Here is a 140,923-nt window from a genome sequence, read left to right as displayed (position 1 = left end):
TCCCAGATCTAAACCCAGTGGGAGTTTCCCCCCAAAGAGGGACAAAGGACCCCCTGATGATCCTCTACCTAATCACATGAGCCAAGGTGTGAAAATGGGTGTGGGTCAAAATCAGCCAGGGTTTCGAGTGAGCTAATTGTGAAACCTGGCCCCACCCTATCATGTGATTTCCTGAGGTCAGATGGCCCAGCATGTGAGTAGGTGTTTAGGCGTCTGGGAAGGGATCTCAAAACTGGATTATAGATGGCAGACAGTTGGTGTCGTAAACCACCGCCTCTGTTCAAAGATGGTCGCTCACAGTGGACATAAATGGCTTCTTTCACTCCTCTTTCAAACCAGGTGGAGTCCAGATGCTTTTCTTTCCAAGATCCTTAGATTACCAGAGTAACATAAAATTTTGAAAACGTTTAAAATCGTTTAGTGTTGATCTAAAAGGAAAACAAATTCAGCAGCTGGATGTCCTAATTATTGCCTTAGATATTTTTAGAAAAAGTTTTCTTATTGGCGGCACTGTTGTGGTTGATACTGGTGTCTCACAGCAAGAAGGTCCTGGGTTTTATAATCCAGTCTGGGGCCTTCCTGTGTGGAGTATGTATGTTCTACCTCTATCTTTGTGAGTTTCCTCCAACGGGCTCCAAACATGCGAATGGTTGTGTCGCTGTGTTAACCCTGTGACAGACTGGTGACCTGTCCGGGGTGTAGCCCTCCACCCCTCCCAAGACCCTAAACTGGATAAGTGGAAGAAGATGAATGGACATTTCCTAGATTGTATTTTTGTAATGTATAACAAAGGTTGCAAATTAGCCATTATGTTGGTGCTTCTAAGTTTTCACCATTGTCTATTCTGAAGCTGACTTATAAAGTGTCCAGGGAACTGAGAAAATACAAACAGGGCATTGGAAAGGTAATGATAGATAACACCAGGAAAAATATGACACTAAGTTTAAAGAAAAATGGAACAAAAATACAAACAAAAGTTGAACATAATTCCCTTCACAAAGAACCAGAAGAGAATAAAGAAACAGAAACTCAAACCAAGACTCAGGGAGCATGAGAGTGATTTTACTGATATAATTAAAGCTCCTGATATGTATGGCACATGTAGGTTTAAAAAGAGGATTATTCACCCAGTATTCTGTGGGATCACTGCTGTTTGTGTGCAAAAACAAACATTTTCGTTTCATGAAAATTGTTGGAAAAGTGGAGGATGACAAAGACAGAGTCGGTCAACAAAATTACAAAACTGTTGCCTGAGCTTGGCTTAAGTTGTCATTTCTTTCTCTTAATTTTGAGTTGAATTAACAGTTAAAGTAGCGGACCTTGTAGGTGCTAAAATATGTCACTAGAAGAAGGAGTGGATATTTATTGGTGAGACAATGGGCCAGTGAAATCCATTTTATCCATTTTTATGGATTTAACGCTTTGTTCTGGTCTGCATATGTCTTTTCACATTAATTACGCTTTTGTTTTGCAGTCATTCCTTTTATGTCAGCTGTCTGAGGAAAGTTGTTTTCAAAACCACGTATACGCACCTGAATTTGGGTGCCAAGAAAAGGAACAGTCTTTTCTTCCCCAGCTGACCTTAGTGGACCTCTAGAAATTTTAGCAAGGGAGCAAATAAATGCACTTTCCAACATGTGAAATCACTCTTTGAGGTGTTGGGGATGTGTTTAGTTGAGTCCTGGTAAAGATTTGGATGTTTGCATATAAACGTCCAGTGTTGTAAGAGCTCCTTTGGCGTACCCCAGCAGTGGTTTGAGGATGAATAGAAGTGGGCACATGAAATGAAGAAGTCAGCACAATTCTCATCCTTATTGTGACTAAAGACCAGGATAAAAAGTTTCTATTGAAAACAGGAAAAACCTACAGCCAGTCTCCTATGTCTCTGGAAAAACAGAATCTCTGAGCTCTATCTCAGAGCAGTGATTATGGTGGTACAGTGAATGACTGAGGTGGTCGAAATAGGAGCTTGGGGGATTTTTTTTTACATGCTCTGAATACAGGAAACACATGTGTGCTTCTGCTTCTCTTTTGGTTGTTGACTCAAACTGCGATAATCTGAGCAGTGTGTACCCACCACAAACAAAGGGTTTGCACATAACCTCACCACAAAAGTTAGCCTATAGACTGCTTATATTTTTTCTAAATAGCTACTTCATATGTGACAAAGCAAATAAATTCTATGTTTGATAAAGCTTTATTTAAGTACTCTAATTTTTGTTGTTGTTGTTTTTACTTTATAACACAGTGCAGCATTCTGAAGCTTTCATTGTAGCTAATGGATATTCAGGCCATGATTTCCATTTCTAGATTCCGATCACAAAGGTGTAACATATAGGATCCATACATTTATATGGTCGATATGAATGGTTGTCGAGAGATGGTAATGGTAAATGGTTTTTGTAAAACTTTTCTACTCTACCTGTGCACTCAAAACACTTCACACAACATGCGTAATTCACCCATTCATACAAGCATAAAGCTGTCCAGTGGGCTCAAATGGAGTCTTTGTTGGATCAGTTTTGACTTCTGGGCCTGATGTTTGAAACCACTGAATAAAATGAAGGCTAAAAAAGAACTACATCATCGTTAGATGATTTCTCATGGTAATGCAGTCCCTTCATGCTTTTGTCGTCATCTGTTTGTTAATCTGCACTCGGCCAAAGTCTACCCGAATATGAATACTTTACGAACAAACTATGACTATAAACCAGAAAGTTTCTGGGGCCTAAATTTTATCTACAAAACCACAGACTCTTCAGAAGCTACCGATTCTGCGTTTTCACAGAGAATCACTGCATAACTGTGACCTGTCTGAGAAAAAAGAAGTTTATTCTAACTTTGGAATACAGTACATCATTCATTACAAAATATGACCATAAAGTGGCTTTATAAACAATAAACTTCCTTAACTTTAAATACTCCTATATTGTGTATTAATTTAACTGTTAAAAAAACATCAAAACTCCCGGGGGGCATTTTCCATAACTGCGTCCCTCTGATTTTTCCAGTGAGCCCTCGCAATCTCATTAGTTCATTTTAGTCACATCTGTATCTTATCACACTGTCTCGTACTAGTGTGTGTGTGAGTGTGTGTGTGTGAGTGGGAGGAGTAAACCATGCATGGCCCACGTTTTTCCTGCTGAAGTTGGCACTGTGAGTTACAGCCACTTCAAAGTCTGGTGTAAGGGTCTATTAACCATTGGTAATTGAAGTATCACTTTAAATGGCACTGAGTACGCTGCTCTCTCTGGACTATAAAAGGAAAAAAAAGGTTGCATAGAAAACATAGTTTTATGAAGTCCAGCCTCATTACTAGAATGAATGCGGTGACATTTTGGCAGTGGCTGTGTAATGATTCTATAGCAGGGCTTTCCATGAGGGTCCTATGTAACATGCTGGCTGTAATTTCCTCTCTGTGTTCACCTGTGTTTTGTCAGCTAGTAAATTTGTCATGAACAAATTGGACGGTTAAACTTGTCAGAGAAGCTGATTGCTGTTGAAATAACCTTTACTTTAAGTGCTCATTTCACATATTCTGCCACTTTATTTTCAAATGGCCTCATATAAAGTCCAGATGCTACCAGCACTTTCACACTGTACATTCTGTATGAGCAGGAAAACCTCTGGGTCCACTATGACCGAGTGATTAAAAAAAAAACAGTGCAAATATCTTTAAATGACTGAATAGATGAGTAAAACACAGGGATCTGCCCCATAAAAAGGCCTGCACCACTGCTTTTGTAAGGCTACATATATCTGTATGCAGACTAGTTTTTGACTATAAGCGTGGTTGCATTTTACGTTCAGATGCTGTTATCTCAAGCGTTAAATGTAGCATTATAAAAGTGCAGTTGGCACATTTGGAAGCATTTACATAAATCACACTTTCATGACTGTCTTCTTTTAAGCAGGCAAAAAAAAAATAAAGAAAAAGAAAAAAAAGGGTCCTGGAAAATCAAATTAGGTTTTCAGAGCTTTGCGTTTTGCCTTGCCAACCTCAATATAATAACTGTAAAACTATTACAAACTGAGAAGTGTTGGTGTTGGCAGCTTGTCAGAGCAGGGGCAGTAAAACAGTGCCATTTGAGACAGGTTGACGTTTCATTTGTATTTCTCTGATGAGAAGCGGCGCAATCTGTTAATAATCCAGAGGCATTACCAACAACACACGTGTAAGAATGAGGAATGGTATCATTTCTTTGTCCGCTGTATAAAAAATAGCATAAGTGTGATTGGTGCTAAGAAGTTCATTGCTTTTCCATCAGTATGCCATTTTGGGCCTGGGTACCTTCCAGTACTGTCTGTGCACCATCACTTGGAAATATTACTGTGTTCGAAAGAATGCATTTCCTAGGTTTTGTCATTAAAAAACAAAACAGATGATCAATAAAAAATGAAATTGCAGCTGATGATTGTTAAAGGAAAAGCCACTGTGGACGCCTCAAGTGGGAGAGACGCCTTGGTCAGTGGATCCCCCGCAGGCAAAGGCCAAAAAGAAAAACAGCGGTTAGAATTGCAGGAGTCCCGAGTCAATCCTGCATGTTTTATTTGGTTAGTTTCTCTCAACGAGATTCTTTAACTACCAGTTATGATGTATGGAGGCCTCAGGCAATGTGCAAGTAAAACAAATCACATAGAAGGTATAGGGGTCTCTGTTGGGGAATTATTTTTCACATTATTTTTGCTGGTGCGAGGATAACTTTGCTTCTTTTAAATTGGTTACTTTCTGTGGGAAGCTGGGAAGCGTGCCAAACTCACTAAAAATAAAGAAATGAGAAAAATTTAATCCCTATCGCAAACACGCCAAAGCCAGGGAGATATTAAAGGCCGCTTCCGAAAAAATAACATTCCTGGAGATTGGACAATAATTTCAGTTATACCACACGATATTTTGTTTTTGTACATGCGAGACTCATTCTCAGGTCGGGAATGAAAATTGTTGCTTTTGTTTTGTATCATTTCACTCAGTAGCTGTGTCACTGAGGAATTTACCCAGCCAGAAATAATTTAAAGTGATATTTGGGGTCACTAATGAAAAGGCTACTGTTTCCCCACTACACCCTGGGCAAAGTTAAGTCAAACTTGCTGATATCACGTGGGATTAGACAAGGTTCATTTATTCCTCTGGAAAATTATATTTTAACGAATGAAACAAAATACATTAAATTTCATTTCATTTATTTCACACTTGGTACAACAGTTTCCACAGTTAGTTCTTTCAGACAAACCAACCACACTTTCTATCGGTATAGCACTGTAAATAAACATACATATCATACCATTGAAATGCAGTTAGGTTGATGGAAATTCTGCCAGTTCTGCCAATATAATATAGACTTGTTGACCACTTTATTAGGTACACCTTACCAGGACTGGGCTGGATTTTTAGCTTCAGCACTGCTTCCATAGATTCAACAAGTTGCTGCCTGTATTCTCCGTTTCCTGTTCTTAGCTGAAAGGAGTAGCACCAGGTGTGATCTTCTGCTGCTGATGCTTCACGGTTCAACAGATTGTGCATTCAGAGATGCTCTTCTGCAAACGAGTGGTTATTTGTGTTACTGCAGTTTAAAGCAGTCTGACCAGTCTGGAAACAAGGCATTTTCCCCTGGAGACTTGCCACTTACTGAATATTTTCTGTTTTTTGTACCATTCTCTGCAAACCCTAGAGACAATTGAGTGTGAAAATCCCAGTAGTTCAGCAGTTTCTGAAACACTCAGCCTTCTGGCACCAGCAACCATACCACAATCAAAGTCACTTAAATGATTTTTCTTCCACATTCTAACCATGTCTGCATATTTAGAGTTGCTGACATGTGATTGGCTGATTAGACATTTGCGTTAACAAGCAGCCGAACAACTGTACCTAATAAAGTGGCTAGTGAGAGTAGAAACATCAGTCAAAGTGGGTGTCATGAACTGACTCAAAGTTCAGACAATAGAAGGGGTTTGGTGGAGTCTGCACAGATAAATGCACAGTGGGTTAGACCTTTCAAAGAAAGAAAATAAACCCAAATCATGCCTGCCTGCTGGGGAGACGAGAGAATGTTAGCTACCGCCTACTGGTGATGGCCAGAGGGGCCGATGGCACGATATGGCAGCCTTGCCTCTGTCAGTCTGCCCCAGGGCAGCTGTGGCTACAACTGTAGCTTGCCTTCACCAGTGTATGAATGTGAGAGTGAATGAATAGTGGTATTGTAAAGCGCTTTGAGGGGTCCCGAAAAGCGCTATATAAATGCAATCCACTATTATTATTATTATTATTATTATTATTATTATTATTATTATTATAAAAAAAATAGCTCATGAAAATCCCACACTGCAGCAGCTTGTAGGGTTGTTGTCTTGCTGAACCTGCATTCATCTCTCCCTCAACCCTGACTAGACTCTCAGTTCCTGCTGTTGAAAAACATCATGGCATGATGCTGCCACCACCATGCTTCACTGTAGGGATTGCATTGGCCAGATGATAGTGCTGCCTCCAAATTTCCTCCAAATATGATTGGCACTCAGGCCAAAGAGTTTAATCTTTGTTTAATCAGACCAGACAAATTTGGTGACCATGGTCTGAGAGTGTTTTGGGTGTCTTCTGGCAAACTCCTGGCAGGCTGTCATGTGCCTTTAACTGAGGAGGAGCTTCAGTCTGGCTACTCGACCACACAGACCTGATTGGTGGAGTGCTGCAGAACTAGATGTCCTTCTGGAAGATTTTCCTCTTTCCACAGATGCTGGAATAATGTCAAAATGACCACTGGGTTCTTGTTCACCTCCCTGACTAAGGTCCTTCTACCCTGATCACTCAGATTGGCCGGGCAGCCAAGCTCTAGGAAGAGTCCTAGTGGTTTGAAACTTCTTCCACTTAGAGATAATGGAGGCTACTGTGCTGACTGGGGCCTTTTCTGTATCATTCCCCAAATCTGTGCCTTGATACACTCAGATGTCTGTAGACAACTGCTTGGACTTCATGGCTTGGTTTGCCCTCTGACATGCGCTGTCAACTATGGGACCATAGATAGACAAGTGTGTGCCTTTCCAAATCATGTCTAATTAACTGAATTTACCACTATCAAGTTTTACAAACATCTGAGAGATGATCAGAAACAGGAATGCACATGATCTCAATTTTGAGGATAAAAAGAGATTATTATTTAACTATTATTTAATATATTTTATAGAATTATCAATACTTTTTTATGTTTTTTATGTTTTTTATGTTTGTTATTCATTGACAAAATTTCTGACAGACAAAGCTACATGAAGCACTGACTTTGACTTTGATAATCATTATATCAGATCTGATATTGATGGCTCTCTCCTAATTTGAACAGATATTTGTTAATTTACCTTTATTCTGTTTTTATTTGTTAATGTGATGAACTGGGTAGTGATCATTTTGTCTCTACCTCGTCTCCTTTCTGTCATGTCCGCCTGGAGGTTGCGAGGCCAGTTGTGTGTCCGAACAAAATCCACCATGGCGTCAGCAAATGTAACACTGGAAAATCAGTTGCAGAGTGCACAGAAAAACCTGCTCTTCCTCCAGCAGGACCACGCCAACACGCTGAAGGGGCTGCATGCAGAGATCCGCAGATTACAGCAGCAGTGCTGAGAAGGGCCACAAGTAGGACTTCACGCTGCTGCGGAAGACCAACACATTTAATCTCAACTGGCTCTCTCCTAATTTGAACAGATATTTGTTAATTTACCTTTATTCTGTTTTTATGTGTTAATGTGATGAACTTGGTAGTGATCATTTTAATTGTTGATTAGAGAGTGTGACTCTGTTAGTGCAGCCAAAACGAGATAGAGAGAGTGGAATGTCAAAACATGTGAAAAGTGGAAGGAAAAAACTGTTGCTGTTGTTTTACCGCCTACACAGTAATTGAGGGGCAATACTGCCCCCTGCTGCCCTGCAGCTGTACTGTCCAACAGCTTTCGTTCATTTTTATTTTTTCACGCATTCCAGGCGCTTTGACATAACTAAAAATCAAACCTAGCGCCTGAATAAACTATCATAAGCATCAAGAAGTTATGACACGTCACACCTGACATAACAACTACTTACTTCGACTCTATCACTAGATGGCGTGTACGCCTCACCCCTTAACAAGTGACAGTTTCTGTTGCTATGGTGACGACGCTCTCCCCGTAAACGGTGGCACGTCCGTAAGAGCTGCTACTTCCACATTTAATGACGTTTAAAGGTTAGTAGACTCTATTCTACTTTTACGTGAGCTGCTTAGTTTCAGCTCACGTAAATTCAAGCTGTGATTCTAATCTTTAACTTTAATGTAACTGGTCAAAAGTCACTGGTCTGGAACATTTTATGGTTGTATCGCTTAACGTTCAGGTTTCCCATGATGCACCGCTTTATTTTGTCTAGTAGCTCGGGGAGATGATAGGAAACTGACACAGCCACCCCTCTCTTTAACCCAGCGGAGGCGAACCCCTGACAGCAGCATCCTTGACATGCCCCACAAGGCGGACTGCGCTTAGCCGGTGTGGCTAGTCTGTTTATCCACATTTCCCGATATTTTAGAAGATATTCGACGGCCGAGTATTTTTAGCTGTAAGGTAAGCTCTCCGCCATATAACGTCAAGGTACTGTTGTAGCCTTGTTAGCAGTTAAGCTAGGCTAGCATCAATGAAAGCCTCATAGCTTACGTAGTTACCCCGTTTTATTCGAAGGAGGCTATCGGCACATTAAAATATATGTTTCGTTTATCTAAAGCTAATTTTTGTGTGCTTCAGTTTTATTTGGGATTAATCTAAACACACTCAATAAAACTACATTTTAACTTTTAAATTGTTTTGTCTATTCCACGTCAGAAAAAGCCTTAATGTCGTTAATAATGGCATGGCACCTGCTAATGTGTGCGCATTGCTGCAGGACTTTCATCGAAAGTACGGATAAGCCCTGTTGGATGTATTCAGTGTATCCCGAATTTACCTGACCACCTCCACAAAGCTAAATAAAACCCCATCTTCATGCTAGGATTGGTCGGTTGCTTTGTGCGTGCAGCAGGCTGTTTTTGGGTGATTGTAAAGTGTGGTTTGGTGTGACCCACCAGAGAAAGAAAATGTACTGTTTGCTGGACACTGGTCAGCTCCTCCCTGGACCACAGTCGCACATAGCATTGGTTGCAAGACAGCCTTTGTAATGACCCCTTGAAACGCAGCAATGGCATCCAACAGCACGCGGAGTCAAAAAGACCACATAAAGTGGGGTGTTTTGAAGCCTTTCACTTCCACCGTTCGCCAGGCCTGATTTACGACTTTCTCTTATTCTTCGGTACAGATAAAGAAGGTCAAGTCGAGAATTAAGTCTCTGGATGAAGATTAACGTTAAAACAATGATCCTCTGGCAGCTACCGCCAGGACCAGCGGAGGCTTCATTTCGGGGTGCTGTCCGCAATGCAGGTGCTGAAATTGAAAAAGTGTCGTGGAGCGCAGTCTAATAACACGTAGCGTTATCTGTCCTGTTGCAGTTGCAGGCGTTGTTTGTAGTTAGACCACTTAAGCTTTAGCTGCCTCTGTTTTCCTTTTAATTCTTTTGTTGATGACATAAACATGACTCTATGTGAGGACGTGATTATTGTGGAGAGTAACCCAGACTGCATCTTTCCATAAAATACAAGCAACAGATTTAGAGAAGATGCTGGAAGGGAAGCTTCTGTTTACAGTGTGGAATCCAAGGTTGAAGGATGCACGTTTGCGTGCAGTTTCAGCGTCATTACAGGGCGTGACAGCGAAGGAGTTGTGGCTGAGGATAGTAGCTATTTGCTAATGTTTCGTTCTGCTGCTGCAGTTCATTGATTATTTATATTCTCTGTGTGGGGAAATACTGGTTGCTACATTAGGAAAAGAGAGTCAAGTAAACACGTTCAAATGGCAAGGATTTACATCTTAGAGGAACTGTCTTTCTTTAATTCACTGAGCATCCATACACTTTTTGAATCACCTCCATGCTATGGCATGAGCCATATTACTAAAGTTGGCAGAGGTCACGTCTTTGCAAGCGGAAAGCTATCAAAGCTATTCTAGGAAGGAGATGGGATGAGAGATATGCTTGCAGCGCAGGGTTTACCGGAAGGACCGCACATTACTCATCAATAATAGATTATCTCCTCAGCCTTTGTGACACACCCCCAGCTGTATGTGCCAGGCTGTGTTTTGGTTATCACATGTTTTCATGGCAAAAACACACAGGCGCGTGAGAGCTAAAACTAGGGAGCATGTTAGGTCAGGTGCATGGGATGTATTATTCATATAAGTTAGATGATGTAAGAGTGGGAAGCTCAGAGATGTTTTATTGAAACACACTTATGATTGCAGTCAGAGGCTGCCTCTGTATACAGGAGGGGATTTTAGCGGAGATCAGTGTTCTCTGAAGCCTCAGCACAGTTTAACAGAGGGTGGAGATATTGAGACTCGCCTCTGGAGACAAGGATGTTCAGTGAAGAGAGTGTGGAAGAAGGTGGGGCAAGCCACACCCAGTGTCACTCACCGTGACATCTGTTAATGTGTTCAGCTTTGATTTAGTGTTATGACTGATGGTGTTATGGACACTTAATGAGAGCATTATGTAATAGAGACATATGTTATGCTGTTTCACTGTTGGGGTCTGTTAGATATTCTGAATTTGAAAGACTCTCACAGAGGAAAAACATTTCCACTGCGTCGCTTTATCAAATTACAAGATAATATGTAAATTGCATTAGTACGTATTAGATTAGTGTTACCTTTCAGATGCCTTTTTTAAGGCCAGCAGGGCCCACTCTGTATTATAAATCAATAGCCTAATTTCAGTGATTGGTCGTTAAGTACAGCAAGCCATTACTGGCCTTTCTCTGCTATAGTCTTATTCTAGCATTGACCCAGGCAATAATGATATCCGACACAGCTACTGTGCATAACAAACAACAAACAGAGTTGCCGTTTTTGCCTTTGGATGATCAGTTTAAATGTAAAATGCCCTTCTTTGTAAATGGGGTTAATGGTATCATCCCGTATTGGCTGGTTTGCTTAGAAAGCAAAGTTAGACCATATCCTAAATCTCACGTTTACAGCCAAATGGGTGAGAATTGATGTGATTACTTTTTTTATGGTCTTCTTCTCTGTCTCTCTTTTTTTTTTACTCTCTCTGTCTCTACCTCGTCTCCTTTCTGTCATGTCCGCCTGGAGGTTGCGAGGCCAGTTGTGTGTCCGAACAAAATCCACCATGGCGTCAGCAAATGTAACACTGGAAAATCAGTTGCAGAGTGCACAGAAAAACCTGCTCTTCCTCCAGCAGGACCACGCCAACACGCTAAAGGGGCTGCATGCAGAGATCCGCAGATTACAGCAGCAGTGCACAGGTGAGAAGGGCCACAAGTAGGACTTCACGCTGCTGTGGAAGACCAACACATTTAATCTCAACTGTGGTAGGGAGTGCTCATGAATTTAAAACAGAGGCTTTTGCTGAACCTAAGCTTATGCCTGGAACTAAAGGTCAGCAAGATGATGCGTTTCCAGTGCTAAATATGTCTGAAAAAATATGGCGACTTACTGGCAGTAATAGATACACGCAGCAGACATAAATATGGTCGCCCAGGAAAAGGAGAAAACAGCATGATCTGCCCCTGACTTCCTGTATCCAGGGCTAACCTGTTTACTAAAGCTGACGATGAGCTCTCACTAATCTTATTAAATGGACACTGCCATATGGAAAGCACAGACATGTTTTCCCCAAACTTGCTTTGCTGTTAATTAGTATGTGAGGAGCATGCTGTTAGATAGCTGCCCTGTTCTAGCCTCATGTAGCGCAGGCATTGTAAATAACCCTCTTCTTTTTCTTTCATAGACCTGACGTATGAGCTCACTATCAGAAGCTCCGATCCCTCAGGTAAGCATCATTTGTAGTACACAAGCACCAGTTATACCACTGGCATTCAGCGTTGTTGTCATGAGTTAGCGATGCCATTAATTTGTTGTGGAAAGGTGATTACTGCTAATGCTTTACACACTGTTTTTCCCAGTGTGAGCCCTTTGGTCTAGCCCTTTTCTTTTTAGACCAGTCAGTCTTATTAGTTCAATCTTCTGACATGACACTGGTATTCTGACAAGAGAAGCTAAAAAAACTGTTTCAAATTATACTCACTTCCCCCAGGTAAAATATTTTTTTATTCTTTGTCTTTTGGGTTTTAGAATGATATATTACATTTTCTGTAACTACTTCAAACTGTGCAGCACAAAACCCCCACAGCAGTAAAGGCTGTAAATCAGTGTTTTTTCCTTTGAAATAGAGGTCTGTGTCAGTGGACAGGCCTGGGAGCACAGCACTCTCCCTGTTCCCACCCAAGAAGTATTGCAGTGTGGGCCTCCCTGCTGTTTATTGCAGCTCCCATTGCTCATTGCCACCTGCCCCTCCCCCATAAAACCAGGGCCATGACATGGAGTGATATCACTGGTCTGAATCACATGCTGCTCCACAGCTCAGCCTCAAAGGCACCTGATAGGCGGAATACAATTTAATTTATGTACAAACTATTGATGGCCACACTGATGTGTGCAAGTGAGTATGTCACCAGGAGCACATTACGTAGTTGGTGTCCTTAAAGGCCCAGCCTCAATCAGTATTGTCAAGGCCTCCAGTCAGAAGCACTATCATGTTAGTGGGGGACATCTCAGAGATTGGAGTGCAGGAAATGAGATTATGTGTCACAGCACTAATGCACACACTGCTAAATGCTCACTTTAGCAGGGCCCAGCTGTTCTAGCTGTAGCAAACATGTACCAGCCCCTCCTTCAGAAAGTGAAAAAAATGATATAACATTGCTGTAACCACCCCTGTATTTGATTAGACTAAATGAAGGAATTGCAAAGGATTGAGGATTTCTACTGAATAAAAAATACACAAATGTGCTTCATTCCATATTTTTTGCACATATACAAACATAGCTATACATTGATTGTACCTGGGTGGGGCAAGGCTGGGTGGGGGCAGCAGTGATGGAGATCACATGGGAGTACTCTGTCTACCAGAGATGTAATGTGAGACAGGAGCTCTCTGCCCACTGCAGATGAGTCTCTGTAGGATCATACCATCTCTGTCAGCCTATAGTCAGCGTCTGCACTTAATGCACTAATGATTAGTCCGGTGGTCTTTGTTATATATATATATATATATATATATATATATATATATATATATATATATATATATATATACTCTTAAGTCATTTTTAATATTTTGCTGCCAAGGAGCCAGACTTTCTTGTAGTTTTTTAAAGTGGTGGTTTGTTGTTATTTTTTGTTTGTTTATTTTGTCATTAATCATTCAAGCATAAAAATGGTAGCTAAGTCAAGGGATGAACCAGCAAAGAAGCTATTTTAAATTGTATCTTTAGGCACTTTGTTACTAGCAGTCACAACAACACAAAATTTCTTCCAGTTTCTTTAGTTGTGTAAATGAAAAATGCCAAAGACTACACAGTTTAAGAGAGTTAAGATTTACATGAGTATTTTTGCACCAACAAAGTGATTCCCAAAGAGCTGTTAGCTGAAAACTTGGCATGTCTCAGCATCAGAATCAGAATCAGAATCAGAATACTTTATTGATCCCTGGGGGAAATTATTTTTTGTTACAGTGCTCCATTTTAAACCAAATGGTGTGCAGTGTCCTTAAAACTGAACAAGCAGAGGACAGATAGAAGAAATGTTAGGTTTTAAAAATGATCTACACTAGATAAACAGTATCTGAAAGTCGTTTCCAACAGAAAGACCTGTCTTGAGACCTGAGAGATGCATCTGACTCTTCATTTGATTCATCTTCTGTTCACTGAAGCCTCATCAGAAATGATGTCAGTGGAAGTGCGTCTGTCAAGAAGCTGTTATTAAGCAAGGGAAATGAGGACAAAAGGCTGAAGAATTGGACTGATAGTCAGTGGCAACAGGTCTTTACAGAGTGATGATTCCAAACTTGAAATTTCTTTAAAATTTATTTTATTTATTTTTGTTCAAATGATTGTCGGTATGTACGGAGGTATTCAGGATAGAGGGACAACAGAAATTGTCTACAGCCGTAAAACACAGTGGGGGCTCTGTCATGGTTTGGGGCTGCATTTCAGCAAGTGGAGTTTGGGATCTCATCAAAATTGATGCAATTATGAAAGCAGAAAAGTAGAATACCATTGCAGCACCATCTGGAGTAACAACGTACTAGCAACAGCTTTATTTTCTTTATTTTTCAGATCCCAAACAGATTGCTAATGCAGTCAAAGCATAGTTGGATAGAAAAACATAGAATGGATTGGCCTCATTAGAGCTCAGACCTCAACATTATTAAGACTGCTTAAAGAAAATTTCAAGAAAGCTTGTCTAAGAGAGTTCAGGCTGTGTTGAAGAATAAAGGTGGTCATATCAAATATTGACTTTCATGTTAGAATTATCAAACTATTTTTCCTTTTATTCTGTATTTACATGTATGTTTGCATCTTTCAGTAATTGCTGCACTATTTCCTATTTTCCTGTCAACATATAAAGGAATGTTGGGTGGCTTGAGACTTTTGCACAGTACTCCATGTAAGAGCTGTTGGGTTTTTTTCTGTGTGTGCAGACAGCAGCGAGGCCCGATGCAGGGAGCTGCAAAGGAGGTGTGAGGAGCTGGAGGCCCAGTTGAAGAAGAAAGAGGAGGAGAACACAGAGCTTCTCAGGGACCTGGAGCAAAAGAACGCCATGATTTCTGTCCTGGAAAACACCATCAAAGAGAGAGAAAAGAAGTACCTGGAGGAGCTTAAGATGAAGAGCCATAAACTGGCTGTTTTGTCTGGGGAGTTAGAGCAGAGAGCCAGTACCATTGCTTACCTTACCTCACAACTACATGCCACTAAGAAAAAGCTGTTAGCCAGCAGTTCCTCTGAGGCCAGCCCTAACGCCAGTCCTGTCACCTCGTACAAGCCCACGCCTCCACCGGCCAAGGACAGGCAGCCTGAAACCCCACGTCGCCGCATGAAGAAGAGCCTCTCCCAGCCTCTACATCCAGAGTTGACAGAGGTGTATCGCCTTGGAGCGGACGGTAGACGGATGGTGCTGCGGGAGACAGTGGATGCCATGCCTGACCCAACACCCTTCTTGCAGGCAGGCAGAGAGTCTCCTGAACCACAGGTAGTTCGTGAGCGGCCTGCTGTCATCCCTCCCATTGCCCCTGAGCGCTCACATGCTCCTCCACTGGGCGCTACGGCAAGTCCGCGACACAGCCCCGCACGGGACCGTCAGTACAGGGCTCACGTGGGCGTGGCACACCGCATTCCACATGGCACTCCTCCCTTGGCTCCGCCACAGGCGGATGTGGAGACTCTGGCAGTGGACCAGGTCAACGAGGAGAAGGTTGTTCGGAAGCGCTCGGGAGCCGACAGGACAGTTTAACACTGCACTGCAAACCTGCACCTTAAATGCACATCTACTGTATACACACCACACTGCAAGAACAAGAAGCAGCCTGAACCACTTTGTAGCCTGCTTTTGACGCAACACTGCAATATTAAAAAAGAAACTATGAAAGTATATTATGATTTGGTGATGGTATTCCATTAGGACTTTTGTTTTTTTTCATATACAGTAGAAATGGACTACTATAAAGCATGCCAAATGTTTATTTACTGTACACCCCAGTGAGTCCTTGTACTATCACACATTGACTTTTTGCTTAGGCTTTCACTTCATTCTGTCTTACATGGTGCACACAACAAATTCTTAGCCAAATATCTGCATCAGTGCCTGCTGAACCAGTTTTACCATACACGAGCTCCATAATGTAGTCATGGCTAATAGTTATATTTACATATCTCTGTCTTCTTCATCTTCTCTGGACATATCAACAAACTGTATAACAAGCTGTGTGCAGCTGCTTAGGATAGAGCTGAAATAATTAAACTATTACTCCCTGAATGTCTTTCATCTGCTTGTGATATCAGTATAATAACAGCCCTGTAGGTATGAGCTGTGTAATATGCAATTAGACGATTGGCAGTTGCGAAGGTGAAAACTGGACTCTCATCTTTTCCTTTGCTGACTGGGAAAAACAGCAATAGGCGTGAGAGAGAGAGCGACAGCGAGTGCGTGTTTCTGAGAGACAGTGTAAGCCACTGTGACAGCTAAATTTTAGTTTCAACATTTATCCATTGATGTTGTCATGCAAGGGCATTTTTTTTCAAAAACACTGCTGTAATAGGATTTTTGTGATATTATTAATTGTACTTTATAAAAGCTGTACATTTGTAATGAATTCCTTTTTTTTTATTTATTATTGATTGTAGGACTCAATAGAAAGTACAACAACACCTCAGATATTCACTGTAGTTACACCACCAATGTGACGGTAATTAAAATCACTAAATAATCTGCTTTTCACTGTAAGGTGTACTATACAAAACAGTACAATAAACAATAAATGATTTTTTTCAAAGGGTTACTGGGTTTCTGTTAGTGGCTGATGGGCCACACTGAAAGTGTTCTCCATGATCCAAACTGTGGCTGTTTTGCACACCTGTCTACACCAGCAGCCATGCAGTCACATGACTATAACTCACAATACCATTGTTATGCTAGACCCATTTACAGTCTGTTGTTCTTAGATTTAAACAAAAATAAAAACTGAATCACATCAGGAAAAAATCTGCCTTTTTATACTTACCTGTGTATGTACTTCTACCAGACACTAGGTGTCCCAATTTTTAAAAGAAAATGTCACTGAAGGGATATTAGTCACTGTATGAAAACAAAGACTGCATTACATGTAAACAATACCTTAAAAACATAAGTCATAGACCAAAAAAACATTTGTAAAACATAATATTTTACTTCAATGATTTGGTTGTAAGAACCAGTTCTTAGGGCAAAAATGTTACTTTAAGATTAAATGTATACTTAGTCTTACGAGTCTCGAGTTTTGCTGTAACATGATAATAGAATCAGAATTTGGCACAAAGACATGAAAGCATGAATATATCCATTGAGCCTGTGGTGGTGTGAAAATGTGCAGGATATTTACTGACACACTTAGGCCTGTTAGTACTAGCTGAGCATCCTTTAAGTGCCACAGCCTATCCTTAGTATTGTTGCTGACCAGGACCACAGTGTACCTATAGTCTGATGGCTGCCTCCAGCAGGTTCACTGTACTCAAAGGAGGTCCTGTTAAAGTGGCTGACGAGTGGATACTGTGTGACAGAAGTTTTGGAAAAGCTAGTAATTTCCTAAATATTTACAGTACAACTATATTTAGGGTCATATTTGATGCAAGAAGTAAATTTCCTAGTGGGCCTTCCTGTGCGGGCTTCCCTACCCAGTCCAGAGTGCTTTTGTGGTCAATTCTAATAGAAAAATGCTTTATGTCTGCCCAATTCAAATTACACTTGTTTATTCTCCGTTTATTCCAGAGGCGGCTCCAAACAACTACTAACTGTCTCCTTTGCACAGCCTGAGCACAGGGACCGACGCACGAGCACCACAGATGAGTGATTAAAATAAATTTTATTTTTGATATGGCATATTTGGTTAAACTCACTTAAGGTAGGCTTTTCTCAGTCTTTACAGGTACTCTGTATTGAGACTAAATGCAGTTTTTATAAATCATTTGGCATAACATTCTCTTTCCTTTTAGGTTCATATTTACAATCCAAAAGGCCACTTAATGCACTTTACAGGACTGCTATTGATGGACATTTACACACAATAATAAACACACAATAAACAACAAATACAGTTTGTTTTCTTACTCTTCTCAAAAATAGCATAAAATGATGTCCTAGTGGTGACATACCAAAGAACCAGTTTCAAGGGGTTAAAACGTTCACTCCTGACTTGAGAGCATTTGAAAGCGCTCAAGTTAAAAAGTGCACAGAGGGGGAAATATATATATTTTTAAAGTCCTTTTTGGCATGCCCCCACAATAAGGAAATTTTTTTTTTTCAACGACAAATGACAGAAAGTGCTTTGTTGTCAACGTGGTATTGGCTTCACAATCCCTCAAATCACTACTGAGTATTATTTTAACTTGTACGAACTCGCTTTAATTTCTAAGAGCTTCACTTTGTCTTGATATGCGATGAAGACCTTCAGGCTTGCCACATCTTGCCTGCTCCGTCACTGTGCAGGATCTAATATCTTGGCTGGCGATGTCAATTTCTTCTTTTGAAAGCCTGGACAGAGAAATGACTGTGTTTTATTTCAAAAGACTTACAACAAAGCTGGATAGAGAACAAAACTCAAAGTGCAAACCTGAATCTGTAAGAGTCAACTGATTTAATTCTTCCTCCAGCTGCTCGGTGCTAATATTCAAGGGGCGTTGAGGTATGTCGGGCAGAGAACTGAGGATGGACTCAGCAGAGGGCTGCAGATTGGTTGCTGGGACTGTGGGTAAACCGGAGACGGAATCTGGCTTTGAATCATTCAACAAAGATTTCAGTTCTTCCTCCAGCTCATCCATGTCTTCATCTACAGAACAAAAACACAAAAAGACATGATTAACTTAGAGCTCTATTAAAATCAGATATAAAGCATCTTGTAGATACAGCTCAAACAGAATGACTTACCTGCAGCAGTCACACCGCTGGATATAGTCTGGTTCACCTCATCTTGAGTGTCACATAACTGTTTACAGAGAGGATACATGAAGATCGTTAAATGCTGGAGTTAACTAAAGTGGATCTATTATGCCTTCTCCTTATGTTTTTGTCATTCATATATTGTTAGAGTGATGCATTCTCATATTAATTATGACTAAAGTTTCAAGTTATGAGGTCAGTCCACATGTACATTTTAAGAAAAAGTATAAAATAACCACTTAAGACTTTAGTCCAACAATAATTAAAGTAACTTAACCATGCTGTCATATAATAACACTGAAAAGTATTTTCTACCTGGGTTGTTGTATTTTGTATTCTGTTTTTGCACCATGTGATCACATCAGTAATTTTTCAGAGTTGCACATTCCTAGTTGCTATCATCTCCTCCGCCATGGCCTGTTTGTACTCAGTGATGTTTTTTGTACAGTGAAAACACATTTACTTGTTGTTTTCATATTTAGCAGGAATTGTGCTTTGTTGGAGTTTTTTTTTGAAGCAGTTCCTTTTTTAGGTGCTTTGTTATGCTGCTTTAGAGATGGTGGTGACTGTCAAAGTGGAGCCAATGAGAAATGATAATGTTATCAGAGTTGCTAAATTCTTATCAATTCCCATCCCTAAGTATATCTAATATCAGCACTGATACCACTACTTTTAACCTATAAAAGGCAGCTTATGTAGGGGAGAGCTGTGTGTCATCATCAGTTTGCAAATTCTGAACACATCATAATGAGTCCTACTTAAAAATAATAAAACATGCAATTAAGTTGAACATAAAAAGAAGTTGTGTACCTCCTGGATTTGATCCACAAGGCTCTCAGCGCGCTCCACAGTCACGTCTTTGAGAGAGAGCCTCAGGGCAGCCACTCCAGCCTGATATGCTTGCATAACCTAAAGACATGAGACAACAACCAGCTTGGTTATAAACAGCTGTACAATAAGGCTGTGGCAGCTCCTGTTAGTGTTGCCCTTACCATCTTATCACTCTGTGACTGGGCTATTCGATCCAGGATTTCCCTGATGGACTCCAGCTTGGCAAATAAGTTGTCTGCTCTCTTTTCTACCCTCTTGCGACCTCTCAAACACCTCAGTGCCTTTTTGGATTGACAGCAAACATAAATAGGTGCTGTGACTGCCATCGCATATTTGGTTGCAAGTGCTTAAATGACTTTTTTTTTGGTTTTTTAAACAGTCAACATTAGTAATAACCTGTGATTTCTTCCCTTCCCGCAGCAGAATCCTTGCTTCCTCTTTGCACCTGCAATTAGATCACGTAAAGCAATTTCAGCAACAATCTGTCTTTCTGAATCACTGTTCCTAAAAAATAAAATAAAATTTAAAGAAATCTGATGACACGAGTAGCACACAAACCAAATCAATCGTTTATTATAAAATGTGAGTTACTTGTCAGCCTCGAGGCCCAATTTCTCAACTCGCTCTCCAAGCAGTTTCTCACTGCGCTGCAGCTGATAGATGCCTATGTCCACGTCACTAACCGCAGACACGCGGTCCTGTCCAGGTAGACAAAACTTAACAATCTGTAAGAGAAAACACACAAGGACAGAGAGATTCCTTACATAAAGATGTCGCTGAAAATGTTAAATGTGCAGATTGTTAATGGTGGGCAGACTTACCTTCTCGCCTTCGTGCAACGAAACCATGACTTGCTTGTCCCTCTGCAGCTGCAGGAGCGCCATGCATAGGGTGCCCTCATCAGCACAGATGTTAGAGGAGAGGGTGCAGAGATCTTGAAATGACACAATGGAGCAGCTTGAAAATTCACTGCTGCGATAGACCCTGAGTAATTCTGCTGCTTTCTCCTGGGGAACAAAAAGAGAATTTTGTATTTTAATGGCTGCAAAATACTGGAGAAATGGAAAGAGAAATCCCTCATCCTAGCTGCAATTCAAAATATGCAAGATGCATTTAATTTGGCTCACTAATATGCAGCATCAGGGCTTGACATCTACTGCAATATGAAACTTAAAGTGCATTATGGGAGATCAAGATAAGAAATGCGCACAGTAATAACTTAGAGAAGTTATTGACAGTATAACTAAAAATGTAAAGATCTCAGTGGCTTGAATGTATGGATGTCAGCTGCTATGAATATGTGAACTTTAATGAGAACAACAAACCTTTACTAGTTCAATGATGACAAAAGACTCCTCCAAATGCACCCGGCTGCTACCCAAAAGAGCCGAGAAGGTCCACTTTAGAGGCTTCACTAGCAGCAGACCCACACCCCAGGACAACCAGCCACAGTCCACATTAGCAGCAAACTCCGACTCCCTCTGGATCTTCCCGCATCTGTCCGCCGAAAAAGAAAAATACAGACAATCTAAGTAGACTGACCCAGATTGGCAGGCTTAGTGGGGTGGGGGGGGGGCAGAGATTCACTTACGTGGCCATGGACTGGATGACAGTAGCCAAGCCAAGCGGTGACTTTTCTTTTCTCTTGAAGATTTTGTTCAGTTCCTGCAGATTGACACAGACGGTGCGGCGGTCCTTGCAGCTCTTCACGATCAGAGCCGTCCAGAAGTCCATCTTACTGTCCCAGTCCGTAGTGTTGACGTCTCGGTTCTCCTTGAAGTCGGAGAACATAAAATTCATCCGCTCATCGTCGTCCCATTCGAGGGGGAGCGTAATTTCAGCGGAGTTCGACATTTGTAACACACAAAGCTAAAGTTTCAGTAAACCTGTTTATCGGCTAGCTTGCTGTTTTTGCCAATCGGACAGCTGAAGCAGCTAGCTTAAAACCGAAGCAGCGTTTGGTTAGCTAGCAACATCCACCAGGAGCCCTTTAAAAAGAGCCAGAATATCACCGCTTAACGTTTAATAACATGTAAGTCCAGATGTCACCTGCTGGGTTAATCCTACCATTCACATGCCACCTGCCACAGCAAACTGAGCTGCTTAACCATTAATAAAATATCTCGCTAACGCGAGCTATCGTTTCACATTCCAACAACAACAATGTGTGGTAACATGAGTTCACAATTCTCAGCCGTACGGAGAGGCGGCAACAGTCGTTCCACTGCGTAAAAACGTCGGGGTGACCCACAGGGACACCCCGAACAACAAAGCAAGCGCCCCTTCAACTTGCTCATGAATGCTACGGTTGCGCCGCTTATGAGCATACGAGAGGTACGCAACGTCTCTTAATGGAGTCTATGGACATTACCCATCATGGACCAGATTTCACAGTGTAAATGAAGGTGTGTCCCAACGCATAACCACATAAAATACAAGACACAAGACTATTTGGAGCCCATATTTAATTAATTATAGGATTTAATTATACAGCCATCCCAGTCATGTGCAGATGTACACAGCAAGAATTAATACAGTTTGTGACTGTTCAAAGCATAGACTGCGACAGGATCTTGACCTTGTCTTATAATTCAGTGATTTTGTTATAGTTCCATAGAGAGTGTCGGATAGTTGGGAAACGTGAAAGGAGTTTAAATACCTGGGATCTACCATCCAAAGCAACAGACAATGCACAAGAGAGGTAAAGAAGAGAGTGAAGGCAGGGTGGAGCGGGTGGAGGTGTGAGAGGCAGTTAGTTTGGAGACAAGAAATGACAGAAAGACAGGAGCGCAAGCTGTCAGAATTAGAAATGAATACGTGGAGACAGAGTTAGAAAGGCGACGCTGGTTGGGACATGTGCAGAGTAGAGATAGTGGGTATACTGGACAAAGATGTTGAAGATGGAGCTGCCGGCCAGGAGGAAAGGTTCAGACCGCAGAGAAGATTCACAGAGGTAGTGAAAGAGGAAAAAAACAGAGGGTTGGTGTGACAGAGGGGAATCCTAGGGATGGGATGAAATGGAGGCAGATGAGCTGCTGTTGTGACGGGAGCAGCCAAAAGAAGAAGAAAGAGAGACGGTATGGTATTGCTCCCACAAATCCCAAAGTTTTGTACATGACCTCCAACTCAGCCATGAAAAGCAGGGAAATCTGCAGCATAATAAAATCAGTGAATGTCTGTGTAAACTCATCTTATAAACATCATAAGAAAACCGAACTGCCCAATGCTCAAGTAGGTCTACGTAGTTTCTGTGTTTAGTTTGTTTCTCATGCGTCCTCAGATCTGCTCTGACACTTTGTTAGAAATGCAGATCCAAAACAGATCCATGAATATGTCATTTGTAAAGATAAAGATAGTCAAGGATTTATGTTATTGCATTGTTTTATAGAGATATACAATGTCATGCAAGTAGCTACTCAGATCAGCTAGCCAAGATGTTGGAAGTTAGAAAACTGATGAAGATGTACTGTCAATTGTACAATTACCAGTGAATGATCCAGTAGATGCACATGCATCTCATTGTCACATTAGTATGATATACAACGTAATCCAAAAACAACATTACCTGGAGCAGTGATGCAGCAATGACATGACACTTGTGTTATTAAGTCAAAGAACATGTTATTCTTTCAGATATCAAGGGATAGTGCATAAAAATAGTTTAAATACTCTTTTAATTAATTGCCTCGCTTAAAACATCAGAGGAAACAGCAGACTTTTATTTCCATGGCAAAAACAGTCTTTTACTCGTTTGGCACGTTTGACACATATCCAGGAACACCTCTTGTTGCTCGAACGTGTCTACTTGGCACTGAGATCCACCACCAGGTGCTGGTAGGCTAGGGTGTTGCCTTTGAAGCTGGCGGCAAGCAGGATATCCTTGTTGTCCACGGACACCAAATTGAACCCCCTTGGGGCTCTCATGTTGAGCTCTTGGAAGGGCTGAAAGCGCTGAGTGAGGTCATCCCACAGGTATACCCTGGAGAAGGAGAAATCGCTTCCAAGAATGAGGTACTGGCGAAGGCCCACGATGAAAGGGTACACTGCCATTGAGCCCCTGGAGGGGAGAGTCTGGATTTCCACAAAACGCTGCCCTTCCCAGCGGAGGATCTTGGAGTCACCGATGAAGCGTGTTAGACAGAGGTAAAGAACTTTCCTCACCCAGAAGTGCTTAACCATCTGTACATCGGCCAGCTCTGTGATCTGCGAGTGGAAAGCAAACTGTTTTTGGCTTCGGTTCCACTGGTAAACCACCGGTGGTTGAGAGGCGCTGGAGAGGATGAGATGAGGCTTTCCCCCAACGTCAAGGAACTCGACGTGGGTGTCTCGATGCCAGGGATGGAGGGACTGGTGGGAGTAGAAACCGTTGCTGTACCACCGATAAATGCTAGTGGAGCCCGCCTTGGAGCTGTCTGCTACCACAAAGTACCATTCGCCGTCCAGCTGGAAGGTCTCCACAAAGTTGGGCTTCCTTACTCGACTGGTGTCAATGTCTTGGATCTTTACAAAGCGCTGCGGGTCCTCTTCCCACCTGTGTTAGCAGAAATGCTGTCAGTGCATTCCCAAAACTTTAAACAATTAGCTCAAAAAGTTAGATGAGTGGTTCACTGACTCTTTTATCACATCTTTGATAAAGGTAAGAGCAGCAGGTCAGCTTAGCCTTGCAGAAAAGCTGCAAAGCATCAGTAATTTTAGGCTATGAGGTGAAAATATTTTGATAAAACCTTGTGTGACTGGTTGCTTCATCTGGCAGCAGATCACAGATCTGACGAGTCTGTTTTACATTATAAAGGTAAAAATACACCTGCCAAGCAGTATTTATTTTTCAAACAAACTGCAGCTTGTACTGCTGAACGCTCACTGTAACTGACAGCTTACTGCTAACACGACTGCTTCTTGCCACAAGCCACTAACCGCAGCCTTAGCTAGGGTGCAGTGTGGCTATTGAGAGGTGGGTCAGCTGTTTGCTCCTCTTGGCAAGTGTTGCGGACTGCAGAGTCTAATGAATGGAGCCTGAGCTACTCCATTTGCACTCTGAACTTGGTCAAGCTTCATCCTTGTACCTACCTCTCAGAAATCTTTTTCACTTGTGTGAAGGCTTTCTGCCAGAAAGGCTTTGCAAAGACAGGAGAGGTAGTACATAAAGAGACAAACGTGCCCACATTAGAATGACATAATAGTGGATAAATGGCAAATGCGGGTTTGAATTCCACTGTAAACCTAAATTTAGTGTTGATTTTTTTTTCAAAAGATCTGTGTTTCAGTTTTCAGACACAGTTTAAGAACCAAAAGTACTTGGATAAGTTTAGGCAACAAAACTATTGGTTAGGGTTAAGAAAGAATCATTGTTTGGGCTAAAACAGACCCCATTCACACTCTTAACCAAGTGTCAGAAAAACCTGGCATAAAGTTCTAAAGACAATATTGACCTGTGTGTGTGGATCTGTGGCGTTCCTGCACTATTTAAAGCTCCACTGATTCTCCCTGTTTCCCTGTATTTACTCAAGCTTCAAATTTACCCAGCAGATATTAGAGTGGAGTTACTCTCTCAAAAATAAAGGGAAATAAAGCACTATGTACTTAGCTGCTCATATTTAATATACTGGAGACATTTTACAGGTCACCAGTGGTATGTGAGAAATAACTAACAAATCTTACTTGTATATGTGAGATCCACCGAAAAGTTGAGCCACGACCATGTAAAGTGTGTTGTTAATCACCACGGGTTTGCAGTACACGGCGGAACGAGCTTCAAGAGAGACACACGGAAGTCAAAAAACATCAGGACCCGTTCCTTAACACAGCGCTGTACACACTCATATGCCTTCATCCTCAGCAACTTACAGGTAATGTTGTGAAACCTCCTGAAAACCATTTCCACGTGATCCCATATATACAGGGTGCAGAACCCCGAATCAGGCTGAGCAAAGGCCACAAACTGATCTCCATTGAACTCATAGGACTCAACTGACACAGAGTGGAAAGGGAAGGTTTCGTACACTGCAAAATCTGTAGGAGGAGAAACCAGAGGCAGCGTCATGGCCAGAGACATAAGAGAAGTCTAAGTAGTCAGTCAGGAGTTCAGTCTTAGTAGTCTAATAAAAGATTAAGGTTAAACCTGCACTGATGCAGTTGAAGTCTCGTGGTGTAAGGTCGCGGATTCTGCGTCCTTGGAATTCAAAGGGGCTGGCGCAGTAGATGGCGGGAACAGAAGTGTTGGTCTTCTCCATCCAGTCTACAAGCCACTTGATTTTACAGTCACAGCGGAAAGAGTTCCCACGCAGGTCTCTAAGTAGCAGGTGGGGATCAGGGAAAACATGTGAAGTTCAGTCTTGAAAGCTCAAACTTAAATCTTTCAGCAAAGAGTGCAAATCAAACAGTTCATTTTTTAAAAACACGTGTGTGTTTCAAACAAGAACCGAAATAGAAACAAAGCTCATGCTCCAGTCAGACAGCTCTGTGGACCATTTGGCTGGAGTGTGGCGCTCCACTGAGGCCTTGGGGGAATCTGAGCAAACCACTGTTCATAGTGACAGACTGTAGGGTCAAAGCACTCGAGATGTTGAGGCAGATTTCAGTGTGGGCGCACTTACAGATCTGTGAGGATGTCTAGATGTTTGAAGAGATCTCTGGGCAGCTGCTGCAGGTTGTTGTTTGAGAGAGAGCTGAAAAAACAGTTGTCATCGTGTCGTGATTTGTAGTAAGCAGTTGGCTGCGTTAGTTGCATAAATGCATAGATTATTAGCTCGGTCGTGTTGCTAAGTAACAGGTTCTTTATTGGAAAGCGTTACCAGAAAAGTACTCACAGATGAGTCAGAGATTTGAGTCCTCTGAAGGTATGCTTCGAGAGAGCCTGAATGTCGTTGTTCTCAATGAACCTGAGGAGGGAACAAATTATTCATATGTCACACAGTGATGTTAAACTCTGAAATTCAGCCATTCGTCATTGGACGGAGGCTGTAGCAGCAGCAGGGTTTTCAGGGATTAGTCAATTTTTTTCAAGGGCTGACTTTTTCTTTTGTGTTGTATTTTTTGTATTGGATGTATTCTTATTGAATGGTCCTTGTATTAACTGCAAGGAATTGAAACACTAAATGTTAAAAAATATATTTCCGTCTTAGCTTTATCTGATTAAAACCCACAGTCTTACAGAGAGCTCTGTGTTCAGCATCATCTGATCCTGTTCTGTCTTTGTCTATTGATATCCGAGGACATGCTGTACATCATATGCAGACTCTCTGGCTGGATATGATATTATTACTTTATTAGAATTCACAGCGGGTAGCGATGGTACTGGCACTGATGCAGGCCAGCAGCCTGAGGCATAGCCATCATGGAAAGCTGCACACCCCAGAGCATCAGCTAACGACTCTCTAAAGCTCATCGATTCACAGATGGCATATTCAGCTTGATCACACTGCAGAAGCAAAACACTTGCTGTCGCGGGCAAATTTATTTTCTGGTTTACTTTTGGCGTTCTTTGCAATACTGCGGAATTCTGTGCAGATTACTGTTATGCACTTCACTGAGAAATAAGATGCCCTCTATGGAGGACCGTTACTGACTAAATGAATATATTTGGGATTGAATTAGTTAATTATTGTATAACATTGAAACTGCTTCTGTATTTATTTAGTTATATATTTTTTTCCATTGACTTTTATCCATCAAATTATTATCTAAAAGTAATTTGTTTACGTAGCTACTTATGTACTATTTTCACATTGCCTTTTTATTTCCCCAAAACTGTTAATAAAACGTATTTCTGTGTTTTATTTTTACACTTTTGCTTTGCTATCTAAAGAGAAAAATGAATTCTTTAATCAAAGTGTGAAAATAAATATGGAAATGAATACAAATATAAAGAAATATAGACACAAACTGAAACAAACCTGCTAATGTCTCCTACATTTTATGTTGGGTTTTTAAAATTATTTATTTATTTGTTAGTTTTGCCGTTGTGGTCCTCCATATAAAAGACTTACTTTATAGACATAGTTTAATGAATCCCTGACAGCTCCAATGAAATAATTATTTTTAAACATAATGTAACAGTAGCACAGTAAGATTCAGTTTATTAGTTTGGAAAATATGTTATTTCTATTTAAAAAATACAGCGCTGTGCAAAACTCCTCATTTCTTTATGTTTTACCAAGAAATGGGAGGGGCAGCGATTTATTGAAATGGGCAAACATAAAAGAAATATGGAAATGGAGTATATAAGGAAAACACAATATATATTTATACAATGAAAAATCAATATTTGGTATGATAATAGTTCTCCAGGCTTCTTGAAAGACATTCAAAGTTCTTCTTTGGATGTTTGCTGCCTTTTGTTCTGATCTCTGTCACCATGATCCCATGCTGATTCAATAAGGTTGAGGTTCAGTGGTGGCCAATCCATGACCGATACTGTTGCAGTATCTTTTACCTGTCCAGGTATGTTTTCACTGCATTGGAAGTGTCATATTTTGAAATTAATTCTTTTCTGAACTGTCTGCTATGACTGGAAACACACAGTGTTATGACTGACACAGGGACCAGTCAGGAAAGTAGAATATAGAAAGGTTTGTGAGAAAAAGGAGGTCTGAGAGATTTTGGGATACCAACTGACTGTGAGCTTTGAAAGTAATGAGCAAAATATTTTTTTTCGCTTAGTTTAATGGCAACCCATTAAATTTAGACTTAGTGATGATCTGTTCTGCAGAGTTGTGTACCATTTGGAGCTGATGAATGAGTTTTTTAAGTAGACCGACGAGAATGGCATTAAAAATAATCCAAAGAAAAAGGCGTAGTCTGGAAATGTCACACAGGTGGAAGAAGGCTGACAGTAAATAATCACTGAGGTGGGCAGCAAACGAGAGAGTATTGTCCAAGATGAATCCAAGACTTTTGACACTTGTACAAGTGTGGACCCAACAACTATCTATAGAGACAACAAAAGGGTAGATTTTTGAAAGAGATTACTTTGAGCCAATAAGGATAACTTCACTTTTATTGCCATTTAGTTTGACCTGATTGATTGCCATCCAAGTGGTGATGGCTTATAGGCAGGTGGTGGGGATAAAAGGGGGAACGTATGTGTTGGGTTTTTGGAAACATAAAGTTGTGTTTCATCAGCATAGAAATAAAACTGTATTCCAAAATTAGAAATAATAAATTATAAATAAATTCTGAATAAATTCTGAAAGTATTACAAATTATGAGTCCCAGCATCTCTGAGGGACACCATGTGTGAATGAGGCTGATAGAGAGCCTTGAACAAACTGTTTCCTGTTAGAAAAGTAGGATGTGAACCATTGTAGTCCTGTGTCCTGGATTCCAATGCTGGCAGTCATTCTAACAGAGGATGGAGAATTATATCAAAATTGGGACTGAATGTCAAGGAGGATGAGGATGATGAGAAGCATGGGATCTAATCCAAAAAAGAGGTCACCAGTGATTTTAACAAGAGCTGTTTGAGGTTATTGAATATAAGGTTATTCCATTTGTCTCATCCAAGCTGAGTAATTTGTTGATTAGGCAGTATCTGTAAGTATTGAGCCAATCTACATGCACAGGCAATTCAATTTTCTTAGACAGCCTTTTGAGTCATCCCACAGGTTTAGGCTGGCAGAGCTCAGAGGTTGATCATGAAGAAGACTCTGACAGTGCGGGTTTTAAATAGATCCAGCGAGTTGAATGCACAGGTTAAACTGTAATCATAGTCATTTACCAAAGCAGCAGCAGAAATAAAGGGTGAGGAAATAATTAAACTGGTGAGTGTGGTGAGATTAATGCTTTTGAGGGGGAAGTGTCATGTTTCTGTTGAGATTTTTTAGAGGCAAAATATTGTCACAGAGGGTAAGCTTTGAACTGAGATGGGAAACTCCACAGCATTAAAATGAAAAGGTGTGACCCCAGAACGGCAGACTAAATCGAGCATATAGCCCTTAATGTGGGCAGGAAGATGAACACATTTTCAAACAGATCTAACAAAGATTGAAGCTATCCAGGGTGAAAATAAAATCTTGTCCAGAAGCATCAATAGCTTTATTAAGATTAATATTAAAATTATATCTGTGAGTAACTACATAAAGGTCAGCAAAATTGTTTAGTGAGTTTGGTAATAAAACACTAAACAAAGAAAACAAAATATTTCAGGTACAAGGACTGAACTGAAAATGAGAGAAAAAGCAGCCAATGTCCAAAAAAAACAAAGAAACTTTCAAAAGACTTTCAGAAAGCCTGGAGAACTATTGATCAAGACAACTTTGGGAAATCACAAGAAAATCTGGAAGCAAAATATACAGAAATGAGGGGTGACTGGAGATTTTTGCTCTGTACTATACAAACTCTTGTTTTAAAACAAAAACCAAAGATACCATTTTTGTTATCAGTGCATATAAGACAGTAAACTGAAATATGATACTACAATGAATTTTATTGCTTTAAAGACTAAATTAATAAAATAAAAGTAATTTGCAAATGAGGAAAGTGAGACACTCACAGGTACTGCAGGTGAGCCAGACCAGCAAAAGCATCATCAGCTATAGTAGTGAAGGTGTTGGAATTCAAGAGTCTGCGCAAAGAAGGAAAAGTTAAATCACCTTACTGTTAGAGTTCTACATGTCCAACAACAGAAGACACAAAGCAGCTGGTTGCCATTTAAAGTGTTAAAAAAAAACAACCAAAAAAAGCCAATGTCCTGCTATCCTAAAACGATTTGTCACAATTTCAGTGTGTAAATCTCAATGCAAGGCAAATGTTTTGAACAATAACACATTAGGACTATAAGGAGACGCACAAATGCAGATGTGCACACGAGCGCCTTACTTATGATTGCATCTGAGGACATAAAGGCCCTTTTGTTTAGAAGAGCACAAGTGAAGGGAGTCAGTCATTGGCAATGACACTGATACAGAGCCACTTAACCCTTATTACTTGCGCTGTCACCACTGTTTTCAATAACCATTCATTTCTAGTACAGTGGCTCAAGTCCTTTCATTGTCCCTGCTAAACAAAAGATGCCCGCGTGCTGTATGAAAGCGTACCTGTGTGACAAAGCGCCGTGACAGCGTGTGTGCGTTTTATAAAGGGGGTAATAGCTGTACACTGGTTGCTTGAGAGCTTGTGAGTCAAAAGTTTGCAATGTTGTGCAGTTTTAAGGGTGTAGCGTGGTCAGGCAACTCACAGGAACTGCAGCAAGTGAAGGTGTGAGAAGGCTCCCTCAGGGATCGTAGTGAAGGCTGCGTTCACCATTGTCCTGTGTAGACAAACAACAGCAGATGTCATCAGATGTGTCACACGCCATGTTTGTGTCTAAGGGTTGAAAACACCAGATTTTTAATATTTCTTTGTCATTTTATAAGCCTGTCATCTTTGCCTGTCATGTGCTTGCAGCTTGAATTGCAGTCGTGGCTGCATCATTCGATAGGCCAACAGAACTTTACTTTTTTCTCTTACTAAATGAGGGCACCACCACCAGCCCGTGCTCTTCAATTCCCTTGACCCAACAGTCAAACACCAGTGATGGGGGTTAACATCATCAGCGCCTTGTAACCTTTTCGGTGAAACATAACCTTGCCCCAGTCAAGCTTTCACTCCTCATTATTTGTGCTCCATTTACCGAGCAGCTCTCTGTGCCCTCTTCAAGATTAAATCTCTCAGAGGAGAAGCAGGTCTCCTGCAGTGAGAGAGGGGAGCTATTGTTAGTATTCCTCCCTGGAGCTTGATAGGATTTTTACTGCCATGCTCCCTCAACTAAGTTTACCATGCCTTCGCCGTAAAGGGACATTATTGTCACTGTTACATAATACTGCCAATGCAGAGGCGAGCTGCATTGTGAAAACATCAGCAGGAGACGCACCTTTGTTCACTTTAAAGTAACTAAAAGGCAAGCGAGGGGTTTTTCATGCATCATTACATAACGCAGGGTGACATCAGTGATGTAGCCGTCGGTGCCAGCCTGCAGACTGCCGAGATTTCACACAGGTTAAGATAAAGATGCTTCTGCTGAGCGAGAGGGAAACATATAAACAGAGAACTCACAGAGAGATGATTCCAGGGGGGAAACTCTTGGGGATAGCCTTGGTATCCACACAGAAGGCACTGTCTTTGGTGCAGGAACAGGTTGCAGGGCAGCGGGGTATCTTTGGGGCTCTCCTGCTGTCTGACTGCCCCGGCAGGCAGAGAAACAGACACAGAACCGACAAGCAGGCTAGCCTCACCCATCTTGGTCCGATTTCCAGCATCGTTGGTCGGGAGGAAAGGGGAGCTGTCTGAGTGAGCTTCTTCTTAAAGTTTTAGATCAGTAGCAAGTGGCGTGTTTGAGAGGCGGTGGTCAGCCTGCCTACAACACAAGCGCACAAAAGACAGAGAAAGAGAGAGAGAGAGATAAGATGGGATGTGGGTGAGAGAGGAAAGGAAGGTAGAAAGGAGGGCGAATAAGGGTAAGCCTGTGTATCCTCGGTGGGCGTGGGTGCTCTGCAGCCTCCCTGGATCTGTGCAGTCTTTTTCTGTGTCTCTGTCAGGAGCTGCTGCCAGGATGCACACTGCAGGAATGATGAGCGAGGCTGCTTTCTCTCCACCAGGACCTGTTTGCAGTGCCGCTGACAGTGAATTATTTACTATTACGCATGCAGAAAACCTCTAAAACAGCGGCAGCAGCAGGGAGAGACGGGATAAAGATGAGAGGGTCTTGTAGAAGACGTCTCATCAGGTGCAGAATCCTGTCAAGCTTCTGCAGTCAGGAGAGCAGACAAGGAGGCATCAAAGACACAGGCAATATGTGCGTGCATGACTTCATGTGTCAGTGGTTGTATGTGTGGGAGGGTGTTTTTATTCTGTCTGCTTCTAAACAGCAGCCAGTGCTGAGATTTCTCTTATTTTGAAGGTATTAAAATAAACATGACTCAAAAAGAAGGAAGAAAAAAGTGAGAAGGAGAATATGAATGCTACCCAATATACAGAAGTGTATTATTATGTTATGAAATAATCTGAAATGAGTTTCTCAATCTCGGCAGTCAAATGTGTAAGTAAACAGGAAAAAGTGTAATCAGTAACAACAATGGCTGAAAAACAAACCCTTGTTTTTTGTGTGTTATTGCTACAGATTGTTTATATGGTGATACACGTTGCTTTAATATATTCAAATACATAATGCAGGTAATGGGGATCAGAATAAACAAATGTGCAATTACAAATATAAGAAAAGTGTACTATTTATTTGTGTTGACACAACTAAAACCACTGTCTACACAGCAATTACCCTAAAAGTAAGTTCCATCACCTAATTTTTTAGGTGAGCTTTAGATGTTCAAAAAAGCGTTTTCAATTAAATAATAAATTGAAATCTTGATTGCTTAAATGTTGTAAAACACATGCTGCTAAATGCAATAAAATGCACAATGGGAGCTGTAAGAGTCTCTCTTTGTGCCTTTCTACAAAAACAAATATTTTTTTCTCTAGAATATTTTCATTTTGTTTATCAAAAGAAGTAGCAACAGGATTATGAAGATAATCATCTAATATCTGATAAACATCAGATTGCCAGCGTGAATTAGACGCAATCCCTGTCAAACGCAGTACTGCCTCCAGACACCAGGTGGTGCTGTTGTCAATAAAATGTACAGCATGTTTAGGGCTGTCAGCTGCACTGTGGCCAAGTAGCTGGTGGCAGGGGCTGCAACCTCAGTGCCAGGCATTACCAGCTTTCCTGCACAACGACTCTGTTGTCACAAGTGCAGAGACCCTGCGACGTGCTGTCTGTCCAGGTCTCAGCACATTGTTCCCAACCCAGACGCACAGCATGTGGTTTTAATCATCTGATTCAAAGCAGCAGCTCTTTGTACTTTTTTTTTAAGTAGAGGGTAACTCTTAACAGACACATGTAACCAAAAGTGTGATTTTGCTTTTGTTTTTTCAGTCCCATATTCTCTTCTGATTTACTGTGTGAAACACAATCAAACCCATTACTTGATGTCCAAAAGCAGAAAATACCAAAAAATGTCTGAATGGGGCATATATTTGTTTTGCCTTGGGACAGTCTGATTCATATCTATGAGCAGCTTCTAAAGAGTGTAGTGTTTTTGAAAATCTTCAAACTTGTGAAGCTGCAGCAACAGCTTTCGAGAAGCAGTTACAAAGTTGGGTGGTGTCTCTTTTGTGCCTCATCCAGTTTAGGAATGCCATTTCCTGTACATTAGCTATTTTTATTGTTTATTTTCTTTTGTACTCCATGTGGCGTGTTTGCACTTGTCTCATTTTTTTTGTGCTAACTGTATTTGTAGATTTATGCAAGTTATGCCAAGTCAGGAGCAGTTAAGTCCTTGCAGAGCTCCACCCAATCCGAAACCTCCGGTGGGAACCAGCATAATTGCATGGCATAAAGAAGGGAGCATGAAACAGCAGCTGGAAACCCTAACATGGCCCATGCGGAGGAATCTGAAATGCCGCTGAGCTTAATCCACAAAATTCTCCCCATACAAGTGTACTTAGTAAATCATAGGTCTCGGTTTTAAATACTGTTTTGGAAAAATGTGCTGTGTGAATTCAGTCGATCATGACATCAGAGCATGCATGATTTCAGTGTCTTAAACAATGAACCCTTAAAAAATTAAACACTGAATTGCTTTGTTTGCCAAGACATAGATGAGAAGTCTTCCAGTCAGCTTTAGTCATGATGTGAGTGTACCCACAGCAGGCTTTTAGTTCGGCTTAGAACAAAGTATCACTCAGTTTTAGAAGTGCATCAAAGTGGCACCGAGCTTACAATCTACAGTACTGTGCAAAAAAAAATGTCGCCCCTCATTTCTTTATATTTTGCTTTGAGAAGTGATGTTGAGCAATAGTTCTCCAGGTGTACTGCAAAGTTGATCTTTGGATATTGGCTGCTTTTTCACTCATTGTGAGTCCAGTCCTTGTATCTGACCCTTTCTCAAAGGAATCTTTTTTGTTTGTCAAGCCACTTAACACTGACCTGTGGCTCAATCAAGCATTTAAAAAAGGCACCTAAATCAAGGGATTGGCAAAGAAGCTAATTTAAATTGTATCTTTGTTGTTAGCAGACTAAATTATTTATTCCAAATTCTTTAGTTTAATCCATGAAAAAAATGCCAAAGATAACACAGTCTGACAGCTTTAAAATATTATTTTCTTATCAACAAGATTACTCACGAGGACATATTAGCCAGAAACGTGGCTCGGGATTTTAGGGTGGAGTGCAGTGTGTTTTTAAAACATTCAAATTGTCAGCAGTATTTACAGAGGAGGTCAGGGGAGAGGTACAGCAGTGTCTACAGCCATATGTAAAACACAGTGGAGGCTCTGTCATAGTTTGTGCAGTCAGATTTTGATTACCGGTAACCATGTAGTACCAATAAGTGTCAGATTGGCAGTGGTTTCATCCTTCAGCATGCTAATCATCCCAACATACTGCTAATGCAGGAAAAGCATACCTATAGAAAAATACACACACGTATTATTGAAGCAGTGTGGCTGTGTTGAAGAATAACTGTGGTCATACCTAATATTGACTTTCAAGCTTATTAGAACTTTGCAAACTCTGTTTTTTCACATATATACTGTATACATACATGGAAATCCGTGTATGTTTGCATGTTTCAGTAAACTGCCGCACCTACTTCCTATTTCCCTAGCAAAATATAAAGAAACGAGGGGTGGGTCAAGAGTGTTACACAGCACTGTGAATCTCAACAAGAAGCAAATAATACTACAGCTTTTGTGTGTGTGTCATCATTTGTTTAATATCACATCTCTACCCATTTTTAGCCCTCCTTTTGGTCTCTGCCTATTCCAGAGGAATATATCCCTGTCTGCTTGTTTCTGGCTGCGATTAAAGCAGTTCAAATGAAGCTGTGCATAACATTTGTGGCCTATATAGCAAACACTGAGCAAAAACTGTCTATAAAACACTATTAAACAGAAAAAAGTTGCACACTGTCGCATCATTTTCACTTTTAATTCTTCATAGTTTTGTTTCAATTAGTTAGTTATAGCCAGCAGAAATAAATAATTTGATATTTTTTCTCATAAGACGAGTAGAACATGAATAATCCAAGGCTTATTCTGTAACTGCATTAACAGCCCCGAGGATAAACTTCGAGGACTGTGCTTCTACAGGCAGTGCACCCTTAGCACATCTCTCAGTCAGGAATTATATGGAATTAACAGCTGTGCCTTTTGAACTGCTTTGTTTCATATCAGCCCTTCGGGCAATCAAGGAAAGTTCAGCCAAGTTACCACTCACTCTGAGAGCTCAACATTAAGAGGAACACTTGCTGAGTTTGGCAAAAATTAGTCATTGAACATTACAAGTGTTCTCGTCTGCCAAACTCTCACCATCCCATTATATCCTCTGCTGTCTGGCACGAAGGTGTTCTAAAGTCCAGACTTTTCACCTCTTCTCCCCAAAGCCCTGCCTTACCGGGAATCAACCCTATTTGGACAACTGGAACTTTACGTCACAACTTGAACAGCGTCCCCGTTCTCCTCCGTTTCAAACCCACATCCCATTCTGATTATGTGCCAAGCAGCCTGAAAAGACCTCTCTGTCACTCTGTTTCAATTTCTGTTTGGTTTTCATAGTTTGGCATGGTGACTGTTCAGGAAAAGGCAAAGAGAAAAAAAACTGAGTAGGAGGAGAGGTGAAATTTGCTTCACCTCAGTTCTTTTCAGGGAAAATCAGAACCGCTCCAGGCAGCGGATTCACAAAACTGTCAAGGCTTCAGTCAAACGTGCGCACACGCAGACACGGCGCAGCGTGTGCACTTCCTCTGGAATTCTTTACACGAGTTGATTAACAGAGATAGACAAGGGCACAAATAAACAGGGGATTCTGAGGCATTAAATCATTAACTTCATCTTCAGGTGTCTCCATGAGGCCGTCGGCCGATTCATGCCAGTAACTGAGTTGGCTGAATTTGAGGACAAGCTGACGTCAGGTCTGGTGAGTCAGGAGCCATTGATGCATTCACACGTGACCAAAAATTCAATAAGTTAGTAAGTGTCTGTCACAACAGGCCACACGAATATATCACGTTTGAACCTGTCTTCGACGGCCAATCGCAGAGTCGCAAACATGCCAGTAAAACTGATAATCATTTTATATAAGACAATAAAGCTAGAGCTCTCAGTCAGGTGTTACTACTCCAACTAAGCCAGTGAAATGGAAAGCAAGGGACAGAGCACAAGCAGGCTGGATACTTTCAAGGTTTCCTCCCAAACTGTGCCAAGAAAACAACCATTCCAAATTGCTCTAATTCCTTGCCCTGCTATCTCTAAGTGAGGCACAGTCGCTGGAAGGTATGTCAGCCCATCTCATCCTAGGCTCAATTCAATTAAAGAGAGTACAAAGACATATGGCTCAGGGGCAAGTGATATGATTAGAGTCTTCTGTACGAGGACGCCGCAGCTTTGATTCATACCCTCTTTCATTTGGTCACTCACAGTGTGAGTGTGTGTGTGTGTGGGGGGGGGGGGGTATTTGGTGCTGAAACAACTAAGCTCTCCCAGGTGGACCTGTAAAAGGCTTGCTGAGCTAACCTCCTACAATCAGCTCGTCATGTTGTCATTGTCTTCTCACTGGAAACCGGCTGCAGACAAGAAAATGCTACATATTTTTCAGTTTATCATCAGTCTGTCATATTGAGACCTTGAGCGTCAGGAAAATCCTCTTAAACTCAAGACTGTGCTACTGTCTTGGTTTCCATTCCTCACAATGCAGAGGAGCAACTGTACCCCGTACCCCCGCCCTTCGAGCGGAGCTGCCATAAAAGACAAGCGATACGCCTCTTGGGACAGGGATGTGTCGGAGGAATGCGTGTGCAGGTATCCTGCCGCCTGTGGGGACTGTGGAGGAAGACCCGGCACGCCAGTTGATCTCGCTTGATAAAGGCCCTGACAGGCCCAGATTATATGTCTCAGCCTGGAGGAGGTGTCTGTGTCTCATTCCTGTGCTGAAGAAAGTCGATCTGGTGGGAAAGAGGCGGGACCATGCCTGTAGGCGTCAGTTTTTCTATGGACGCCAACACACACACACACACCTTGTCAGGCAGGCACCACTGCCACTACCCCCTCTCCACCCCTCTGCAAGCTTAACACCAAACAAACACACTCACCCATCTCATTTACCTGACCACACCTGTGCCTCAAGACGCCATGAATATTCTTTGGACAAATCATGACAGACATACAAAAGACTGCATTTTGTTTGTTTGTTTTCAGTTTTTTTTAATGCAGGCTTTATTTGGTAAAGTATACACTATGACTAAAGTCACTCAAATCATAGTGACTTTAACGCTTACACTTGAAAAACTACTAATAATGCTTCCCAGCTTTCTGTCACATAGTGCAGGCATACCTGGTACTTACACTCAAAAAAGTGAAATTTGGTGGTTATTGCATTTACAAGACTCTAACATGTAATTTAAACACAATGAATTTATGTTTCTAAGGTGAACGTAATAAAATCATATAGGATCTACATGAAATTTACCAACTTAGCACCTCTTAAATTTATTCTTGTTGATATGACATGATAAAATCTAACAAGAGTGGTTAGCTGCCTTAAAGACTTGCGATGTGAGATTCTAAACAACAAGAGGCAGGAAAGCACATGGTTTGCTTCGTGGTCATCTTGGAAAGGTAAGAGTGAATCTATCTTCATCCATCTTGATGAAAATACTTTTTGCACAAAGGTATCATTAGTTTGTCGATTCTTTTCAGTTCTATTTATTCACATTTGTTTTTTTGTTTTTAAAAAACAACAACAAATATCTGTTCGTTTATGCCATTCTAGCTAGCTAACACGTTATTGGAAGAATATAGCACAATGTCATGCTAGCATGATAGCCTAATATGAAAGACTTAGCTACTCCAAATATAGATATTGTTTATAACTTAACCTCTGCACATAAGCTAGTTTGGCTCTACCACAGAGACTGTTGTGATAAATTTACATTTTACGTGTGGGTTGTTGAAATTTGTAAGTTTGTAAGTTGCAACTGATGGACAGTGGTTTATTTAACAATTTATGTGTTTTTAGTACACTGAGGAGGAAAGACAAAACATGAACAGATATGTTTTCCTGTTTTTTAATTTTTTTGAAATTAAATATTTTTCTACTTAATAAACTTGCAGACTTGCAGTTCCCTCCTGTAAAGATAATAAATGTTTAATCTTATCAGGTGGTGAAAGGTCTGGAGAGCTGGCAGGCCAGTTCATCAAATTCAAGGTGAGCTAATATTTTTCTTAAAAATGATCACATTCCCATGTTATGTCACTTACAAATGTATTCATTTGTAAGTGACATGTAGTTTTGAGACCAAGAAAACATTGCATTCTGATTTTATGTACACATCATCTAAACTTTCTTGAATTGGGGGTATGGCTTGATTAAATTAATACACAAAGTAAAAAACAATATTAAAATGACAGACTTGTCTAAAATGCATAAATACTATTTGAAAAGATTAAGACTGTAAAACAATAGCCTCTGTATTTCTCACAAATTCCTGGTAATTCAACTAAAAGTTCTTTAATCCCACTGCTAGGTCGTTGAGATGGATTTCCGTATATATTTGTTTTTTTCCCCCTCTGTGTATAAAGACTGATGCTGTTGAAATCAGAAGAGAATACATCGCCAAAGGTCTTTGCGTGTACCTGAATGAAGATCCTGAGAAGCTGGTGAAGGATTACCTGGTATGTTAACTTGCCTGTATCCTTAACTAAGGAGACGATCAAAGATAAGCTTGAACTACATACAAAAAGTTTCAGGGGATGGGGTTTTCCTGTAAATTACCGGTGGCTGTAAAAAATGACCTTTTAAAATAGGAAAAGTAAGAGCTTTATGTTTCTCACTGGATACTACACGCACCATTCTTGAGTGTTTTATACTAACCTTATTATAATATCATTATAATAACCTCATTCATACACACATTCATACAAGATTTTTATGTAACATTTACACTTCAATGGATGTATCAGGAGCAACTTGGGGTTCAGTATGTTACCCATTGATAGTTTTAGTATCAGATTAGAGAAGCCAGGGATTAAACCAGTAGACAACTTGCTCTATCTCCTGTGCCACAGTCACCCCTATCACAAGATTTTGAAAGACAGGGCATTGTTGAGGTATTGAATGAACTTCTCTTGAGTCAGGAAAAATATCGGGCAGTCATTTTTGATTACATTTACATTATTATAAAGCTTGAATGAATAAAGCTTTTAGGTATTTTACATTAATGTAAAACAGATATGTACTTTTAAAACGGTTTGCAATGGATATTAGTGAGAAATCCTTATCTTTTTTTTTTGTTTGTTTTATTGTTACAGGAAGTTGATAAAAGCATCGCCACTGCCATAGCAGAGACAGTCTTTAGCATCTGTGTCTTTCGATCAGAGGGTGCGGAGCCTGGCGATGACCCTCAGGATGTTATCATTGTTCTAGAGGGGGTGGAAGTGATGGGTGAGTTGGGCAATGTAGTTTTTGCAGTGACAATGTTGCTTGGTCTGGTCTATTCACTGAACCTGAGCTACCCTCTGGAACTCAGGTACACCTTTGAGGTCCTGCAGAAGATTCTTATGGAATTAGATGCACACGAACTATACGTTATGTGAAATTTGCTATAAATTCAATAAATTGGAGAAAACAAAAAGATGTGTATGACAAATTTTTAGATGTAATAGTGAAATCTATGTTAACCAGACTCTAGACTTTGTTAAATGCTCCAAAAAATTACTCTTTAAATTAACTTAAAATAATCATGGAAAGAATTTCCATGTGCTTAAATTGCTTTCTATTAGCATTAAAGACTTGTGTTGGAATAACTTAATTTGTATGAGTTGGTTCAACTCAATTAACTTAAGCTGGGACCAAATTTAGTAAATTAGTTGGAGAAAACCTACTGAATTGAGTTGGAACAAAACTCTTCAAGTTGGATCAACACTATTGAAATATATTGGATCAAAATGCAGTAAATACGTTGATTCATCAATCTTTAATTAAGTTGGTCCAACATGAGTGCATTAAGTTGGAGTAACAGAATTGCATAGTGCTAAAATAAAGCAATTTAATCACGTGGAAATTCTTTCCATGATTTTTTTATGTTCATTTGAAGAGTTATTTTTTTGAGTGTACAACATTCTCTCTCCTTACCTTTAAAACCCTGCGCTCATCCACTTGTTGCCATTAGTCTTGTTGTGATCCTCTGCACCTACATTTAAGTACCAGTAACAACCGCCAAGGACTAAGTAAGTACCCGATCCATACATCAAAGTGATACTGTAAATCACCGGCATTATTATAAAGTGCTGTAGCCCACACACGGAGCACTTTATAACTGCTTTGAAAAATGGGCTAACAGGAGACTGGTTTTATTTTACAGCCTGTGTGCAGTTAAAAATAATATCAGGAAGCTGTTAAAAATAGATGAAATATATAGATATAGTAAAAACACTGTAGCAGATCCTAAATGAATACTGTCAGTGTTTTACATTTTTTGTTTAAATACAGTGTGTTGCTGTCATTTTACATGCAGCAGTGTGTATGTTGGGTCATTTATGTAAACAATGCTGGTTCAAAAGGTCAGACTGGAAATTGCAGGAAAGTGCTGTTATAGGCGTATTTCTCCAGAGTTATCAGGACATTTAGATACTTAAAGAGCAGGAGGCAACAGACCTACAATCACCAGACACTTTATTAGGTACACCTTGCTAGTGCTGGGTTGGACTGCCTTTTGCCTCCAGAGCTGTCTTAATTCTTTGTGGCAAAAATTCAACATTGAGCTGGAAACATTCCTCAGAGATTTCCCACAGTTGCTGCAGGTTTGCTGGCTGCACATCCATGATGCAAATCTTCCTTTCCACCACATCCCAAAGGTGCTAGTATTTCAAATAGTCTTAATCTGGGTTTGAAAGGACGTTTCACAGTTTTAGGATACACATTCAATATTCTGATGCTCTGTTTGAGCTTCAGCAGGCTGTCTTGATGTGTTTGCATGCCTAAATGCACCGAAATGCTGTACATGGCGAATTAGAGGACTGTGTTAACAAGCAGTTAAATGGGTGTACCTGTTCAGACTGTAAAATATCCACATATGATAAATACCAGCTATGAAATACATATCATCATTCTCACTTCATTTACATATAAAACATCTCTATGCTGTGTCTTTCTGTGTATATGGTACCATTTGTACATAGTACAAATCATTAAGCCATTTTATTGACATTTGAAAACTTTCCAGCATTTTTTTTTGTTCTAACTTATTTTTCTTATTATATTATCATTTTTATCATTTCCTTCTCTGTCCATCTATCAATCCATTCATCCATTTAGCCAACATTTAAGTATTTCAAGTGTAACAGTATTTAAATAATAACTGACGCTATTAAAAAGCCCTGTCTGAATATTATCCCACAGTTTTCCTTCTTTTTTAGTACTAGTAGGAATGCTTAGTTACTAAATGAAAAGTCAAAACACAAAAACAGCCTTTAGACATTCTCCCTGTGTTTATTATACCAGATGAGAAATAGTTTTTTAATGATACCTTGCAGTACATAATTATAACTGTAATTACCACATAGGAAACAGATACTTCCCCATGAACCTTTTTTTTCCTAATGTTTTTTATGATGTAGAGACAGAAAATAGTGAAACACGCAGTGAGTGACAGGGCGTGCCCTGGGCTCACCCCCGTCTGTCATGTCTGTCCCCGAGAGCGGCTGGGGCACCGGGGACCTGTCATAAAGACAAGTCTTCTCACAAACAGAGGCCCCAATCCTCCGTGGATACTGGAACATCAACAACCAAAGTGCACGGATGAGGACTCTGACTGTCATTTCTACTTGAGAAGGCCAGCAGAAGGCTTACGTGCTTTCACAATCTGTTGACAAAATATTTACATCAATATTAGATTTCTGATTCTGCAGAAAAAAGCAAACAACACCCGAAACCACAGCGGTCACATAAAGACCCAAAACAGCTGTACACCATCTTCACTATTGTTTCCAAGGGTGGGGAATCTGTCACAGCGAGCAAACAACAAGAAAATTTAAAATCCATGTCCATGTTGAAATCAATCTGTGGTGCTCTGGAGCTAAGCCTGTCTGCTGCGGTTACCCACACACTTAGTGCCTGAACTGTCTTAGCTCCTTTTTTTATGTACTTGGCATAAGGAGGAATGTCAGGACAAGAGACACGTCTCCTTCACCTTGCATATGGATGCTGGCCAGAATGATATTCATGAGTTCCAGTACTGTACTGCTCAACCCCTCTATCAGTCTTTTTTTTTTCGTGTGCATTGACAGCTCCCATAAATAATCAATTCATTTGAGAAGAACCTGATGTGTCACAGTCCCTTGTTTCCCAGAGGCTTAAGAAAGCAGAAACACACACATGCATCATCAGGGCCATGAGTCCCAGGACCCTCTTACCCAACCCTGCAAAGCTGATCGACATGGCATCTCCTCTTCCGCAAAGGTGGCGGAGAGGTGAAGGGCAGGTCATCTGTCTCTGCTGAAGGGACACACAGGGTGGAGATTAATGGCGATGATCAGACTCCCCCCCGCCCCCCCACTCCTGCTGATGATAATCCCGAGCTGGAATAAATCAAACCGTCTCTGGTAAACAAGAGCGCGGTGCAATTCATCTAACAGGCCACCAAGGGAATATGCGCAAAAGTCATCTTGCTTATATTACTGACTTTCAGAGAATGTATACAGTTTCAAGATGTGATGGCTATGTTCACAAAGGCCCACACATTATTGTGTCTGTATGCTGTTAACTGAAGTATTCAGCTAAGTAAAAGAAATGTAATGTTCCAAAGAGGTTCTGAGCAGACAGAGTCTGCAGTTTTTAAAAATGAATCAAATTTAAAGTTCACAGTTTTAAAAAGTTAGATTTACCTTATAAGGCTAATGGGTTAAATCTTGTTTTAGTTTAGTAACTCGACTAACACATGGCTAATGGGTGGTAGTGCTAATACTTGGCATTGAAAACATTTTGTCAGAGATTTTGGTCTATATTGACATGACACAGTTGCAGCAGACTTGACTTGCGAATCTCCCGCTCACCATCTCAAAGGCTCTCTATTGGACTGAGATATGGTGACTGTGGAGGCCACGTGAGCACAAAGAACTCACTGTCACGTTCGAGAAACCAGTTTGAGATTATTTGACCTTTGTGGCAAGGTGCGTTATGGCATCAGCCATCAGAAGATGGGTACACTGTCCTCATAAGGGGATGGTTATGGTCAGCAACAATACTCAGATAGGGCTGTGGTGTTTAAATGATGGTCATTTGGTACTAAGGGGCCCAAGGTGTGCCAAGAAAACACCCCACTACACCACAACCACCAGCCTAAACCACTGATACGTGGCAGGATGGATCCATGATTTCATATCATTTAGGGTAAATTCTGACCCTAACATCCCCATCTTGCAGTAGAAATCAAGATTTATTCTAGCAGCCAATATTTTTTTGAATCTTCTATAGTACAATTCTGGTGAACCTGTGTGAAATGTAGCCGTAGCTGCCCGTTCTTACCAGACACCGTGTGGTCTTCTTCTGCTGTAGCCCACATGTTGTGTATTCAGAGATGCTCTTCTTCATACCTTGGCTGTATGTAGTGGTTATTTAAGCTACTGTTACCTTCCTATCACCTTGGAGCAGTCTGGCTATTCTCCTCTGACCTCATCAAAGCATTTTCTCCCAGAGTTGGGATATTTTCTCTTTTTCGGACCATCCTTTGTAAACCATAGAGATTGAGAGGTTGTGCAGGAAAAATTGGCTAAGGTGATGTAAGAGTCGCTTACATCACCTTTCTTCCTCATTCAAATGCTTTGTTTGAATTTTACCAGGTTGTCTTGACCTACGTGGCTAAATGCATCGAGTTGCTGTCATGTGATTGGCTAAACATTTGTGTTAATCAGTGACCGAGCAGGTATACCTAATGAGGAGGGCAGTTAGTGTAAATGAGTACTTAACCTGTTTTTGGAAGGACAGGATGTTTGCAGCAAAAAGTCTTCAAAATAAGCAGCTGGTGTAACTGGAGGCATTTCATCAGGCTGTCCAGAATTGTGCAACAGTGTTGCTGGAGTTTTAACATGCCAGTTCCAGCTGGGCAGTGCTCGGATGGTTTAAATTCCGGTATTCCCAAATCAGTTTGTATTGCCCCCCCCAAATCAGTCCGCGAAGGCAAACACAGGATATAGCAAACCCCTTCTTCACTCATCTCAGAAGCCATTTAATTAGATGTTAGCTGTTATGACTGGAGAATGTGACACTAGCGGTAAACATCTTCCCGTGTGTCATTAGAGCAAAATATGGACACGCTCTAATGGCGATCGTAAATCAGTCATCCGCTGAAGAGTTTAACTGTTGCTTTACCAGAGTATGGATGATTTACCAAAACTCTTCCTGTCCCATCTGTTAGAACGCGATAATGCCCTTCACCTAATGGCACCCCTGCTCCTTACTCAGCACCATTAGAAGGTTATAATGACAATCCTTGCACGTTCTTTATATTCTTAAATGCAGCTCTTCAGGATCACCTCAGCCACAGCACATGGATACAAGGACAGGTTTCCAGGAGTGAATGAAATTTGTCAGAAAAACAATGAGGTGTTTGAATCCTTGAAGTGGGCACAAGGATACTACCTCGTCACCAGGAAGATGAGGTGGTATCCTTGAAAGCCATCATAAATGGCAGCATTTCAGTTCAACTGTTAATAAGCATCTGAATAAAACTAATATAGATTTTTAATCCATTACCAAATAAACTGCTCTACATTTTTGCAGTAGCACAGTATTGCCATGGAGGCTAACAGCAGTGACCCGAGCTGTAAGAGCAGGCTTTTAAAAAGGCTCGAATGAGCCGTGCCGTGCTGCCGATTTTAGCCTGTTGCATGGAGACTGCAATCCAGGTGATGCATCAGCCAGTGGCAGGAAGCCAGAGGCAGACACGGGCACCAAGGTTGGTGTGGCTGATGGATGGAAGACCAGCAACAGCACTTGCCAAGCCATTCACACCGCCATAAATAACATGTTTACTGCTGGCTGTGGGCTCTCTGCACTTTCCAACATTTCTTCTGATGTCAGCAGTGCATTATCATATCTAATCAGACCTTAGCAAGCCGTGTTAACTGGGTGGGAGATTGAAGTGGCCATCGTTCCATCTCTGTAAACATAATTTACATCACCAGCATAAAAATGTTGATATTTATAGAGCACTTTATGGAGTAGAGTTCAACCGCTGAAAGCACCGCTAGTTTGTTTATCAACAGCATTTTTATTTAATGTAATTCTTTTTTACGATGACATACGTGTTCTGCAACCCTTTTGTCAGAAGTTATATGGCAGCAAATGTAACCCCTGTTAAAACATTTACAGTAGGAAACAAGTTCATCACATGAGAAGGTACGCACGGTGGAAGTCCATGACTGAAGCAAACTGTTCTGATATTAACAAGCATGGCATACAACCAGAAATATTTACAGTTGTGACCATCCTTGAAGTTAAATGAAAAGACCATTCTCTCTCACACACACACACACACACACACACACACACACACACACACACACTATACTGGGGGGGGGGGGGTTAACTCAGAGCTGTGACACAGTGAGCAAGAAAAATGGCCATGTAATTGTTATCAATTTTTAAAATACCCTCATGAAACAACTGCCCCTAAAGACTAAAGTCAAAAATGGATCAAGCAGAAGCATCCTTGTACAAAATAAAGTACGTCAATTATGGTAATAAAAATAAGAATACAGTGTAAATATATATTTGTATTCATAAATTCCTAACTGTATGTACAAGATGATAATGAGTGGTGCAGTGGACCACGGTGCTGCACATCTCTCTGTAGCATCTTCTCTGATTTGGTCTGAAAAGCAGAGTGCTGCCCTTCACCTCTGATCAAACACACATTGACAAACAAATAAACCCAAACATATAAAACCCCAACATAATCGGTCCCTTCAATCCTCCTGCCCGACTTCAGAATGCCCAGAGTGATGAGAAAAGTCAGTCTCTTTTCTGGTGCTGTGAGCCAGTAATACAAAGTGCTCATGAACACAGTCACCAACAAGAAGTGGGAAATGGCTGCAATCTGCAGTTCATGTGATCCAAGCAAGTTCAACAAGGTGTCTCCGAACTCCCTCTCCGCAAAGCACCAGTGGGTTTAAAAAAAAAAAAAAAAAAAAAAAAAAATTATTTCTTTTCTTTTTAGCTTCATCTCTGGGAATATGGGGAGGAGTCCAACCCCGTGAGGCAGGGAGTGGAGAAAGTGTCAGTGTTGGTCTAAAAGAACAGGAGGTATCAGCGTTTCTTGATGGCTGCCCCATTGGAGTGAGGAGGGAACTTGGGCAGGCATGGCTCCTCCACTCCGGCATCATGCGAGAAAACCGAGTCCTCTCCAGACGAGCAGGTGGAGCTCCGGGTGTCCGGGTAGCTGGGCGAATATTGGTCCAAAGGTACTGAAAGCTCCAAATACTCCTGCAGTAAGAGGGAGGAAAAAAATAAAAAAAATTAAGCATTGCACTCCCCCCCCCCAGACATATCTGCTGCTTCTGTGCTTGCTGAGGGGAGGACCACTACTGACCTGGTTGGATGTCATAGCTAGAGCACGATCCAGGTCCTCTACTAGTTGTTTGAATGTGGGTCTCTGAGAAGGCACAGCATGCCAGCAATCCCTCATCATCATATACCTGTGGAAATCAGCAAAATATATACATTTTAAAAATGACACCGCTTGGTTTTATCGTTCTAGCCGTCTGTCATTTCTCCTTACATTCTTAAACTCCAAATCAGAGATTGAATTTTAAACCTTTAAGGACTGAAAATTCATTCAATTTAACTGAAACTCAGCTGCAGCTGACAGTCCATCGCAGCTGGACAACATGTTTTAGCTGGAGATAATTCAGTGTTTAAGAGTTTCATTTCACCAGCACAGCAAAAGAATAAATAAAAAGTCACAAAGCATCATTGCAAACGGCACGCCAGGATTTTTCCGATATACAAAAATGTGGGTAATGTAAATATAAATCCTAACTGTTTAAACCAAGCATGGAAAGTGTTAGAGGGTGTTTATTTTAAACATCATTTCCCACACAATTACACTACATTTGTCCATTTATATGCACTGTTACTTACATGCAAAAGGCGGCACTTTTGCGCCACTTTACCAAATACCAAACAGCATTCTTTCTGCTATGAATCAGTTCCACGTTCTGTGGGTTCTAGAAAAGCAGAATGTAGACTATTGTGACCAACAGTAGCTTACAATGTTGGGGTTTTCTGTTCGATCGTGGGGAGAGAGTCTAATTGGGTACTAAATGCATCCACCGGTAGGGAAACATGAGATGGGAAGGGCCAGTGCTGGCTGGTTAGCTATGACTGAAATTTCAAAATAAGAGTGAGGGAATCATCCACTAGTTTATTAAATTATTATTATTATTATTTAATGTGGATAAAAATAAAAACTGCAAAATGCACTTGGGTGACTGTGGCACGTATAGTCGCTGTGAGAGAGACATGTTAAACACCCACCTTCCTGTACTAAAAGGCATTACTTATCAGTGGCTTTGACTTTTAAATGACAAAGCAAATTGGACAAAATGCAATGCAAACAACCCACAGTCCTCAGTCGCTACGCTACTGATACATGAATAACATTGATCAGATACAGCGTAGCTCAGATCCTTGTTACATTTATGGGCTATAATCTGGAAGAAGGTAGTGATTTTTATAGTTTAGATTTATTAATTTAAAGAAAATAAAATAAATGTGCTATTTCACATTTCCCTGTTTGGTTTACCTTTTCAAATATGAAAATGCTAGAAAAGTCTGCAGAACATTCTGGTTTTCTGTGTGTGGTGATTCCTTACAGCTCATGTGTACATGTTGAAGGCTTGTCCATACGGTGACCTTCCTTCAGCAGCTTGAACAGCTCTTCCACTGGAACGCCAGGATATGGAGAGCCTCCTAGTGTGAAGATTTCCCAAAGCAGCACCCCAAATGACCAGCTGGAGGAGGAAATAGGCGGGGCCATTTTAGTTTTCTGCACAACTAAATGTTAACTTCACTTTCCATCAAGGTTGAATTAGCAGAGTATGGCACAAGATACTCACACATCACTTTGGTGTGTGTATATTCGGTCAAACAGAGCCTCTGGAGCCATCCACTTCACTGGCAAACGACCCTTTAGGAAACATTCACATATGAACCTTTTGTTTTTGTAAATGGCAAAGTAATGTGCATATAACATGAAACAAATAAGGCCACTCACATTGGTGGTCTTCTTATAATAGTCGATGTGGTGGATATCTCTTGCTAGGCCAAAGTCAGCTATTTTCATCACATTGTCATCAGTTACCAAAACATTGCGAGCTGCAAGGTCTCTGTGGATGCACTGCAATGATAAAAGTAGACAATAAATATTTTTAAATAGATTTATTCATTTCTGAAAAGGTGAGCATTAATAGTTGTGGTTACCTTTTTGGAAGCCAAATACTCCATGCCCCGGGCCACTTGGTAAGCAAAGGACACCAGATCTTTGATAGACACATTCTCCACAGGAACTTGGTCAGGGTTGTAGCAGTACTCCATACCTGGCGGGCGGCGAGCTCGTAGATACTCACGCAAGTTGCCCTTGGATGCATATTCAACTATCACATATAGAGGACCTAAAATGATTGGAAGAAATCCAAGCGCAAGTCAGATTTTATGCAGGGTCAGTTCATACAGCTTCCCTGTACAAGGAAACATAATCATTAAATTCATAAAACGATGCCATGCATTATTCAATTATAGATGAAGATTTCACAACAGAAATTATAGCGACACTAACGACAGCAAGGGCAGTAAGGACAATATAAACTACATGCGCAAGAGTGTGTATTTATAGCATGAGATAAGTTGAGTAAAATGAACAAAGAGCTTTGTGTAGCAGTGTGAAGGCAACAGAGCGATGTGCACAGCATGGTCATTAGAGACTAGTTTCCTTTAGTTTTTCGTCAGGGATGATTGGACAGAAATGACAGCAGCTGCGGTCGATTCAAACTGTGAGCTCGGAAGCTGGTGTCAGAATCATTTATGCATGCTTTCTACACATCCCTCAGAGTAAGGTTCACAGCAACATTGTTATCTGAGGGGTGAGTGTGAGCAGAACAGGGCAGGTTGGCTGCAGCCCCCTAACTGGACCTACCATCCTGTGTGCAGGCTCCCAGCAGATTAATGATGTTCTTGTGCTTCCCAATGATCTTCATCATCTCCATCTCTGAAATAAGGTCTGACAAATCTTTCTCTGTTGCATCAGCTGTAAGATGAGGGAAATAAATTTCAATGATTAGTCCATGTTCTGTTTGCGAAAAGGCCAAAAAGGCCTCACAATAATCACCTTGCAAAGTATATACACCAACACTGGAGCTCGTAAGGAGTTGGCTGCCGCCTGTGAAACACTCCCTGGGGAAAAGCACTTAAAGTGCGAGAGAATAAACAATACTTTCTCTGAATCTTCACACTATTTTATATAGGATGTCAAGGGTCCTAATAAATTTTTTACTTCACTTTCCAATTTGTACAATGGCTGGAATCCAGTGGCAGAATCTGTTAATCACTTTGTTCAAGCCTTCTCATTCCTGTTGCCTGGACTTGAGTTAAATTGATAACTCTACAGTGAAGAACTTATTCCAGTTGAGCAAATCACTCTCCTCAAGCTACTGTGTACCCACTGAAGAACAATTTACTTACCTTTCAACATTTTGACTGCAACCTTGGTAACACGGTTTGGCTTTTCTTTGTCCAGACCAACCGCTTCCCCCATTACCACCTGGCCAAAGCATCCTTCTCCCAGTGGCTTCCCAAGAACAAGTCTACGGGGAGAAGAGGCACCAGACAGTTTTTCACACACAGTGCAGTTTGCCTCCAAATCGACTGTGTGTGAGATAAACTCTTGCCTCAACTGAGGCCTGCAGTTTAAGTGTGTTGCATAAGATTACCTTGACAGCAACTTTTTTTTTGTCCATGTGTAGGGATGGGTATCGTTTAGGTTTTATCCGATACCGGTGCCAAATCGGTACTTTTGAAACGGTGCCGGTGCTTAAACGGTGCTCGAACCGGTGCTTAAAGAATGGAGAACACAAACTTTGTCCAAAAACCTCTCATGTTCAGCTGTTTTTGTTTTGTTTTTGTAAAAAGATAACAATGTTAGCCTTTTCTGCAGCTATGTGGCATATATGGTATCACTCTTGGCTGGAAGCAGTGCTTAAACAATGGAAAAAAAAAAAAACACAAACTTTGTCCAAAAACCTCTCATGTTCAGCTGTTTCCCACTTTTTCTTTGGTCATTTTAGCCTTTTTGGCCAGGGTGAAGGGAGTATCTGCCATCAAACAAGAAGATAGCCGCATGTAGCTATGATGATGTTTGCTAGTTCACCTTACATGCATTAATGTAATAACGTGGTTAGCCTACTCAACGTAAATTACACTCGAACAACATTAAGTGACTCACGCAGAGAAGAACGGCTGCTGCTGCATCATCATCCTCATCATTTCTGCTACACTGGCAGGGCTAGGGGCCAGGACTCTATTCTTCGGGTTTTTGGGGGATGTTGCTCCGGGTCCGATAACTGGCAACCCACCCAACGTGCACAGTGTGAGGTCTCGCAGCAAGCTATCAAATACAGCGCATTTCTCGGCTTTTAAAAAAAACGCTATGCGTCGCCAGGTGTTTCATCAGTTTCGAAGTGTTACCTCCTTTGACAGTATCACAGTATCAGCTTAAAGCACTTGTTGCAGGCTGCTGAGTTTGCATATTTTGCTGTGAAGTACAGCCAGACTTTTGACCGCTTCGCCTTGGGCATTTTTAATCTGTAGCTCTGCTCTAACTGAACGTACGTACCTGGCCCCGCCTACTATCCTGGGAAACGTAAAATGATTGGCTAGAAGTCTATCACAGCTCAGGAAAAAAAAGCACCGAAATAAAGCACCGAAATGTGCGCTGCTTTTCGGTCTGGTTACTACCGTTTATGTCAGAACACCGGTACCCATCCCTATCCATGTGAATGCTGCAACTTTACTTTACTCCATGTTCCTGATCTTTGAATGTTTAGCCCTAGACGTACCTGTCCCGAGGAAGCTCCCAGCGAGGATCTTGCGGCAGCTCACACTCGGACACTCCAGACAACATCGGAGAGCCACTGGAAGAGAGGCGGGAGGGACGGACTAGCATCACTCCAGAGTGGATGGAAGAACTTGAGTCCACAGACACCTGAGGTAAGAAACAGAGACATTACTCCTCTCACAGTGGAACCAACACTTTTAGGAGTTTGTATAGCAGAGAACAGGATAAAAAACACAAACAAACAATAAAAGGTACCATGTAAAAACCACCCTTGTGGTCCAGGCATTGTGTACCATGCCAGGTCCAGAGTCTAAGCACTCCTTAAATAAATAAACTTACCTGATGTACAGGAAGTCAAGGATCTACAATGAGCCTGAAAGCTCCATAAATACATTAAGTGTTAGGCTGGTACTGAGATCGATCTATCTATCTATATATATCTATATATATATATATATACATATACACACACACACACACACACACACACATATATACACACATATACACACACACACACACACACACATACAAATGGTGGCTAAGTATAAATATTCCAAACCCCCTATCTACTTTCTGTTACCTGTCTGCGCAGAGGGATGCTTTTGGCCAGCTTGTGGACGGCTAGCTGACTGTTGAAGTCACTCTTCTTTGAGGAGGTGGTGCGAATCTTGACAATAATTGCAATTGCAATCATAACGGCTATGAAAAAGAAGCCCACACAGTAGATGACCACCTCCAGGTAGGTGTGGCTGGCTGGAGAGTAATGTGGGGGCGCTAGGTTTAAGGGGGTAGGGTGACAAGGAGCAGGGAGGGAAAAGGTCAGCTGTCATCAATAAACTGACTGCATACTCAAACACACCCATTTATCACAAATTAAAAACAGTCTACTCAAACACGCACCCACCCACCCACACGTCTATGTCTAAAAGTCAGAGCCTTACACACCAAGGCATATGGGAATTGAACGCCCCCAAACTCAGGGTGTTACTTTAAATACTTTGTGTATTGAGGATATACCATAAATTGCAGTGCAGAAATTTAGCTGGGAACCATTTTGTATTAATGACTATGTAAGAGTAACGGTGACAAAGACTCGGACTTTCACACAGAGTAGAGCACTTCACACATAATGTTTCAGAACTGCCCATCATTTCGACATCAAAAAGTCTGTTTCTATTTGTAGGCTTAAAGCAGCAAACCACAAAGCATGAGCTCAGTGCGGTAATTTAACTGCTTCACTTGATCGATACAAAATGTATTTGTGACAACTTTTTTACAGAAAAAAAGAAAAGAAAAACATTGCAAATAAATAGATAAAAGGCAAAACCTAAACAAATTTTATGGTTCAGATCTTGTTTTTTTCCTCCCAAACTGTGAAAACACCAACTTTTAGTCATACCAGTAAATAGGGGTGTAATGGATTCCAGTTTTAGTAGGAGAAAAAAACGGTTTGATCATACATTGGTTTGGAATGTAGCTTTATAGTTAGGAGCTGGACATTAGGGATATTTGTTCCGAGTTTGTTTTTCTTATAGGAGAAAATTCTAGGAGCCAAAACCTGCGCTTCAAACTGCTTTGGCTCTTTATATTTGAGGGATATCCTTACTATGGTCACCTCAGGCATGCAGCGTTGGCTGATATTTGCAGAGGACAGCCAATCAAAATACAGCTGGCTTAAAATAGTGGTGGCCTTTAAAGGGAAAGCTAAAATAGCTTGATTAAGGCAGAGGATGAACTCAGGGGCTACAGCACGAAAAGTTGCTCTAGTAGAATAAAAGAACAGAAATATAAATATAAAAATAAGGGCCAATTTAATGTCAGATTTTATTTTTTCAAAATAAGAGCTTGCTCATAGTGGATATAAATTCATGAAAGACTTACTCTAGTTTCCCATCGTCTACCCAAATTGCTTAATTTTGTATTTTAGATGAATATTTATATTCGGATAAGTTAAGAATTACCTATGAAAAATGCCTCCTCCTGCCTAGCTAGGAGGAGGGGAAAACAAAACAAAAAAACCCCACTCCAAATAATCTGCGCCATATGTTAAACCGTACATCTCAAACCAAAGATGCCATACCGACTGAAGTGTACAGTTACATCCCTAGCCAACACCAGCAACACAAGAGAGCTACACTTGTGTGAAGAAGTTGACTGACAAGCAGCTTGATAATTGGACAAATGTCCATTCCAGTCCTTAGGAATGAGACCATCCACTACAGCCAATTATCAAAACCAGCTGCTGCACTCACAGCAGGAAATGACATCAGCAAAACATGTCATTTGTAGAGCTTGTCAAAGAAAATCAGCTTAACAGCAAACCAAATGCAAACACCAATTAAAGGGAAGAACGGAAGAGACAGTTTGAAGTGAAATCTTATCAGAGCTGCCAAACAACCCTTCTTTAAAAAAAAAAAAAAAAAAAAGTGATCATTAAATGTATTCCTGCCTGGAAGACGAAAAAACAAAAAACCTTTGGCCCTGGACAGTGCTTTGATTGTTTGGCATGTTCTGATATCATTTAAGAAACAGAGCATGATTCATATTCGCCCATCTAAAGAATTTAGATGGAGCAGGAACCATGCTGAGCACAGAGAGAGAGCAAAGTTGTTTTTTTTTAGTATTTGTAATGTGCCCTGGCTTCCCCTTACACTTTTACCAGAACTGGTAAAAATGTGAAGGTGGACAGCCAGGCTTGCGTTGAAAAAGGGAAGGAATGGGAATATAGAGGAGAGACAGAACCACTGATACCTTCAAAAACGGTCAACCATGCAGAGTGATGAGAGAACCCGATAGAATTGCCTGCCAAGCAGGTATACTCCCCAGCGTCATCAAAAGACACATTTCTCAGTTGAAGGACTTCCATTTCCTTGTCCGTGGTGTTAACGCCAGCGGTCTAGAAAATAACAAAGGAAGCACACCCAATAAGAGGCCCAAGAAGGAAAAAGGGACCACGAGTAAAGGATTCTGAAAGCGAAAGTGGATGGAGGAGCGTTCTCCTCCTTGATCCAACACCATCTGCCCAAAAAGGTAACACCTAAAGCCCCTGCAGAGGACTGCTCAGAGAGAGCCCTCCTGTATCTGTTAGTGGAAAGACGGTTATGTTAAGTTTGTACTGTGGAACCCCACACAGGGCCACACCATCACCACATCAAATACCTTAGTCTCATCTCTACATGCAAGAGATGGGCATGGAAACTCCACAGCAGAACAGACCACACTTACAATGTATTTATAGCCCTGTGTTGAATCCATGTTATGTTATAGTTTACTTCGCTGCAGCAACATTGTGGGAATATATACCTGCTGACTGGTGCGACTGCTTTACTCTACAACTGCCAAAACTAGTGCTCAATTTGGCACTAATAAAAATAACAATGGTACTTTAACTGAAATTACTGCAGTACGGAAAAGTCATCAGAACTGATTGCCAGATATAGCTACAGCCCATTACATATAGTCTGCTTCACAGCAGTATCTTGTTGCAGATCAATACGCTGTGTTTACAAAGTGCATTGCTGCCAAGCATACCAATCACAGATATTATGAACTACATTACCCCAACATGTAGTTACATTATGTGGCAGTGCCTGCAGGATAACAATATGGTTTTCTACTACACTGCAGAGACAGCGTAGATTTAAAAGAGGACTATAAATCAAGCTACAAATTCACAGTCACACAAACTATAAACATTTGGGGGTGGGGTGGGGAGGGGGTGAACCATGTACGGAGGACTTTGAAGGGCAAGGGAGCGAGAGTAATGGAAGATGGCAAGAGAGGCCCTTATTAGGAGGGCATAGCACAGGATTGGGGCAGGAATGAGAATTGGTCCAACATAAACCTGAGACTAAACACTTTCAACTGTTCTGCTGGGAATTTTCCATAGCGTCATTTACAGTCAGGAGCACCAAGGATAGAGGAAGGGAGGGAGGAGAGAAACAGCTGAGGTTGTCTCAAGTTATGCGGGTCTAGTTTTTCCAGGTGGTCCTAGAAGCGCCTCCACTGTGTCGTCCTGTGCTACAGCGTGGTGGTTACCTGTGGGTTCATATCTGATGACAGTCAGCCAGGCCGACTGACTGACCCCTCCTATATAATTGGACACTTTACATATATACTCTCCACTCTCCTCCTCTGTCACATTGTAGAGGGTCAGCACCTGAGCGTCCGAGCTATTGACCCCAGAATGCTGGAAACAAAAACAAGTTATGTGCAACACAGAATAAAAGGAGGTCGACACAGGATATCTGAGGGGTTTGTGTGGGTTATTTCACAGTTAAAATGGCAAACAATAAAACTTCAAAGACAGTTCTTAACAGTTATAGAAAACGACTGGAGGAAATAAAAAAGTATTACAGAAAGTAACATACAAATTACTCCACGCTAAGGAACTTCACTTTTTATTTTTTAAGTGATGAATTTGGCCTGTTGCTTCAGGATGACAGACTAATCTCCTACCTTGAGGACGCGGACGTAAGGTAACCCATCTGGACCAGTACGGCTCCCATTGACCTCGATGTGTTTTAACCACTGAATGTGGGGCTGAGGGTCGCTGAACACCTTGCACTCAAACTCCACATCACTTCCTACTACTGCAGTGCGATTAGCTGGCAGGCCAGCCTGCAGGATGGGCCTGTGTGGAGAGCGCTCTGCAACAAAACCGGAAAAAACAGACAAATGTTACTTTGACATTTGGTCATCAGTAAAGCAAGCGCATAATATAAAAAAGCTGTGTGTACAAAAATGTGACTGATTTTCAAACAAAAGCTGATAACTACTGTCACCTGCTTTATTACTGGAAAATGACTGGGACTGAAGGCTCACTCATTTGGTTTGACGCTGTATTTTCAGGCTACACTTTCTAAATTACACACCATAATGGAGATTTAATGTGAGTGCATCCTCAGCTATATGCTGGTTGTGTAATTATTAAGAGTTATCAGGCAGGAAAGCAAGTTAAATGCCTCCTCTGGTGCAGTTACGGTGAAGTGAAATGTTCTTGCAGACCCATTTTGATGACTAATAACTCTCCAAAGTAAACTTGCAGGCCAAGAACCTGGCAGGATATCAGCTGTGGAGGATTTCCTTACCGAGACATCCATGGGGGACTTTGAAAGCACTTGTGACAGTGCTTTCTCCACACTGTAGAACAATCTTAATGTTCATCAGGCTCAGATGCCTGAGGCTAGGAAAAGCCCAGGGGACACCAGTGGTGGAGGAAGTGGAACCATGATTTATAAAGCCCAATGGTGCAAGAGCGAGTCAAAGAGTAGGCCCTAGAGGAGTAATCACTTCTCTCTTCTACTTGTACCCATCACTTCTGCCACAAGTAATGCCTGTTTTAGACTTCTGCAGGGAATATTTGTAGACCCTGCTGCCATTCATGAGTCCTATGATTTTTTTTTTTTTTTATATTGAGACAACAATTGTTAAGTTTGCATGATCTCCTTGTGCCTGGTGGTTTGACGGACTGGGCAACGAGTCCAGGGAACACCCAATGTCAAGTGGAATACGGTCCAGATAAGTAGTTAGAAAACTAAGTGCTCACCAACTTGAGATTCACAAATGTTCAACAGGTGACTAAAACAACAATTGCAGTTTTACTGGAAAGTTACATACAATTAACAATTTCTACGAATCTTACCGACTACATCTAGCTGATAGGTGTGATTAATGCTGCCATACTTGTTTTCCACCACACAGGTATAGTTTCCCTTGTCAGAGGGCACTACAGATTCCATGATGATGGTCCACATATGGTCACGGACCTAAAAGTGATTTAGAGAAAAAAAAAGAAGTTAGTTTAATGTCTATAAAATAGCACTTGATGGCTAAAATGTAAATCTGAAGGAAGTAGTAACTTTATGAGTCAGTAACTGAAACATTAGATCTGGGTGGCGATTCTTTAATTTGCAGTAAATGCTTGATTTAGTTTCAGCCCACCATAAAATACCTTAAAATAATGTGATATCCCACAATTTCTAAGATGTGACTTCAAAACTCAAATATTCAATAAAATGTTATTACAAATGAGGCAACAGAGATGTTGATCAGGAAAACATTCATCTGAATCCCCATCTGTTCTCTCCCAATATGAATGATCATAAATCACTTTTTTTTTTTTTCATTTTAAAGCAATAGCTAATAATGAGGTGTGATGTGATGATAATAAGATAACACTACACCCTCTTCCTGTGACAAAGTTTTAATGCAGCAGATCTTTGTCCTACCCAACAGCTGCCATTGGAAATGGTTGTGTGTATATTTTTGCCCCAACATGTCTTATTAGCGCCAAATGATGTCTGGCTCCTTTTTTTCCTTAGACGTGTTATAATTTTTCCCTACATAAATCTGCCAAGACCGGCAGTGTGTGATTAGCCAACAAACCTCTAAGGCAATGGCAACATCAAACATGCATGTATACAGACGGTTTCCCCTATTTAGCAAAAAAAAAAAAAAAAAAAAAAAAAAAAAAAAAGTGGTGAGGGAGTCCAGCTGCCTGCTGCCAGATGTGTTGTGCTTGGGTTCATACACATGTGGTCTACATTATTTCCTCCCTCCTGCACGTCGCCATGCAGACGATATGAACAATAGAAGCCCGACCATAAAATTAAGAAGTGTGGGAGATATGGTAGACGTCCCCAATCGCAGATGCAGACCTTTGCACCTTGACTGAAAAGGAAGAAAGGAGGGGGGGGGGAAACAAAAAAAACCCAAAACACACAAAAAAAACCCAGCATGGCAGTCCTATGGTTAAATGTGCTGCTTGGCTAGGTGGGGGACTTGGGGTGGGGCTGACCATGGCAGCAGGCAGCTGAGAGGAAACTCCTAAATGTGCCCCAGCTGGAGAGGGAGATGTGCAAGGGAAGCACAAGACAAGGCTGGACTAGCCCACACCTTGATGGGAAGAGCAGATGTAGGACAGGAGGAGGGCTGTTTCTTAGTGTCTGAACATGCACACATTCCACACCTGTGAGGGAAACTGCCACTGAATGCAGTTATTCACAGAGAATCCAACACTGTAATCTAAAAAGGAACTGTAATCCCATAAAATTACAATTTACCATGAAAATATTTAAAATGAAATCATATCAGGCAAGACATGTAATTAAATAATACCATAGTTTGTAATTAAAACTATTTTCAGTGATGTTTTATAAGAAGAACTTTTTTTTTGCCAGTCTGAGATCATGATACCCAGAATTAGGACAGGCAATGTTTTCCTATATCCTAACGGGTGTCTAGGATTCCCCACCAAGTATTGCTATGACAAAAAGTTCCTATTGTAGCATAAGGTTTCATCCTGTATTGTTTCTCGGGTCAAGATATGAAAACCTGTCTCTCCTTTTTACTAGCAGAAAAAGCTTAAGTACAAGGGACAGGGTGGTGATCTAATGTGAAGATGATATCACTGGAAAAAAAAAATTAAAGAAACCTCCATTTGTATTGAGTGAGTATGCAGAAATTAAGAAATATTAAGGACTGTGTAGAGCAGTATCGACATGAAATAGCTATTCACCAAATTCTTTAATTACTAACCTTGAACCCTCCAATACGATGGTCCCTTTTGAACTCCTTCCCATTCTTGTACCATTTCAAAGTTGGAGTTGGGTTGCCACTGGCCTGGCATTTAAACTTTACAGTTTTGCTGGCTGGAACAGCATGAAGCTTCTTTTCCATTTTTTCTGGATGAGCCCATTGTGGAGCCATTGCTAAGACAAAAAAGGAGGAGAAAAAAGTTAGCAGGAATTGTATTATTTGAAAAATTATCTAAAAATAGTCTTGATACTCTTAATCCTAAATGATTTTTCTTGCCTCTGTTACACCACAATGTGCAAATTGCATTGGGAGATAAAGCTCTTGGAGACAAGAGTACAAAATAAGGTCAGCATGCTTGTCACGCTTCGAGGCTGCTGCATTCTTTGTGGGCAGAGCAAGCAGCAGCAGCAAAAAAATGAAGCCAGAGTGTCTTAATTACTCTATAGACAAATTGGAGGACATCTGAGGTTAACCAAGATTAGTCACCAGAGACTATTTTTTGTGTAAAAGCTGTCACTGAGGTAGTAAAAACCCTCTGATTCAGAGTGAAATCATTTGCCCAGATGTGACCCACACACATGGCGGTACGATAATTGAATTTTAAAGCTCTCAAATCACTGACCATTTCAGGTGATTACTCATACGCTTGTGACTTTATGTAGCTAATGCTGCTGCAACAAATGGTCACTGCTGATTCACCTAAAGAGCTCAGCACACTTACGCATCAGCTTTTGACTGCCCAGCAGTTTGTTTTCCTCCGATGAGGACTCTTCACCATCGTCATCGTCCTCAGATGAAGCCGAGATATGAACTATTAAACAGGAAGTAATTTAAGAACAACTCAATTTATTCTTAATCACAACACTTCAGCAGCAATTAAACATTTAAAACATTTTTCAAAAATGTCACATTTATGAATTAACAGACCGAGGGAATGATGGGTACAGTTTACACTAAACAAAGCATATGCCAAGTAGCATCAGTAAGTGGTACAACACTTCACTTTGTTATAAAATCAGTTCTTTCTTGTGATTTGATTGTAATTTTAATATATAGTATTAATATCATACATTGTAAAAGCATGTGAAAGTGCCATATGCCAAATAAACACCAGGGGTTCCTAATGAAGACATAAGTCACACATCATCTGCTAGTCATAGCAAATGAAACCTGGCTTTGTTGCTCTGTGACTCAACACTACATGTTACACTGTAGTAAAATGTAACAGCACAAAACTCTTGAAACAAAATATTGCAAAAACAGATTAATTGCTTGCTGGTCATTTAGCTGTTGTGACATAGCCACCAAAGTACTATCATACCAAGGGGGCATTTATTCCATCGTTCTGCACAGAACAATGGTAACCTTACCTGTCACGTTGAAGTAGATGCTGTGGTTGCCAAAGGTGGTGCATATGTACAGGCCGGAGTCAGTAAGCTCCACAGACTCGATCTCCAGCTGGCCATTGCGGATACGTGTATGTTCTCCATCCACTACAGCCACATGGTCTTTGGTCCAGTTGACAGCATGGAGGTAGTCCTTGGCAGAGCAACTGAGATCGAGACGATCCCCAATGGAAAGGGTGTACAGCTCGGCTTGCGTTTCCACAGATACTACAGAGGAATGAAGGAAGTTCTACTTAGCAGCTATACAACACTGTGACTTTATGCTTTCAGTCATTCAATCATACAGATTCATGAACAGAGGGGAAAAGAGGGAAAAACAAATAAAACTGTCACCTGAAACCCCCAAAACCAATCAAAAACAATGGTTTATTTCGATTGGGGAGAAAAAAAAAAGAAAAGAAAAAAAGGACCATCTCTGTACTGTAAACTTCAGAAATACAACCAGTTGATTTTCTTCCATCATAGCATCTCCGCAACTGCTCTCCCAAATTAAATTGCATCCCAGTCAAGGCCCTATCTTGAGGCAGGCAAGGAGCTACTTGGGAAGAGGAAGGTGAAATTCAATTAGAGGAATGAAGGGAGGGGAGGTGTCATGAAGCAAGGCACCTGAGCCCCCCTGTTCTAAATGACTACATAGTACACAAGGAGGAGGGAGGTAACCCAATTATGCTGACATGTTGTCCATCATGTGGTGTTGTCCGTCTAGTTATAGCGGTAAAGCTCGTCACTGACCAACGTACTTTAGAATCACACTTCCTGGCCAAAAGGTACACTAGCAAAATTATCTAAGTGAAATGGTTAACTTTATTATTTGAGCCTCTCACATCCACAGAGTCAGTGTCAGTAAATACCAGTTTTTCAAAGCCTAAAATGATATCTTACCATCTTTCTTTATGTGAAACAAATTAAAATCATTAAGTTATTTAAATACTTTTAAATTCATGTAAATTGACTAATCGAACAACTGACCAATCACTGCATCTCTAATTAGCATCTCCTTCCATCTAAGGAAGAATAAAAGCTTAAACAACAGTAATCATGCTTGTCCTGCTTCTCCATTTTCTACATAGTCCCTTCCGCATTATGACAGAAACTGAATTATCCCAGAGTGGTGAAAGACCCCCGCCTCAAGACGTGATTATTCTACACCTCTCAATGCACACTGTTTTATAAACACTACCTACTGATCAAAACAGGAAGCACGTCTACACAAAATAACCTCAGGACAACATCAGCTAACCTGACTAATCCCTCCCAGCATAACAAAAGACTCCAAACAATAAAGGGGAAGAGGGAGCAGAGAGAGCAGGCTAGTGAGCATGTGCACAGGAGCGAGCAAGAGAGGGCCTGCAATGGCAGGTTCTAGTGCCAGTTGCTATGGTGACCCCACTTGGGCCTAGTTAAGGTATTTCCTGGATCACATATGTCTGACAGGCTCTTAATCCCAGCAGGAAAAGGGGCCAGGGGGTAGGATCAACTTTCTCCTCAAAAACAAAACTGAAGTGGGGAAAGCAGAGGAGAAATTTAGATTACGTCCACATTAAGCTCGTGCTAAATCTGAAAATGCTGTTTTCATGTGAGAACTATTAGCTTTCACATTAGTCGCATTTCCCCTACAGTAACGATGTAGCTGCTTCAGCCAGTTTCCACTGCATTGTGGGATCTAGACTCTCACAGTGACATAAGTGCAGCTTTGACCATAATCCGATTGAGCAAACAAAAAACGATGCAAGTTAATGTAAGTGTAGATCTCAGAGAGCAAAACGCTGGTAGAGAGAACAAAGATAGTTTCTGCTTATTTGGTCATGTGTGGCAAATTACTGTGATGTCATTTATGAAAGTAGCAGTGAGATGAATATTTGATCTTTTTTTAATGTACTGCTTGTCCCTGATTTAGAGGAATTATGCCTCTTTTCCACTGGTACCTACTCGGTTCAGCTTGACTCAACTTTTAGCATTTTCTATTAGGGGTAGTTCCTGGTATCAGTTACTTATCAAGTACCTGCTCGGCCGAGGTTCCAAGCTAGCTGAGATCATCTGAAAATTTAACGCCAGACTTTATGCCACCAACTGGCTAGTCAATGGTGGCACGCACTCAACGAGTCATGTGAACGACCCCAAAGTAGCTAACTTTTTCTTCTTCATAAACTGCCTAGTTTAGAAAATGACCTTTAACCCTCTTTACACCATAACTAGTTTGTGTACACAGTATATTTTAACAAAGACATTTAGCAATAAATCAGGAATAAAAATATGTTAACCAGCATTCATCTATTGAGGATAGGCTGTCAGATCACCATTTAGCTCATAATGCTGGGTGTAAGGCGTCCACAACTACTTATTCTGAAGGAGACTGTAAAACTTTGTGAAAGGAGACAAATCAATGAAATAAAGCTCACTCAAAAATGACAGAAACACTAAGGAGACTTGAGGATTTCCAGAACTTTTCCGCTGGCAAGTGTTGCATAATATTAGCTAAACAACATCTGGTTATAAACCATCTTGTTTTCAGCCATCTATACACAAGAAAGTCACATGTCTAACGTGTGTTCACACCGAACGCGATGGACGCGAATAAAACGTCCCAAACGCCCCTAATTTGACGCGTGTACATTCGCGTCTCAACGCGTGTCCAAGAAAAATCCATCGCGCGTGAACCGGAAATGTGGGAGGAATGTGGGAGGGAGTTGTGCCAGACCGGTATCTTTGCAAGATGGCAGCTATCGAGCTAGCGCTTGAAGAGAGAGTCTCCCTTCTCTATGTACTGTGGAGAGCAGAGCAGCAGCGTAAAAGACGTCCTCGCCGTACCTGGGTCCATCAGGTCCTCCAGAGGCATGAGCAGTTTGGTGAGTTTCACCACTTGCTCCAGGAGCTGCGCCTGGATGACGGCCGATTCCAGTGCTATCACCGTCGGCCAGTTTGAGGACCTGCTTTCCCTCGTCGGTCCCAGCATAGCCCGCCTAGACACCAACTACAGACGCTCAATCCCACCTGCAGAGCGCCTGTCCGTCTGCCTGAGGTTAGTAAAACTATTTAATACGGTAGTCCTTTATTGATATCTGTGCTAATATGCTAATCCATCCAGTTATACACTGCTAACATGGATGTGCTATGCTAACAGTGAATGCTGTCGGTGTTTACTGAAAGCAAACTGTGGTACAGAGACGACTCTTTATAATATTTCTAGTGATACTCAGAAGCTCTCATCAAGTCCCGATTTAATTCGATTTATGCTGTTATCAGTGTTTGCATGATAGCATGGCTGTGGTGTCACATCAATGTATGCGCTCGGTGTTTGCTGATATCAAACTGTAGCATTAGGACCACTGAGTTAACCTTTGTAGTGATACTCACTCCTTTTTATTTAGACCTGGTTTGATTCTGGGATAGTTGAATATTTGTATATAATCCCTGCAGCTGTCAGACTCTATAGCAGGGGTCACAGCCTTTATTAAAACAGAGTTAGATAAAACTGAACAGTTTGGTTCATCTCTAGTTACATGGTTCTATCTTGATAAGCTGTCTTATCACAGATTAATTTTTCAAAAATATTAATGATTTAAGCAAGGAAAGGGCTACATGTCAACACACAACTCTTTATTTCTATTAATGTCTCACTTCATTCCTACCTGATTGACATGTTTAGGAATTATGAGTGATTGGCTCACTGTAGTTGTGAAAGTTGCTACCAATCAAATTATGATATGTTAAAGTTAAAACAAAACACAACTGTTTTAGATATTATCTAATATACATTTTGTAATTATCCTTATAATTACAAAATGTTTTATGTAAGATTTAAGTTTTGTGATTTATATCTGACATCACAAAAGTATTTTGGAATTTGAATAATGTATTTTGTAACTGCAGTACACATAATACTGATTTTGAACAATTTTGTCCAGGTTCCTTGTCACCGCGGACTGCTTCAGGACCATCGCGTTCAGTTTCAGAGTCGGTGTGTCCACGGTGAGCCAGATCACCCCCCAGGCAGCGACATCCATCTGGGACTGTCTAGTGGACGACTTCATGGCTGTGCCTTCACCTGGAGACTGGCGGTCCATCACAGAGGGATTCCAGGAGCGCTGGAACTTTCCTCTGTGCTGTGCAGCTCTGGATGGGAAGCACATCCAGACAAAGGCACCCCATATATCATATAGGAGACACACACATTGATATACACTAAATATTCATTTCATTTCTTTTTTGTGGTGCCCAAATTGATGCACCTGCTTGATTTTGTTTAAACAATTATTGCACACTTTCTGTAAATCCAGTAAACTTCTTTTCACTTCTCAAATATCACTGTGTGTCTCCTGTATGATATTTAACTGACATTTTTTATTGTAACAACCAACGATTTATACAGGAAAATAATGTCTATTAACAAGGTTGCCCAAACTTCTGCATCCCACTGTATCAGTATATTTTGTCATTAGTATAATATGAAATAAATTCTACATGTGTCAAGTTGTGTGCCAACATTTGCTGTGTAGTAGAACTGAGACATTAGTCATTATAAACATTTATTTGAAATAATATTAAAAGTCTCAAACAGAAAAACATTAAACATAAATATATAAAATATAAGAATTTACAGAGAGACAGGAATAAAAAGGACCAGCTGCTCTCCAGAGCAGGAACAAGGCTGAGGAGGAAATGCCCCATTGGAGACTGGTGTGGCCTCTTCAGGGACTCCAGGGTGGCCAGCTCCACCGCCGATGGACCGTCCTGGGACCCGTCCCTCATCTGCCTCGGAGCCGTCCTCCTCTGTGGGCCTGTAAAACAGCACAAAACACAAAGAAATGAGAAGGCTGCTACTAGATTTTAATTTCAACATTGGAAAAAAAAAAAAAAAAAAAAAAAAAAACAATAACAGGATATAATCAGATTGGTTGTAGATATTTAGTAAAGGTGATCACAAGGGAATCCCACTGACTAAAAAGGTATCAGTGCTTGCTGTACATATCTGTGGGTGCAGCAGCAGGAGCTCAGGGACTGGGGATGCTCTGCTGCAGAATCAGTTGGTTCTATCAATACAGTATTAAATGTTAACAGGTTGGATATAATAATCGTAGAGTAGACAGTGGTCCCTCATTTATTGCAGGGGTTCTCAGAATAACTAGCCCCTGGTCACAGTTCTCACAATTGATTCTCAAAGTGCAAACCTTTGTAGATTGCAAAACGTAAAAGTATTATTATGCCGCGGTTTGTCTTCATCTGCCCGCCACTTTCATGCGCCTTTTTCCCTCACGGTGCAGGTGTCTATTTCCGAATGAGGCTCATAGTTATGGGTGTTTTTGTGCTGTTTTTTCTATTGGACGCGATGGTTATCAAAACCAAACGTGATAAATTTGGCAAGCGCAGGAGATTTGTCAATCAGGCTGCAGAATGCAATGCTGTACTGTGCAATAAAAAAAAATCAGCGAAAAAGCAAAGCAGTGACGGATGAACAGCGGGACCACTGTGTGCTGTTTATTAATAAACAATAAAATATATTCCTAAATGACAACATGCATAAAAGCAGAACGGTATTTGTATGTCAGTGGGAAAATAGCGGTGGCTTGCTAGCTTTTGTGCGGCTTCCCCGGGTCAGTGAAAACTTTCAAAAGAGAAATGAATGAACTTACCAGGTTGCCCGATCTCTTCACATATCTTCCTCCAAGCTCGGTCCTTTTTATTCCTGTCTCGGTACTGAAAGCAGCTGGTGTTGTACAGCTCCGAGTTGTTTGCTACCGCATTGATTAGCCTTCCCCTCCATTGAAGTATGAAAGGCTTTGGCTGGATCTGCCCCTTTGACCTAGGTAACAGCCACGTCACCAGGCTCCTGATTGGTTGTCGCGGCGCGATTTGACGCTGGAGTTCAGATTTTTCCAACTCGAGCGGTAGACGCGAAACGCGCGTATGCACAAAATGCAACACAAAAACTCACGCGCGTGGTTTTATTCGCGAGTCAAACGCGCCAGACGCGCTACACTGACGCGCGTTTCACGCGTTTTGCCGTTTTCGCGACGCAAATCTGCTTCCGAATTTTCGCGGGACCCGCAATCGCGCGTCATCGCGCCTTTCCATTGACTTTACATGTAAACCTGACGCTCTATTCGCGTCTATCGCGTTCGGTGTGAACACACCGTAACTTACTGAAAACTCAGCAAGTGCAACATTGGAAAGAAGCACGTTTATGCACGTTTTCATGTGCTGGAGCCCTGCCTTAAGTGATTTGAGGTTGATCTGTAGAGACTCCTCTCTATAGTGACAAAACTGAACATGGACAAATAGCACTCCTTATCTTAAACTGCATCATAGCAAGTATGTATTAGGGCACAGCTAACATAATCATTTCATAATTGGGAGGTTGCCTGATAAAAACCAACACAAATATGTGTGCAGCTACGCTTTACCACTGTCATTATCTAATGCCTGTCTGAGACCCAACATCACACAGTGCATTACTCTGCCAAGAGTCCACTGCACCTATGTTAAGTGTGCTCCTCTGCTTTTCAACCACAGTCCTGTGTTTTACAAACAAATTTGATCACATTTTTCTGAAAAAGTATAAAGCCAGATTACAGACCAGAAACATGACATGTTAGGACACTACAGTACTGATGCAATACAGATTTTATAATCCAGGTTATTGGCACCAGCTGTTTACCTTCTATAAATCTAAAATGGCGAGAGAAAAAGAAAAGCATCTCTAGATGCCGTGTCCCAGTCAGTTTAAATGAACGTTATGTGTATGCTCGTGCACCAAGAAACAGGCAGAAAGTTGTCTTTGATGTTTGAAAAATATTCAGTGTTGTAAACAGACAGATTTTGATGTTTAGGTTGCATAAAAGATTAAAGCTGAGGAAACTGTTTGATATGGACACAGTGATAGTGACCAGCTATAGCTTTGCACATGGACACAATGTTTCTGCACAGTGACGTTTCTGTCCCTGCCCTCCAAACGGAGATGCCACTGATAAGACTGTCAACATCCCAGTTGTTAATGTGACTGCAGACATCGTAAAACACCCATAAAGCTGTAAAATTTACTCGTTTTATTGTAGGGCACGGTCAGGACAGTGTGTGCTTCTTTGCCAACCATCTCAAAACTAATCATGTAAACGCGTTTTTAGCAAACGAACCCAATCGTTTTCTAAAAATAAAGTCAGAGCCAACATTATTTTCCTGTGTAAATGCCTTGCTGCCACATAGCTGAACTTCTATCACAAAATATTGTTTCAATTCTTCATGCAGAGGTAAGTACCTCTGGATTTGCAGATGTTTCATCTCAGTTAATCTGCCTGCAACTATGATTGGATTAAAAAGGATCAAGCGCCATAGTTTCAGAAAGCAACCCACCTGGAAAAGACATCCATGGGTTCTTTTACCCAACTGGAAAAATTGACTGACATCATTTAAAATCAGCCTAATTACACAAATTATGAAAGGAATTCTGGTCAAGAAGAACATAGTGAGAGGCGTTTAAACAAGGGGCGGAAAGCTCACTAGCCCGAACATGCAAAACTAACTAAAAGGGGCGAGTTGGCGCCAGTCTGTGGAACTTTCTCTGACTACAACATAGGAAGCAATATGCCGCGTGAATGACTTCTGGGATTTCCTGCTCTCACTGAAGTGATGGTTGAATGCAGGAAAGTCAGACTAGTTGAGGTTCTGCAGTGGCAGACAGAAATGGCTATGTAAGTTTCCTTTGCTGATTTGACCACACCAGAGCGAAAGGGTGGGTGATGTAGAGAGGGAACTGATAAGAGACAATAGTAGCTCTGGCAGGAAGCAAAAGAATAGGACAATGCCCATTAGCAAGCTCCCAAAGAGTGAGTGTCCTTCCTTAAAGCACTCCAGTGGAGGACCTCTTCATTCTTAAATGAACCATTGGCAATCAGCATGGATTGACGGTGGGGGGCTACAAGGGTTACTGTGTGCAAAGCAAAGTTGGTGCAGTGTCATTCAAATTAGTTCAGCTACATTTAGCCTCATATTGTCTTTAAAGGAGAAAAACACAAAAACCCAAGATCTCAAAAGAACCTAGCTATGTTCTGTGTTTTACTATTGGTGTTGAAAGATTTTGCGGGGCTTTCCATAGCTCTAAAAGGGGCCTTTTGGGGGGTGACCATGCAAAACAAGTGAGCATGATTAGTCCATGTACAGTAAACGCAAGGAGGCTGTGTTCCCCCATTTGTAGGAGTATTACTTTTCTCCTATATCACAGTTCTGTCTTTTATCAGTGGTTTGGATTTAACCATTTTCCTTTTAAAAAAAAAAAACAAAAAAAACAAAAAAACAACTCAGCCCTGGTTTCATAACTTTTCTCTCCCCCCCCATTGGAGAGATCTATTCATTTTCCTTTCATGCTTGACTGATTAACTAGACTACACAAGTTCTACATGATAAAACAGGATTGGGGGTACATGCAGGCAAAAGAGACTAAAAGACTGACATTGTTGTTTTAGCATCTAATCCAAAACCATTATCACCAAACATCAGCAAAGAAGTCAAATGTTTTAGCTCAGAAAGAAAACTACAATTAAGAGATTGCCTTTGAAACCGCAGGGAAATTCCAGCACTGCCTCACGTTGGATTATAAAAGACTCCACAGGCGCCAACTTCACAGTTCAGGCCTTGAGAAAATAATGCAGCTTATCAAGTATATCATATCTTGTGGCTAAAATATAGTAGCTGTGGATGAGAGGGGGAACTTACTGCTAGAAGTCAAAAATTTTTTTATTTGTGTCAGTGTTTTATATGCTCAGTACTTGCTTGATAAACTGCTGGAGAGGATATGACTGGCTTATTTTATATTCTCAACGAATAATTTGTGTCAGAAAATGGGGGTGGCTGAAGCCTTTTTGGGGGAAGCAAAAATTCCTCTTGGTAGGAAAAACAAAACCAAACAAAAAACACTATGAATTTACTCAGGTCAAAAGCAATCTCACAGAATCACTGCTTTCCTCAGACATTACCCTACAGAGGTAATGTCTGACATTAAGCTCAGACATTGTTTAACCTGCCAGCTCCCCAGTGTGTGTGATGTCCATCTATAGCACAGCTGACAATCTGAAAAATTCACTGCTAGTGAGTGGACAGCCACTGCGCGTGCTACACAGTCAGTACCCTCTCCTAAACTATAATTCTAGTATTTCCAGTAGATGTCTTGATGCATGCTTAATCCAGGTAAGTATTCCCAAAATTACTGTCTGGACGTAGCATTTTCAGTGGGAGAAACGTTTCGTCACTCATCCACTGAAAATGCTACGTCCAGATGAAAAGAATCAACTTTTAGGGTTTCCAGTAGATGCTGCATGTGAACTTAACTGCCCTGGCATTTTCCCCAACTTCATGTAATAAGAAAGCTCAAGTTTTTTAAATCCCAACTGGGAGAGAGAAAAACAAAACCCAAACAAGCAGATCAAGATACAATACTGAATAGAAAAATTATTTATTACACTTCAGTCAAGTATTGAAGGCCACAAACATTTCTTATGTGAGGTTTATTAGGGTAAGTTGGACTGGGCTATTTAACAGTTACCATCTTTACATAGAAATAAGATCATGCTTTTATCCATTTTTCTCATTTTACATTGAAATTCCAGTTACCAAATCCAACTGTATAAAACAAACTGAGTGGTGCCAATTTTAAGTCCAGTTATTTAGTTACATAGTTATAGGGCTGCTCGATTATGGCAAAAATGATAATCACGATTATTTTCACTGAAATTGAGATCTCGATTGTTTGACGATATTTATTTAACCCTTTAAGACGTACCATAGAACCAAGTCCGCCAGAGCTTATATTATTTTTTTTACATGTTGTAGTGCCATTTGTGGGAGCATTTCAAGTTGCTATACAACTGTTATAGCCCATATTTTAATAATATGTATGCATTAAGTCCATAGTAACTACATTAATTGCAAAAAAGTGCAATAAACTACAAAACAATTGAAAATCGTTTTTGTTTTTTTAACATATATTTCTACTTGGAGAAATTTAAGAGGTTTATCCCTCAAAACTTTAAATACAAAAAAGTTGCAAAAAATAGTTTACAACAACAGGAAATTTATTTTGAGTGTCTTCATAGTTTTATTTTGGAGGAGATACACCAATTTTTATATACACTGCAGGAAAAACAAAAAAAACCAATCATATGATGCAAATTTGCAAAGAAAACAGCAGGTGCATCAAAATAAACTATTTCCAGCAGTGCAATTCGAGTTCTAAGCATCCCAGCAACTATTCAGAAAAGTCAAACATGACCAGTATAGGTTTTTAAGGCCTACAAGTAAAAAACTACATTTCCGTGAAAATGAGTCACTTCCGGTTTCGGCCAGCAAATTGCAGACATGTGATAGTTCGCGCTGACGTCTGTTTCACTGTGGGAAGTGCTACAAACAGCTGATCGGATCGGCAAAGCGTGTTTCTGGAATATTATGTTTTTGTTCCTGCAAGCACTTTTTATGCAATATTTGCAAAGCTTTATGTGGAAGGAAACCGTGGCCGAGGACAAGCTGATGGCATAAGATGTAAGTACAACTCCTCCGGTTTCATATGCAAAACAAATTATTGCGCTAGCTTACACGGTTCAGGTTCTACAGGGATTTAAAAATAGTTACACAAAACGGAGCGTGCTGCTCTGACCGGCTTTAAAGGGTTAACAATGACTTTAAAAAATTATATAAAATAGTGTGCAACACCACTGAAGTTTTTTTTTACCTCTCTTTTCAGCCAACGGCAGTCACTCTCCTCTCCAAATAACTTCTGATTAGCTTTCCGAGCTTCCCTCGGGTCCTCTTAATCAGCGGTCTCCAACCTTTTTTGCGCCACGGACCGGTTTATGCCCGACAATATTTTCACGGACCGGCCTTTAAGGTGTCGCGGATAAATGAGGGAGGGGCTAATAATCGGCTCAGTCATTTCTAATGATAGTTGAAAGCCCAGATCGTAATCGTGATTAAAATTCGATTAATTGAGCAGCCCTACATAGTTATTTTCCCCAGTAAATCACACCATTCTAAATTTATCTGCATTACACACAGCAGTGCTCTATGGAAGAAAGCTGAATGAAGGTATACTTTTAGTCAGAACATTTTGTAAATGTTAGTACAGGTTTAATTTTTTTCCAACACAGCTTTATTGATGTTAGTTGTAATTGGCAAGTTTCTAAACCAACCTAAATTGGTTAATGACACATGGATGGCAAAGCCTGGCAGGATTAGTGTATGCTAGTGGCTGTTGTGCTGTTTAAATCCAGCATTTGACCATGCTACTATTGTCTATATGAGCAAGAGGCATGTACATGAACAACCACGTGATCTTTTTGAGGCTTCTTAGTATGGAGCCAGATCATTTCTGAAACAGTACAAGTGCTCTTTATTTAACAAACAAAATATACACATTCAACTGAAAATGGTGCCAAGTGTGGAAGTAGCCTTAAACTTCCTGTGTGAACAGCAGTCTCAACAGAATACCTAAAAGTCTGATATGAATGCAAGGCAACTTCACACGAAAACTGGTCTTTAGTCTTACTCTAGCGTCAGCAGAGCTTTGCTCCTCTGGGCTTTCATTTCTGTCTGAAAAGAGTCTTACTCAAGACTGTGGCAGCTCTGGTTTATAAAAGCTAAAGAGTCAGTGCTTTTCTACTCTGACAGACAGCACAAGATGGAGTCAAACAAATCCACAGAGAAAGACATAACTTCCAGACAGTGAACTGTCAGAAAGAGAGCAATTAAACAAACATAAGATCCAAATGATTTTAAAGATGGTGTAAAAACATAAACAAAACAGTAAAAGTTGCTTCAAGTGCTCAAAATGAAGGAAAGTTTAAGTCCTTCACATGACCTCCTGAGAAATTCAAGGAACTTAGTTTGTTCAGGGAATACTCTATTCTTATGTGAACAACACCCAGCAAAACACAATAAGACAAACAATGGAGCATACATTTAAAAAAAAAAAAAAACAAATAAAAAAAAAAAACAGAACATTTCCATATAACTATTTTGTTTCTCCACCCCAGACAAAAGGAATGCAACCAAATGCCTCTGCTGTGATTGTTCGTCGACAGCTGAAGCCATCCCTAACCCAGCAGGGAAACGGGGGGGGGGGGGGGGGGGGGCAAACCCAAGCAAAAGTCAGTGGGTGAGCAAGAGGAGAAGCAATGCGGTGCATAGATAGTACCTGGCCATTTGGTGATCAAGAATGGGTGGAGTGTAAATGAAAGACAAACCCCCCACACCCTGGTGGAAATTTATGGCTCACCTTGGAAGAAAAACATGCTCCCCAAAAGCCCATCCTTAAGGGTTTCATGTAGCATAGCATCTTTTTTCAAAAACAGGCTAATTTATAGTTCCCTGGCAGTTAACTCCTCTTTCAGTGACAACAAATACCTTTTCATTACAAAGGAGGACTGCTAGGTAGTAGAGCTGCCCTTGGAATACAGATGGAAGTCATTTAGTCCTCACTGTCCCATTGCTAGCTTAAACATAGAAACACCAGGTTTATTTTAGGGCTTAAAACCCCAAAGAGACCCTTGTGCGTAATTACTTCCATTATAATGCTAGGCTTTATCATATTCTTTTGCTGCTCTCTACTTCCGACTTCAGAGTGTAAACATCCAAACCCATTTACCCACAAGTCGAGGCAGCTATTACACCGCTGGACTGTGTCCAAGAAACACATTTTTAAGGATTTGATTTCAGTGCCTCTTTCCCCTTTTCAGAACAGAGCTTGTGTAACCGCAAGACTGGGCTAAATTCTTCACAGAAAGTCTCATGGTAATAGTTTCCAGTTTAGATTGTTTTTGTGTGTGCCATTTTAAGTGTGGTGTGTAAGATTTTTTTTTGTGAATCCACTTCTAAAAACATTGAAGGAACTGGTTTGAATAGGCAGAAAAAGGCATTAGTAATAAATTAGTAAGAAACAGTTGTATTACACATGACGCAGTAGAGAGCGATTAAACAACTCAAACTCAGGCAAACGGGGGTGGTGAGGGAGCACTGACGCTGTAAAGGACAGGCTTCACAAAAGTCTGGAGTGTGTTAGGATTACATTCCTGTACAAAGAACAAAGCTTTGGCTTATCAATGAACTGCTTCTCAAGCCAAGAGTCAGGAAAAGTCACACTTAATAAGTTTATAAAGTTCAAACAGTTACACAATCTTTAATAATACTACACCCAGAACTTCAGAAAACCCAAGACTAACTAGCTTTAATTTAGTAAGGCATCTTACCTTCATCAGTGCTGGCAGGCCGGCACTGGGTCCTTAAAACTTGAGCAAATAAAGCCAGAAACAGAAGTATACTTGGCCTCATCAGCATCCTGCTGAGGGAGCTACGACTGTTGGCTTTTGTGCGACTGGAACTCCATTCAGGTGTTTGGGACATCAGCAGCAGTGCATCCACAGTCCACAGCTTAAAAAAATAAAATTAATAATAATTAAATACATATATAAATTTATGACATTATCAAGCTTTAACTCTTCACAAGTTTGTTCTCAGTAATAATATTTATTTATTTTAAATGTATCAAAATCAGTTCATTGTCCAAGATATTTCAGTGTAAAACAATTCAGGAAGCTAAACTGAACTAGCAAAACCTGATGTGAGAACAGCAAAATAAACTAACACATTAAATGTTTGTTGACAAGGAATTTCCATGACCACAAAGAAAAAAAAAAGTAGAGAATATTCTGTATGTTTAAGAGGTTTGAGGTAGATAATTCAGTATTTAGGCCTGCTTGCAGAAAACCATGATAAGAAACTGCAGTGCTCCAGACTCCCACTGATAACTTAAATGTTGGATGTGTCATGCTCAGTTCACAGGAATGTAATGCCTTTGATGTTTTCAATTCGAAGTAGCAATTTAAGTCTTGAAATCTTAAAGATTGTCATTGCACCCCGACAACACCATAGCAAGGTTTGTCATTTTAGGTGCTTGTATTGTACCCCCTTTATGCACATCTGCTTAAATCATTGCCTCTGCAGCATCTGGCCACACAGATTAACACTTGCTCATAATCTGCTTCACAGAATTTGTTAAAGACAAAAGGGAGAAGAAAAAAAAAAAGATCCAACATACTACAGCCTGTTATGTGACACCCTTATTGAGAAAGACTGTCAGGCCATCATTTCCAGAGAGGGAAACAGAAGATCTATCACCCAACAGTTGGTTTTATTTCCCAAACCCGGAATGACACCCGCTACAGCAATTTGCTCGCATAACCTGCTAATAAGTGTCAAAGACAAGACTTGGATGACAGACTTTGCCAACTTTAAAAACCAATCGTTCTGTAAAAACACAAAGAGATGAAAAAAGAGAAAAAGAAGCTTGGTTAATATTTTCACAAAGTCCAGCACAGAAGCAGCTGTGATTTTCTTTAAGGGGTAATCACTTGTATGAGTGTTCCCTGACTGAAGCAGTCATTGTGTTCTCCTAAAACCAATTCAATTTCACTTTCCAAGAATGGCCTAGTGTTCCAGCAGCTGAGCTGGGTCAGGGGGGGTCCAAGAGGGATAAAGAAGCTTGGTCATCTCTACTCCAAGCTGTGAGTCAGTGTTTGGGATGCCTCCAAGAAAATGCTTCTGCTGCCGGACAGAAGGAACCGCAACAAGCAGCCGACCATGTTCCCCAGCCCCCTCGTCACTACGACAATATTTGGAAGGAGGAGGAAATCGCTTTTTCAAAGTGTGACAGGACACTTTGTCATAGTCCGCGCCCTTGGGAGCACTAGTCAGACATGCACTGTCTTACTACGCACACCGAAGGCATGCTGGTCTTGAACTTGCGATTTGAGACTGAACCACACACTGGCAGCCTGACAATAATGACTCAAAGTCACCATTTTCAGTTTATTACTCAATAGGAAAATATGCCACCTCATTTTTTTTTCCTCCTTTGAAAAATTTCATCCATCAATTTTGTGCTTTTTCAATTCATCTGGTACTATATTTTATAAATAGCACAAATAATAAACTTTGTATCTGGTATGTGAATATTTTAAAAGAGCTAGTTACATATTAGAGTGCACACTAGAATGAAAAACATGACATTTGTCTACAAAGAAAAAAAAAGAAAAAAGCAGCCCATGTCATTTACATTTGAAAATGAAGAAATTATCATTTCCAGGTAAAAATAAAGTTGATTTGAACACATTGAGTGTATTCATGTCAATTATTCCCCCATTTAATAAATAAAAATGAAGAACTCCGTCTTAATGATGGCACAATGGGCTAAATGAAGAAAACACCTATCAAATAACTAACTCTCAAACACTAAAGTCCTGTACTGTTGCAACTAAAACTCGCCTAATAGTTGGGGTGGATGAAAGTGTATAAACATCTTTTTAAAATCTTACATCAAGATTGAAATGCAAATCTCCACTCTTTGGTAGTAGCAGCATTTAACTGACACGCAAAGACCAGTACTTGTCTAATAATTTGGTTTTACATAGGTCCTTTTAATTCAATAACCAGTTTTTATACCTTTTGAGGCCAAAATTCAAAAGGAGTGCAGAAAGACATTTAGCTTGTAAACAAGGACTGCTTGGGAAATAAATACAGCCAGAGAACTGGCATTACAGAAAAGGCACATATCCAAATGTTTGTTCACCAACTGATTTATCCACTCTTAAAAGATAAAAGCATTTCCCTGAACACTGGCAGCGCAGAGAGAACTTACACTAAACAAATTAAAAACACACACGAGACAGCTTTTCTCATTATATTAAGACAAAGGTTTCAGGCAAACCTAAAAACATGACCCACACCATAATTACATTTCACTGTCCATCCATGCAGAAAATTCCTCAGCTCCCAAATTCTGTAGCCCCCCTTCCAGTTTAGTGTGCACTTCCAGTCAGCAGCAGGCCAGTCTGCACATGGTCGCAAATTCAGGGGAAGACGAGCATCAGACCATTACCCTAAAGCTACCGTTTTCACAAAAACACAGACTGCCTTTTTTTTGCTGTTGTTGTTGTTGTCGTCGTCGTCGTCGTCGTCGTCGTCGTCATTTTCTGTGCAGCCATGCAATCTGACTCACAGGTTCTCCACCATGGCGAGAGATCAGGTGTCACGAGATTACAGTCAAAAGTAAAGACCATTTGAATCTGACACTGCCATTTGGTTAACACTTTAACCCAAACTGCTTCTCAGGGCTGCTCAGTATGTGTGACTGTTTATCTTCTCTGCCACCCCCTCCACATACACACATTTTAAGAAACAAAACTCCTAACCATGGCAGCATGAGTACAACAGATTCCACACAAGATGTTGAGCAAGTCACTGTTTAAAAAAAATGTTTCAAGGTAAACACTGCAATCCCTCAACCAAATTTATTTATGGCAAATACAAACATACAGCTCAGGTGACAATAATTCTGCCAGGGAGAGCAGCAGCCTAGTAAATTAAAGGGCTCTGGAAAAAAAAAAAAAAAAAAAAACTTTTCCACCCTGGTGAAGTCCCTGTGGACTAAACCATCCATCTTCTCCCTCTGCTTTTATAACATTTCGAGCACCACGCTGCATCTAATTGGCCCCTTCAGATCCAGCCTTCATGACAGAAAAAGTAATGACGGGCAAAACCTTAAAATTAAAAAAAAAAAAATGAAATAAAACAATAAAAAGTAATCAAACAACATTTCTAAATAAGTCACCTTTTTTCAATAAAGGAAAGAAACAAACAAATGTTGGAGATTACACTGAAGTGTTATGATGTATCCGCTAAACCAAACTCGACGCGTTAAATAGGAATAATAGCATCACATGTAGTTTGAGCATTTGCTGTTGTTGTTTTTTTAAGGGTTCTCCTTGATGTAGTTAGAATTTATCCAAGAAACTTATCTAATGTGATTAAAGGCGCCTGCTGTGGCTGTAGACAGAAACCCAAACCAGTTTTAGCAGGCCTCTAGGCAACGTTTTGGCTCTTTTAACGCTTGTACTCTCACATTTTAAAGCATGGTTGGAGATTTTGTGGGTGTCGCACCCCATGAAAACCAAAGAGAAACATGCCTACAAAAAACAAAACACAAAACACTAAATTATTGCCCAAAGACCATTTACTCAAGTGTAACATGTGGTTAAATGTCTGCTTGCCCAGTTCTTTAATTAACTAACACTCAGGGTCCTCCAATAACGTTAAAACAGCGCAATAGCAAACAACAGCTAAGCCCCCTTTTAGCACGTAAACAAGTAGTAAAATGAAGCTAAATCAAGGAGTGAAGGAATAAAACGACCAGCTCACCTTACTGGCGGAGAGCCGTGAAACAGCCAGCCTCGGTGAGATAAGGAAGACTCATGAGCTGAGATTGGATGGAGGAAAACCTCCCCGAAAACTGTTTATCCAGACTTATCCCACTAACGAAGCTCGACGTTTAGCTAACGGGTTTGCGCATATTTTGCGCCCTTCTTCTTCTTTTAAACAAACTTTCCGACAGAAGAAGGGGAAAAAAGTTCAACTAAAAAAAAAGAAGAAAGAGAGAGAGAAAGATAATCAATTGAGCGGAAAAACTTCTTAAATGGTGTTAAATTGTGAAGTTTTAACTTCTAACGTCTTTTCTCCCTTTCTTACCTGGGTAAACACGTCCGAAGAAACTACGAGAGCGCAGGCTATGCAGCAGTTTCCAGCAGTCCCTTTATCCCAAAAGGCTTCGCTTGCGATGAAATTCAGTCTCCCCACTTCAGAAAACTGTCCTAAAGTTGTTCAACTCGCTCTAACACAATATCCGAACACGAAATATCCTCCAGTCTTATACATATATTTATTTTTATACAAAAGAACGGCGCTTAAATCAATCCTAGAAAGTATTTCGACCGTTCCCGGCGGAGAGGTACGGCTAAACAACGAGAGTCCGAGCAGTTCCACACCTCCCCCCTTAAATCAGAGAATATGCGTATCCTCCGGAACATTGTCAAAACTGCACACAGTACACTAAGAACTTCCGGTCTGCTGTTGAGAAACTAAAAGCCCAAAGCGGCAACGTTTCACATAAAGTAGATGCGGTTGCTTGGTACTGGTATCAAAAAGATGTGCTGGGTACATTTACTGGACTACACTAAACAGGGATCGTTATTACTGCTGGTTATTACCCAGGAAGGTCGACTAATAAGTGAGACCCCCTTTGAGACCTCTTAGAAATGATAAAAAGAGGAGTTGGGAGCGGGGTGCTAGTGCAGCAACAGCGGGGAGCAAACGTCACGTTGTTATGTTCAGGGCAGGTACTATGCATATCTTTGACTACGCTTATACCTAGACTTTTAGCTGAGCTTCAATGCATTTGTGTGTGGGGGGGGGGGCGCACCTTGTCTTCACCTGGAAAAATTGTGGATTTTATTGAGTCATTCACTTTTTTCACATGACATGTTCAGCTTATATTCTCTACATATCTTCGTTCAACGTTTATGCTAGGTTTCTGCGCATTAAAAAGCCTCCCAAAAACGTCATTCAACTTTAATTTTGAAAGTCAAATAGACGGAATTCCGGTAGTTACTTTTCATCTTGATGCAGGACTGGTCGATTCCCGGCTCTCGCTGCCTTCCACAGCAGCACCAACTCTCATACTGCGCTCTTTGCATTGCACAGCTGGAGACAAGACACAAGCGATACACCGTCTACAGTACTTCTGTGTTGCAGTTTAAGTACCTCAATTGATTAAATAAAATAAAGAGTTAATTCCAACAATATAAATAATACATGACAAACATTAAATATTATTAGAAATATGTATGAAAAACGCCCGGTTGACAGCCACGAGAGACTTTGCATTGATTGTACACTGACTGTACTTTAGCACTACGCTTCCCGTGTGACATTAACAGTGTAAAAGGCTGAGCACTTGGTGTACACCTTAAAATTAAATGTACTTGAAAAGCATAACAAAATCTGTGGTGACACCACACCAGCACAAGTTGTATTGTAGAGGTGGAATGGGAAAGGTTACTCAGTTTTTCGCTGGCTGAATGTGGGCTTTAGCATGAGCTCTTGAACAGAGAACTTGCAGGATTTCACACAACAAGCATGAATACTAATTCAGCAAGAGAAAACAAGCACTTTCATCAACTTCCTGTTCGGGGAAACTATAAAATAGCTTTATTGTGCTGGGATCATATGCTTTGGCAGAATTTCAAAGAGCATCAGAATTTCAAATGTGTCTGCTAACTCAGCACAAACGCAAAGTTTGTTCTCCCCGATCAAACACATAGTTCATATCCAAAGAGCTCATGTGGTCTTTGATTTCACATCACAATTGACAAATGATTGACGACTAAAGCTGCTGAGACACATGAAGCCCAGCTTCGTAGCTAGATTAAAGAATGGGATGACAAAGAAACAGATTTGTGTTTCAACATGTGCTAGCCTCTTACATGCAATGTTATTCTTGTTTCAGTTTAAGGGCATTTTAAAAAGAAATTAATGACTCTATAATTAATCTTTTCTTTGAGACCTAAGATCTGTTTTTCAATTTCAGTGCTAAAAAACAAACAAAAAAACCCCACCTCATACAAAGGCTCTGTACTTCTGCTTCTCTGCTATTTTACTACCTATGCTCTGGAGTTAAAGCAAACATTATCTTATAGCCGTTGGACTGATTGTAACACTGAGGAGGATCTTGGCATGGTTTTAAAGGATGTAGGCTTTCTTTCTTGAGTCTGTTATTACAGTTCAAATTTTAGGTGAAGGACAGAAGGTGCAAGAAGAGATCACAACTACAGACATGTAAAGTGAATCAGATAGACTACAGCAGCAAAATAGCGCACCAGGTGGAAACTGAGGCTACAGTTCATACAGGCTCACCACAATGAGGCAACAAAAGATTGGAAAACATTTCCAGGTCTGATGAATCTCTATTTCTGCTGCAACATTTGGATGGTAGGGTCAGAATTACGTGCAAATAAGATGTGTACCCATCTTCTGCTTCCAGCAACACTATGTCACAAAACTTTGATTATCTCAAACCTGTGTCTTAAACATGAAAATGAGTTCAGTGTACTCAAATGGCCTCCACAGTCACCAGATCTCAATCCAGTATCCAGACAGTACACCTCATTGTTGGTGTTAACCCAATGTTTGTCACTTGTGAAAAGATTAGTTTTAAATGTTCCGTTTTCATGAACTGTCTTTTGATGTCACACATCACAGTCTGTGTGGAGGATCGCAGGAGCTTTAATCCACATGTGCAACATTTGAATGCAGCCTGTCTCCATAACAAACTGGGTTGAGTTTGATAAGTGGCATCAATCAGGGGACTGGAGGCCATTTAGCAGACTTAATGTGTTTGGAATAATCAAAACAATCAGTAATCAAATATTTTCACACCTTGGTAATTTATACAAAGGAAAAACGAGATCTTTAGGAGTGTACCTGCTAGGTTGTAGCTATACGGGCATCAGAGTTGTTTCCATCTTCTCATGAAAGCAACTGTTCCTTTAAGTAACAGTGACTGACTTTAATATCAAAAGAGACACAGCAGCTTCATATTACCAGCAGACACTCTTACTTTTATTATTTCTAAACTTTTTTAAAATTCTTTTGACAAATGCACTTTGAGCTCAAATTAGCTTCCGACTTCAAAGAGATCTGCTAACTATAAAACAGATGGAGCGTAAGTCTGACGACTGCATTACATACCAGAGAAACACCGAGCATGTTTATGAGAGTAACTAATAGTGAGAGTTAGACATGCACGTGCTGCCATCAGACCACATCTTAGGATTTCAGCATCAAAACACGAGCCAGAAGATCTTTGATGCAACAGCAGTCTGGAAGCAGATAGTTTATAGGCATTGGTTTTTGTGTCGCTGATAAAGAATTCCCCTGAGATGTACACAAGGCTGTGAGTGATTTAAAGAAAAATAAGTTTAACACGGGACAGGACGGCCTCGGCAGAATTCATAGCATATGGTGAGCATTTATGCATTTGGTTGCTTTTATTCTTTTCCACTCACTAGAGGAGAGGAGTTGAAAACGCCGAGCCCAGGGTGAGCTGAGGTGGTTTGGAGGAGACAAAAATGGAAATAGAACTAGAAACTAATAAAAGATGGTGTTTGATTGTTTACAGCACTGTAGGAGAGGCTTTCTGTCTATATACCTCCCTGCACCACATAAAAGAATGAAAGCAGAACTCTTACGTGGGGCTGATTTGAAAGAAGCCTCGTTAATCATTAACGAGTCTCAGTGTTGTGTACATGCCACAGTAGCCCAATAAATATAGGCGAGCTCACCAGATTAAACACACACATGCCATAAAATGACGACATATCCTTTATGATGGGTTTTTTATTTTTTTATTAAGATTTACACATCTCAGTTTTTTTTAATCTATGAGGAAATTCTCACAAGCTGTTCACAAAGGAGGAGATAATGTAAATTAGTTATTATCTGAGGTAGGGCCAGGACTGTGTGTGTTTTGAAGTCAGTTGATCCTAGATGCAGCTGACAAAAAGCTCAGACCAAACACAGTTTGTTCCGAGATGAGGTGGGGCATTTCTGATCACTCCTCAATTCTTTTCAGCGTAAGGAAATGTTCCGGACACTGTTAAAGCCGGGAATACCCTATGCAAAAGCAAACTGAAGGCAGGCTAAGCCGCACATCAGCATGTGGACAAACACAGAGTCATGCAATCCTCCGAGTGAATAATATCAGTGCTTTGCATGATGATTTGCCTAGCAGCTTCTTCATTGCCCCCAAAGTGGGGCTTTATTGTCCTCGCTTTTTGTGTTTGCATTCCATTGTTACCGGGCGAGTACAAATATCCTCCTTTATGCACAAAAACCTCAGCCGGGCCTTCCACTACAGCGCCTTGTGTCCAGCCCTCATCCATCCGTCAGCATTGCCCCTGTTCTACACAGGGCCCCCCAAGCTCATACTCACCACCCCCAGCCAGCTCTTTGACATAATGCTGTTGTGGCTTTCCGGGCCTTTATGTTGGCTGTTGTCTGAGGCAGATTGAAGACCCTTTGTGTGTGTCAGCCCCTGTCCTGAGTGGCCAGGAGGAACCTGCTGGGCTGCGAGCAGAGAGACAGGAATGCACATATGAATGGGTTAGTGTGTGGAGGGCACCTGCTGACAGAGGAACGGCGTGCCTCTGTGAGTCTTAGTTCATCAGCGTAACCATCTTGTTCAATTACACGTGCAGCTCGGTGTTGCGTTCCCTGGTCATTCACACTGAAAGGAAGTGTTGTCACCACCACTGGGACTCCTTTTTTTGCTGTTTGGTATTGTAGAGAGGTGCTTAATAAATGATGTGCCAGTTCCATTGCTTTAGCTGTGACTGATGATCCCCACTAAACACAACCATTTGCCTCTGCTCTTCTGTTCTGAACTGATTTACATAAAAATAGGGTTTACAAGGAACTTAATTAAAATAATAATGTAAACTTGAAAACTGAAAGGTTAATCCACAACATATGTGGGAAACTGTAGCTCTATTGTAGAGTTAACCTTGTCATTTTTTTCAGATCTCATTATAATTTTAATTAAGTCCTCTAAGGGCTTCTATAATTAGCAATGCTGCTTAATTATGAATAAAGTTCCTCATTTGAAAGGATAGTAAACATAATTTCCATGGAAATTTACTTAAAGAAATTATAATAATTTTTTTAAGTGATTTTGAGTGTGCTATGGCTGCTGGTGCCAGACAGGTTGGGCTGAGTATTTCAGAAACTGCTGATTTACCAGGATTTTTACACTCAACTATCTCTAGGGTTTACATAGAATGGTCCAAAACAGAAAATATCCCGTGAGTGGCAGTTCCCAAGATGAAACTGCCTTGCTGATGCCAGAAGTCAAAGGAGCAGAGTGCTTTGAGCTGATAGGAAAACAACAGTAAATCAATCAACCACTCATTGCAACCAAGGTATGCAGAAGAGCATCTCTGAGCAACACAATGAACCAAGAAGGAGATAATCAACAGCATCAGAAGGCCATGCCATATGCCATTCCACTGTGACACAAACCAATTATTTCAACTACAGCAATGTCTTAAAACACATAGATAACCACTAGTTTCCTGCTTCTAAATTCAGGTAAAATTGAGGTTGTTGTACTTGCCCCTAAAAACCTTAGAAACATGGTTTCTAACCAGTGGAGGGCATTACCTTGGCCTCCTGTAACACCGTGAGGAATATTGGAGTCATTTTGGATCAGGATTTATTTTACAGTGTACATATTATACAACTATGTCTTATTGCATTGACTCAGTATCTCTAAAATAAGAAACATTCTGTCTCAAAGTGATATTGAAAAACTACATTATGCATTTATTACTTCTAGGCTGGACTACTACAATTCGTTATTACCAGGATGTCTTAAAAACTCCCTGAAAAGCCTTCAGTTGACCCAAAATGCTGCAACGAGAGTACTGACAGGGACTTGACACAGAGAGCATTTTTCTCCTGTATTTGCTTCTCTTCATTGGCTCCCTGGTAAATCCATAATCAATTTTAAAATCTTTCTTTTCACATTCAAGGTCTTGAATAATCAGGCCTTGTCTTATGTTAAAGACCTCATCGTACCATATCACCCCATAAGAGCACTTTGCTCTATGACTGCATGCTTACTCGTTCTTCCTAAGATATTTAAAAGTAGAATGGGAGGCAGCCTTCAACTTTCAGGCCCCTCTTCTGTGCCCAGTTTGGATTTGGGAGACAGACACCCTCTATTTTTAAGATTAGGCTTAAAACTTAAATAGTTTAATGAGCTTTGAAACTCTGTCTCTTTTTTGACAGTGTTCCTTCTGTCCCGTCTCCCTCACCTCACCTCCAACTGGTCTCAGCAGATGACTTACACCATAAGTCTGGTTCTGCCAGAAGTCTCTTCCTGTTAAAAAGGAGTTTTTCCTTCCCACTGTTGCCAAATGCTTACTCAAAGCTTTACAATATAAAGCACCTTGAAGTGACTGTCGTTGTGATTTGGCACTATAAAAATAAAACTGAACATAACTGAAAAAAAATAATGGAAAATAGACCTCCACTGAGCCAACAGCAAGCCAACATGTGCAAATGAAGAACATGCTGGAAAGGGAAAAAAATCATATACCGCATATTCACAGAGCTCATTTGTAGATTTGGCAGGTGATATACTACAATATGGTTTCCCAAAACAGTCTGCTATGATAGAACCTTGATATATGATCCAACAAGCTTCATTAATTGTCCTCTGACTCATATGGAAACAGCTTAAGGGTTGTTTCACTGGCCATGCTTTTGAGAAGATTACATCTCCATAATCAATAAAAAGAAATTTAACCATCCATCCCAGAGTCAAAAGAAAAAACATCCGGGAATAAAAAAGAAGAAAAAAAATCAGACAATAACACAAAAATCACAGTTCACTGCACACAATTACTCAAGGAAGTTTTGACATTGTCCAGATGTGAGAGCTCCATTTTAGTCCAAAACACTGCTAACATGTCCTATGTTAAAATGACTATCTGATCTATGATGTGGTTGAAAAAACCTGGCCTGCAGATAGAAATAAAAAGCTAGCAAGCATGTGTCACATGGTGATCACCTGATAACCCTGACATTTCCCATGGTCACTGAGCTGACTGCCTGGAAGAGCTAAGCTGCAGCCTCTGGACTCATGGATCTGATCACCCGCTGACCTGGAAAGTGAAAGCGTAGGATCTGCAACATCACATCAACCAGCAGACAACATGCTTCTTTGAAGTGGGAGTGGACCTAAATTGGATTATGCAGCATCTCAGAGGAACAGCTCCCATATATTTGATTACACACGCCCCCTGAACCAACATCCACACGCCTACCTCCGCGACACACAACAGATAACATGGAGCTGTCTTCCATGCCAGACTCTGGTACTGCACCTCCTAATGTGTGCCCATCTGCCAGCCATTTACCTGATTACTTTGGGATAGCTCAGACAGGTCCGGCTCTACCAGGGCAGCTGCGAGGCAAGAGAATAGCATTATTTTTGTTCAGCTGAACACAGGAAAGATAAGGACTAGATGACCTTTTTTATCTGTGAAAACAGAAATCTAAATAAAAACATTAAAAATAATATTTATATAACCACTGAAACCACTACTTTTTACAGCTTTAACATTATTCTCAATCTGTAGAAAAATACACAGAGGAGTATTTGCTCTCAATACTTAGACTAAAAAGTTCCCAACACCAACTTTAAATCCTTCACACAGACCACCTTCTATTTCTGAGGAAAATAACATCCAGTCCTGGTTTAACTTGGGCTCATTATGGTGGAAGTGGGTTCCAGGGCCAGGAAGTTTCATTGCTTTCCAAATAAATCTCGCTAAACAGAGCTGCAGTCCAAATTCCTCATCTTGTGGAGTCCTTCCCAAGTCCTCACACTATGCGAAGCCTCTCAGAAAACAGCCGTTAAAATCATGCTGCATTCTTCCTTTGCTTTAACATAAAAAATCTGAGAAAAATGAAGCAGCACAGATGCTTCAAAGAGATTTTTAAAGTGTGTGGCAAAAAATGGGTCTTTCTTGACCAAGCATTTGATTTTCACTCATGCAGGCCAGATTTTTTCTCACATAAACAACTCTCAAACTCAAACCAGGTCATGAAAAATTAAAGACCAAGGCCCTTAAGGTTTCCTCCAGTTTTATCAAGTGACACAGAGGGTTTTCATTAGCTCACTCACTGCTACCAAATCTGCATCACCATCAACTCTGATTGTGTTCCATACAGCCTGGCAGGGGAGCAATCACAGGGTGCTGTGGGTGGGTCCGACAGTCTGTGTGCCAGTCAAAATTACTGGTTCAACTCAAAGAGCAGAATGTGCTTTTTTCCCCTCCATAATGCCATTCAGACAAGAAAGAAAAAAGGGGGGAAAAAAAGGCGAGCCAACCACCCTGCTATTATAGACATGTGGCAATCAAAGCGGGTTATCCCAGATACAGTTCCTCAGCTGTGTGCAAGGAGGAACTTGTCACTGAGCATAAACAGCTCTCTTGGCTTAGCTCTCGGAGTTAAAATACCCCCAATCCTACCCCATCTACCCCTCAACACCCTATCTCCCTGTGCTGTGTGGCGTCAGCTGCAATCAGCTCCAGATGTGGCCTGGCACCCCTCCAGTCACGGCATGGATGTGGTTTGAAGGTAGTTTGGAAACACCACCCACCAGCGGACCCAATGAAAGTTCCTCAGACTGCAGAGAGAGGTTTCTGTCATGGGTTTGTATCTGTGCAGACCGCACTAATACCCACACATCTGTAGGAGGCTGAGAGGAAAATGTATCTCTCCTATGTGCATGTGTTACTTATTGTACATGCTTTGAATAAGTAAGTATGTGAGATAATGGTCACACAAGTATTTCCATCTGTTTCAGTATAAGGAAATACTTCCATAGGTTTTTCACCTCCGGGCCTCCTTCAGTCATGTGACCTGTGTCTGATTACTTAAAAATGAACAAGTAATCTCAGTACAAAACAAACAAAAACAGCTAATAATTGCTATTTTTTTGTTAAAAGTTACATGCTAAAAATCAGCAGACCGTTAAGAATGTGAGACACTCATATGGTTTAACTTAATTCTGAAATCCTGAGACTCACAACTAACAACATCTCGGTGCAGAAAAGTGTTAATGCTTTGCACCAGAAGCAGAAGGTTCCACAAGCTTCCTCAAATACAGTCGTAAAACTAGTAAAGTAGAAACAACGAACATCCCACTGTGGCTCAGGAGGTCAAGTCGGCCAATTGGTTCTGTGGTTCGAGTCCCAGCACCTCCAGCTCATGTGTTAAATTATCCCTGGAAACATACCGAAACCCAAATTGCCATCCATTGTGAGCCTTATAGTTAGAAAGCACTTAAATACACAGAATAAAGTGCTGTAGGAATGGGTGAATGTGGCTTGTTGTGAACAACACTCTGAAGGCACAGTTTGGGTAAAAAAGTGTGACATACGTACCAGTCCATTTACCCTTTTTAAGCTGGCCCATGTTTTGTTTTTTAAATGACCAGAAACCAGAAAAAAACCTGTTGGAATTAGTTCACTAATATATCAGCAGTACAGCTGCATAAACATAAACTGCCTGGACACTAGAGTCCTTCTGTGATGTCTTGCTATCAGCTGTAACAGATTTCCCTCTTTCTCACAGTTACGCTGTTTAGTTCTCCAGCAATGTGCTGGGAGGATTGAATGAGGTCACTTTGTGCTTGTTGCCATCTAATTCAGATGGTGTCCCAGGGAAAGTGTCCAGCCCTTTTAGGACAACAGCTCCCCCTACTGTTAAGAGTTTAAAAGTTCAACAAGGATCACTTTTAGATAAAAGCGACCCAAAAACAGGCGAGAAGTTGGCGTACAGTTTTAATAGAAACACATGCCATATGCTCAACAGAGCCAATTATAAAAACTGATATTGTGACTGTAACAGGTGACTCGTACTATTGTGTAACACTCACAAGGGGTTTCCTCTGTGAGCTTTTAAAAGCTGCACTCCGTGTTCAAGTTCTGTGACATCATTGCACCTTTCAAATGATCTCTGTACTCTGCACTGGCATGTTGTCCTTGTCTTGCTGTTGCTAAGTTGTGTGACTGTTTTGGGTCTTGTACCAAACGTAGGAGTCTGGATACAAACTTAATTCCACAAATACACATCAAAGCTTATAATGCACCACCAGTTATCTTAACATTAAGCCACCAAGAGCACTTCAGCTCAAAAGGTGGGCGTGTTCGATTGATTCTTCCCACTTCCGAATCCATTTCCTCACCATGTCTCAGTTCTCATCAACAGCTGTAACTTTCTCTTCCAAACATGAATGCTGATGCTTGCTAAGGAAAATGTGGGCGATCATTCGTGTGATCTTAGTAACACAGCATGCCTCAGGTTCAGTGCATCTGCCATCAACAGGGGGGTTTTAAGAGCTCCTGCAGGTCTCCCTGCTGTGCCAGCTGGTAGGGTAGCTGGAGCCTCTTGTTCATCTGGCTGCGGAGTGCTGGGCAGTGCTCAACAAGGAGCTGACAGACCTCTTCGTGGCCCCCTTCTGCAGCCTGCTCAACCATGTAAGAGAGTAAAAGATGCAGACACAAGTTAAATGATTATATCTCAGCAGAATGGCTGTGTTATTGCTGGAAATTCTGTACCTTGTGTAAAGGGGACATGCCATCATCATCACAGAGTGCTGGATCTGCTCTGTGTTGCAGAAGGAGTCTTACCACATTCAGATGACCGCAGTAAGATGATCGATGGAGCGGCGTGGCCCCGCCTGGCGTCTGCGGAGACGCACAGGCACCGTTCTCAAGAAGAAACTTGCACACACAGAGATGACCACTGCGGCTTCCATAGTGCTAAAAAGGAAAACAGCATTAGTAAATTACAAGTTTAGGTACATGGGTACATTAGGTACATGAGCTCATGCTGTGCAGCCAAACGTGTCTTCTGTAAACTGACCAGAGCGGTGTATCCAGCTGAGTCTCTCAAATTAGGGTCTGTCCCCTTCTGCACTAAGTACTTTACCCGCTCCAAGTCTCCATTCATTGCAGCAGACCAGATACCTGCACAGGACGCACAGCACCCTACTTCACTGACACATCTTTCAAATCAGAACAAAATAGTATTGCTTGGCCTAGTCTACATATTTGATAGCAGTGCGGTTTAACTCAGTCACCACATGCCTGAAAGGTGAATGCAAACCTCGTTCAAAATCCATTTCGTACAGCGTCTGGTAAACACCAGCAGAGGAGACGGGATGAGAGCAGCACAAACAATGCTGTCTGTCAGACATTTCTTAAAAACGCGATAAATGAAAACATTCAAACCTGAAGGTGAACGCAAGTTTATAGTTACAGAAATGCTGTCAAAGATTACTCTGTTGACAGTAACACTGTTCTTCTTCTACTGCTATTGTTGGGCTGCTCTGTGGCGCATTACCACCACCAACAGGACTACGTCGCAACAAACAAGCCGCAAAAATGCTGTTAGTGAACCAATGAATGTTTGGCCCGATGACAAGTTGAGATGTTACATTTGAAATAAGATAAAGGCTGATGCGATGCGAATGAGTGGCGCTTTTCTTCACACGAAACGAAAACCTTCAGGATGGCTAAACGCTAGCGCTACAAATAACTTACGCACGAAACGTGCTTACGTAGAAGCCTCTCAGCCAATTACAGAGCTGTTTACAGGCCCCTTCAGATGCTCTCAGATTTGGTAGCGTTACATTAATGGATTTGTTTAGGCAAATTAGCGGCCGCGGTTAACTTTGACCTGCGGTGACATAATTATTATCAGTGATGCACTTCTACAGCGACTGCAACTGCTCACGCTTGCACTATCATTTTATAAGCATCAAAAATTACGTATGCTGTTTGAAACTTATACATATCACACCATCAGCTCTATTTAATGCTTGACAACAGCACAGATCCAATAAATTAATACAGTTGACTCAATAGAAAACACATTGAGCTTTTTAAATATAATAATAACACTCCCAAGTTCAGCTGTGCCTATAAGTATTCCTCCAAGTTACACTTGCAAAAAATATCTAGTTTTCCCGACAGCTGTGAAGGCATCTTTTGTCTCGTGTTGTTGTCTGATGCAGCAAGCTAGTCAGCTTCATTTGTTTCGGCACACGAAAAGGAGAGTAGCTGGGAAAGGATACGTCATTGTCCTATTATTTTAGCCTTACTAGACCTTCAGCCATAGCGCGTGAAGAATGAGAAGAGTCACGTTATTTGTTAACGGGACATGTAAAAATGGCAAGGTGGGTAATAGTGTGAGAGCTTGGGCCGCAGAATGACTGGCTTTTTCCACTGTACGTACCTAAGGTGTTTCAGGATGCACTGCTAACTGCTGATACTCAAACGCCACATCATGTACTCATATGATGACAGGGTTAATCTCTGACTTTATTACATTTTTTTCCACAAATAAACTACCGTTGAACTTTAAGGTCAATCACCATTTCCACCGTGAGTCATTTATGTCATGTGTATGTTAGGCTGGAGTGACCCTTTTGCTTTCAGTCCTTAATCCATCGTTTTTCCCCCCTCTCTTTAGGTTGTAGCAGTATACGGAACCTTGTCTGACTTACTATCTGTAGCAAGCAATAAGTTAGGAATCAAAGCCTCCTGTTTGTACAATGGAAAGGGTGGTCTCATTGATGACATTGCCCTTATAAGGTAAGCTCAGCTGTGACAACAAATTTGAAGGTCTCCTCTCTACATTATGTTTCTGACATGTGCGTCTGTGCCTCTCCCAGAGATGACGACGTGCTGTATGTGTCAGAAGGAGATCCATTTATTGGTGAGTGCTGGCATGTCTGCTGCTGGAGTCTCATCCACTGTCAGAGTGTCCAAAGGTTTCAATGTCTCTGTTGTCTTCCTTCACTTTATTATCACAGACCCTCAAAATGAAGCCAAGATTACATCAGATCCGCTGGCAGCTCACACTGACTGGCTAACCCTTAACATTGGTGGCCGTCTTTTCACCACCACCAGGTATTTGCGCTTTAAATTCAGCTTTCATGCCATATCTCATTCGTTGTTTCTCTGTTCTCTGGTTGCTGAATGCATCTTCTTTTATAATCAGGAGCACCTTGGTCAGCAAGGAGCCGGAGAGTATGCTCGCTCACATGTTTCGAGAGAAGGGTACTGAGACCAGCTGATCAATGAGCATTTCAGTTCTTATTCAGCCATGTTATTGAGTAAGTTTCGTCAAGCTCTGTGTTGTGTCTGTTTTCAGATGTGTGGGGAAACAAACAGGACGAGCATGGGGCTTACCTCATTGACCGCAGCCCTGAGTACTTTGAGCCTATTCTCAACTACTTGAGACACGGTCAGCTCATTATCAATGAAGGCATAAATATACGAGGTAACCTTTCTTCTTTTTCTTTTTTTTCCTTCTTTTAAAAATGTTATTCCTAAATGATGAGGTCTACCTGCATGCAAGTGATCTAATGTCTAAAATGTTAAAAAAAATGGAGGGATATGTAGCAATCTCCTGAATGTTTTCCAGGTGTCCTCGAGGAGGCTCGCTTCTTTGGAATTGAGCAGCTTGCTGAACAGCTTGAAGTAGCGATCAAGGTAGTTTTTAATGCGGAAGTCAAAAAGCTAGTTTACAATAAAATCACGTTTTATGCTGTTAAAAATGTTAATAAAAACAAACTGAAGTAATTTGTAAACCAGTTAAACCCGATATTTGATAGAGAACAGTACAAAGAAGAAAAAAAAACAAGAAGTATTAAAATTGCATACTCATTTTGAATTTGATGACTGTAATGTTATTTTTTTCTTTTTTTTTTAAAGAAACAACACTCTGGGAAAGCAATTGTTGTACTTTTTGTGCATGTTTTTGTTTTTAGTCTTTCAGTCCATGCCTGCTTCACATTCAGATGCTTTTTATTATGCAGCCATGTTGATATGTGAAGCTGGTAAACTGTAACTGAGCATGCAGAGTGCTTATAACTACAAGCCACATTCACCCGTTACACATATATCTATAAAACCACTTCTTTTTTTTCTTCTTACACCCAAGCGTTTTGTCTAGCATTTATACTCACACCAATGGTTGCATTAGGAGCAAATCGAGGTTGAGTATCTTGCCCAACTACCCCCGGCTGGGGAATCAATCCTCTGACTCAGCTGTCCCCAACACCCGGGCCACGGACCGGTAGCGGTCCGTGAGTCGTTTGGTACCGTGCCGCGAGAGTTGAGGCTCGGGTGTGAAATGTATGGTTTTTATCGTTAAGTCGGTTTCCCTGGGTCTTTTCCCGTGTTGTAGTCGTGTGTCTTATTTTGAAGGAAATATTTACGTGTTACTATAGCAACCAGAGAGCATCAAGAAGCAGAGAGGAGGATGTTACTCTCAATGTTGTTGGCGCATTTCAGGAGGATGCTGCTAATAAAGTTACACAATTACACAGCTGAATTTACTATTATATTTACATAATGCCACAGTTTTTGTCTGTATCATTTTATTTTGTTGTATTTATCTGCGACACCTTAAAGGCCGGTCTGTGAAAATATTGTCTGACATTAAACTGGTCCGTGGTGCAAAAAAGGTTTGGGACCACTGCTCCGACTGATATACGACCTGCTCTACCTCCTGAGTCACAGCTGCCATAGAATGTGGTTGGCATTGTCTTACATGAATGGTGTAGAGGCTTTCCTTGAAAAGGAAACAAATCAACTGGGAAGTAGAATATGTCACGTCAAATTGTGTATACCATTCATCTTAAATGGTGCGTTCACAAATGTGCTAGTTACCCATGCCATGTGCATTAATGCACCTCCACCACACATGCTGACTTTGAGCTGTGCTCTTAATAAGCCGGCTAATCCTATTATTTCTCTCCGTATTGACGCTCCATTTATGGGTGCACCTGGAAACAGTTTACCGTCATTTGTTTTCAGACGTGTTCCTGAGTCCATGTCTGTGTTACTAAAACACAACAATACAAGTTTTTGGTCTTGTCCATTGTGTGCAGTGGAATGGATAAATACCCATTTATGCTAATGAGCTGTTGTCAATTAACTTTTTTTGATATTATGATCTGCCACGTGATTGCTTTTTTCCCCCCCACAGTTTTTTGGGAAATTAAATATCGGAATATATTTTTCAATTATTTATAAAAAAAAATTTGTTTTAACATTAATATTTTATTATCAGAATTATAACCTGTCTTTGTAAATGCAGAAAGTATGGAGTCATTTGGAACTCACTGAAAGCCCAAATTTAACTGAGAATTTTGATTTTTACATATCACCTCTGCTTCTTTGGAAACATGGTTGTTAAAAATGTGATCTCTCCCTTGCATGCTTTCTTTTTAAACAGAACTCGCAGCCACCCGAGGACCACTCTCCTATTTCCCGCAAAGAGTTTGTCCGTTTTCTTTTGGCAACACCGACCAAGTCAGAGCTCCGCTGTCAGGTACGGTTAGATGAAACCGTTTTAATTCACTCTCATATCATCTGATCAAATTTATACTTGACCCTATTGCTCTTAATGTTTCTAGGGACTCAATTTCAGTGGCGCCGATCTGTCCCGACTTGACCTGCGCTACATCAATTTCAAGATGGCTAACCTCAGCCGCTGCAATCTGACACATGCCAACCTGTGCTGCTCCAATCTGGAGCGGGCTGATCTCTCTGGAGCCAACCTGGATGTAAGCGTGGCGGCTCTGGTGTTGTTCAGGCTAAATCTTATACATATCCATTCACGTCTGTAAATGCTTCCTCCTTCCGTGTATCTTAATGTGCTATTTTTTTGTTTGTTATGTTTTTTAAATGTTGGCCTTGTGGTGATGCAAAAATGTACTTGTCTTAGGATTTTTGGTCTCTATCTGCTGCCCCCTCACTTGTGTAGAAAAAAGGACTACTCTGTTCTTTAATATCTTAAAGATACTGCTACAAATCTTCCTCTCACATTCAGCTTATTTAAAAAAAAAACGGCACTTTTTTTTCTCCATAATCTTTTCATTAATAATTTGTAGAGGTTAGGTCAGACTATCATAAAAACTTTTGCTCTTTGCTCTGCTGGTTGCAGGGTGCTAACTTACAAGGGGTGAAGATGCTGTGTTCCAATGCTGAGGGAGCTTCTCTCAAAGGATGCAATTTTGAAGATCCATCTGGACTGAAGGCCAACCTGGAAGGTAATCTTTAAAAGCTTTCCTGATGAAAAAGGAGGCAGCCTTAATTTCGTTTTTATTTTTTGTTTTTGTTTTAACTGTACGATTTTTATTATTATCATTTTTATTTTTTTCTTTAAATCAGGCGCTAACCTGAAAGGAGTCGACATGGAAGGAAGCCAAATGACCGGTATCAACTTGCGTGTGGCCACTCTCAAAAATGCAAAGCTGAAGAACTGTAATCTGCGGGGAGCTACTTTAGCAGGGACAGATCTCGAGGTGAGTCAAGGATTATCTTTAAAAGCACAGAATAAAGTGGGCTCAGGTGGCAGGTTTTGTTTATGACATCAAAATCAGGAGCAGAAATAATGACACTGCGAATCTGAATAAAATTCCCAATATGTGATGCAGCTCGCGAAAAGCAAAGTCCCACGTTTTTGTTTGTTTGTTTGTTTGTTTGTTTTTTATGTTTCCTGAAATCTTAAAACTAGATGACATGCAAAAACAGGTTTAATTTATCGCTCTTTCTCCATTTTATGTTCATTTTAACTTGAAGATCTCAAACTTTGTGCTTTTCGAATGATTGTGGAGCAAATAGACACTGACCTGAAGCACATTTGTAAATGATTAAAAGCTTCACTAAACTTACAAGAAGCCGGTCGATCTGTCACAATCCACACAGTGTTAACAGCACAGGCCAAAGACGGCAAGGCTCGCCTCATTACTTAGGAATTTTCATTGGGTTTTTTTTTGTTTTGTTTTTTTTCTCCTGTCCAGAACTGTGATCTATCTGGCTGCGATCTACAAGAAGCTAACCTGAGAGGGTCCAATGTCAAGGGAGCCATTTTTGAAGAGATGCTGACCCCTCTGCACATGTCACAGAGTGTTAGATAACTCAACACCACACCTGCAAGTCCAATGCGGGCCACAGCTTTCCCCAAGTCGCTCCTTTTCAATCTCTCTATACCTATCAGTGCAGTACAGGTATATGTATGCACACCCCTGGCATTCCACCAATATTATGTTAGCTTTAAATATATTGCACTAGAATTTATCCAGGGTTGTCTTATGTATGTTTGTATGGTAGGGTGTTTTGAGAATGTTCAGCTGCGTTTATCACCAAAAAAGTAAAAGGTTCCTAGTTTGTGTAGATGTGTCTGGATGTAATCAAGTGACTATACTCATTTAGTTTCATACTTTTATTTCATATTACTTGACATGTTAATAGGAATCAAAGTCAGCTTACCTTTGAGCAGTAAAGCTCAGAGCATTGAGCTTCACTGCATGCTGCTGTAGCAGAAATGGAAGAGGGTTAATTACCAATAACTGTGTCAATATATATATTCTTCTTTAAGTATGTAACTTAATATTGCTGGATATACAACATATTATTATAAAAGAAATAATGCAAGCCAAAGCCATACACTAGCACAGTCTAACAGGCTAAAAGTGCTGTTAGAGCAACATAAAACTATGCTACAGGCTCGTTTTAAACACAGCTCGAGTATGCAATACAAGATGTATAGCTGTGAGGTTTGTTTTTCTAGTTTGATGTTTTTCTGTCTCCTAAAAAACAAAACAAAAAAAGCTTTCCCTGGTTTTGTGCTCTGTGAATCTACCTCTTATTAACCCGAGGTGTGAGTGATCCACAACTGCATGCATTCGGATGTGGCAAAGCTTATCGTAATGTTCATGCACATCATCCGTTATTTATCCGATCCCCAGTACGGCAGGAGAGTCCATTTTCATGTTGTTAAAGTGGGGTTTGCCTGGAAACGTGCTTCGTGTATTTATGTATGTCACTTAATCATGCTTTAAACTTGTTTGCACATGTATATGTTAACGTGTAACGTGGTATATCCTTTCACCAAAAAGGTTTTGTGCTTTTCTTATGTAATGTTGTGTAAAGCAAATCCAGTGCTTCCAAAACTTCCCCAAAAAGTAATTCTTAGAGTAGACAGAGGTGTTGTCAGCTGTTTTCTGAAGGATCTAACTTCAGTTCTTGTTCCACAGTGTCTGTTTGCATGTGAGGGGGGAGGGGGAAAGCTGTGTCTTTGACCAGTGAAGTTTCTCTAGCTGTAGCTCGAAGCTGCACCAATGATGCAATATTATTCACTCAATGAAGTGGAAGGTACCCGGCCTGTGAGAATGAATGATGAAGGCAATCATAATGTGTATTTCACCCTGAGTGTGAAAACCAATGGAAGAGCTATGGTTATTTATTTTAATACATCTCACTGAATGCAATATGGGGCTGGGGTTGATTTGTTTGAGGCAGGGAGTTGTGTAGTTATCCCTGTCTATGAATATTGCACTCGACCATGGAAATATGTTTCCATAAATGACTGTTATAAATAAACTGCTATGAAGAAAAAGTCTTTGTCATCTGTTTTTCTTTCTCGGTTGCTTTGGCTCAGTTCTCGAATGACAGTCATCTAAACAACATGTCACATCCTTCAGAACTGCTGCTTGTGCTCATTTGAATGAGCATTTGTCATTCTTTGTTAAAATTTGCAAATGTTTTTAGACATTTTGGCCTATGACTCAGCACAGCTGTCTACAGCTTGAGCTGTCATTAGTTGCACTTGTCTTTATGAGCAAAATGGATAATGTTCCTATCGGCCGAATAGTTCTACACACTTGGAATATGTTTTGAAATACAACATCTGACAACCAACAGCTGGAAAGACTAAAGGTCTATGTTGTGAGTATTAGGAAAACATACACTCGCTGGACACTTTATTAGTTACACCTTATTAGCACCAGGGTGGTAGTGTCGCACTGTTGCAGATTTGTCGGCTACACATTTATGATGTTAATCTCCCATTCTGCTACATCCCAAAGATGCTCTGTTAGATTGAAAGCTGGTAACTGAGAAGACCTTATGCAGCCACCGTGCAAATCGAACAACTGCGGGAATTCAAAGACCTCGGCTCTCTGATGCAAGAAAAGTGGCATCTACAGCGGAAATGTACTCAAGAATCGGTCAAGCGGCGGCGGCATTCCCCTCCTTACGATGGTGTATCTGGAAAAAGACAAACGTCACCCTCAAACCAAAATCCGCCTGTACTGCTCACTGGTATTGCCCATTCTTCTCTACTGATCCGAGCCCTGGGTCACCCTCAAACACAACCTCAACAAGCTCGAGGTCTCCCAAATGGGCCGTTTGCGTCAGATTCTCCGAGTGTCCCTCCATGACCGCCTCAGCAACAGCGTGACACGTAGTCAATGTCACCAGCAGCCCTAAATGGAAGAGCTGACCCTGAAGTGACGACTGCAATGGTTTGGCCATGTCTGCTGCATGAGCAACCATCACCTACCATATCGCCTTCTGCTGCAGCAGTGCACCGCCCACTGGAGAATCGAGTGTGATGCACCCAAGACGACTTGGATCAAGCAAATTGAAGACGATCTTAAACAACCATCAAGCAAGCAAAGGTCAAGGACACAGATCGCAATGACTGGAAGTGCATTGTTGACCAAGATGGAAACCCTACGGCACCCACAGCGACGTATTTACTTCGACCTCCCCTGCTGACCGCCAGCTAGGGACAAAACAAAGAACTGTGGAGACCATTTAACCCCAGTGGCTCACTTTCATCTTAAAGAAACCACTTTCAGGAGATTTTAGCGCATAATCCTGCTGGTACATTATGGTCAAAAGGGATGAACACGGTCAATGGACATGATACAAGGCATCATGCATTCATGCTTTCATTATTTACACCAAATTCTGACCCTACCATCCAAATGTTGCAACAGAAATTGAGACTGGTGAATCAGAATGTTTTGCAAATTTTATGCTGACCAATTTTGGTGAGCCAGTTTAAACTGTAGCCTCAGTTTCAGAATCAGAATCAGAATCAGAATACTTTATTGATCCCTGGGGGAAATTATTTTTTGTTACAGTGCTCCATTTTAAACCAACATTAAGACAAGACAGACAATACGCTAACTAAGAATAGTACAATATATACATCCTCCTCTTAGCTGACAGTAGTGGCACCTGGTGTGTTCTTCAGCTGCTGCAGATGTTCTTCTGCATACCCTGGTTGTTATAATTGGTTATTTCGGTTACTGTTGCCTTACTATCCGTTCAAAGCAGCCTGCCCATTCTCTCACATCAACATAGCATCTTTGCCCAGAGACGTGCAGCTCTGTAAAACAGATGTTTGTGTACATCAGGGTACACATGAGGTGAAAAACATACCAAAGCAGTTCTGGAATAACTGTCATATATCTTGTGAAGTCAGTTCAAAGTACATCATAAAATTATCAGAAACTGCAAAAATCACACATCAGGTGCAATTGTTCAAACAGCTCTGTGGGTTGCCAGAGTTGCCAAGTGTTGCTTAATCCCACTTTGTGACCCCCTGTAGTGAAGTGTTGGAGGAAACAAAGCACAGTTATATAAATCTTGGAAAATCATGTGCAGCAGACTTCACAAAGGACAGCAGAAGAGATCAGAAGTTCTTGTCTAATGCACAGAAGGTAAGGTCTTATCTGAAATGTGATAAGGACTGAAACAATATCTGGAGTTAAATGGGGGAAAAATTCTATCATTAACATGCTTACGTGCAAAATGTGAAGCTTTATCCTCAGAATGGCTGCAAAAATCTTGGCACTGTGGCTGCTGCTCGCAGGGACGGTGTTTCCACAGGGCTGCTGTCAGCACTGGTCATACGGACTGAGCCCAGGAGGGAAGAGGGATCTGGACAACTTCTCAGACACACTGGGCAATGTAAGCATTAGTCTAACAGCAACTCTTTATCTGTACATTAGCAGCTGTTGCTTTTCACTGCAATGTTTCTTCATTTTTCCTCAACAAAAGATGGTTGAAGAGTTCCCACGCGTCGAAGCACCTTGCAGTGTTTTCGGTTGTGCAGAGGAATCACCTTTTGCCAAAATGTACAGAGTGAAAGGACTTCTTGTAAGTTTTTCTCCTGAATAATTCAATGTTTAGATTCACTGATGCATCTGTCATTGCTGTCAAAAGGCAGGCAAAGACCTGACCTCATTTTCAAAATAATTTTCTCCTTTCCTTTCAGGCGAGTGTGGCCGAAAGGGAAAATGGACACCGGACATTCAAGAAATGAAAGATTTCTTTGATTCTACATTTCATTTTTTATATAAGCATAAAACATTTTTTTGTGAATGTTGCTCTTGTTTTATTATCTAAAATATAAATAAAAGCTTTCAACTCACTGAATTTGTTTTCTGCTAAGTTTGCTTGTAATGTTTGATGCAACAGCACCTCGATTTATTAATTTTTTTTCATCTTATGACCCAAATCCAAGCAAACAGTACCAGGAAAAAAAAGCCCTTTGTATTTGATGTCAAATGGACAATTTCTCTTTTAGTCAAGTTTGGCTAAGGAGAAAATTTACAGCCACAGTTCAATGACAACAATATGCATAAATTTGGGATAGTTAATGGTATTATGTACAGTAAGTATTGTCGTGTAGGGATTTGGAAGATTGTTACAAATTGGCAACTAAAAATGACACAATACAATTCTTCTTCAGAAACACTATAATTTTAGAAAATAGTAATTTTATGTATTTTTTTAATGTATTTTTTGCTAATTCTGCTTAAAAACAATATTTCTGCTTCTAATATCGCAAATACGCGATACTTTTTGGTGCATCAGTGGACCTTGAAGTATTTAAATCTAAATATAATAATAATTTAATAATAATTTCAAATAAAATACACTGAAAATCCATTTAATTACTGTACACCTTACACCTGACTCTTGGAACATAAAATGTTACCAGTTCTTCTGTTTAAAAAAAAAAAAAAAAAAAAAAATATATATATATATATATATATAAAATATATATATATATATATATATATATATATATATATATATATATATAACATATATATATATATGTTTATGGCACTATAATATGAAAAATATTTTTCATATGTATATATTTTTTATTTAAATCCTCTTTACCTTTTTTTGACTTAGTAGATGTGTATAGTAGTAGATGCTGTGACTGACTCCAACTGGAAAGCAGGAAAGAGCCATGTATTCTGCAGCTCGGCTCATAACTTGCACTCTGTTAAGTGCTCATATTACCCCAGTTCTTCAGCAGCTTCACTGGTTGCCCATAGAAGCCAGGATAAATTTTAAAATCTTACTTCTCACGTTCAAATGTATCCATAAATCTGCTCCTTCATATTTGTGTGACCTGCTCCATATCACCACTGTTTCCCGCCCTCTCAGATCATCATCTGCTACTCATCTTACCGTTCCGTCCTCACACCTTATCACTAAGGGGAACAGAGCTTTCAGTCGCTCTGCTCCCCGGCTCTGGAACTTTCTTCCTCCTGCACTAAGAAATATTGACTCCCTCTCCATATTTAAGACACAGCTCAAAACACACCTGTTTAAACTGGCTTATTCGCTTTAATGCTGATTTTATCTGTTGTCACGCTCTGTTTTGTAATTTTAACTTATTTTATGTATTTTATGACTACTGTTCCTTTTATTAATTGTGTTTTTTGCAAGGAGACCTTGGGTTTCTGAAAGGCGCCCTCAAATAAAATGTATTATCATTATTATTATTATTATTATTATTATGTCTCTTTTCTTTCCAGTATCTCCCGCCTTCGTCCATCCAGCCTTTCTCTCTGGCTGTCTTCTTTGGCTCCTGCTTTCAGCTCCCCTCTCTCAACATTGCTTGTTTTCTGGCACAGACGATCACATGATGTATCTCTTATCTCCCTATCTGCCTTTCCTCTAACTTTCTCAGCCATATTGTTCTCTTTTTCCATCTCCCTTCATCAAAATTTCTAACTTTCCTTCTTATCTATGCAAACCCTCTTATATTTCCAGCCCCCTCTATCCCCCACCCCCTTGGCTTTTCTCTCTCTTCCATCCAGCTGTCAATTTTTGTTTGACATTTTTCTTTTACATCGTCTTATCCTGTATCGAGTTGTCATGGCCTCTGGCACCCCTCTTCCTCTGAACCCTGCCTTGCTCTCCGTTTCCTTTACACTTCCACTGCTCTCCAGTGTGCTCCTTCAGCAATCTTCCTTCCCCTCTTTCATCTTCCCTTGAGTCTTCACCTTCTTTATCTACCTTTTCCTTCATCCTGCACCCCCACCTCCTATCCTAAAACCATCAGCCCGTCCTCATCTCCCTTTCAGTCACAGTCTGTACTTTTTCCTCTCTGTGCTTCTGTTCCATCATTTAATCATCCTCTCTTTCTTTTGTTCATCTTCCCCACTGCTCTGCTTATACAATTCATTCCTAACCTCCATCGCTCTGCCATTGTTGTGTCCTCTTCATCTTCTTCCAGCTTCACCTCACACCTTCTGTAATTCTAATACACTTCTCCAGCTTCTTCTGCCTCTGTGTCACACCCTCTCCTGTCTCCTAGCATTTTCTTTTCCCATTCTGCCCTCCCCGCCTTTGTGCGTTCATCTTCTTTGCTTCTGTGTCCTTCCTTTTCTGTCTACTTTCATTCCTTCCTCTCTCTACTTTGTATCCTACATCCTTATTTTGGACCCTCTGCACTCTTTTCATGTCTACACCTTCTGTTCTGTGTTTTTTGATCTTTCTATCTTGATTGTCTTACTTTTTCACTCAGCCTTGTTTTTTTTAATCTTTCACCAAGCCATCTAACAGATCTTCATCCACTTTTCTGTAGCCTGTCACTCCGCTCGTTTCTGGGTTGTTGTTTTTTAACTCGACCTCTCTATTGTCAGTCTTTCTCTTCTACTGGCTTTTTTTTAAAAAAAACCCAAAAAACCAAAAAAAAAAATCTTCCAATATCTCTTGTCCACACTCTCTCTCACTTTGTCTTTAATTTTCTTTCATCTTTATTCAGGAGGAGTGTAGCCCTCCAACTAGTTGCTTTCTCTCTGATCAGTTTTACTAATCGTCTACTCTGTGGATTAGACTACTCTGTCTGTTCCCCGTTCTTTTCTTTCCACATTCATCTTTCTTCCATTTTATCCAGTTTCTTTTTGTTTCTCCTGTTACTACCCCTCTTCTTTTTCTTTCTACTGATGTCATCTTTGTGCTTCTCGCTGAGCGACCTATCTTTCTCAACCCTTTTAGCCATATTTTTCCTTATTAATATTAAATTTCCACACTTTCTGTTCTCTTTCTATTACACTCATTGACCTTTACATCTCTCTACCTCAGAAAGACATATGCAAATGTAAGTATAAATTACACCTTATTGGTCATGCTTGGGAAGAAGCTTCCTATCCTTCTTCATCATTCCCTTTTCCTTCATCTTCATAATCCTTTATGTTTCTCACCACTAACTTTGTCATCTTCCTACCCTTTGAACCTATACCTGCCATTTGTGCCCTCCACCTGGATCTCTCTCTCTCTTTTTTTTAAGCGGTCTTTTTGCTCCCTCATCCCTTCAGTTCACCATCCTTTCCTTCACCCTACTTCTTCATACTCTTATACATTTGTCTTTCTATTCAGCTTTAAATTCTCCCTCTCACATCTTCTGTTTCCTCTTCGTTTTTTTCAACCTTTCAGTTCAGTCAGTACTGCTGCTCCCATCCGTCTGCTTCATCCCAAACAAGCTTGACTGGGGTTTAAGTCTGAGGACTGTGCTGGTCTGCCATCATTTGTGTGCCTACCTTTATTTCTCTTTGGGAGGAGCCCAGCCCAACCAGTCTGTCTTCCGCTGTTACTTGTCTTTTTTTTGTCCTAGTAATGCATCGCAGGGTGTGGTAACACAGTTTGTTCCCACGCAGCTTTTGCATGTAGGTTTTGTAAGCATTAAAACAAAAGTTGGTCCTCCAGTACACATTTCTTTCCACCCCACAACTAAAACCATCCAGCAGGAGTGTGTGTGTGTTGGTCAGTCGAATAAAAATAAGGGCGTGTGTACTAATGTAGTTTTGTGGTAAAAAAAAACCCCCATATATATATATATGTATGTATGTATATATATATATATATATATATATATATATATATATATATATATATATATATATATATATATATAATTATATATAAATATATAAAAATAATATATAATAATATATAATATATAAATATATAATAATATATAAATAATATATAATTATTTTTTTTAAATTTATTTTTACATTTTTATTTTTTTAAATACTTGTTTTTGGCTCCAGCAGGACACACGAGCCTGATGCAGCGTCTCTAGCCACCAGGGGTCACTAGACAACAACATGACAGTCCATCTTTCCATGTTTTAGTGTCGGTGTGATATTTTTGTAGCTGTCATGTTCACAAATTGAGCTGCAACTTTGTAAAGTCTGCATGCTCTCTCCAAGTACCTCTGAGGTTTTATCTACTGCGTGGACTTGTACTCCGCCCCCCAGTGAGGGTTTTGATACGGGCGACACGGGGCGGCATCGTGGTGGGGGGCGGAGTTCTCTGGCTGGCTGGAGCAGCATCTAATAACCAACTCACAATATAAAACAAAATAAAAACAAAACAGCAAACACGAAAACACCAGACATCATGATACAGACTTGTAATTTGCGCCGATGTTTTTTCGAAATTCTATACGCGAAAAGTGATCGCGAGAGCCCTCGGTATGCCTGCTTGCTGCTGAAGTCAAAGTAAACTTTATTGGCATCTCTGCCACATACAGTCCAGTATATAGAGAGACGAGACGACGAGGCTCCAGTTGCAGCAGTGCAAGTAAACAAACAATAAATATAAGAAGAGTAAGAAAATAAATATAGGGGAGACCGGGGATAGTTGTAACGTGGGTCAGTTGTAACACTTCCAATTTCTCCAATCAGGGCTAAGTTTCAAATGATGTGATTAATCCTGTGCATGCCCATCTCAGTTCTGCTATCACGTGAAAAATCAGCACATTTTGTCAAACACAAACAATTTAACACGAAAAAAAGTAATTTGTATGCCAAAAAGTAAGTTTTTCTACTTTATTTCAATTTCTAATAGCATTATCTGCTTTGCAGTTAAACTCATCAAACTTAAATTATGTTATTTGTATGTCTATGGGGATATAGTCTGTGTAAGTCTTTAGTGCTAATGTTTTAGCCGTTGGCTGTAATGTTAGCTAGTTCATGGCTATAGGAGTCTGGGTCAGTTGTAACAGCAACAGTCTGGGTTAGTTGTAACAATAATGCAGATGTTACAACTTACCACACTTTTACTTTAACTTATATTAAACAAGTTGGGGCAACGACATCAGCAGAGAGAGGTTCACTGGTCGCATTTGTATATGCGGTTAATGCCATTGGCAACACAATTCCTCCACTGTTTGTGTTCCCACACATACACATTCTCACACTGTGTCAGAGATGGACCAGTAGGAAGTATTGGTAGTGGAAATAAATTAGGATGGGTGCAAGAAACAGATTTCCTCATCTTTCTGAAGCACTTTGCAAACCACACCAAGGTAAGCCATGATAAAAAGTAATGGAATTGCGATGCTGGTGAACAACTACATTTTTTCAGCTTCATTGTTATGTTCAAAATTGGTGCAAGAGCTGTAGGTTATAATGCCCACTGGACCAATGAGGCCAAACTCAAGGAAGACCAACCAAAATTAATGAAATATTCAGTTGCAGAAAATTCCATAATTTGTCTTTTTTGGGGGGTTGGTATATGTTCAAAAGTTAGATTTCTGCATTCTGTCACACACACACACAGCTACATAAATGGCTCTAAGTGCATTCATGTGTTGAATAAACAAAGATTACATGTTAATGTTTTGTTAGTACCCTTATTTCATTGTGTTACATTTTACCCCAGGATATGTTACAACTAACCCAGACTATGGGGTTAATTGTAACATTTCACTCTTTGTGTTTGAGACCATACCATGCAATGGGTAATTGTGCTGCAGAGAAAATAGCTGCACTATTTAATAGCAGAGACATGTAAATACTTTGCATTACATTTTGAATCCACTACCTTAAAAGAGCTCCAATTTACAGACAGAAATGTCAAAAATGTTACAACTATCCCCGGTCTCCCCTACACTTTAGGACTCGGGGTAAAGGGATCAATAACAATTGAAAATTTATAATTTACAGTTTGATGATTTAAAGTCTCACACACAACCAGTCGAAAGGGGAGGGAGACCTGCTGCTTCCAAATAGAGCACATTGCATTCATAATGTTGTAAATCCAAGCCCATTATCTATTCATGATTTGAATCCTGGGTTGTGTGAAATCCCAGAAATAAACCCTATTTGCCTGGGGCGCCAAACAGGCTAGGACCGCCACTGCCGCCCCCTCCCTACTGCACCGGATCCCGTCAAGAGCACCATTTAATGACATTTACTGTACATTACTGTGTTTGCTTTCCAACAGGACATGTGCCCGAAGCCAATTTACTGTATCGCAACAGCTCATTGCTCGCTCAGTCCATTTCATGTGCACTCCGCAATCTCCTCTGCATTATAAAAGTGCTTATTTATGGTTTGATAAGCACAATTATTCAGCCGGGCCAATGTGTGCTTCGAATTTTAAACAAACTGCACAAGAAATCGAAGTTTATTCATCACGACGATTTGACATCCATACAGCAGCCTGTAATATCCTGCTGAAGAGCGAGTGGGGCTGCCGCACTCTTATCTTCAATGGAAAGTGTTTTTTGTTTTTTCTCACAGTAGTTCAATCTGTCTGTCACTCTGGTGTTACTGGGGCACACACACACACACACACACACACACACACACACACACACACACACACACACACACACACACGACAGAAAATCATCTCCGTAGTTACTGATGAGATTGCTGCTACTTTGGTTGAGCATACAGTCCACACCACATGGGTCAAGTATTGTCCTTTATTTAAAGAGCTTTGATAAGGGCTGAATCATCTATGAAACGCAACAGCGCAGCAGGACATGAAATATCGACCGGAGATCAATGCCCTCGTGTACAGTAACCACCCTCCATTTGAAATGTCAAACATTACTGACTATAAGAAACTTCTGTTATTATTATTCTTGTTGCTTCCCTCAAGAGGAACATCAGCAGCAGATTTTAAATCACACTGTACAAGGAAACGAGCTCCTTGCTGCTGAGCATGGACCCCCCACCAGCTGTGAGGTCCACCAGGTTACTTGTAATTAGTCTCACTGAGACCAGCCTGAGAATAGATGAACTAATAAGAGAGAACAGGGGCCTTAGTCATGGAGCTGGCAGACTCTGTAGGCTTTGAATCTGGAGACCAATTTTATGTGTGAAACTAAAGAGAAAGTGTATTGCGAAGAAATTACAGTGAAGTAAGCTTTCTTTTTTTTAAAAAAAAACCTTGGAAAGAGTTAGAAAAGAAACTAACTCCGTTTTATCTGCTATATTTTTATATAAAGGCTGGAAAAGACTTGACTCTGTGTAAAGGTCATTTTTATACTTCAGGCAATCTTGAACAGGACCTAAATGTTCTAGTCTTTAAGCTATAAACAGCTTCTGCAGGTGGTCTTATATATTGTCTGCTGGGAGTGCGCTACTCCAGGGTGCACTGTTCCCCCAGCTGAATGGTCTGTGAACGCACATTAACTCTTCAATATCATCCATTCTTGGAAAAAAAATAATAATAAAGGGATTTAAAATAGCAGAAACAAAACCAAACCCATGGCTAATATGTGATCTGACTGTGAAGCAGAAACAAAAAGGTTTTGTCTCTGGTGATCTGGATCAGATTTTAAAGTGTCTTCGGCTCCTGGCTCCATCTCATATTTGCTTTTCAGGCGTGAGAATTGCAATGAAATTTCCAACCTGACTCTTGTGTCTTTGCCAAAATATGAAAATGTTCCTTTAATAAAGCCTTTCCTCCTGGTGTCCTTGCAATAAACCATGCAATATTAACTGGCCTTGACACAGGCAAATGACATACTGCCAATATGAATGTAGCTACACACGCCTGTGCTTTCCCTGCTACAACTTCCAGAAATGCTCTTTTAAGAAAAAAAAAAAAACTGCTTGCTGTGATGTAACTATCACAAGCCAGTGCAAGTCAAAAGGAAAGTTGCTGTGCGTCATCAAGCATCCTCAGCAATCATGTCTTACGTAGGACTGTTTGGCTGACATGGGTCCACTGAACTGCTTCCGCCTTGTGCAGCTCCTCTGTCAGTGTTTAATAAAGTGACTTTAATAGCTTGGTGCTCTGTGTCAGCTTGAAGGAGACCCATTGAATACCCCGAGGAAGCTGTAGCCAGGCAACTAAAAGAGGCTGTGGTCTTTTCCTCAAAGAAAATGGAAGGCCGGACGCAGAGGCCAAGACCCTATCTATCTATCTTTTCATGCACGCAACAGAAAATCGTGAGTACAACCTGGCCGACACCAATCAGGGAGTTGCTATTCCAAGCTGTCAAGTCTGCTTGCATTATGCAAGAAGCAACTGTGTGTGTGTTATTTTGAATAGTACAGAAGACACATAGGCAAATGAAGGCAAGAAATATCTTGCAGTCTACAAAGAAAAAAAAATAATTTCCAGATGTATTTTAATACCGGAGACACGCAGAATTGTATTCTGGAGGTGGTCATGTATTCTCGCTGTCATGGTGTTTGTTCAGTTTCATCTGCTAATCAGCAGATGAAACTGAACACTGTCACGATAAAGCTTCCCTGCAAGATCTGATGAACACAATGTGGGAGGACCATTAGGGCAATTCAGCAGAATGATAAGGGAACAAGAAAATATTGACCTAGCCGATCTATGTGTTTGACCTGTAAATGAACAACCTACATGTCTAACAGATGTCGGTATTTGCATAACACCAGGACTGGGATTCGAAAATCAGCAGCTGGTCTTCCTTTGACCTTTTCATCTGCCAAAGTCTAAAGATTAGTTCTTTCTCAGCCGGGATCAGAGGTGCCATTGACTTTGTCTCATGAGATTGCAGCAAAGAGTACAAGCTGAAAAATCATTCTGTAGCACATCTATATTGTAATTCTTCACAAATCCTTTGGCACAGGCAGCACAAACCCCTCAGGTTTCCACTGTAATATTGATCCTCTTGCTATGAATATTGACACAAGGTAAAGCAAGATGAATTATACATCATTCTCACTGTTGAAAGGAAAGCAAGAATATGACTGAGGAGAATTGAAATGCTCAAAACAACAGCTTGAGCAAATCTCTGGCCAACTAGTTCATGTTGTTCCTGTGATCTGGAGAGATTTTTTCTTTTTTTCCCTTTAAAAAAAAAAAAAAAAAGAGAATCTCTCTAAATTAAAATGCACAGAGCCAAGATCCCAGTCTTCCTGGAACAGCTCGACTGACAAGGAGAGACTGGCCCTGTGGACTCATTAAGTATTTGTCTCCAGCTGAGCTTCATTTCGTAGTGCAGTAATGTGCTTGTAGACTGGGTTACAATTGGTAACAATGTAATAAAAAAAAAAAAAAAAAAAAAGGGGGGGGGGGGGGCTAATTTAGGTTCCACTCGTTGTCAAGTGCCACTGGAGTTTGCAACTACCTCTGGCATCTTGGGTCCTTTATTGCAAGGGCGGGGGGAATGAACACTTCTGCTTCACTCGGCTGGTGTTCTGAAAGGAAACAGACTAGAGGAGTGAAATATGGGAAAGGAGAGGGGATTGGAAGTCAGCAAAGGGCAGCACAGGCCAGCAGAAGCATGCAGTCAATTATGCTGACAAGGACCTGAGAGCTCTCTTCAGGGCTAAGCTGCCTTTTGGAAAACAGCATGGCAGGTGAACAGGTTTGGGTCTTTGTAAAGTGTGAAAACATCTTACACTCGACCTCCTGAAATATCATAAAAGCTACAAGGCACCTGGCAGCAAAAATAAAATAAATATAAAATAAAAAATAAAAAATCTCTCGCAGTTGGTCTTTGATCTCCCTTTCAGACAGGACGAAGCATGAGCGTTAGCAGGCATTCCCCGAATATGAATATTCAGCACTAATTCCCATTGATCTCTCATACACTTTCCTCCCCTTCCCGTGCTGTTTAACATCTATTGCACCAAACACAACACTGATTTATTCAACACTACGAGCGCATCTAAAATGTGTTGTGATCTCAGACTTCCCCCTTCTAAATAATGCACACTGAGGCAGCACACAGAATTTGACCTCAGAAAGAAACAAAGAGTTTGAAATATTTAATATTTAGAAGTTGAAGGGTTTGGAGGGTCCCCCCATGTACACTATATAACACAAAAAAATATATCAAACCAGCGCTAAATGACCAGCCTTCTGGTCAAAGGGTAGCATTTACTTTCCTGGGTAACTTGACCTGCAAGATGACAGCTTCAAACCAGCATGTAAAGCAAGGCAGAAACAAAGAAAAGAGTTTAAAAAAAAAAAAGTCAGTACAAGAGCTAAATATGAAGCAAATATTACAACACATTTCCTAGAGATACTTTCTATAGTGCTATGCTACACAGTGCTTTTTATTGCACACCACACGCTAAAACTGTGCTTTATCTTATATACAACGGAAGGAGCCCGCTCTTGTCCTTTACTGCCACTTCTATTTTGTTTTATTGCGATTGAGAAATGGTGGCTGTGTCGCACATTTTATCACCCCCCTACACATCTGTATTATATACACACACACACACACACACGGGAGCATGGACGTGTCAAACAGCATGAAATGCATTCATCTTTTGCCAAGGTTCTCTGCAAAAGACCATTAAAGCGACAACGGTGGCGGGTTTAGGTAATAAGAAATGCATTAAAATGATGCCGGTAAGTCCTCCACCTAGAGCTACATCTAATGCACAAATGTTCCCTCCTTTGGTTGTATTCTAAGCTACTCTGTTGATAATCATTTACATGTTGCAGTTCACAACCCCTCGATGTTTTCGTCATCACTATTAACACCAGATAAAAAAAATAAAAAATAAAATAAAAATAAAAATAAAAACATTTGCTGCTCCACGACCCACCTGCTTTTTTGTCCTTCCAGCACTCTCTTGGGGTGCTAATATGCATTTAAACATGATTTCCAAGCAGATCATTGCAGAGAGAAAACATGGTGTAACAGAGTAAAAAGGCATCTCCTCTTTTTTATATGCGACAGCACGTGGGGGAAAAGACTATACATACTGTAAATATCCTGTAAACCTGTCCAACCTTTGCACCATCACTGCGTTCTCTTTCCTCTTACATGTGGACTCATACTGATTGGAGGACAACCTGCCATCCTGCTTAGGGCTCTTCAGCCTGCTCCTTCTGGACTGCCGTCCTGAAGAGTCTACCTTTTGCAAATGTCAAACCAAGAAAGAAAGAAAATCTCTGGAGAGTGACACAATAAAGGCTGAAGAGCACCAGCTGCTTTCTTTGTCTTTCAGTTAAAAAAAAAGAAAAAAAAAGAAAAAAAGTATGGATTTACGTATTGTTGCTGACAGAGCCGTTGCTCAAAATCGACCCCTTGGTGACCTCTGTGCTGACGGTGGAGAGCGGCACACTCTCGTACCTCTCCACCACGGCCCAGCAGCGGCAGCGCAGCAGCGTGGACTTGAGCTGTTTCTGGAAATTGCTGTTGAGGAAACCGTAGATGATCGGGTTGACGCAGGTGGAGATCATGGCAGTGAGGTGGCACAGCGAGAAGATGATGTCATGGCTGCAAGACGGGATGAGCTCGTGGTGCCAGTCAAACACCGTGTTGAAGACGTTGAGCGGGAGCCAGGAGAGGGCGAAAGCCACGACTATGGCGACTAACATGGCATTTATCCTCGTGGAGCCCTTGTTCTTTTTCTGAGCGGTGTTCCTGCTGCGGTCCACCATGTCCTTCCTCCTCCTCAGGCGAAGGTAGACATGCAGGTAGCAGACCATGATGAGGATAAGCGGGAGGAAGTACTGAAAGACGAGCAGGGAGGTGAAGTAAGCTCGCCGTTCCTTAACTGACGGCCACTGCTCCATGCAAATAAAGTTGTCATTTATTGGGAGTGGAGTGCTGAAGTTCTGAAAAGGCAAAATGAGTACGTTGTAGGAAAGCAAAGGCACTGAGATTATGCAGGCCACAATCCAGGTGATAGCCACAGCCAGGTAGGAGTGGGCTACCATGGGTTTCCATCCTGTCGGGTGGACGATAAGCTGGTAGCGCTCCATGGCGATCAGAACGAGGGAGAAGATGGAGACAGTGACTGATATACACTGGATGAAAGGTGTGAGCTTGCAGAGGGTCTCTCCTAAGATCCAGTGGTCCATCAGTGTGTAGATAATAGTGACCGGCAGGCATATAATGCACGTGAGAATGTCTGAGCAGGACAGATTGACAATGAAGATGTTGGTCACGTTGTGCATCTCTTTGTGCCGTGTGATGACAAACACCAGGCAGGAGTTTCCAATGAGCCCCACTGCCATGACTGTACTGTAAGCAATGATGAGTAACGTGGTGCCACTCACCGACAGCAAGCAGTCCTCGGTCGAATTCCACGAGGCTTGGTTGTGATTGGTGCTGTGCTGCAGCTCCATGGCAATAGTTTTCCCAGGCTCGCTTCGAACACAGAGGACCAATCGAACCAGATTGTTTTGCAGCACCTGCTGTAATTATTTTATGAATGATATAAGAGTTTTCCCTAATCCTTAAGCTCAGCCAGTCTTTAAAGCAGTCTTCCTTTGTGGCCTGGAAAAAAGAAAACAGGAAAAGAAATGTGCAACCTTTAACAAAATTTTCCATCATTGGAGTTTTTTTTATTTTCACAGTAATGGAATTTTAAGAAATGAAGACTTCGGTTTATTGCTCAAATTTAAATGTAGCAACCACAAACACACCAGCATGACAGGAAATTGACCTTCGCTCGCTAAAAAGCTCATTTTACCCATTAGAACTGATTGCCATGCTGCAGGATAGGATTTTAAAATGTGCAGCGCATCAGGATGCCATTCCACAAGTGTCTTTTTAAAAGAGTGTGTTCAGTATTGGAGATTCAACTTCGCACGCAGCAGAGGTAGTTTCCATATAACAAAAACAGAAACTGATGAAGGGGATAATTAATCTCGCTATGCAGATATCACGAGCAGAACACAGACCCCCACTTTTTTTAAAATTATAAATCTTTGCAAGCAGGCAATGAGAATAAATGATGCACTGATGGAATATCATAAGAGAAAAAGCACAGATCTAGGTTTTTGCGGCGTCGCTGTAATGGCATGCTGGTTCAAATTTCCATCACAATAACAGTGATAATGACTGCTCCTTCAGAAACAATCACCCCCCCTCCAATCACTCTTATCAAGTGATGGGAATTTATTCTGTCCGTAACAGCTTTCATCGTCACTGGACATTCACAGAAGCCTCACAGTCCTTACAGTTCCCGAGAAACGGCTGCACTGGAAAACAGCAGAAATACAATTCCACTCCACCAAGGCCAAGGACTTCTGAGTAGTGTGTGTATCCGCATGTGTATAATTATTGTAAGTGCGTATGCACAGCAGTAAAAAGAGCCCTGATTAACTGAGATGTTTGCCCACAGCTCAGTTCCCTAGAAAATAATTTTGCAAACATGCTGACAGGATTAAATCACCAAAGGATGGAAAGTATTTATCATTTTAATTGAGCACTCCTTAACAATGATAAATGTTGACAGGTAGGACATTAATTGCTCGTGGCTGTCTCGATAATGAGCCCTGATGTCCTATTAGAATGTGTCGCTTCGTCTGCGGTACACAGATAGAACCAGAATAACTCAGGTATATACTTGAACTTGGAGGCTAAAATGACTTGAATTCATTTGTGGTACACAATCTTTTTCTGGGTGCCAAACTTAGTCTGACTCTGTTTCAACGCATATGGCGGACATGTAGCCAAGACCCATCCTTCAGAGCCTTGATGCAGAATATTTATGACAGAATTTGGACTTGTGAAGCGATGCAGTGCTTCCCATTGTGCGGTGTCTGCAGGCGGAGGAGTAGAAGCAAAAGTAACGAGAAATTTTGCTAAAAGCTGACGTTAGATTTCATCCTTAATGTGTAAATTATACCGATTATTTCCAGATTACACACAAGTAGGAAACCTGCTGGGTGGGGAAACAATAAAAATAGTCTGAATGGGAGGAATGTGTGAAGTCACTGCAGGGGGAAAAAAAAAACCACACAGAAGGAGAAATTATATCTCGTGGGGATTTATCTCGAAATAGAGATGAATGCAAAATGTAGATTCCCCCCACCCTGTGTTGTTATCCCTGCTCTGTCACCAAACCAAACAACTTTGCCAAGACACAAAGTCAGCACATGAATTATTACAGAGGCTGAAACGCATAAATCAATGAAAAGTATGATAGTATGATTGTGTGCGCGCGCCCTACCCTCGGTCTTTGTAGCTCTGTCCTGGATCCACTGTCTCTCTGCAGCTGTGCGTCTGCTCGCACTTGGGCGGACTTTCTCAGCTCCGGACAGGTGAAGGAGACCTCTGTTGGTAGATGCCAACTGCTTTTCTGTCCGGGGGGGGGGGGAGACTCGTCAATCATTTCCACATCACAAACCGGTAAATGTCCAATATAAAGCTCCACTTAGACTTTAAGCATGTCATTTTGGAGATCAGTCTGACCAGGGGGGCAAATATTTCGAGGGAAGGAAGGAAATCCCACTGGACTGGGGAGACCGACAAGCGACGGGAATCAACAATCCCAGCGCGAGCGATCAGGTTATTAAAAACTCTACGCGCAAGAACGCACGAGCCTACAGAGAGCCATCACCTAGAAAAAGGTCATTAGAGCTTTCTTTTAGCATATGATGAAAAATAAATAACCGTCCTGGGAATTTTAATTACTCACTCCCATCGCCACCTGCAAGAGTTAGAAGCCAGAGGAAATGGCACACTAATTAGCCACCGTTTCTTACCGAGTCTTATTTCTTCCAGGACTTCTTCGCGCCGCTGTGCATCAAGTGAGACAAAGCTGAGAGTTTGTGGTCGAGGAGGAGGTAGGTGGTGTCCTGCCAGGACCACTGGTAGGAGCTGAGATGTCTCTTAAAGCGACCTCATGCCTCACACTTGCAGGCAGAGATGCGACTGGGAACATCTTACATAATAAGTTCTCCGTGGTTGGCACGCGCGCACGCAGGCGCGCGCACTCACGCGCTCTCGCACACGCACGGGGGCCAATGGGGAAATTCAGCTGTTTGATATATGGTTTGGTTCAGCCAGACCGACGCTGGCCGTACCCACCTGAAGCCTGGAGACATGTATTAGTGACATCAGATGATCCGTTTTTGTTTCTTGGAAAAGGGGCACGCGGAGGTTTCTCGTAACGACGTCAGCTTTCATGTCTCCCAGATGAGGAATTGCCGTAATATCACAGTAAATTTATATTCACGTGTTATTTTTTTTTAGCGCATTTTAAAAAACCAGACAGTGCTTGCTGTATAACAATAAAGTATAGAATGAAATCCAGTACTATGCAAAAGTCTTGAGCCGGTCGTCCCTTTTTTTGTGTTTGGCTTCCAGGGAGCCTGAGTTTCTGCTAATTCTTTAAAGTGGTCTTGATCAGTGGTTCTCCAGGCTTTCTGAAACTATTTCAGAGTTTTTCTTTGGACACTGGCTGTTTTTCAGTCTTGTGAATTCAGGCCTTGTTCCTGACCTTTTCCCCCTTTTTTGTTCACTTAACCCTGACTTACAAGCATTCAAGCATGAAAAAAGGTGATTAACTTAAGGGATGAACCAGTGTTTTGTCCACACATAACAAGAAATTCAGCAAAGGTGTAGTTTTAAAAATTGTACCTAATGGAGAGCAGTCTGTCACAAAACATGTAATTTGTTCCCATTTCTTTAGTTGAATAAAAATATATATCAGTGATAACACATGTCTGTGAAGGTTCTCAGTCATCCAGATCATCGTAGTCAAAGGAGCTTGCAAAGAAAAGCTTCTCGGATGAGAGGTGAAACGTCTTCAAGTAACTTAAAGAAGTCCAGACGCTTTTCTTTGCAAGCTCCTTTGACAGTGATAACACAGTTTGACAGGTATAAAAGAGTATTTTTACACCAACAAAGCAATACACAAATAACAACTAGGCAAAAAAGTTGGCATATCTCACCATGTGCTTAAAAACTTTGAGGGGTAGCTTGACAACTGGAGGACAGGAGAAGAAGTGGCAGGTGTAAAACACACAGAAAACAGCAGACAAACAGTATGTGAAAGTCACCTCCTTATGAAGAAAGTGTCTATAGCATCTGTAAAACACGGTGGACACATCACGGACACATCTAAAAACTGCAAGACCCTTGAGGCCTGGAGTTGGGGACCCCTGCTCTAAACGCTTCTAATGCAGTAAAAACATACATGGATAGTGTCATGGATTAGTCTTTCCAAGAGTCTGAACCATATTATTATTGAAGGAGTGTTTTGATCATCTCAACAGTGAACATAACAAAAAGCAGGAACATCCAAAGAAGAGCTTTGAATGTCCTTCAAGAAGCCTGAAGAATTATGTCTGAAGAGTCCTTAAAGACATGACAAGAAAGCGTAGCTAAGAGAGTTCAGGCTGTGTTGAAGAATAATAGTGATCATAGCAAGTACTGACTTTCAAGCTTGTTAGAATTGTATAAACTCTGTTTTTGTCCTATATGCTATGTTGCAAACGTTTCAATGAATCACTGCACAGCACCTATTTCCCATTATAAATAAATGAGGGGTGGTTGAAGAGTTTTGTACGGTACTGTATATCATAATTGTGCTTTTGTTTCCGTATATGGAACTGAGAAATTCAGGCACAAATTTCACTCATTATAGTTCTGCAGAATGAATTTTGGATTGATGTGAATGTCAGCGTCTAATGTGCCTACAACTTTCTGTGTGTTATGTCCCCAAAGCCAGTGAGACGCATCTTAAAATCATCTGCTGCCAGAGTTTGATAATGAATACTGATAGACACTGCCTGCATTAAGACATAAGCTGACTTCCCCATTAGTTATAAAGATCACCAGCCTTTGTGATTGTCTGTGAGATGTCTCAGATCTGCATATCTGCTAACCACCCAGGGGCAATGTTCTCTGAATCTGCCATATGCACCTATCACAGGCTTTTCTTCACCCAAACCGACTGAAGCATCATCACGAATAAGCTCGCAGCTCTGATCCCTCTGCAGCTAACACCTAGAACTATTTTAAACCCTTTTTTTTTTGCACCTCCCTTGCTTGTGCAACAGATTCTTAACTGCATCTTCACACTGTCCCCACACATTCCTGTATGAAGAGGAGCCTGTTTGAAACAACAGTAATAGCTGTTTGTCTGAGAAGCAGAACTGTGTAATGACTTGCCACCAGAGCTCTGTGGGTGTTTACTCGACATAGAGACACGAGTTTCAAGTCACTCAAGACGACAAATCTATGCACATATTTTTCAGAGGAGAGCAGGACTGCTGAAATGAAAAAAAGAAATGCTCCAGGACTGCAATATTGCCATATTATTTGGCCGCGGTCGCCCTTTCTCTGTGCAATCAGCGCTGCTGTCAGTCACATTTTGAGTTTTCTTTGAACTGGAGCTGTTTTGATGGAAGGAGAAGAAGAAAACACTTCTTGGAGCAAATCTCTAATGTCTAGACAGTTGTGCACTGTTATGACTTGAAATTGTGTTTCCTGACCGCATGTGTCACCATGTCGGTTTGATTGAAAAGCGACAGCTTGATTCGGTAAAAGGAAGTGTGGCCGGTGAAATCGGAGCAGTCTAAAAAGACTTCGAGTGGATAAGGGAACATTGCTTCTCCAGCCAAAAATGGTGTCGCAGTTCACAGTGCACACAACCAGAAAGCAGGGGGAGGTTTGTTTCACATGACATGATAAGGTAGAACAAGAAACAGACAACATGTTCTAAACATTTTGGAAACATCATCTTGCTGTCACTTAAAAGATTTAAGCACTCTTTGATCACTTACTGCAGTTGGTACACAATATCTGCTATTTAGTCCCCCTGTGCTTGTACACAACACTTGATTCAAATAGGGCCCTATTTGGACAGAAAGCTTATATTACATAAGGTATGTGTACAAGTGTGTGTAGTTTTTAACACTAGCAAGCTAAAACAAGGAAGGAAGGGTGGTGCTGTGAAATGTCACACTTTGCTCAGTTGCATTTGTATGTAGGTATGTAAGGAAAGAAAGAAAGAAAGTCATACTGCTGTGCAAGGCAGTCTGATAAATGAAACTAGTCACATCGACAGATTACTTAGACATGCACTTTATTACCATTAGAAAAATCCCACATAAATCAGAAACTTAATAACTTAACAAAATAATTTAAGATATTAGACTACAGCCTAGGTTCAAATTAGAGTTTAATTGAGCTTTAAATGGTGCTCAGGCCCATTGTCGAATTGCCAGCTCACTGTGTTGGAGGGGTTTGTGTGTTCCAGTGATCCCAGGGGGTGTGTTGTTTGGGGCTTTTGTGCTTGCCCCTGATAGGGTCTCCAAGGCAAACTGGTGATTGTGCCTTAGCCCATGGGACCCAGCTGGATGCAGCCTGAAGAAAAGACATAGACCACCCTCCTGTAGGCCCACCACCTTCAGGAGGTGCTGTAGGAATTGGGTACAATGTGTGTTTTGCAGCAGCCAAGGGCGGAGACCTGGCAATTCTATTAATGCTGACCAGGGGGACATGAAACGTAACCTCTCTGGCGGGGAAGGAACCTGAGCTCGTGTCTGAGGCTGAGATATAGTCGGGTTCACCTCAACACATGACTTGGGCTCTGGAACCAGTCTCCTCCTTTAGACTTGCCCATGATGAGGTTGGAGGCAGGGGTGGGTATTCGTGTCCCCTCAGCTTGCCAGTGGATGAAAGACCTATAGGGGCACGATTAGGAGGAACAGCCTGTCTGATCTGAACCGAGTCAAGTTCTGTGCAAATCACAGTTTGTCTATATGGAAAACAATGTTCGAATATTAGGATGTTTATAAGTGCACGAGGCACCAGGACGCCCTAGGTCACAGATTGATGATTGAGTCTGTAATTGTATCATCAGATCTGCGACTATATGTTCACGACAATCAGGTGAAGAGGAGCTGATGAACACCTGGTGGGGAGTTGGTTCAGGTAGTGTTAGGTTTATATTGTTGATTGTCATTTATGCTTAGAAATATATATTCATATATGCTTAGAGTTTTATAATCGATTGCATATTGAAAGAATGTCTCATCCTAGGTCTGTAACAACCCTGTGTAGCGTGAAGAGGGGAGTACGTTCACGCCTCTTCAGAGTGTTCTGGCATAGATCACCCACCTCCTAGGGTCATGAGAGAGGTTGTATCTTCTCTTGCTGATATATGGTATAGCAAACACACCTATATCTGTTTGAGTGAAACAGCCTTATGTTTAAGTGAACTGCTGGACTCTGGCACCAGCAGGTGTGGGGAGTCTTCACAGAGTCACATCTTGACCCCACACACACACGCATGCCTATACGTACACACAGACAAGGTACTCTTTGTTCACATGTATGCCTATGTAAGACGTCACTTGTTAATGATCTTATGCATATTCATGTAACCTCAATAAAGAGCAGTGCTACGAGGGAGCAGACAAGAGCGACTGGGGTTTGAGCGGAAGGAACAGCGCTCGTCACAGTTCTCTCCCTCATGCACGAGTAACACAAAGAGCTCTGGTGACTTGCGTCTTGCTTTTGCTGTCATAGTAGAATTGTCTTGGCGTTCCAGCAATAGGGGTTTGTGCTAGACAGACCCATCAGGTAGTGTGGGAGAATGCTAGTCTGATGTTCTGCCACACCTAAACGTATAGTGAGGGTTTGCTGGGAATGCCTGGCAGCCTGTGAAATCTTTAACTTTCTGACTGGGAGAACTTGGACAGTATTCCAAAAGAGACTAGGGACACAGATGAAGAACGGATTGTAAGGTGGCTGGTACCTCTCGTGGTGGTAATCTCCAAACTAGATGCAAGACATCAGAGCTGAAGGGAGCTATTAAGCTAAAGGAGTCCTATCAGGCTTGGCTAGCCTGTGGGACCTTGGAGGGAGCTAACAGATAAAGGCCAACCGGAACGTCGCACAGGCACCTATAGCTGAAACAAAAACTCAGGTGTGGGAGGAGTTCAGTGAGTGAACTCCTCCCACACCTGTGGAGGCGTGTGGACTATATTTTGTTTAAACAAAATATAGAGAAGAGTGAGAACTAAATAAAGTTTCATGTAAATTTTAAGATCTGATGCTAAGGATGACATCCGATATTTCTCGGCGATAGCTTATCACTAACAGTGTGCTTATGAATATGTGATGATTTATGAGGGTGACTGGACCACTCTGGGCCAAGTTGTTGTTCCAGGTCCTTATCGCTTTGATATTTTGCATCTGGCAGATTCTTGGCGGGACACATGGGAGTCAAAGTCTTTGAACAGACTGCTGATGCATTTCTTCTGGCCCGGAGTAAAATCAATCGCAGCTTGAGCACGCTGTGTGTACAAACATACTTCTAGACACCCTTTTATAAGTGTGACACTGTAATCCGCTTAATTGAGAGGTTTCCTTAAATCAGCCTGCACGTGTTCAGAACAGAATAGAGGTCTACAAACCTCCATTTACATGATTGTGCAACTCCTGGCACTGCCAAGCTATTTCAAGCATCTCTCTTTACTGCTGTGTGTCTCCTTTTTCTTTTATTCAGCTTTATTAACCTTATTCTTATTAACCTTGTTGGCGTAGTAAGCGGTCTCGTAGTGCTGATACTGTCTAATCTGTAAGACTAAAAGGAATTATGATTGTTTGTTCCACAAATGACGCTCAAGGTGCTAGAGACACACCGTGTATTGATAGTGACACCGTCGTAAATTTGAACACTTCATGTTTACCTTTCACACACGTTTCAGTCAGGTTAGATCAAGGTCTTTCTTTTAGGGAATTAGTTTATGGCCCTGTTTACAGCTCACCTATGATGTAAGCATGAAATGATCAGGACAGAACGGATCAGTCACTCATGTTACAGCAATATTGTTCCATGCCAGTATTTTATATTGCAGCACATATTAGTTAGTATAAATACATCCATATGTCAGGCAGTGATAAGGAACCTTATGCATACATGTATGTGCTGATTTTGTAAAGTGTGATCTATGCACTAACTAAAAGCTGTCCTGCTACCCATGCTGTCATTCAGAGATGGGGAAATTGAACTTTTTGAGAAAGTGGGATGCTGACTATTTTTTAATTACAGTCTTTTTATATGCATCTAAATTTAATTTTTGTGTTTTGACATTAGGAGAAATGAAATACTTGATCCACTTTCATATATAATAGTGTCATAAGTGAAGATAACCACAAGCAAACTGGGCTTTTAAAAGCTAATTTATGGGGCAAAAATATCCAGAGATGTAATCGGCTTTTATGAAAGGAGTAAGGATATGCTTCAGCCTTCAAACAGATGGCCTCACACTTGATATGATGCAGAATTTCTAGCTGAATCAGTGACTGCAAGCTGCCCAGTCCCCGAGGGCAGTAAGCAAACCTCAAACTATAACATTTCCACCACCATGATTCACAGTTGGTATGAGGCTCCTCTTTGGCTGAATACGGAGAGGTCCCAAAGAAATCGGCAGATGATTGAAACCTTTCTGCATCTGCCACATGCAGATTGAGAAAGTACTTTGGCAGAAAATGTTTTCTTTCTTCAAAAGGGAGAGACTTCTTTCAAAGTATTTAGACATCTTGACAGACTCATGCATAGCTTCTGCCATTTTTAAGGTGTTAAGAGAGCTCTGTATTTTGGTAGGAAAGCAGCAGATGCTTCACTAAGAATGGGAACACCACATCTTAGATGTCAGAGATTTGGATAAGACAGCTCCCACCTGTCACTCTCCAAAGGAGGGTCTTATCACTGGCAAATAATCTGGAACACTTATTTTGTTTTGTATGGGTGTATTTAGTTTTTACACACGACTTTGCTTTTGTTTTCAATTTTTGTTTTTGGCAAATTCTAAATGATAAAAGCTGCCAAACAATACAGCAAATCTCACATATAATCATGTGCTGGCCTAAAACAAGGATGTCAAACTTATATCATGGTGACCTTAAGTGGGTCGTACCCATCAAACTACATGATGAACCTTTTGTGAAAAATTACAGGAAAAGTGGTTAGTTTGTTGCTCAGACTGTCCTGTAATTATGAAATGTAAAGTTTTTTATAGTTCCCAGAAAATGTTCCTTTTATTTTAAACTGTGGACTTTTCAAATAAAAGGAAAACAGGGACTTTCCTGTCATTTAATTGTTGATCTGTTAGTTAATTACTATGAACAGTTGTGATGGCATCAGCCACACAGGGGTAAATTAGTCCATTTTTCACTTTATTAGTTTGCTTTGCAGTTTTCTTCATTAATCATTTGGTTAAACCTAACACTGGTATTATGAGGCGCGCACATAGTAACATTGTGTGGTTTTTCTAAAATGTTTTGTTATATTAATTATGTTTCTCTTTCTTTGAGTTACCTGGGTTTGGGCGGTGGCTGTTTCCTGTCTGGGCAAAAGGCGTGGCTGAGGACTCTGGGGACAAAATGCCTGCTCAGCAGGACCAACCATGGGCTTACCAGGAGCAGGCGTGTTTTAGGTTTAGTTAGGTTATTCTGTGCTTAGTTAATATTAGTGTGTGTTTTGTTTTTCCCCCTTATTGTGTTCAAATGGTTTGGCCAAATCATTATAAAAGTTACCCTCATGTGTCTTTGTAATTAGGTCAGTTTGTGAGTTAAGTTGTGTCTCACTTTGTTTTGTTGAAGTTTCTGGAAATTCTTTTTTGTAGAGTTATATTTAGTTGACCTCTTTTATGGGCCTGCTAAGTATGGTTTTGAATTTTGTTAATTTTGGACTTTTTGAGGGTTAAAATAAAGAAAACCCTTTTTGAAGATATTTTTTTGCCTGTGTCCTCTTTGCTTTGGCTGCTTGGTCCCTCACAACAGTAAGGGGGGAGACTTTAACAATAGGAAAAGCTTTAAACAGGGTTGTCAAACACGACGCTCAGGGGCAAGAATTTTGACCCCATGCGGCCCACTGGACGTCTTTGGAAACTTTGGAGGAATTTTGGACATTTCACTGTAATTTCATCAATTTTGCAGCTTGTCTTTCTGATAAAGACCTTCCCCACAGTGATAATACACCCAAAGTAGTGAAAACAATTAAATGACAGAAAAGTTCCTATTTTTTGTTAAGTGGGCCATAAAAATGGCTTCCATACAAGAAAGCAATAAGTTCTAATGAAAATGAACTGGAAATGGGGTACACAAGATTTATTTTTCCTCTGAAGCAGACTAGTGGCTGAAGATGCAGTTCTGGCCTGCAATCCAAGGCCCACAGTCGGCACGGTCAGAATTGTTAACCTTGCCTTCTAGGGAGTGGGTTTCCACATCAAATCCTGGCACTTCAGCTCTCAAGCTCCTCCTCTACACGTCTTGATCAATTTCCTCTCATTGGTTACCTCCCAATTCCGGAGTAGGCTTTTCTTCCTTGAACCCAGCATACCAACAGTTTCCAATCCAGTCTTTTTATGACAACAAATCCACATGAACCCTGATTAAAACGAGTCCTCCCTCCAGTGTCATTTGATTATTTTAAAAGCAAAACCTTCCAGGCCAGATTAAAACTATTTTCCTTTAAAATATTCACTTCTCTCACTGGAGTTTCCAAATTTAAACCAGCTTCCCTGCTGCAACTGTGTCCTACAGAAAAAACTCCTTCCTGTTTTCTCCTTTATAGATAAGGCCTAAACCCATTACCAATCAACTACTCCCTGTACTCAACTCCAAATAGCTGGACTAGAGTGGAAACTCCACTCCTACATTGGTGTGGCCAATCCACAAAAACACCAAACCAATAATAATTGAAATGGAAAATGATACCAACCCAATGTTTAGTGGGAGATTCTCTCAATTATTCCACCATGCCACATCCTGCAACATTTTCACCACTATAGAAATTCCTGGGATTTCTTTTTTTTTTTTTTTTTTTTTGCAAAGTAAAAATAAATAACATAAAATAAATCTTTTGTGAATTAACAAAAACTTTCTGCTTTATAATTACAGGATAGTAATCCAACAGGCTACACATTCACTTCTTACAATGTAAGCCCAAAGAGTTGCGCTGACTGATTTCTTTCATTAACTACAAAAACATTTTCTTTATCATGTAGAGGCTTACTGATATATGAAAGTGAACTTGTTTTTCTTGTACTGAGATGTCTGTGATATTAAATATGAAGTTGAACTGCTTTTCACTGACAGAAAGTTTTACCAGTCTGGTCCACTTAAAGTGGTCAGTATATAAAATGAGTTTGACATTTCTGATTTAAAGCTTAAAGTCTATCCACTCCTTTGCATTTTGTATCCTTCACATTTACGCCCCAGGACCTGATGTTTGACACCCTTGGCCTAAAAATCAATAGCCAACATTAATATATTTTAAATAAAGCAATCCTACATTATAACTTTTTAAAACAAAAACATATTTATCATGTGAATGAAATGGTAACACTAGATAAACTTGAACTTTGCTGTCAAAGCCACAAAGGGAAACTCTGTCATGACCTTTATTTATATTCAATTTTCTCCTCTATTGTCTGCTTTTCATGTCAGTCGTTGCTTGTTTGTGTTGGACACCCGATCGCTGCCTGCTCCCTTTGTCTCGTTCGCACCGTCTTGTAAGTCTACTAACATCTAGTAAACTACATATAAATCAAATGTGCCTTTTTTTGGGTGCTGTGCTTTTAAATTCCTGTCTGAACTGTGACACAATCTCCCCTGCAGTATCGCAGCCTCTTACATGAATAAAGCTGAAGTGATCCTTGACACCATCACAGCAACACAGTTCTACAAATCCCCCGAGGCTTTAAATAACCCCAGCAATGAGCAAATGCCACAATGCCTCAGGTAGCTTGCGATGACAAACAACCCTCATCAGTTGCACAGATCACATCTGACATCGAGCTCACCCCGGTGCTCTTCGCTTAAAATGCGACTTAAAGGAGCAGCACACGGTGGGCGGTACATATAAGATGTGCACATTATTCAGCACGGACAAGTACAATGTTCAGCATTTCAATAAGTCACACATTTATGTTGTAACAGATGGATCACACTGGTGTTGTGATGAGCCCACAGGTAATCATCAGCTGACTCTGCATGCGGTCCCCTCAAGTCTGTCGAGTTTGTTAGTGTCTTCCAGCTAACGGCTTTGTTTTCACAGTTTCGCTTTATTATCATCAACCTTGGTTTTGGTCTGCTCGGGGACAGCGAAAATAATATTTTAAAAAGGACAAAAAGATTTCAACTAAATGTGAAGCAGTCTGATGCTTCCTTTGGAAGTCAGTGGAAGCTAAGGCAGAGTTAGAAGTTAGAAAAAGGTGAGCTGTTAAATGTAATTGAAACATAAACATGCCTCACAATCAGGTGAGAGACCACACGTTTTTCACAAAAACTTGAATATAGTGTTACTGTCCTTCACAGTTATAGTTTGTTTTGTTTTAAAAAGAGAATCGTTTCTTTTAACTCATTGATAACATTTTCTGATCTGTGCAGAATAGGCCTACGGTCATGTGATGAAGAACGTTTTCTCAGGACAGTGCACATTTCAGCAGCTTATTCAACCAGGTTTAGCAGCAGTATGACTTCTTTACACTCTTCTTTGCATCATTGCTTCAATTCATTGAGATTTGCAGGCATTCAGGTATACACAGCTCTCTTAAGGTACAACCACAGCATTTGAGTGGTTTGACTGGGTTATTGCAGCATCTTGATTCTTCTCTTTTTCAGTCATTCTGTTGTAGGCAGGTCTGACTGGGATGATTGTCCTATTGCATGACCTAATTTTAGCAAAGATTTAGTTCATGGTTGACTCAATGACTGCAAGCTGCCCAGATCCTAGACCTGCAAAGCAAACCCAAATCATCACCTCTCTACCACTATGCTCACAGTTGATATGAGGTGTTTGTGCTGATATTTGGTTTTCACCAAACATGGTGCTGTGTATTATGGCCAAGCATCTGCACTCCGGTCTATCCAAAGGACATTGTTCCAGCAGTCTTGTGATTTGTTGCAACTTTGCAAACCTAATCCATGCTGCTGCCACGCTCATTTTAGAGAGAGGAGGCTTTCTCCTGACAACCCTTCCAAACAAGTCGTCCTTGTTCAGTAATTGTACTGTCATGAACTTTAACATTTAACATACTGACTGAGGCCTGTAGAGTGTGAGATGTAACTGTTGTCTATCTCTGAATGTTGCATGGTCTGATCTTGGAGCTAATTAGTTGAAAGCTCCAGACCAGCAATCTGACAAAATGTGTGTTTTTATAGCAGTGCTCACAGTTGGTGAAAGTAACTTGATGACATGCAGCATGTGGCTGATATTTACTGTTTTATGAAAGCATTAAAGGCATGCTTAGTTTTTCGCAGAAGTGCACAAAGTGGGAATGTATAAAGCTGTGAACTTCTGCCAAGTTGCAGATTAGCTTAAGCTAACCTAAAAAGCTTAAGCTAATATAAAAAATTCACTGTATATAAGACACATAATCCATGTGATGTCACCAATTTGTTAGCCACGTCAGTTGTGAAGCCTCAAGCTAAGAGCAGTTTAGCTAAACCCAATGTAGCGTAACATATAATATTTGTATATTTGCATCTTCTAATCTTTGGTATTTCCCTTACTTAATTCACCTAATTTATCAGTCTCCAAGCCACAGCCATAATGGAAAGTCTGCAAATAAGGCAAGCTAAAAATAAAACTCATTTCAATTTTGATTCAAGCTACTTATAGAATTGCTTTTCATATCATGCGCTAACCTAATTTTAAAACAAATAGACTGAGAGGGAAAAGAAAAATAAATAGACAAGTGAGGAGCCCGAGATTGGGGTCTATTAAATCATAGCTGCATTAGCGGCAGGCATTAGTCCCTCTGACCCTCTTCGTGTAATTCATATAAATGTTCTGCATCTCCTCTCTGCTTTCTCAAGCCACATATGTATTCTGCTCAGCTCGTGTCTGTGTGCAGCATGCACAGTCTTTCTTGCCGCCTGGCTTTCGCCTCCCTGTTCCTTGTTGCTGGTGAAGGATTCCTAATTCACACTAATATTGTCACTGCAAATAGAATGGTAGATGTCACACCTCAAAATAGCCCTCCCCCCAATGGCAAGAGGTGAAAACTGAATTCAGAGGCAGCATAATATGATAGCGGGGGACAGCAAGTTGTTATTGATCCACTCAAGCATTTGTTCAATATGAGTCTGCTGACACATGGCAGATATGACCATCCGCCCACTCGGGGGTTCTTGGCCACTGCTACATCGCCTCTTTGCAAGATTCGGAGAGGATGCCAGTCATCATGTGTTGCTGTATGAGGCTGAAATGTTTAAAAGCATCATGCATCACTGATTGTGTGATTGTGCTGTGTCCAGCATGATGCAATCAAATCATATCATACACATGCTAAACCAGAGACATAAAGACTTTTTTATTTCTTAGATTTTCCATTAGCAGTATAGGCAAACTGTAATATGACACACAGGCTGTGCTTCTCCTTTGAGAGCATGTGTCAGAGGACAGTCCAGTTGAGTTATCAAGCCTCTGCTTGCTGTCTTGTATAATGTTCTCCACAGGGAAATGCCCAGCTCCTGCCAAGTGTGGGCCATGTGTGAAAAAGCGATGATCCACCCACTGTCTGTCACTGCAAGACGCTATAAGCTATAAGGCTGCTGCCCTGGATTTTACGATGTCTGAGTGAACAGTGCAGAAAACTGAGTGACTTCTACTCCCTGTTTTCTTCTTTTTTATCGAGAGTGAGTGAAATCCTTCCACTCACAGCAGCAAACACAGTTGGGAGGCTTAAATATTTCACCATTATTAGTTTTCTCTAACTACCCCAGTGAGGCAGGGAAATATCTCTGCCTTTTCCAGAGCTGGCTCAGACCTCAGTGACAGACAAACCCGAGGAAGGTCGTGCCACTGCTTTAGCTGACTTCAGCGGCTAATATGGTCACTATTTTCCCATGCTGTGTTAATTCTAATCATTCCTCAGAAATGTATTGTTGTTGTTTTTTCTTTGTATCCAAATAAGCCCACTACAGTGTCCAAATGTGATTTCTCACCACATGATTTCATAACGACAACAAAATACTGACACAGATCTGTTCAATTCTCATGGCGGTGTAAATGACCCTGTGCTGTTCATCATTCTGGGAGAGCCGTGCATCACAGAGCAGCCGTCGCCCCAAGACAGTTGGCTTCACCAAACAACAACCTGAAAAGTTTTGTCTTGCAGGATTGTGGTGTGGAGGAAAATTGATTCCTCGCTTCAAACAGCCAAGTAACCCTGGGAAAATTGCACCTGCCACCTCTGTCAGTTTATAACCACCCTTTCGAACAAAACACACAATTCACCTGGCACTGCTCCTGCTCCTTTGTAAGCCGTCTGATTTTACAGTCTTGCCATGCATTCTTCGTGCTCTTACGACAGGTTTTAGCTCATACAAACTTTGCAGCTGTGGTTCTCAAAGTATGGGCAACTGGCCACAAGAGGTCCTCACTAAAATCTGATGTGCCCTCAAGGTTGACAAAGAAAGATTACCCTGTTGTGGATTTCATTCACCTGCAGTTAGTGTGGTACAATGAAGCAGGGCAACCTAAGCCTTCCTAACAAATGCATCTTGCGTCTAGACGTATGATTTAGTCGTAATGGATTACAAACACCATCAAGATGTTTTTATATGATGCATTTTTCCTGTGGCGCACTCAACCGTATGCTGGATCCCTAAATAAGCCCTCAGTCATCAGAACTTTAAAGCCGTTCCTAACGATGCCCGCTCTTATGGATTCAAGTCACGTGTGCAAGAAATACTCACTTTTCTTCTATTTTTATGTTTTTCTACCACATTTTACAACTCACATCTCCTGCGCCAGACTGAAGATGGCAGTTAGTTGGCATGGAAACTGTTTTAGATGGGGTGCAGGTAGAATGAATGGCACCACTGGAGCTCCACTGTCCCAATCTAATCAGCTGTATTGTCTGTTGGTCTGCCAGCTCCTTCTCTTATCAGATAAAGTATAAGGGGGCCACGCTGTGGAGCATACCTAGTACTTTAACTTTTCTTTTTCCCTTTTTTGTCCATCAGCCTGCATCTCAGCAGGCTGATGGACAAAAGACATGCTGTGCCTGTCCTTACTGCAAAACAGGCTCAATGTTCAGTAACAGCAGCATAAAATGCCTTCTTCGAGGATTATTTTGATGAAGATTAATAATAGTTGCGTGATTTGCGTAACAGGGTTGCTAATAAAAGCTCAAGGTCATGGACTGGGCCAGTTTATGTCTTTCTAACTGAGTGTTTGTGGTATACACCCACAGAATGTTGCCCACTTTGTTTTCATTATGTTGTCATTTCTCTTCCTCTTCCTATGTGCGTCGTCTGCACGGTTTAATTTAGTTTTTTCCTGATGTGAGGAGATGCTGCTGTGCTGGTATACTGGAATGCTGTACTTTCTGTAATACCACACTTACTATACAGAAAAGCAGGCTTTTGGATATTTCACACCACAAACTCTTTTTTTACTCAGTGTCCACCTGTTATTATGTAAATCCAATTCGCAAGACATGTGAAAATTATTAAGCAAATGCTTGTCTCTTTGAAGTGATAAGTGTGATCTGCTTGACACCTGATGTTAGGAGTTAAAATGAAAAAAAAGACTTAGTGTTGCTGTACATTATCAGCCTGAAGTCAGAGGACAAATAAAAGGCAATATTGGTTTTGTAAAAACTTCATTGCCTGGTGACATATTTTTATTGTGTGTGTGTGTGTGTGTGTGTGTGTGTGTGTGTGTGTGTGTGTGTGTGTGTGTGTGTGTGTGGTGGGGGGGAGGGGGGGTTGTAGTGATGTCATACCACAGTATCAGAGATCAGAGTACCTCTAATGAAATGATTAATCAATTTGGTCCAATCAGTTCTGCAAAGCCTAAAGGCAGGAGAGAAATAAATGGAACTCTGCAACAACTAATTGATTAACTGAGTGCTGGAGTCTTTCAGGTCTAGCGGTTGAAGAATGACGCTGACAGAAATACAGTAGTGTATATGTGGTGCCTATGCTTGCTGTTCAGACAAAGGCAGCAGGATCTATTATAGACAGGACTGTGGGAGGGCACTTCTTCACCCAGATGGAAAATATATATGCAAACAAAAATTCATTTGGTGTTTATAAAGGGCATTTCTACACCCGGGACAGAAACCCCTCGGAGAAGCCCCACTCTCAATTTTCCCCGTGCACCGTGCTGCTGTGTACAGTGTATTGGACAGAAAAATACATCAAGTGATGGATTATTCCAGCAGTGTTTTTTTCCTTTCTTTTTTCGCAGGTGGGAAAAATAACTGCTCTGAGTGTCGGGGAATGATGTATGCAAAATGAAATGTCAGCAGAAGATGAATGAAACTGTAAAGCCCAAGAAACATGGAAGCCACAATAAATTAAAAACAAAAAAAGCATCATGACTTGCTCCCTTGGAAAATCTATCTGGTAGCACATGCTTCTAAAACTGTGGGAAATCAATCTGTGATGAAGGAGAGCAAAAATACTGGAGGCTTAAAAAAAAAAGAACAGATATGGCTTGAAGAGCTTTATATTATCTTTTTGCATTGTGTAGCCTAACTACTGCTTTTTAATCGGTCAGTCTATGTAAGAGTTCCCAAAACACAATAAAGTAAATTGTATACAATTTTCCCTGAGCAATAACCTTACAAAAATAAACACAAAAGTGGGACAAAGTAGTAAATATGCTAATTCCTAGCCCCTGGTGCAGGTGTGACAGGTAGAAGCTTCAAAGTTGTTTGAGAAGGAAGCAGCGCCATCTTGTGTCAGAAAATATCACAAGCATGTATTTGTCTTTAAAAGTAGTGTTAAAGAAATTTTTATTCATATCATTTTAATTTCTTTTTTAAACGGCTAGATTTAATATAATGCAGATATTTTCAGAAAAAAAAAAGGATATTATTGATCATTTTAAGAATAAAGTCGAAATTTCAAGAAAAAAGTCGAAATGTGCAGAATACAGTTGTTTTGAGACAAACTGCCACGGCTGCTGCTCTACAAAATGCCTTGTGTAGCTGAGTTAGTGAAGAAAAAGAAGCCGTCGTGTGATACAACATACATCCTCTTGTTATACTAAGGTGTGACCATTGATCGCATCTGTCCATTACCAGCCATTTCATTTTGAACAAATCCACTCTTCTAGGCTTGTGTGTGGGTATGTCTGACCAGATGCAACTTTCTGCACCATTTTTTCAACTGTAATTTCCACATTTCGACTGTTTTTTCCTCCACATAGATTTTCGACTATAATTTCGATATTTCGACTTTATTCTCAAAATGATGTTTGTTTGTTTTTTCTTAATGTGGCCCATCGTAAAAATGATCATGTCTACACACTGAACACTCATTTTAAAGGAAAAGGTGGAGCTCTCGCTTTATTTCTCGGCAATGTGAAAGATTTCTCTGATTGGTTTGATTTCAGAAATGGGTGGGACATAGCGCAGCAATGACCAATGGAAGTTGATCTAACGCCAAAATACCAAAAAGTAAACAGACTTTGTTTTTATGTATCAGGTGCAACTCAGTTCGCAGAAGTGAAGGTGTTCCTGAGGCCGTGTAGTATTAGACACCCGTCTGGTTTTGAACAATACGAGGACTCTTCTCTGTGCAGTCGCTTTGGTTGTGTTTTTAAGCGTACATCCTGCTGATACAGAGTGCGTTGCACTAGCTGGCGCGCTAAGTAGCCTCTAGCTTGTTTTGGTTGCTGTCTTTTATACGAAAGTAACATTAGCTAACAGCTCTGCCGCGGAGTGACAGCTAGCCGAAGGTAGGGAGATTTGTTTGTAATTTATATGCTTTCTAACAGTTCTTTGGGTTCACGTGTGGTATTTATCGGGCATTTAATGTGGTATGATTCTGTAATTTCACACTGACTGTGCAGTGCCATTTCCAAGCGAGCATTGCCACCCACACCGAGTGTTTAGCTTCTAGCTACATTTTTCATCCTGTTTGCACCACATGTCGCTGTGCTGTATGATTCCACTTTAGAAGTAAAGTGAAGGCAGCTTTGCGTGATGTATGTATCAGGCAGACAAACGCGATGAAGCCCGAGCGCCGCTGTGCTGTCATGGCTGAGGATGGAGCTCTGAGTCCAGTAGGGGGACGCGCCGGGTCATCAGGCCGCCTGCGCCGACAGTCCTACAGAAGTTCAGAGCATTTCTGCAGCCTGCTGGACGGCCTACTGTCTCTCAGACACAGTGGGACCTTGTTTGATGTTGTGCTGGTTGTGGAAAGTCGCCCAATACAAGCCCATCGTATAATATTGGCAGCCTCCTGTGATTATTTCAGGTAAAACCCACAGGAGTTATTTTTTGTTTTGCTTTCATCTTCACTTTGCTGTTTTCTCTCTGTGCACACGACAGTACTGTATGCAATCTTTTGTGCCTGTTTCCACAGAGATCCAAAATTATCATACAAGAGCATTCATATGCATGCCATTGACCATCAAAATAGTCAGCCACCTCCAGGCTAGTGAATGAATAAGTTGTTTCCTATAACACACACCACAACATATGCTAATGTGTTCACTAGCAAATCTGACCAGTTACTCTGGCACCCCCGTGTCACAAGACACAGCCTAGGCATTTTGCACAGTCCAGTTGAAACCAAATGTATCCTCAAGCTCAGCAACATTGTCATATGATTACTAGTGGTTTGCATATTTTGGGTTCTGCCACCAGTCACATGATTGCTTTGCCCTCAGAGGCCTTGAATTGCACCTGTGATTTAGTCTTTCCCTGCGTACTGTAGTCACATCAAAACTTCTGTGGAGGTGATTTAACTTTTAAAAAAATTAAAGAGTTCTTTCTCTGTGATATAACTCTGGTTTGTTTTTATTACCGTCTAAAGCCTAAAACTTGAAAACATTTACTGGTAATAAAACCAGTGTCACTTGTTCCTTTAAGTCCACTGCTTACAAGGTCACCATAGAGCTACTGTGACTGGAATACAAATGTCACCACCAGATAATTTCGAGTGTATTACTGTGAGCATAGTTACTGTGCGGTAATGCTATAGATTCAAAAACATGTAAAAACCTAACTTGTTGGTATTTGTTCCTGGCTATCTGTTCGTCAGATCACAGTCAGTGTTTGAGCATAAGTGTTCTTATTCACTTGAGTTACTCCATAACAGCCTGGAAATGTTAACAACAACTACACATACATTCACACCTGGAGCTGGTCTACATTAAATAGTTAATCTAACATGCATGTCCTTGGATTGTGGGAAGAAGCCACAAATTCACACAGAGAACATGCAGACACAACCAGCTGGCAGGTTCAAAGCAGGAACCTTCTTGCTGTGAGGAGTCAGCAGTGATTTGACTCACTCGCACTCAATGTAGGGCAGCTGGTTCAGCTGATTGCAACATTGCACCTGATTTTGACAACACAATCAGGCCCAATGTTGCATCTGTGTTTTAATCTCCCCAAATGTTTCATCAGCTAGTTAAACCAGTAAGGTGACATAGCTGCAGTTTCGTTTTAGGTCTGTGGTGAATTTTACTTTTACTTGCGATTTCTTTCCTACGTCATGTCTCAAACTAAAACTGTAAGAGAAACATTTTAGACGTTTCACTGAAAACGTCAGCCTGTAGTTTGCATAAGCCAAGAGTCAATGCAACATTTTTGTTCTGAATGCTTGTTTGTAGTCAGTGCAGGACTGCAGAATATTTTCAGGGTAATGCAACGTGTCAGTAAACTCCCAGGCTCTGCTCTTGACAGGTTGCCCTCTAACCCCCTTACAGATAATGATTTTCCATTAAGCATTGTCAAATTCAATTTAATTTCACTGGTAAATATGACCTTAAAAGTGCGTATATAGAATAATCAGTTATATTAAAAACAGTTTGTTGGCTTATCCTAAAATAAGGCCTTTTCTCCCTCTGCTGGCACCATTTTTGCTTTTTCTCCCATACATTTGAATTCAACGTTCTTTGAGTTGCTACATCTCTCCCTGTGAGTCTTATCATTACTGGGCGACCAGGATGACCCAGCATAATACTTTATTACCCTTCTCCACTAGGGGGATGTTTGCAGGAGGCCTCCGGGAAACACAGCAAAAGGAGATTGCAATTCATGGAGTGTCCTACATGGCCATGAAGAAAATACTTGATTACATCTACACGTCAGAGATTGACTTAGACCCAGAGTGCGTGCAGGAAGTCCTGATAGCTGCCACACTTGTACAAGTAGGTTGTTGTTCCTACTTATTTCTTATTCTTATTCTGTTTTTTTTTTTTTTTTTTTAATTCTTTCAGTTAACCTGTGCAGCTTTTGTGTTTTCCAGCTCGAGAATGTCATAGGCTTCTGCTGTGATTTCCTTTTCTCTTGGATGGACGAGAGCAACATTTTAGAGCTGTATCACCTGGCCGATCTCTACGCACTGCAACAGCTGAAGGCCAAAGTGCACTCCTTCATGCTCAGCAACATTCAGACGTTGTCCCGAACAGATGTGTACCGACAGCTGCCCCAGGATGAAGTGTTCAGTGCGCTGAGCAGCGACGAGCTCCAGGTGAACAGCGAGAATGAGGTGTACGAGGCAGCGCTTCACTATCATTACAGTCCCGAGCAGGTGGAAACTGACCAGGTGTACTTGCAGGTCAGTCCAAAGGTGTGTCTGCATTTATACTCATCTATCTAAATAAAGCACACATCTTAATTACACTCTATTAAAGTGTTGCATTTATGTTTCTGTCTCCCTCACCTGAAGGACAATCTCAAGATGCTCGACGCAGTGCGATTTTGCCTGATTGAGAAGCACATGTTGCAGAGATTGCACAACAGACTGAAGCAGTGTCCGCTGAAGGATTCTGTTTCAGCTGCACTGCGTTACCACGAGCAGGAGCTCCTGCAGCCTGTCCTCCAGACTCCTCTCACCCAGCCGCGGTCCACTTTCCACTGCATACTGGGCTTCGGGGGAATGTTTAGTTCCAGCTCCCTCGCATACACCGATCACCTGTTTCAGGTGTTTCACCCAAGCTGGGGGGAGTGGAGGAGTCTCACTGCAGCTCACACTCCCCGGATGTCCAACCAGGGCATCGCCGTGCTCAACAACTTTGTTTATCTTATTGGCGGGGACATGAACACCAGTGGATTTCATGCAGAGACCCGCTGCTGGAGGTGAGAGCCTATCATACGCCCTTTATGGTTCATTTTTGTGGTGGAGTTAAAGCTGCAGCTGATTAATCTCATTAATCAGTTTATTACTGAATTTTTAAATTATAAATACAGGAAGCAATCTTACAGGAGGCTCTGGACTTTCATTTGCATGATTTGATCCTCGAGACGATAAAAGGAAAGGAAGGAAGGAGTTTGAGGATCTTTGCCAGCAGATGGAGTTTGCCTAGTTGTCATGGAAATGTAGATTTTCCATGTTACAGTTATTCAGTATCTTAAAGAACTTTTTCTCCGTGTTTGCTTTTTAAATGATGTGTTCACAGTTTATATTTTGACAACATCCGTTTAGGTACATCCACACCTCCAGCATTCACAATACTGTGGTGATTTGGGAGCTTTGAAAGCAGACACAGCTGCAGAAATATCAGGGAGGGAGTTTTCTTCTGGACAAGCAGAAAATGACTGAAATCACACACCTTTTGTGATTTCATCCTTTTTTGCTCAGCAATCTCCGGTGATGTTTGATGCTCTCGGCCTGTCTCCATTATGTTGCAGAATGACTGCCTCATACTCAGGTGTTATTTTCAGTGACGCTTTCACATGAAAGCCCGAGCAAAGAACTCTCTGGTCTTTCAGAGATGTTCTTTAAGTAAGCGAACCTGCTCTTCCTGTTTACCGGTCTGAATGGTCAATATGATGTGCTTACACTGCTGTTCTGGTGAGGAAGATTATCTTTACTAGTAGTTTGCCACAACAGCGACCAACATTAAAAGGGCTCAAGCATTAATTAGATGCAAATGGGGATACAGGTTTGATTCAAGTAAACTAGACACTGATATTTATAGTTTAATTTAGATGCTTTTAATTCAGTGTAAAGATACTAAATACATCGCTCCAGGGGTGTTCTCTGATTCACAGTTACTGTGGTGGAGGATTTCTGAGCAGCTGTCGGTCTCTGGAGGCGTTTCTTTGGCTGACACATTACTGATGTTACTTGCTGGCGTCAGATGTCTTACTGACTTGTGCACCGCATCATAAAGTCATGGAGCTGAATATTCGTAATTTCTGAGCTTTAACACCAGTTGACAGGGCTGGTGGGAGGTGGAGAAATGAAGTGGGGGGAAGAAAGTTGACTTCATGCTGAGACTTTGCACACAAACATCCCCAACTAAAAATCATTTACTAATGTTGCCAGTGCCTTTTTTTTATATGAACATTGGAAATTGAAGAAGTGAACTGAGTACAGGTTAGAGTAAAGGGGATTGGCTCGTTGCTTTAAGATGAAAAAAAAAACAACAACAAAAGAGCTGCTAAATCCTTAAAGATTTTTAAAACGTTATCAATAGAAGCCTAACGGTTCTGTTTTGTTTTAATAGAGTTTCCACTTTGCTTCCAAATGAGCTCATCTTTCATAAGGTTCTTCTTCACTGTTCTGAGACTCGTCTGCTCTTTCCAGATACGACCCCCGTCACAACAAGTGGCACACCATCCAGCCTCTGCAGCAGCAGCATGCCGACCACTGTGTTTGTGTTGTGGGCGGCCATATTTATGCCATTGGAGGACGAGACTACAACCACGAGCTGGAGTCGGTGGAGCGTTATGACCCACACAAAGACACGTGGGAATTTGTGTCTCCTCTAAAGAGAGAGGTATGGAAACCTGAAGGTGTGAAAGATTGAAAATGAGTGCATCTGATTCTTCTACTGTCCACATGATGGCGCTGCTTACTCACATTTGTGCTGAGACCTACATCCACTGTAATACTAGTCTACCCTTTCAGGTGTATGCCCATGCTGGAGCAGTGGTGGATGGAAAAATTTATATAACGTGTGGGCGCCGAGGCGTGGCGTACCTCAGAGAGACTTGCTGTTTTGACCCAGCAGCCAATCGCTGGACAGGGTGCGCAGAGGGCCCGGTGGAGCGGGCGTGGCACGGCATGGCAGCCGTTAACGGCCGCATGTACGTTATTGGAGGAAGTAATGACGAGCGCGGATACAGGAGGGATGTCCTGAAGGTATCGTCCTGAGTGATCGCAGCTGTTTATCGTTGGCTCTTTGCTTCTCATGCAGTTTAAAGTATTGCCTCTTTTTCAGCCTGCTCACCTCTGTTTTTTCCTCCTATAGTATGAATTTAAATTTAAAAATATTCCACGGCCTTTTCTAGACTGACATTATTTTGCATACTAATACAGGCCAGAAGCTTTGACTTCTCAAGCTAATTAAAATCTGTACGAGCCAGAGCAGCACGTTTTGATGCTCTGCCTGCAGCACTTTTATGAAATAAAAAGTCATTTATTGCTTGCTTTATTTTTTTCTTCCATTTCAGGTAGCGTGCTTTAACCCCACAGCCAACTCCTGGTCTTTAATGTCCCCCCTCCCTGCGGGCCACGGAGAACCCGGCATAGCTGTGCTGGACAGTCACATCTACGTTGTGGGAGGGCGTACGCACGACAAAGGCAACAGGATGAAATACGTTCACGTGTACAACGCCGACAAAGACGAGTGGAAAAACGGCACGAAGTTTAAGGCGCACGTCTCCGGCCTGGCAGCCTGTGTAGCGCTCATGACCCCCGCTGTGATTGCCCAGGCCAGAAGCTGGGAGCAACGCACCAAGGCTTCGTGGGAAGAAGTGGACATGGACAGCTCGGATGACTCAAGTGTGGACTGAAGCTGCCGTGTTAATTGGATTCCATCATCATCAAGGACCTCCTTGCGATCTCTTTCTTTCTTTCATTTAACTCTGCATGTTGAGTTTCGGATGTATTTAGTTTTTTGGGGGGGTCACATGCATGTTGACAACTCGGAGTGCCTCTGAACCAAAGGTGTCATTCAGGACCTTTTTCTTATTTCTCTGATCTGACCTTAGGTACTCTTGCCCCGTCCGGGAATCTCTTCTCTGAACAAATGTTCACGCTGCTGTTTGTTACTGATCGCTCGTCATAATTTCCTTAAAACCACCGGTGTTTCTGCGACGCTTATCACAGAGAGCAAAGGACGCTTTCGAGATTAGTAGCTATGCAATAACATGGTACTTTGGAGTAAAGACACGAATGTGGGCTTTTCCTTTAAGAATCAGAATCAGAATCAGAATCAGACTGTGGGGCCCCGAGTTATTACTGTGGGAACAGTATTACTGTGTGGCTAAATAAACATAAAAGCAACATGTTGCTCACTGCTAGCAAGGACAAGTCTGTGGCGAGACTGCCGGAGAAACTCAAAACCCGACGATGAATCTCCACCGAAATCCACAACTACCAAAACAAGAGAGCAAAAACTATGACCAGGCATATCCCAGACCAGAGTGTGCTCTGGTGTGACAACTTGAAGCTGAATGGGTCACAAAGCCACTTGGAGATTGGAGAAGTGACTTCTTCCTTATTTCTATTTTCTGCAATGTCACACACTGAAGTTGTATTCTGTAGTAATAACAGTTCCTGTTTCTAAAACAAAAATACTATAAAAGCAGTTTTGCAAAAAACAAAAAAAACCCCAAGCACGTGTTTTATCTGTGAAAAGAATGGCGGGGGTCACACAGTTAAGCTCTCATTATTCCTCAGCTGGTTCTCTGCATTGTCAGTGCACAACAATAAGCATACAAGAAGTGGGTTTTGTCTCCATCCCCCAGACAGCTGCTCAGTGGAGCTATCATCTCTCCAAACCTCTGAATGATCGTTATGTTTTGCAAATATCGTGCCTTGTTTTCTTGCTTTCATTCACTCTTAGCCTGAGTTTATATGTGATCTGCGTATGTCTGAACAGAGACGAGCCTTAGCTATCGTGCCTCTGATATCATCATATAAATAATGAATAATTCCAAATAATAATTATTTAATTTATTTATGTCTGTAGCTAGATAGAGGAAGGGGTCTACAGATTGAAGTTGCCATTTATTTGTAAATGAAATGTGAAAATTAACCATTATTTTTGTGCATGTGTGTCCTTTCACTGATCCGCTCATCACTTGAGCTTAATCGGAATCCTCATGATGGTTTATTTCAGAATATTTGTCTTCACCGAATCGCTTAGCACTGTGTGTGTGTGTGTGTGTGTGTGTGTGTGTGTGTGTGTGTGTGTGTGTGTGTGTGTGTGTGTGTGTGTGTGTGTGTGTGTGAGAGAGTGTGAGTGTGTGTTGCCATGGTTCATTGCAAACCCTGTTTCACACTGGACTCAACCACTGTTAACGCTTCATTTGAACCCACGTAATTGTAAATGTACCCGCCTTTTCCACATGATTTGCTGGAAACACTGTCAAACATATGCAAACAAGATAACTTTTTAAATTTGATTAAAAAATATATGTCCTGCTTTTGTCACGTCTGAATGTTGTATAGGGAAAAGTGTTACATGGATTTTACAATGGACTGGATTTTGTGCCAGCGTTGAGCTGGAAGCACCATTTATATGTCTTGGGAATCAAACATCTACGGAACTGAAACTGACTTCTAAGAAATATTAGTTTTTGTTTTGCTTTTTCCTTAAGAAAAGAAGAAGTAATTGCTGAGAAAGTTACAGGAAATTGTCAGGCGTGTAACTAAGAAGCAGATGTTTTGGCTTCGACAACTCTCTGACTTGAGTTTGTCTTTTTTTGTTTGTTTAATTTAAAGCCCATTTCATAAATCTAACATCAGCTCCCAACAGTTGATTGTGCTCCTTGTTTGAACTGCTGCCTCCTGCCTTTTATTCCTCCCAGTCTCTACCAGTTCCTCTCCATTTGGCTCTAAACTCCATCAGCTTTATGAAGGCTGACTGCTACTTTCCTCTCTGAGGCTGTTTCATCTACATCTGTTACCCCCCCATCAGCACTAAGTGTGTGCTCCCTCCCACACACCCCTCTCTTTCACACTATTGTGCCAGCCCCCAGCAAGTAGTCTGGCAGGATCTGCTGACATCAGCGCTGGACATCCAGGATCTGTGTTTGTGTTTACGCATCAAATCTCTGTGTTCTAAAACTATACTACCACCTCGGGGCCACTTAAAACGTACAGTCACGCTCTTAACCGCGTCAGCGGCCGTTACAGACATCTGAGTGCGGGTCGATCTGGTGCTCTTTGCTGGACCATTATCAGAGCAATTAAAAGGCCCACATTAGCCTGTGATGTAGAGTTATGCAGATTAAACCCAGTGGAGTTGAGGATGTATGAGCCGAGGGGATTTTGCTAAGTGCCCACTTGTATCCTCTACTTTCTCCTGCTCTGCAGGAGAGGAGGAAGTCAATTCAATAGATAACAAAGAAAGTCACCTGTAGACGAAGATCTGGCCTGCAAAACATTGCCTATCATTGTGTCGCAGACGATTTCACTTCTATATGTCTACACTGGAGTGTAGACATATAGAGTCATAGGGGCCATAGGGGGGCTTTGTCTTTATATCGTGGAGCATAAAACGATGAGTTTATCATTTATGTTTGCACCAGTATCTAATAGGGGTGGGTTTTGATAATCGATTTATCGATTAAAATCAATTCTAGCTCAGATAACGTGATATCGATTCATTAAAATCCTGAATCGATTTTTTAATATAAATTTATTTTGCCTGAAATGCCAGAATTTCAGGTGAAACCTCACAACATTTCAACAACCACCAAACAGCTAAAACAGTGAATGAAAGCAGGAACACAATACTTCAAGAACAGTTTCCCGACTAAAAATCTGTTTTCTGCATTCGCTTGCTTGTTACGCACAAGACTGCCGTTGTTTACAGCGCTGTCGGCTGCTGTTTTTTTTTCCTTTTACTTACTTCTGAAAAGAAAACCTAATTTCTGCTGTTCAATGGGCTACAGAACAAATTGAAACTTTTTTAAATTATGCAAAATGCAAAACGCTTAGCTGTGTCTCTGATAAAACCGCTGTAACTTCAGAGGAAATGTCCATGTTGATTAATGGTTTTCTTTCGTTTTTGATCTACTACAGAATATTTTTATAAAATCCCAGGCCAGGAAAATCACCTTCAGGTTTTTCTGTGTTTTATCTTCAGCTACTTTGACACAAAGGCATCTGCTGTGATGCTTACACCTTTGATAAAGTCTTGCGAGTGTCAGCTTCCTTTTTATAGATACAAAAATATGTAAATGTACTGATCTTAATTATAATATTTCTGACTGTCTGAGGCAAAATTTCCCAGATACAAATCGAATTGAATCTAATCATGGATCGAATTGATTCGGGACCTTGTGAATCAGAATCGAATCGATTCTAGAAATCAGTGACGATACCCAGCCCTAGTATCTAAGTAACCCCTGTTTTTGTTTGCAAGTTTGCAAGTCTCCTGATCTTTATCATCAGGTCAGACAGATTTTAAAAAAGTTACCTTTTGTGACAATGAGTCGTGAATCTGTTTGCAAAACTCTCAGCTGCTACTGTAGATTAATTAAAATGCAACAGAAATGTTAGTTATTGTGGGCAGAGGTAGAAAATGTGGTGATGAAAGCAAAAAACAGATACAGTCCTGTTCCTGTACAACGGAGCCCAGGGTGGAAGAGGTTAAGCAAACTGTTTCTCTGAATCTGAGCTCCCTCTGCTCCGACCTGCTCACCGGGCAGTCAGATTCCTGTAAAGATCAGCCTCTTCTCGTCCTCATTAAAATGGGCAAATGAAGTGTGTTCAGCAGGAGAAGCCTGTGGGTGGACAACGCCAGTTCAGGGAAGCGCTCGGATAATGAATTGCACTGGATAAAATCCACACTAGACTTGGGTTTCTCCTGAAGGATAATTCCCCCCCCCCAAACCACTCTTCCTCTTACCCCCCTTGGATTTTACGAAAGTCATTAGCAGCCCATATCCCCCTGAGGGTGGAGACAGTGGG

At 41.0% G+C, this 140,923-nt stretch overlaps 11 protein-coding genes and 1 long non-coding RNA gene across 22 annotated transcripts in view; 6 read left to right on the top strand and 6 right to left on the bottom strand.

The window, feature by feature from the left end:
* LOC101470278 (uncharacterized) overlaps positions 1 to 8,190 on the bottom strand; it is a 19,553-nt gene extending 11,363 nt beyond the window's left edge. The window contains exons 1-2 of the long non-coding RNA XR_001167441.5: positions 8,063 to 8,190; positions 7,404 to 7,634 (exon numbers count right to left, since the gene is read on the bottom strand). This is a non-coding gene — a long non-coding RNA (uncharacterized LOC101470278). The remainder of the gene's footprint in view (positions 1 to 7,403; positions 7,635 to 8,062) is intronic.
* On the top strand, positions 8,083 to 16,441 carry ccdc92 (coiled-coil domain containing 92). 5 transcript variants are annotated; one of them, XM_076890705.1, is made up of 6 exons: positions 8,083 to 8,201; positions 8,384 to 8,571; positions 9,296 to 9,417; positions 11,182 to 11,354; positions 11,840 to 11,881; positions 14,594 to 16,441. In XM_076890705.1, the coding sequence occupies exons 4-6, from the start codon at positions 11,219 to 11,221 to the stop codon at positions 15,400 to 15,402; spliced, it is 987 nt and encodes a 328-aa protein (XP_076746820.1). In that variant the 5' UTR covers positions 8,083 to 8,201; positions 8,384 to 8,571; positions 9,296 to 9,417; positions 11,182 to 11,218; the 3' UTR covers positions 15,403 to 16,441. The 5 variants fall into 5 exon arrangements, with proteins under 5 accessions (XP_076746820.1, XP_004544177.1, XP_012772824.1 ...); XM_004544120.4 differs by lacking the exon at positions 9,296 to 9,417; XM_012917370.5 differs by lacking the exon at positions 9,296 to 9,417 and having other exon boundaries at positions 8,126 to 8,201; positions 8,381 to 8,571.
* A 1,046-nt stretch (positions 16,442 to 17,487) lies between these two features.
* On the bottom strand, positions 17,488 to 21,621 carry chmp7 (charged multivesicular body protein 7). Its single transcript, XM_004544118.5, has 10 exons — positions 21,002 to 21,621; positions 20,736 to 20,907; positions 20,232 to 20,417; positions 20,002 to 20,135; positions 19,807 to 19,855; positions 19,572 to 19,691; positions 19,390 to 19,488; positions 18,568 to 18,625; positions 18,254 to 18,469; positions 17,488 to 18,174 (listed from the first exon to the last, which is right to left on the bottom strand). The coding sequence occupies exons 1-10, from the start codon at positions 21,262 to 21,264 to the stop codon at positions 18,119 to 18,121; spliced, it is 1,353 nt and encodes a 450-aa protein (XP_004544175.1). The 5' UTR covers positions 21,265 to 21,621; the 3' UTR covers positions 17,488 to 18,118.
* Positions 21,622 to 21,858: 237 nt separating this feature from the next.
* Positions 21,859 to 32,191, bottom strand: lgi3 (leucine-rich repeat LGI family, member 3). The gene is made up of 9 exons (XM_004544117.5): positions 31,441 to 32,191; positions 30,584 to 30,655; positions 29,900 to 29,971; positions 26,217 to 26,288; positions 26,004 to 26,075; positions 25,529 to 25,698; positions 25,255 to 25,419; positions 25,069 to 25,159; positions 21,859 to 23,941 (listed from the first exon to the last, which is right to left on the bottom strand). Exons 1-9 carry the CDS (start codon positions 31,641 to 31,643, stop codon positions 23,212 to 23,214), a joined length of 1,647 nt encoding a protein of 548 aa, XP_004544174.1. The 5' UTR covers positions 31,644 to 32,191; the 3' UTR covers positions 21,859 to 23,211.
* Positions 32,192 to 37,129: 4,938 nt separating this feature from the next.
* On the top strand, positions 37,130 to 40,032 carry LOC143421401 (uncharacterized). Its single transcript, XM_076890509.1, has 5 exons — positions 37,130 to 37,239; positions 37,964 to 38,055; positions 38,598 to 38,644; positions 39,019 to 39,111; positions 39,748 to 40,032. The coding sequence occupies exons 1-5, from the start codon at positions 37,130 to 37,132 to the stop codon at positions 40,030 to 40,032; spliced, it is 627 nt and encodes a 208-aa protein (XP_076746624.1).
* Positions 40,033 to 45,684: 5,652 nt separating this feature from the next.
* Positions 45,685 to 78,367, bottom strand: fgfr1a (fibroblast growth factor receptor 1a). Of its 5 annotated transcripts, none has more exons than XM_024804432.2 (19): positions 78,053 to 78,366; positions 77,726 to 77,939; positions 73,720 to 73,900; positions 60,458 to 60,700; positions 59,809 to 59,898; positions 59,088 to 59,260; positions 57,193 to 57,316; positions 56,007 to 56,197; positions 55,587 to 55,737; positions 52,123 to 52,322; positions 51,547 to 51,692; positions 50,174 to 50,295; positions 49,629 to 49,739; positions 48,917 to 49,107; positions 48,711 to 48,833; positions 48,553 to 48,623; positions 48,310 to 48,447; positions 47,025 to 47,130; positions 45,685 to 46,918 (listed from the first exon to the last, which is right to left on the bottom strand). In XM_024804432.2, exons 3-19 carry the CDS (start codon positions 73,871 to 73,873, stop codon positions 46,742 to 46,744), a joined length of 2,511 nt encoding a protein of 836 aa, XP_024660200.1. In that variant the 5' UTR covers positions 73,874 to 73,900; positions 77,726 to 77,939; positions 78,053 to 78,366; the 3' UTR covers positions 45,685 to 46,741. The 5 variants fall into 5 exon arrangements, with proteins under 5 accessions (XP_024660200.1, XP_014265018.2, XP_024660201.1 ...); XM_014409532.4 differs by having other exon boundaries at positions 52,129 to 52,322; XM_024804433.2 differs by lacking the exon at positions 55,587 to 55,737 and adding an exon at positions 54,300 to 54,444.
* On the top strand, positions 63,253 to 64,963 carry LOC143421458 (uncharacterized). The gene is made up of 2 exons (XM_076890704.1): positions 63,253 to 63,512; positions 64,399 to 64,963. The coding sequence occupies exons 1-2, from the start codon at positions 63,253 to 63,255 to the stop codon at positions 64,667 to 64,669; spliced, it is 531 nt and encodes a 176-aa protein (XP_076746819.1). The 3' UTR covers positions 64,670 to 64,963.
* Positions 78,368 to 87,764: 9,397 nt separating the features above from the next.
* On the bottom strand, positions 87,765 to 89,566 carry ankrd39 (ankyrin repeat domain 39). 2 transcript variants are annotated; one of them, XM_004544116.2, is made up of 4 exons: positions 89,105 to 89,566; positions 88,862 to 88,965; positions 88,627 to 88,758; positions 87,765 to 88,461 (listed from the first exon to the last, which is right to left on the bottom strand). In XM_004544116.2, exons 1-4 carry the CDS (start codon positions 89,193 to 89,195, stop codon positions 88,315 to 88,317), a joined length of 474 nt encoding a protein of 157 aa, XP_004544173.1. In that variant the 5' UTR covers positions 89,196 to 89,566; the 3' UTR covers positions 87,765 to 88,314. The 2 variants fall into 2 exon arrangements, with proteins under 2 accessions (XP_004544173.1, XP_004544172.1); XM_004544115.4 differs by having other exon boundaries at positions 88,555 to 88,758; positions 89,105 to 89,562.
* Positions 89,567 to 89,960: 394 nt separating this feature from the next.
* kctd9a (potassium channel tetramerization domain containing 9a) lies at positions 89,961 to 96,409 on the top strand. The gene is made up of 12 exons (XM_004544114.2): positions 89,961 to 90,176; positions 90,473 to 90,594; positions 90,675 to 90,718; positions 90,816 to 90,912; positions 91,004 to 91,062; positions 91,157 to 91,285; positions 91,430 to 91,497; positions 93,248 to 93,343; positions 93,429 to 93,578; positions 93,959 to 94,064; positions 94,186 to 94,319; positions 94,818 to 96,409. The coding sequence occupies exons 1-12, from the start codon at positions 90,129 to 90,131 to the stop codon at positions 94,932 to 94,934; spliced, it is 1,170 nt and encodes a 389-aa protein (XP_004544171.1). The 5' UTR covers positions 89,961 to 90,128; the 3' UTR covers positions 94,935 to 96,409.
* Positions 96,410 to 98,437: 2,028 nt separating this feature from the next.
* On the top strand, positions 98,438 to 99,218 carry LOC101467843 (progonadoliberin-1). Its single transcript, XM_004544113.2, has 4 exons — positions 98,438 to 98,531; positions 98,631 to 98,781; positions 98,872 to 98,970; positions 99,089 to 99,218. Exons 1-4 carry the CDS (start codon positions 98,521 to 98,523, stop codon positions 99,134 to 99,136), a joined length of 309 nt encoding a protein of 102 aa, XP_004544170.1. The 5' UTR covers positions 98,438 to 98,520; the 3' UTR covers positions 99,137 to 99,218.
* Positions 99,219 to 108,428: 9,210 nt separating this feature from the next.
* On the bottom strand, positions 108,429 to 111,582 carry npy8br (neuropeptide Y receptor Y8b). The gene has a single exon (XM_004544112.6). It carries the CDS (start codon positions 111,442 to 111,444, stop codon positions 110,356 to 110,358), a length of 1,089 nt encoding a protein of 362 aa, XP_004544169.1. The 5' UTR covers positions 111,445 to 111,582; the 3' UTR covers positions 108,429 to 110,355.
* Positions 111,583 to 130,487: 18,905 nt separating this feature from the next.
* Positions 130,488 to 138,427, top strand: klhl22 (kelch-like family member 22). Of its 2 annotated transcripts, none has more exons than XM_012917403.3 (8): positions 130,488 to 130,772; positions 131,033 to 131,293; positions 133,031 to 133,196; positions 133,295 to 133,606; positions 133,718 to 134,127; positions 135,581 to 135,773; positions 135,905 to 136,138; positions 136,450 to 138,427. In XM_012917403.3, the coding sequence occupies exons 2-8, from the start codon at positions 131,046 to 131,048 to the stop codon at positions 136,789 to 136,791; spliced, it is 1,905 nt and encodes a 634-aa protein (XP_012772857.2). In that variant the 5' UTR covers positions 130,488 to 130,772; positions 131,033 to 131,045; the 3' UTR covers positions 136,792 to 138,427. The 2 variants fall into 2 exon arrangements, with proteins under 2 accessions (XP_012772857.2, XP_004544164.2); XM_004544107.3 differs by having other exon boundaries at positions 133,295 to 133,618.
* The last annotated feature ends 2,496 nt before the right edge of the window (positions 138,428 to 140,923 follow it).

The sequence above is a fragment of the Maylandia zebra genome, linkage group LG12, assembly GCF_041146795.1.
Source record: "Maylandia zebra isolate NMK-2024a linkage group LG12, Mzebra_GT3a, whole genome shotgun sequence".
Lineage (NCBI taxonomy): Eukaryota > Metazoa > Chordata > Actinopteri > Cichliformes > Cichlidae > Maylandia > Maylandia zebra.
This window is presented reverse-complemented; position numbering and strand designations above follow the sequence as displayed.

Coding starts and splice junctions, on each gene's coding strand:
- ccdc92 (XM_004544120.4), top strand. CDS start 11,219: ATGGCGTCAGCAAATGTAACACTGGAAAATCAGTTGCAGAGTGCACAG. Junction 11,355..11,839: donor ATTACAGCAGCAGTGCACAG/GTGAGAAGGGCC, acceptor TTTCTTTCATAG/ACCTGACGTATGAGCTCACT. Junction 11,882..14,593: donor CAGAAGCTCCGATCCCTCAG/GTAAGCATCATT, acceptor CTGTGTGTGCAG/ACAGCAGCGAGGCCCGATGC.
- chmp7 (XM_004544118.5), bottom strand. CDS start 21,264: ATGTCGAACTCCGCTGAAATTACGCTCCCCCTCGAATGGGACGACGAT. Junction 20,418..20,735: donor TCATCATTGAACTAGTAAAG/GTTTGTTGTTCT, acceptor TTTGTTCCCCAG/GAGAAAGCAGCAGAATTACT. Junction 20,136..20,231: donor CGTTGCACGAAGGCGAGAAG/GTAAGTCTGCCC, acceptor TTTCTCTTACAG/ATTGTTAAGTTTTGTCTACC.
- lgi3 (XM_004544117.5), bottom strand. CDS start 31,643: ATGCTGGAAATCGGACCAAGATGGGTGAGGCTAGCCTGCTTGTCGGTT. Junction 29,972..30,583: donor CTTCACTTGCTGCAGTTCCT/GTGAGTTGCCTG, acceptor TTCTTTGCGCAG/ACTCTTGAATTCCAACACCT. Junction 25,420..25,528: donor CTTCAACTGCATCAGTGCAG/GTTTAACCTTAA, acceptor CTCCTCCTACAG/ATTTTGCAGTGTACGAAACC.
- LOC143421401 (XM_076890509.1), top strand. CDS start 37,130: ATGCAGAGGAGCAACTGTACCCCGTACCCCCGCCCTTCGAGCGGAGCT. Junction 38,056..38,597: donor TTCGTGGTCATCTTGGAAAG/GTAAGAGTGAAT, acceptor TAATCTTATCAG/GTGGTGAAAGGTCTGGAGAG. Junction 38,645..39,018: donor GCCAGTTCATCAAATTCAAG/GTGAGCTAATAT, acceptor CTGTGTATAAAG/ACTGATGCTGTTGAAATCAG.
- LOC143421458 (XM_076890704.1), top strand. CDS start 63,253: ATGTACTGTGGAGAGCAGAGCAGCAGCGTAAAAGACGTCCTCGCCGTA. Junction 63,513..64,398: donor CGCCTGTCCGTCTGCCTGAG/GTTAGTAAAACT, acceptor AATTTTGTCCAG/GTTCCTTGTCACCGCGGACT.
- fgfr1a (XM_076890702.1), bottom strand. CDS start 73,873: ATGTCCCAAACACCTGAATGGAGTTCCAGTCGCACAAAAGCCAACAGT. Junction 50,296..51,546: donor TGGGAGCTTCCTCGGGACAG/GTACGTCTAGGG, acceptor TTCTCCCCGTAG/ACTTGTTCTTGGGAAGCCAC. Junction 48,834..48,916: donor AGTATTTGGCTTCCAAAAAG/GTAACCACAACT, acceptor TTATCATTGCAG/TGCATCCACAGAGACCTTGC.
- ankrd39 (XM_004544115.4), bottom strand. CDS start 89,195: ATGTCTGACAGACAGCATTGTTTGTGCTGCTCTCATCCCGTCTCCTCT. Junction 88,966..89,104: donor CGAAATGGATTTTGAACGAG/GTTTGCATTCAC, acceptor CGTCCTGTGCAG/GTATCTGGTCTGCTGCAATG. Junction 88,462..88,554: donor GCATGTCCCCTTTACACAAG/GTACAGAATTTC, acceptor ATGGTTGAGCAG/GCTGCAGAAGGGGGCCACGA.
- kctd9a (XM_004544114.2), top strand. CDS start 90,129: ATGAGAAGAGTCACGTTATTTGTTAACGGGACATGTAAAAATGGCAAG. Junction 90,913..91,003: donor CGTCTTTTCACCACCACCAG/GTATTTGCGCTT, acceptor TTTTATAATCAG/GAGCACCTTGGTCAGCAAGG. Junction 93,579..93,958: donor TCTCTGGAGCCAACCTGGAT/GTAAGCGTGGCG, acceptor TGCTGGTTGCAG/GGTGCTAACTTACAAGGGGT.
- LOC101467843 (XM_004544113.2), top strand. Junction 98,782..98,871: donor TCTCAGACACACTGGGCAAT/GTAAGCATTAGT, acceptor CCTCAACAAAAG/ATGGTTGAAGAGTTCCCACG. Junction 98,971..99,088: donor ACAGAGTGAAAGGACTTCTT/GTAAGTTTTTCT, acceptor CTTTCCTTTCAG/GCGAGTGTGGCCGAAAGGGA.
- npy8br (XM_004544112.6), bottom strand. CDS start 111,444: ATGGAGCTGCAGCACAGCACCAATCACAACCAAGCCTCGTGGAATTCG.
- klhl22 (XM_004544107.3), top strand. CDS start 131,046: ATGAAGCCCGAGCGCCGCTGTGCTGTCATGGCTGAGGATGGAGCTCTG. Junction 131,294..133,030: donor GCCTCCTGTGATTATTTCAG/GTAAAACCCACA, acceptor CTTCTCCACTAG/GGGGATGTTTGCAGGAGGCC. Junction 133,619..133,717: donor ACTTGCAGGTCAGTCCAAAG/GTGTGTCTGCAT, acceptor CCTCACCTGAAG/GACAATCTCAAGATGCTCGA.